This window comes from Rhizophagus irregularis, chromosome 19 (genome assembly GCF_026210795.1).
Source record: "Rhizophagus irregularis chromosome 19, complete sequence".
NCBI lineage: Eukaryota > Fungi > Glomeromycota > Glomeromycetes > Glomerales > Glomeraceae > Rhizophagus > Rhizophagus irregularis.
Window position 1 is genome coordinate 1,637,673 of NC_089447.1, and position 101,558 is coordinate 1,739,230.

At 29.8% G+C, this 101,558-nt stretch overlaps 25 protein-coding genes across 26 annotated transcripts; 13 read left to right on the forward strand and 12 right to left on the reverse strand.

Moving 5' to 3' along the window:
• Window positions 1-10,913: 10,913 nt before the first annotated feature.
• Window positions 10,914-11,219, forward strand: OCT59_010906 (uncharacterized protein; the record flags this gene model as incomplete). The annotated part of the gene is made up of 2 exons (XM_066136170.1): window positions 10,914-11,139; window positions 11,203-11,219. 2 exons carry the CDS (start codon window positions 10,914-10,916, stop codon window positions 11,217-11,219), a joined length of 243 nt encoding a protein of 80 aa, XP_066000824.1.
• Window positions 11,220-15,325: 4,106 nt separating this feature from the next.
• OCT59_010907 (uncharacterized protein) lies at window positions 15,326-16,712 on the forward strand (the record flags this gene model as incomplete). The annotated part of the gene is made up of 2 exons (XM_066136171.1): window positions 15,326-15,669; window positions 15,752-16,712. 2 exons carry the CDS (start codon window positions 15,326-15,328, stop codon window positions 16,710-16,712), a joined length of 1,305 nt encoding a protein of 434 aa, XP_066000825.1.
• Window positions 16,713-19,009: 2,297 nt separating this feature from the next.
• On the reverse strand, window positions 19,010-21,004 carry OCT59_010908 (uncharacterized protein; the record flags this gene model as incomplete). The annotated part of the gene is made up of 1 exon (XM_025321419.2): window positions 19,010-21,004. The coding sequence occupies one exon, from the start codon at window positions 21,002-21,004 to the stop codon at window positions 19,325-19,327; it is 1,680 nt and encodes a 559-aa protein (XP_025168923.1). The 3' UTR covers window positions 19,010-19,324.
• A 252-nt stretch (window positions 21,005-21,256) lies between these two features.
• Window positions 21,257-25,011, reverse strand: OCT59_010909 (uncharacterized protein). Its single transcript, XM_025321418.2, has 8 exons — window positions 24,950-25,011; window positions 24,807-24,861; window positions 24,045-24,678; window positions 23,801-23,944; window positions 22,608-23,720; window positions 22,375-22,519; window positions 21,981-22,294; window positions 21,257-21,901 (listed from the first exon to the last, which is right to left on the reverse strand). The coding sequence occupies exons 1-8, from the start codon at window positions 24,963-24,965 to the stop codon at window positions 21,653-21,655; spliced, it is 2,670 nt and encodes an 889-aa protein (XP_025168922.1). The 5' UTR covers window positions 24,966-25,011; the 3' UTR covers window positions 21,257-21,652.
• Window positions 25,012-26,354: 1,343 nt separating this feature from the next.
• OCT59_010910 (uncharacterized protein) lies at window positions 26,355-27,868 on the forward strand (the record flags this gene model as incomplete). The annotated part of the gene is made up of 7 exons (XM_066136173.1): window positions 26,355-26,439; window positions 26,504-26,599; window positions 26,676-26,773; window positions 26,850-26,916; window positions 26,991-27,247; window positions 27,340-27,724; window positions 27,813-27,868. The coding sequence occupies 7 exons, from the start codon at window positions 26,355-26,357 to the stop codon at window positions 27,866-27,868; spliced, it is 1,044 nt and encodes a 347-aa protein (XP_066000826.1).
• A 2,188-nt stretch (window positions 27,869-30,056) lies between these two features.
• OCT59_010911 (uncharacterized protein) lies at window positions 30,057-31,723 on the forward strand (the record flags this gene model as incomplete). The annotated part of the gene is made up of 3 exons (XM_066136174.1): window positions 30,057-30,132; window positions 30,292-30,436; window positions 30,529-31,723. 3 exons carry the CDS (start codon window positions 30,057-30,059, stop codon window positions 31,721-31,723), a joined length of 1,416 nt encoding a protein of 471 aa, XP_066000827.1.
• Window positions 31,724-32,763: 1,040 nt separating this feature from the next.
• OCT59_010912 (uncharacterized protein) lies at window positions 32,764-34,455 on the reverse strand. Its single transcript, XM_066136175.1, has 7 exons — window positions 34,293-34,455; window positions 34,162-34,202; window positions 33,965-34,095; window positions 33,796-33,862; window positions 33,424-33,715; window positions 32,933-33,313; window positions 32,764-32,862 (listed from the first exon to the last, which is right to left on the reverse strand). Exons 1-7 carry the CDS (start codon window positions 34,413-34,415, stop codon window positions 32,797-32,799), a joined length of 1,101 nt encoding a protein of 366 aa, XP_066000828.1. The 5' UTR covers window positions 34,416-34,455; the 3' UTR covers window positions 32,764-32,796.
• A 104-nt stretch (window positions 34,456-34,559) lies between these two features.
• On the forward strand, window positions 34,560-35,698 carry OCT59_010913 (60S ribosomal protein eL32). Its single transcript, XM_025311716.2, has 3 exons — window positions 34,560-34,651; window positions 34,903-34,997; window positions 35,078-35,698. Exons 2-3 carry the CDS (start codon window positions 34,908-34,910, stop codon window positions 35,387-35,389), a joined length of 402 nt encoding a protein of 133 aa, XP_025168918.1. The 5' UTR covers window positions 34,560-34,651; window positions 34,903-34,907; the 3' UTR covers window positions 35,390-35,698.
• OCT59_010914 (uncharacterized protein) lies at window positions 35,454-36,232 on the reverse strand. The gene is made up of 3 exons (XM_025321415.2): window positions 36,048-36,232; window positions 35,925-35,965; window positions 35,454-35,845 (listed from the first exon to the last, which is right to left on the reverse strand). The coding sequence occupies exons 1-3, from the start codon at window positions 36,136-36,138 to the stop codon at window positions 35,771-35,773; spliced, it is 207 nt and encodes a 68-aa protein (XP_025168917.1). The 5' UTR covers window positions 36,139-36,232; the 3' UTR covers window positions 35,454-35,770.
• Window positions 36,233-36,260: 28 nt separating this feature from the next.
• OCT59_010915 (uncharacterized protein) lies at window positions 36,261-38,405 on the reverse strand. Its single transcript, XM_066136176.1, has 5 exons — window positions 38,017-38,405; window positions 37,410-37,646; window positions 37,250-37,342; window positions 37,046-37,185; window positions 36,261-36,970 (listed from the first exon to the last, which is right to left on the reverse strand). Exons 2-5 carry the CDS (start codon window positions 37,557-37,559, stop codon window positions 36,805-36,807), a joined length of 549 nt encoding a protein of 182 aa, XP_066000829.1. The 5' UTR covers window positions 37,560-37,646; window positions 38,017-38,405; the 3' UTR covers window positions 36,261-36,804.
• Window positions 38,406-38,993: 588 nt separating this feature from the next.
• OCT59_010916 (uncharacterized protein) lies at window positions 38,994-40,365 on the forward strand. The gene is made up of 6 exons (XM_066136177.1): window positions 38,994-39,283; window positions 39,363-39,464; window positions 39,552-39,604; window positions 39,673-39,832; window positions 39,916-39,994; window positions 40,058-40,365. The coding sequence occupies exons 1-6, from the start codon at window positions 39,274-39,276 to the stop codon at window positions 40,314-40,316; spliced, it is 663 nt and encodes a 220-aa protein (XP_066000830.1). The 5' UTR covers window positions 38,994-39,273; the 3' UTR covers window positions 40,317-40,365.
• A 499-nt stretch (window positions 40,366-40,864) lies between these two features.
• On the forward strand, window positions 40,865-43,307 carry OCT59_010917. 2 transcript variants are annotated; one of them, XM_066136178.1, is made up of 7 exons: window positions 40,904-40,928; window positions 41,155-41,197; window positions 41,265-41,364; window positions 41,459-41,490; window positions 41,580-41,775; window positions 41,867-42,856; window positions 42,943-43,307. In XM_066136178.1, exons 3-7 carry the CDS (start codon window positions 41,269-41,271, stop codon window positions 43,006-43,008), a joined length of 1,380 nt encoding a protein of 459 aa, XP_066000831.1. In that variant the 5' UTR covers window positions 40,904-40,928; window positions 41,155-41,197; window positions 41,265-41,268; the 3' UTR covers window positions 43,009-43,307. The 2 variants fall into 2 exon arrangements, with proteins under 2 accessions (XP_025168914.1, XP_066000831.1); XM_025321412.2 differs by lacking the exon at window positions 41,155-41,197 and having other exon boundaries at window positions 40,865-40,928.
• Window positions 43,308-43,970: 663 nt separating this feature from the next.
• On the reverse strand, window positions 43,971-45,109 carry OCT59_010918 (uncharacterized protein). Its single transcript, XM_025321411.2, has 5 exons — window positions 44,935-45,109; window positions 44,699-44,863; window positions 44,541-44,630; window positions 44,343-44,451; window positions 43,971-44,262 (listed from the first exon to the last, which is right to left on the reverse strand). The coding sequence occupies exons 1-5, from the start codon at window positions 45,103-45,105 to the stop codon at window positions 44,084-44,086; spliced, it is 714 nt and encodes a 237-aa protein (XP_025168913.1). The 5' UTR covers window positions 45,106-45,109; the 3' UTR covers window positions 43,971-44,083.
• A 119-nt stretch (window positions 45,110-45,228) lies between these two features.
• On the forward strand, window positions 45,229-47,415 carry OCT59_010919 (uncharacterized protein). The gene is made up of 9 exons (XM_025321410.2): window positions 45,229-45,469; window positions 45,541-45,606; window positions 45,693-45,907; window positions 45,989-46,097; window positions 46,164-46,216; window positions 46,279-46,347; window positions 46,414-46,552; window positions 46,620-46,837; window positions 46,907-47,415. The coding sequence occupies exons 1-9, from the start codon at window positions 45,271-45,273 to the stop codon at window positions 47,333-47,335; spliced, it is 1,497 nt and encodes a 498-aa protein (XP_025168912.1). The 5' UTR covers window positions 45,229-45,270; the 3' UTR covers window positions 47,336-47,415.
• Window positions 47,416-47,467: 52 nt separating this feature from the next.
• Window positions 47,468-48,805, forward strand: OCT59_010920 (uncharacterized protein). Its single transcript, XM_066136180.1, has 5 exons — window positions 47,468-47,540; window positions 47,604-47,676; window positions 47,856-47,988; window positions 48,071-48,155; window positions 48,223-48,805. Exons 1-5 carry the CDS (start codon window positions 47,480-47,482, stop codon window positions 48,288-48,290), a joined length of 420 nt encoding a protein of 139 aa, XP_066000832.1. The 5' UTR covers window positions 47,468-47,479; the 3' UTR covers window positions 48,291-48,805.
• Window positions 48,806-49,240: 435 nt separating this feature from the next.
• Window positions 49,241-50,678, forward strand: OCT59_010921 (uncharacterized protein; the record flags this gene model as incomplete). The annotated part of the gene is made up of 5 exons (XM_025321408.2): window positions 49,241-49,741; window positions 49,810-49,870; window positions 49,947-50,090; window positions 50,164-50,235; window positions 50,315-50,678. The coding sequence occupies 5 exons, from the start codon at window positions 49,241-49,243 to the stop codon at window positions 50,344-50,346; spliced, it is 810 nt and encodes a 269-aa protein (XP_025168910.2). The 3' UTR covers window positions 50,347-50,678.
• A 3,917-nt stretch (window positions 50,679-54,595) lies between these two features.
• On the reverse strand, window positions 54,596-56,062 carry OCT59_010922 (uncharacterized protein; the record flags this gene model as incomplete). Its single annotated transcript, XM_025329458.2, has 4 exons — window positions 54,596-55,126; window positions 55,205-55,441; window positions 55,511-55,919; window positions 55,986-56,062. The coding sequence occupies 4 exons, from the start codon at window positions 56,060-56,062 to the stop codon at window positions 54,596-54,598; spliced, it is 1,254 nt and encodes a 417-aa protein (XP_025168909.2).
• A 1,986-nt stretch (window positions 56,063-58,048) lies between these two features.
• On the forward strand, window positions 58,049-59,949 carry OCT59_010923 (uncharacterized protein; the record flags this gene model as incomplete). The annotated part of the gene is made up of 7 exons (XM_066136181.1): window positions 58,049-58,064; window positions 58,284-58,406; window positions 58,479-58,673; window positions 58,749-58,783; window positions 58,991-59,128; window positions 59,238-59,597; window positions 59,692-59,949. 7 exons carry the CDS (start codon window positions 58,049-58,051, stop codon window positions 59,947-59,949), a joined length of 1,125 nt encoding a protein of 374 aa, XP_066000833.1.
• A 5,099-nt stretch (window positions 59,950-65,048) lies between these two features.
• Window positions 65,049-65,506, reverse strand: OCT59_010924 (uncharacterized protein; the record flags this gene model as incomplete). Its single annotated transcript, XM_066136182.1, has 2 exons — window positions 65,049-65,152; window positions 65,266-65,506. The coding sequence occupies 2 exons, from the start codon at window positions 65,504-65,506 to the stop codon at window positions 65,049-65,051; spliced, it is 345 nt and encodes a 114-aa protein (XP_066000834.1).
• A 163-nt stretch (window positions 65,507-65,669) lies between these two features.
• OCT59_010925 (uncharacterized protein) lies at window positions 65,670-65,953 on the reverse strand (the record flags this gene model as incomplete). Its single annotated transcript, XM_066136183.1, has 2 exons — window positions 65,670-65,843; window positions 65,924-65,953. The coding sequence occupies 2 exons, from the start codon at window positions 65,951-65,953 to the stop codon at window positions 65,670-65,672; spliced, it is 204 nt and encodes a 67-aa protein (XP_066000835.1).
• Window positions 65,954-70,472: 4,519 nt separating this feature from the next.
• OCT59_010926 (uncharacterized protein) lies at window positions 70,473-70,986 on the reverse strand (the record flags this gene model as incomplete). Its single annotated transcript, XM_066136185.1, has 2 exons — window positions 70,473-70,768; window positions 70,884-70,986. The coding sequence occupies 2 exons, from the start codon at window positions 70,984-70,986 to the stop codon at window positions 70,473-70,475; spliced, it is 399 nt and encodes a 132-aa protein (XP_066000836.1).
• A 1,080-nt stretch (window positions 70,987-72,066) lies between these two features.
• OCT59_010927 (uncharacterized protein) lies at window positions 72,067-72,723 on the reverse strand (the record flags this gene model as incomplete). The annotated part of the gene is made up of 1 exon (XM_066136186.1): window positions 72,067-72,723. One exon carries the CDS (start codon window positions 72,721-72,723, stop codon window positions 72,067-72,069), a length of 657 nt encoding a protein of 218 aa, XP_066000837.1.
• A 3,046-nt stretch (window positions 72,724-75,769) lies between these two features.
• On the forward strand, window positions 75,770-76,096 carry OCT59_010928 (uncharacterized protein; the record flags this gene model as incomplete). The annotated part of the gene is made up of 2 exons (XM_066136187.1): window positions 75,770-75,785; window positions 75,885-76,096. 2 exons carry the CDS (start codon window positions 75,770-75,772, stop codon window positions 76,094-76,096), a joined length of 228 nt encoding a protein of 75 aa, XP_066000838.1.
• Window positions 76,097-76,199: 103 nt separating this feature from the next.
• OCT59_010929 (uncharacterized protein) lies at window positions 76,200-76,974 on the forward strand (the record flags this gene model as incomplete). The annotated part of the gene is made up of 4 exons (XM_066136188.1): window positions 76,200-76,247; window positions 76,316-76,374; window positions 76,617-76,887; window positions 76,969-76,974. The coding sequence occupies 4 exons, from the start codon at window positions 76,200-76,202 to the stop codon at window positions 76,972-76,974; spliced, it is 384 nt and encodes a 127-aa protein (XP_066000839.1).
• Window positions 76,975-87,197: 10,223 nt separating this feature from the next.
• On the reverse strand, window positions 87,198-89,109 carry OCT59_010930 (uncharacterized protein; the record flags this gene model as incomplete). The annotated part of the gene is made up of 3 exons (XM_066136189.1): window positions 87,198-87,926; window positions 88,004-88,387; window positions 88,735-89,109. 3 exons carry the CDS (start codon window positions 89,107-89,109, stop codon window positions 87,198-87,200), a joined length of 1,488 nt encoding a protein of 495 aa, XP_066000840.1.
• Between the last annotated feature and the right edge of the window lie 12,449 nt (window positions 89,110-101,558).

Consider the following 101,558-nt stretch of genomic DNA (forward strand, 5'->3'; position numbering starts at 1 on the left):
GCATCTACTTTCAGGGATGGACTTTTGACAGGTAACATCAACCATCTAAGCACTTTCCATACCACCATTTTAGGTACTAAGTCTCACTCAAAGCGCCACTACAGCCCGCGATTACCTAGCACTGATAGTACAGTTGTTTTTACCCCAAGTGGTATACTTTGTAAGTACACTGGACAGAAAAGTAGCAGGCTTCGGTCAGGATCACCCCTTATGGCGGGTATTAACCACCAGGCATCACTAACCAAGATCCCAAGAAGTGTAATCGAACCCCATAACCATGCTACCTGTTCTGTCTGCAGAAACAGCGCTTGGATTTGATTGACAACAGAAGGTCGAAGGCTATCGTAAGAGCATTGCGCACCTCGAACTTTACCGTCAGGACGACCATCTAGCAAAAGTTACTGGACCCCAAGTGGTATCGTGGAGTGACCACCCAGACAGGAAGTCCCCACCAGGTATAGTAGTGACGCAAAGACAGGGACTGCACGCATACAATGGCCTCGTAGGGAACGTTAGAAGGGCCAATTGTGACCGCTTAGTTGAAATGTGCGGCCTACAACGTACGCAATTCAACCGTGATGCAGTCCAACTACACTAATCCCTGTACCTTCACGCTATTGGTTGTAGCGTCCGCAGTAAAATTCTTTTTATTTCCGTGGTTATGGGAATAGTTTTATCCTTTTCTTGTGCAAACAGTCTTATGACTTTATTTTTATTTATATTTTAACATCGAAAATTCAAACGAACAATATTACAAAAATAAGAAAATAAACTAATAAAAATAAAAAGAGTAGCTTCACGACTCATACAAGTAAAGAAATCTAAACTAAAATAAAATTAAAGCAAAGAAAAACTAGACTATTACAGAATCGCATACCCCAACTTTACCCGAAGTGCCAGTGTAAGTCAACTATCCAACATCCAAAAATCCAGTCCGTTACGTAAAGAAATCATAAGAGATTGAACTGTTAAGCGGCGCAGAAAATCCAAGTGCGAGATCCATGATCCACCCCGAATTATAGAAGAGGATATCCAAGAAATCCAGGAATCCTGAGAAACTGTCGCCAAAGAAGAGTTATTTGTATGTGAAGAAGAAACAATAGGAGAAGAATTTATAGATGAGCCACGTAATTTAGTTTTATCCTTTTCTGATCACTGGCTGATGAGTTATTCAACAAAATGTTAAACATCGGCATTATAATATTTTTTGATTTACGTTTACTGCGCCATTTAACATTTTGCTAGATTTCTCAGTACCTAGTAATTGTAAAAAGACGATTTATAAGGGTTGATCACCCTATCTCAGTGGTTAGTCACTGAGACCCTCATTAAGCCTCGAGTATGGTGAGGTCGCAGGTTCAATTCCACTGATCACTCGGAAATTAAACGAATTTTACTGCGGACGCTACAACCAATAGCGCAAGGACAGGATTAGCGTAGTGGACTGCATCAGGTGAATTAGGGCGCTGCACGGTTAGGCCGCACATTTCAACTAAGGTCATGGTGTCTTTCTAACGTTCCCTATGGAGGCTATTGGCATGTGCGCAGTCCTGTCCCTTGAGGTCACTACTATACCTCGAGGACTTCCCGTCCAGGTGGTCACTCCACGATACCACTTGGGGTCAGTAATGGCTAGTTGGTCGTCCTAGATGGTAAAGTTGAGGGTGCAATGTCTTAGTGGTAGTTAGACCTTCTGTTAGGTCTTAGGCCAATCAAGGTGTTCGTGCGCAGAACAGGTAGCATGGTTATGGGGTTCGGTCCCTACTCTTTGGGTGGCGATTGGTGATCCCCGCGGTGGTTGATACCCACCATAAGGGGTGATTCTGGACAGATGCCTGCTACTTCCTGTCTGAGTGGTCACTACAAAGTAGTGGTCCGATCCGTGGATGCATTATCCGGATATCTGTACGGATATCTGGATATCCGGATGGCAGTTTTATATGACAGATAAAAAATTGCGGATGTGCAGATATCTATAGATATCTGCAGATATCCGTAATCTGCATATGTCATGTGAAATAATATGCATAATCACCTATATATTGCATCATTTTTTTAAATAACCATAAAACACGTTACGCATTGTCTATTTATCTTTGCGCGACTGCGACTAGAAAAAAATGTCTAGTGATAGGTTTGAAGAAATTCCGCAAGCTTAAGACCTTGAAGTTGAAGAAGCTTCGAGATAAGCATGGATCAAAGAGCTTACCATTAAAATGGAAAAAACCAATTTCACATGTAATTGAGTTAGAATCGGATACTGATACAAGTGGCCGGCAGCAGATAGCTAAGAGTAGAAAGTATAATAAAAATAATAAAAACTCAGAAAAAATTGAGTTAAATAAAATAACCAACCAGCTAGTATTAATTCCAAATGCAAAACCATTAGGGCAAAGTTGGATATGGGGATATTTCGATCACCCTATGAAAAAAGTCTGTGTGATTTTTGTTGAAAAATCATTCAATTAAATTCACTACGATTTCTGTATATTTGACCATACAATAATTGTGCTAAAAATTGCAATAAATCACACAATTATTGCATGGTAATTCGTTCAATAACTATCCTATTTTTGACCTGAATTTATACAATTATTGTGTGATTTTTGAGCCAAATTTTAGGCCATATTTTAGGAATTATAGGTTAAATTTTACAGTAATAACAGGCAATTTATAAAGTGAAATTATGAATTTTTATTGACTTAAAATATAAAAAATTACACAATATTTCATAAATAAAATACTAAATTTGATATAATCATAAATATAAAAATTTGTAAGAAAATAAAATAAAATAAAGTATTTTGGTAACATCAAAGTAAATTAGTAGTATCAAAGAAGAAAGTAAATTATTAGTGTAAGTAAATTATTAGTATTAAATAAAAAAGTATGAAGTTAGTGAAGAAAGCAAATTAGTAGTGTTAAAAAGTAAATTATTAGTGTTAGTAATAAAAAAGTATGAAGTTGGTGAAGAAAGCAAATTAGTAGTGTTAAAAAGTAAATTATTAGTGTTAGTAATAAAAAAAAAAGTATGAAGTTAGTGAAGAAAGCAAGTTAGTAACATTAAAATGTAAAAAGTTAGGAAAATGAAAAGATAAAGAACACAAGTTTTTCTTACCTGATATTTTAAAAGAAAGTTGAAGAAAAGTTAAAAGGTTAAAAAAACATAAACAAAAACATTTCGCGTCGTCATATTTATTTTGACGATCAGATCACGTGATCAACATATATAATGATTTTTACCGCATAATTCTGGCCAAATTATAATTCCGGTCAGAACTAATTGTGTAACCTAATAAAAAGTTTTTGACTTTTTTTTAGTTACAAGATTATACAAAAATTTCACCAATAGGTCCAGAAGATGCCCGTTTATAAGCAAATATGCAGTTGAATTTTGTGTAACCTTACTGCATAAATCACTCTACTTAGGAAAATCCATTTGTAATGGTTAAAAGTGGTCTATTTGACCCTAAAAGTGGTCAAATGTAACCATACAGGTAAGATGGAAAGTAGTATAGTAGGATTACCCAAAAATTGCTTTCCGTATCCTAAATTTAAGTCTATTTTCAAGTTGTACAATAATCACAATTTTTATTGTACAAAAATTGAATGTTTTCTGTATCCTAAATTTAAGTTGTATAAAGATCACACAAAAATTGAACATTTTCTATATCCTAAATTTAAGTTGTACAAAAATTGCATACTTTTAATATGCTATGAAAAACTTCATAGCTATTTTTATCCAAAAATCTGCAATAATTGTACAATTTCCACACGGACTTGAACAAATATTGTACAAAAATTGGATGATTTTTTTTCATAGGGTCAGTATAAACCAGTTGGACAATACAAAAGAATAGTAAGGTGTTTAGCTCAAGTTTAACGAAAGAATGGTGCAAAACAATGTGGACATTTTATGGGTTCTGATAATTCCACTGGCAATTTTATTGCCCATCTTGCTACACATCGAATTACTGAAGAAAGTCATAAAAGAAAGATGAATGAGGTACAAAATAATGGTCAGTTATCACAACTTCGTATAGATGAAATAATACGGAATAATCCAGATATTAAAAATAACCGAGACCGAAAATTTGTTGGAATCTTGATTAAGGATAATCGACCAATTAGTATATGCAATGACGAAGGGTTTAGCGAGTTCATTCATGAATTTGACCCAAATTATCGATTTCCAAGTGATAAAACAATTCAACAATTACTTGCTGAAGCATATAATCAAATTAAAACTGTCTTAACTAAAATATTTAGCGAAAATGTTATTTTCTGCTCTATAACAACAGACCTATAGACAGCCCGAAGTTGACTTGGATACATTGGCGTTACATGCTCTTTTATCAATAATAATTTTGAGTTTTGTGAAGTGATCTTATCAATTCAATATGTGCCTTACCCTCATACCGGTGATAATATTTGTAATGTTTTACGTGATATTATCTCCAATTGGAATCTAACTGGCAAGGTACTTTCAATGACAACTGATAATGGATCAAATATGGTCTGCGCTGGGAAACTAATGGGTGAACTTACACGACTCCCATGTGCAGCTCACACCCTTCAACTAGTTGTGGGAAAAGGTTTACTCCTGCCGAAGTTTTAATTGCAAGGGCCAAAAGACTGATAAATTTTTTTACAACGCCCAAACAAACGGAAAAACTTCTAGAGATTCAAAAAAGCACCTATTGTTCCAATAATGAGGCGAGTAAATTGTTGAAATTTAATTTAGTATATCTATTTACACATATTTTTAATTACAACTGTAATAATTTCATCTTAATTTTCGTTAAATTTTATAAACTAAGTAATATTTATTTTTAATTTTTTAATTTATAATTTATATCCCATAGTTTAAAATTATTATAGAATACTTTGTAACTTAAATAATTTTTTCTAAAAAAGAAATTAAATTAAACAATTTTATTTAATAAAATTAATTGTATTGGCTAATTACACAATTTACTAATAAAACTTAATGCGATTCTATACTATTATAGAATTTGGATAAAAATTATGAGTACCTTCGAATTATTGCTGACGTGGAAACGTGTTGGAACTCCAGCTATCTTGCATGGAAACGCTTATTAAAAATTAAAGATCTTATTGATGTTTTGGCGTCTCACTTGATGATTGATCCTAATACGCGACGAGATGGAAAACGATTAAAAGATATAAATCTAACTGATGATGAATGGCAAGCAATGAATAAACTAGTAAATATCTTGGAGGATTTTGCTGGGGCAACTGAATATCTAGGTGGAAGCAATTATACAACAATTAGTCTAATGTATAGTCTTTTGGCAGTAATTAGTAATAAAATGATACCTGATGACTCTAATGTGGAAGTTATAGATCTAACTAGCCCGAATACTGCCTTTGATGATGATGTTGGTTATGAGGATGCCCCGGAGGATGAGATTACTCAGCAACCTAAACGCAGAAAAATTAACATTAATACTCCACAAAATTGTTTTGAACTCGAAAAACGTGTTAAAGCAGCATTATACCAATCTATTAATCATTATTGGGAAGTTCCACAAGAGCGAGGGAATGCTGGCTGCTTTGTTAGATCCACGATTCAAGGATTTAGAATTTGCCTCTGAAACATTGCGTCTTCAAACTCATGAACAATTAAAAGATGCCTATAAAAATATGAAAATCTTAACTAATGAAAGCCAGGGAGGCTGAATCGAGCCAACTTCGTCAAATTCATTGTTGGCAAGAATGTTTAAAAATAGTCACACTTACGTTGATGAAGTGACTAATTATTTGGCTCTGCCCAAGATTCATTCTTGATGATTGCCCTTTATTATGGTGGAAAACTAATAAAGCCCGGTTTCCAATATTATCAAAGTTAGCAAGAAAGTACTTGGCGATTCCTGCCACTTCTACTCCAAGTGAGAGACTTTTTAGCGAAGCTGGTAATGTTGTGACCATAAAAAGAACACAATTATTGCCAAATACATTGGAAAATTTGGTTTTTTGTAAAAAAAATTGCAAACTTAGTTGGGGGAGTTTTTCCATTAAGTAATACTTCAGAATAGTTAATAAATAATAATTAATATGTAATTAAAGTATAATATACAAAGCTATAAATAAATAAAGTGACATTAAAGAAATTTAAAGCAAGTAAATAAGATTTTTATTAAATTTGTTTGAAAAATTTTTTTTATTTATATTATCCGTTATCTGTTACAGATTTATCCAGATTTGTTCAATTTTTCACGGATAGTCATCCGTATCCGTAACATGACTCACGGATTAACTGTTTACGGATAAACAGATATCCGGATCAGACCACTACTACAAAGTATACCACTTGGGGTAAACAACTGTACTATCAGTTATACGCTAGGTATTCAGGCTGTAAGTGGCTTTGAATGAGACCTTGTACCTAAAATGGTGGTATGGAAGGGTACTAGATGGTTGATGTTACCTGTCGAAAGTCCTCTATGAAAGTAAGTACTCTCTAAAGGTCGTAAAATAAATTGAGTACCAGTATCATGCAATGGATTAAGGATGAGTAGGCGGCGTGTACCTAGCTTCAGATCAGCCTATAAAGGCCCGATGGGGGATGTCTTCTATAGTGGTGCTGTTACCTAAGGAATTAAGTACTCGGTATAATGGTTGCCCATTGAAGATGATAGGACACAGACCTAAGGTTGCTTGCTGAAACCTAGGGGTTTAGGCAAGATGGCGTTTCGCCGAAAAGCGAAATTCTGCCGAAACTATATTAAAGTTATATTAAAAAACTGGCGAAACTTTGGAGAAAGGCGAAACTGCCAAAACTTATTATAAATGCCGAAACTGCTGAAACTCTGGCAAAACTATAATAAATCTATAGTAAAATTTTGACAAAACTAATCGTAGGATTTTGAAGAGGTTTAGACAAGCAACCTTACACAGACCCGAAATTAGTCTCATAAGAGGCAATGGGTGGTCTGGCCGTAAACATAGCAAAGTAAAAAAATGATTTATAGCTCGTTAGAATCGCCTCATCGAGACGAATCGAATGGTAGTATGCTTATCTCTCTGTGATCAATATTGACAGAGTTATTACTTAAAAACCATTTAATATTTTTTAATTTCGGAAATTGATCTAGTGATTGGATTTCGATGTATCTTATACCATTAGATTCGTCTCATCAAAACGAATCGAATGGTAGTAAGATCGTCTTTCTAGGATCAATATTGGCAGAGTTATTACACAAAAACCATTAATATTTTTTTAATTTCGAAAATTAATCTAGTGATTGGATTTCGACGTATTTTATACCATTAGAACCGTCTCATCAAGACGAATCGAATGGCAGTAAGATCATCTCTCTACGATTAATATTGGCGAAGTTACGATACAATAAAGTTTTAAGTATAATTCGGCTAAAATTATGTTAATTTTTGGCCAGAATTATGATATACAAATATAAGAAATTTTTTATATAGTCACATCTCTTTATAATCACCAAATATGGACTGTCCCAAATGTGTGACTATAAAGAGAGTTGACTGTATATAGGATGTCAAGAAAATTCTTTCTGTTAATATTATATTCGGTGACTTATTTAAAGTTAATAATATTAGTGTATTTGGCCAGGTGTGCCATATTTTAGGCTATAAAATAAAAAAAAAACAAAATTATTTTTCTGCTAAAAAATGGATATGTAGATCCGTCATTAAAAAGAATTACCTTTCTCTGAGATTAAAATATTAAAATAATATTAAAGTTAATTATATTATAATAATAAAATAATAATAAAAACATTAAAAATTATTGTGATATTATTTTGAGTTATTTTTATAGATTTAAATACAATATAATTACAAAATAATAACAAAAATATAATAAAAATATTTTGATGTATTAAATGTATTTTTGTAGTATTTTAAAATTATTACAAAATAATTTCAAAAAATTGGCCATTTTTAGTAAAGTATTAGAATTAAATAAAAAAAATAATCTTTAAAGCTAATTACATTTTACAGTTACAAAAAGCTGGCCATTATAAACAAATCATTTAAAAAAATAAATTCTCAAAATAAATTAGCAGTAAAATGCTAAAACTTGTTATTTTTATTGTTAAATATATTAATATAAAAAAAAAAGAAAAAAAATTAAAAATTTATAGTACATATAATAAATTTATTTATCTTTCTAGTATTTTTTATGTTACTTTTTAATAATATAAAATAAACTTATAATAGGTAAAAGTCCTTATTTCAGACCTAAAAACTCAGTCTTAAGCATCGCTTGTTAATTCCTTAAATGAATCCCAGCCAATAAAAAGAATTTTACAATATATTACATGATAATAATGATGGTTATTTTAATTTTTATTGTATAAACTTATAATAAGTTTAGATAATGTGTTCGATTTTATTGATTTGGAAAGTGATAATATTTTGGATAATATATTATATACTTTATAAGGAAGTTCTTGAAAAATTTTGAATTATGTAAATTGCAAAAATCCAGCTTATTCAAAAGTACCTATATGCAAAAGGTGTAATTACATATTTTCTATTAAATCATGTAATATTATTATAGAATAGTATCTTTTAAATAAGCACAACATAATAATCCCAAAGGTCAAAAAGTAAACAACATTAAATGTCAAATATACAGATCCTTGGCTTGCAAAAGAAAATTGAAGCGAGACAAAGTAATTGTTATTTGGATTATTAATAACTAACAACTTTTTAGTGTTATGAAAAATGAAAAATTTATTGAAATGATGCATATTTTCGATTTTTATTATAAAATTCCTGATTGATATCAAATAAAAAAAATAATTATTGATGAATTAATTATTCAACATTATTCTAATATTGGCTATAATTTACAGCAAAGTTTTTTTTACTGCCAATATGTAGATATTAACTATAAGTAGTGAAATATACTTTAGCCTAACAATTCACTATATTAACCAAAATTGAGTTCTTCAGCATTTTTTACTTGATATTATTCCTTTTAAAGTTCATTATTCAGGAATCAATATAGTAGTAATAATCACTAATGTTCTTAATGAATTTAAGTTAGCAGATAAAGCATTAGTACTTACTACAGATAATGAATCTGCAATGTTAGTATATGAACATAAATTATTAGAAGAGTTTGAAAAAGAATTAAATAATCTTACCTTCAGCCATTATCATTGTTCAGTATATATACTTAGCCTTGCAGTTAAGTAAGGAATGGAAATAGTTGATCAAGAAATAGTAAAAGTGCAATAATTAATATCAAAAACTAAAAATTTGGTCTTATTATGTAATGAATTATATGATTTATATGTTATAAGAAACTTGAGTATCTTCAACTAGAAATAAATATAAAAATAAGGTGAAACTTCACCTAATATATGCTTTGTAAGTTATAGCGAATGAAAACAACATTAATAGTTAAATATGATAGTATACATAAATTAATGCCAGATGCTGAAGCATGGATGAAAATAAAGTAAAAGTAAAATAATATTTTTTTTTTTAATAAATAGTTTCTGTTTTTTGTTATTATTACTTACAAAATTAAATCCTTTTAATTATTAATCAAAGGAATCAGTGATCATTTTAGAACCTTTTGAAAGAGCAACAAAAACCTCTCAAGATCATTATACTCAATTATTGCTGATGTTCGATTTTACTTTAATGAAATTTGTAATTATCTAAAGTATTGTGTGGAAAGGAAGAATGAATTTGAACAATATATATATTAACTGCTTCAATAAATAAAAAACTTAAAGAATACTGGTTAATTATTAATAATACTATTACCATTTCATCAATATTATTAGACTTTCAAAATAAAATTTCTTTTTTTAAACTAGGTAAAATAACTGCTATTGTTACCTTACATAAACAATTTTTTTTCTATTTTTCTCAAAAGCTACAATCACAAGCTTTCCTTTCTTGTACATCATCATGAGAATATTTTTGTTAACTAAAAAAATATCATATAGGAATAACTGCTGAAACAATATTACCACCATCACTTAACTCTGATTTTGCTAAAATAGAAAGATATTTAGTTTTACCATGCCTTATGAAGATTATTGTATTTGTTCTTGATGAGCTGTATACAACAGGCAATAAAATTAATAACCAAACAGATAGTAATTTATATACTATTGCTTCATGTAAAAACTTTATTATATGTTATATTAAATTTATTAAGATGTATATTACGTCACGAAAAAAGAAATTTAATGAAGATGATTTAAAAATCTTTGAAGTATAATTATTTCTTTACATAATAATAGTATAATATTACATATAATTTTTTTACTAATTTGCTTTTATATAGCGTGAAATAATAGATTAGTCTAATGATTTTATAAATATATTTTGCGCAATTCTCTCCTAGTGAACTTCAGTTACCAAAGCTTCATATGTGAAGATATCATATCGGCTGATTGGAAAAATCAAGCCAATTAATATTTAAGCTCAGTTGATGGGTTCATTATATAACTGATGGGTTACTTATTGTCATTTAGCATATAAAATTATGGGAGGCTTTTCTGATCAGCCGATATGTTATACTATTCATACCATTCGGCAATATGGTGCATTAAATGGGCTGACAACTGAGACGTATGAAACGCTTCACAAAATTGGGTTAAAAATCCATATAGAATGTCTAATAAAAAAAATACACATAATCAAATGTTAAAGACAGTATGTTATAATGCAATTTTCAGCCAAATAAATGTAAAAGATTTTTTTAACAATTTAAATATATTATTAGATTTGACGACAAATAATTACAAATACCATTACGAAAAAAACTATAAGTTTAAAACTAAATTCTATGAAATCACTTCTTTGGGAATTGCCAATAAGTGAAATATATCTTTCTTCGAAAAGTTAAGCATAAAGAAAATATAAATGAATTGTGTATTGAAGGAATGGAACATTTAATTGCTTGTTTAGATATATACTTAAATGATATATCTAATGCATCGGCAAATGAAGAAATTTATTTAAAGATTTATGCTAACGAAACACTGTCAAATAGAGAAATCGTATATGCAACAAGTAAATTTCATGGTTATGCAAGATTTAGTGATATTGCAATTGCAATGGGTGATACAAATTATTTAACTGACGGTAGATTATGTTATGGCAAGGCAAGTATTTATATAATTTATTTTAATTAAAACTAAACACTATTTAATATTTTTATTTATTTTACAGGTATTAATGTTAATTGAAGTTTCGTTCCTTCCTAATCATTCTTATTTATCTCTTGTTTTAGTATATTGGTATGATTACTATTCTAAATGATATTCCATAATGTATAAATGTTCTCATATGAAATTTGTAAATCATTATAATTTAATATCATTTGAATCCATTGCAGGTTTAGTGCATATGGTAAAACGGTTTGATTTTAATAATGAATTTTTTGTAAATAAGTTTATTTTTTGAAAATATAATAGTAAATAGTAATATCCAATATAATATATAACATTTAATAATAAAGTAATCATAATATTAATGATATTAACAATAATATTCATATTAAATTAATTGAAAAAGTTTTTAAAAAAATCCTTAGAGTTTTTTATTTAAGGATTTTTAAAGAATCTGACAATTAATAGATTCCTAAAAGATCCTTAAAAATTAGCAAAGAATTTTTAGAATTCCATGAATTTGTGAATCTTTAGGGATTCTATAGAAAATTATGGAATCCTTGTGGATCCTATTCTGAAAAATATTACTGATGTGTGATGAAAATGTGAAAGTGCTTTTTTGGTAACAAGCCCATTCTACTGAATTTCTGGTACTCTTACTAATAGCAAAAAAAAATTATTTAGCAATACAATCCACAAATATAGCCTGTGAATAAGTATTTTCTATTGCAGGCAATATAATTACTAAAGTTTAAAATCATTTATATTCAGAGACTGCAAGAGCATCGTTATATATAAAAAGTTGGATTGAGAATAGTATTGGTGAACAAATTCAGTTAAAGTAATTTAAATATGTTTTATTTATTAAATACAGTATTTGTATAACATATTATTACCATTTTCAAAATTACTGACAAATTCTGATTTGTGAAGTTTGATATATGATTTTTCATATAATAAGAGTGAATCACATTTTTACGTGAATTTTTAATATTTTCATGTCAAATTTTTTTTGTGAATTATCAAATTCAAGATAAAATGTGTATCAACAGGACCCCGCTTACTTATAAGATAGGTCACCCCCAGGCCTAAGGTAAAAATCATATAAATTCTTTGCAGATCCTACTATAAAAGGAAATTTTATGTTACATTGTTATGATTTTTTTCTTTTTTAGCTAATTAACCAATAGAATTTAAAAAAAAAGTAAGGTAAAAACTATTAGTAAAGGGCCAATTTTTTACAGTGACCTTTATTATAAGTAAGCGGAATCCTGTATCAACACAAAATTTCAGCATATATTTAATATAAAAATTTTGGACTTTTACTATACAGATATTATTTATTATAGTTATTTATATATAAAAATATAGTGAATCACATTTCTGCATGAATTTTTAATATTTTTGTGTCAAATTTTTTTTGTGAATTATCAAATTCAAGTCAAAATGTGTATCAACGCAAAATTTCAGTATATATTTCTTATAAAAATTTTGGACTTTTATTATGCAGATATCATTTATTATAGTTAGTTTTATATAAAAATAAAGTGAATCACATTTCTGCATGAATTTTTAATATTTTTGTATCAAATTTTTTTTGTGAATCATCAAATTCAAGTCAAAATGTGTATCAACGCAAAATTTCAGTATATATTTCTTATAAAATTTTGGACTTTTATTATGCAGATATCATTTATTACAGTTATTTATATATAAAAATAAAGTGAATCACATTTCTACATCAATTTTTATATTAAAATTTTTTTGTGAATCACCAAATTCAAGATATTATATATATCAAGGCAAAATTTCAATATATATTTCATTTAAAATTTGGACTTTTTTATGTCACTATTTTTATATGTAAATAATTGCAAGAAATAATATTAATATAGTAAAAGTCCAAAATTTTTATATGAAATATATGCTGAAATTTTGCACTACTGATACTCATTTTGTTTCGAATTTAATGATTTACAAAAAAAATTTGACATGAAAATATTAAAAATTTATGTAGAAATATGATTCACTTTATTTTTATATATAAATGATTATAATAAATGATATCTGCATAATAAAAGTCCAAAATTTTTATAAGAAATATATACTAAAATTTTGCGTTGATACACATTTTGACTTGAATTTGATAATTCACAAAAAAAATTTGACACAAAAATATTAAAAATTCATGCAGAAATGTGATTCACTTTATTTTTAAATATAAATGATTATAATAAATGATATCTGCATAGTAAAAGTCCAAAATTTTTATATTAAATATATGCTGAAATTTTGCATTAATACATATTTTATCTTGAATTTGATAATTCACAAAAAAAAATTTGACATAAAAATATTAAAAATTCGTGTAAAAATGTGATTTACTTTTGTTATACGAAAAATCATATATTAAATCTTGCAAATCGGAATTTGTCAGTAATTTTGAAAATGGCAATAACATATGATTATCATTTATACAATAAACATTTAATATATTTTTTTGAAGTTTTTTTTTTATTTTTATGATAAGTTTTTATATTAATTTTAAAGAAAAAAATAAAAAAAAATAAATTTTGTTATTTTTTATTATAAAATTTGATAAATAATATACATTAAACTGGTTTAGGACTGAATCTTAGGATCAAGTCCAAAACTGGACTTGATCAGACACAAGTTCTGGATATATATGGACTTAGTTTGTAGGTTCATCAGATAGGATTTGCAAGTCTTAGGACTAAAACTAAACTAGAACTGATTTTACCAACTCTACTGGCATTTATATTATAATTTTAAACCTAAAAAAATACATAGAACTAATAGTAATTTTTTTTTAGTTACACCTTACCTCTATATATATAATTTGAAGTTCTACTTTTAGTATATCATAATAAAAAATATATTCAATTTTCTAATTCTTTAAATTTTATATATTTGGATATTATTCAGGTACTTTTACTTTTCAAGCATTAATCATTTTTTCTACAAATAATACTTAATAAATAACATTAAGTAATATAAAAAATACTTTTAATACTTTTAAAATATTGCTTCAAACCTTAACTTTAAAATAAATATAAATTTATTACACTAGAACTTGTAATTTATACTATAAATTTAATTTAAAGTTGGTACTTTCTTTTTGTAATTCACTGTATGTAAAATAATAGTAATAGAAATTGGATATATTTATTATATTAATTTTTGATTAATAAAATGTTTTTCTAATAAAATAATAATGTTATTATGTTTATAGTTTATAGTAGGTTATTTTGGTTTGCTTTTAATTACTTTTATTCTTAATTCTACTAGTAGTATAATATCTAATGTTTGATCGGACTGGCCTGGTGCTGGAAGTATCATTCATAGAATATTTGTGATTATTATGTAATCCGAATATATTCTAATAAAATGGTACGTGATTAGCAATTTAAAAAAAAAAAAAAAAAAATAATAAAATAATAATGTCGTCAGTATAAACTTTATTTATTATAGTATCAGCTTCTTGTGATATCGTTTAATTATATTATTTTACTAGTAAATTAAATTTTTAATATAATATTAAAATTTTAAAGATAATATATACCTTTATTTTAAAATGTTTTTCACAATTTATTTCACAATTTCTTTTAACTTTTATTTATATTACATATTAGAAAACAGTAGTCTTCAAAATTTAAAAACTTATTTTTAAATTTTAATTGGTCTCTTAAGATTAAATTATATATATATTCTGATAGAGTTAAGTATTCTATAACTTTATCAAAAATATGCTGCTTTTATATATTAATAAGTGTTTTTTAACTTAACACTATATTATTATTCTAATAAAACAGTCATTCAACAAGTGATAGGTAATAATAAAGTTATCTGTATAATTATATTACAAATAGCTGTTCTCTAACTCATTATAACCTATTATAAAACCTCTTTTCAAAGGTATTGGAATAAAAATATATTAAAGAGCCACCTGTATCACCTGTATTCAGTAACCTTCCCACAGCTAAGCTTCTGTTGTTATCTAATTACTAAATATGGTCCGGTGTGAAAAGATTTGTACCTCACCAAAAAAGGGATGGATTTACGCCAATAAAAATATCATACGACTTAAATAAGGTGGGCTGATATTCAAGAATTTGTTAGAACATATCCAAACACACATTCTCTCAAAAAATTTTTTCCATACCATGTATTCTCATTTCCTGAAACGAAATGGTGCACCATTAACAGATAACGAAAAATCAATGATAATTAACATTCACAACTATCTTTTGGGGGATAGCTCTACAAGTAATGATCATCATAAGCTAACATTACGCAAGCATATTGCTGAGATATTGGGTGTAGCTGAGGGTACAGTTGGAAGTGTGGTGTCGGACTGGTACAACCGCAGTGATGATACTTTTACACCACATAAAGTTCCTCTAAGACCTAAATTTCAACCCGATGAAAATGTTTCAGAACTTTTGCATACAAAAATTTTGGATGCCAACAAAAAGGCTGAGCAACTTTCCACAGTTATCCTACGACAGTATTTTCTAGAACAAGGATATAATTTTTCTAAATGGAAGCTTCTTCGAGTATTACATCGCTTGGGTTATTATTTTGGCCAGGGGAGAACGTAGAAACATTCTCCATGAGTCACCAAATAATGTTGCATACCGTTGCCGTTATCTTCGATTTCGTTTTGCTAATTTAAAAGGAAAAAATGATGTTCCACGTCGTCCAGAAGTCTTTCTTGATGAGTCTTACTGTCATTTACATCATACTTCACGCAATACATGGGTTCCCCATCAAGGTGTTGTTTTAGCACCTGGACATGGTCCATTAGTAGTAATTTTTGGAGCAATTATTGTATTCCGAAATGGATCTTCCAACAAACTACATGGCGAACTTGTTCCCAACTCTGTTCACATTTGGGACCCAACAATTAAACCTCCTGGAAACCGGGGACGAAAAAGAAATAATGCTGATGAATGGGATAACATTCCCGATGTTGTCAAAGATGCAAATATTATGCCAAATCAAGTAGATTATCATGGAAATTTTAATGCAGAAATTTTTGAAGACCTTTTTTCAACTCTTTGTAAAGCACTTTATGAAAAATATGGACCTGTAAATATTCATATGGATGGAGCAAGTTATCGTAAACGGCGGGTTGAAAATATTCCAACTTCAAATACAAAAAAGCAGGAAATAATTGATTGGCTAAATGCTCACAATATTGTTTTTTCTGATGAATTAAGAAGACCAGAACTTTTGGAGCTGGTTCAAATGAACAAAGAAAAGGTGACATTTGCTTGTGTTAAAATTGCAAAACAGTATGAACATGAAGTTTCATTTACCCCTCCATATCATTGTGAACTTCAGCCAATTGAAGGTATTTGGTCAGTTGTGAAGGGTGAAGTTGCACATTCAGGCCCACATCCAAACCTTTTATCTGTTCAAAATACACTTTTAAATGCTTTTAAAAAAAAAATTACATCACAGGTAATCATTGGGTTCTGGAGAAGAGCACTTAAAAATGCTAAGGAATACTTAGAATTTGATGATAACGCACGAATTAATGGATGAAGATTTTGACGAATATGATAATTCTGATGAAGATTGCGTTATTTAATCTAATATTCATATTTTGATTTTCCCAACATGTTATTGATATAATTAAATAAATAAAAAAAATTTACATAATAAAAAATTTTTTTTTCAGTCCTCTGTTTGAGGTACAAATCTTTTTGCACCGGACCATAACTGAAAATAACTGAAAATAACTGAAAATAACTTTATGTAACATAGCTAAAATAAATAGATAAAAATAAATAAAAAAATAAAAAATATAGTAAAAAAATATCCCTATATTACCATAAATTATCCTGTTACAATGCAACAGGTTACAGCAGCTAGTTAATTAATAATATTTTATTTTAGTTATTACTCAGAATATTTTTTTTTATTATTAGCTATTGATGTTTAATGAGCCAAATTTAAAGTTCAATGAAAGGGTGGAAATAAAAATTCAATTTTGATGATAAAGTCTTAAGTTCAAAACTTATTATAAAAACTCAGTTTCCGAATTCTACCTATTGGAACTTCACTGTAAAAAATCTGATCTGTGTTTTATCTTTCCATATTTTTTCTGTGAATGTATCATTTTAATGGAATTTATAGCCTTAAATCATAGAAATTTTCATCTTGTTAATACGAAAGATCGTTAGAAAGAGTTTTGTTATTTATTTTATGCAATTTATAATAACATTTGTAAATTTTATTAATTTAATATACAGTATAACCTGAGTTTAAAAAAACAAACCAGTTCCTTACTATATTTAGTTAACCATTTTTTTTTTAATTTTACTTAATTATTTTAATCTTACCTATTGTAAGAATTTAAATAAAAACCCTTAACGTTCCAGTTAACTTCGTTAAAATAAATAAATTTTTTAAAACTATTTTTTTCTTAAATAAAAGTATAAACAAATGTTGTTTTTTATTTATAATGAGTAAATTAAGTATAGAGAAATAACAGATTTTGGTTTATTATAAGTTAAAATAGTGATATATACACAATTGTATGAAAATAGTTCTTATTAAATTTTTAAACCAATTAAATTAACTAATATAAGTCCTATAAATTTTCTTTTTTTTTACATTTTTTTTTTGTTTACTTATTTTGTATCTAATTACAACTATTTTAATTTGCAGAAAAAGTATGGTAAGTTTGTTATTTTAAATTTTATAGCAAATATATTTTAACTATTATATAATTATATAAGATTCAATGCATAACAATCTATTTTATGATCTAAGATCAGTTAAATTTTTCAGAAATATAACTTTCAAATATTTCAAAAATACAGATAATTTGTCAGTTTATTTTGTGAACAGTAATCTTAATGTTAAAGATTATTGTGTGAATATTATAATTTTTTTATTTCTTATATTAACAATAAAATAATAGCATTTTATATATAAGAATTATCAAAATTATACACTCTATTTGGATGATATATTTAATAAAGATCTATTCAAACCAATTTATTTTGAAAATTCTGATATTTTTATTGTCAGTTTTGTCTATTTTACTTTACTCACAAGATTTCTGAAAACTGAAATGGAAGATATTAAAGTTGGAACAGATAATGTAGATAATATTATTTGTTTATCATTTTACAGTGTCAGCAATAGAATTGCAAAAGAATTATCATTAAAAGAGAAGGCAAATCATGAGAAAAAATTGAAAGAAAAGCTTTTTGATTGGTATAAATTAATTATTCATGAATATAATATGTAAATTTGTATTAAATTTACAGTATATTTTATTTTTCTAGCATTTTAATATCAGTTGGTATATTACTTGCTGATTACTAATTAAATAATTTTGTGTTCTATAATTAGATATTTCGCTTTATCTGTTATAACTAAAAAAAAATTTCTAAGAAATTTAATAAACTATCTATTATATAGACTATCATATACTTAATTAATTTTAAGCAATAATTTTTCTTAAATAATTATTTGCTTCAAAAATAAGTTTTTTTTAGATTTTTTTGAGGTAGGAATAAATAAATATATTATTTTAAGAGTTAAAATATATCAGATATGTAATTTCATGTGAAAAAAAAGCTGAAAATTAGTTATTTAGATAGTTTTTGTATAAAATACAAAAAATTGATTTTATATGAAAAAATAAAATTTATATTTCTAGCTGCAGATCATCTTTAATTTTTTTTATGATTATAGGACCTGTAAAATTAAATAGTTAACTGAACAATACATATATATATTAGTTGATTTTGACATGTAATTTATATTATTGCAAAAGAAAAAAAAAATAAAATTTCTTTATGTAATTTTATGTTAATTTAATGTATATAGTATAAAAAATATTTTTATTTGATAAAAAAGATAATTCGATAAAACAATAAATTTATAAAATATATAAAATATAAATAAAACTATAAATAATATAATGTTAAGTAATAAATAACAAAGTTATGTTTCTGACATGCAACATAAAATAAAATAATAGATATATATAAAAGCAACACCTTATATAAAGTCAAAATAAAAATATCTCAAAAATCTACTAAGAACATACGCAAATTTTCTATTTCACATAAATATATGTAAAATAGAAAAAAATTGTATATTTTTGGTATATTTTTGGGAGATTTTCTATTTTAACTTTATACAAGGTGAGTAGCAAATTTTGGTGAATTGCTTGCTTCATTTTTTTCACGTTTTTCTGATTCAGTTATATTACTTAAATCAGATTCTTCCAACTCTAAGGATGAGGAAATTGCTTCGGAATTAAAATTTTGTGCTGTTTGTTCTGTACTCATAAATTCTGATACCAATTTTTTAAATACAAGAAACGGAGTTGAGTTTAATATTGCGGAAGATAAAGAATCTTGCTGTTCCATATTCATTGCTAATTTTGATAATGATTCTTCGATTTCAGAAGTTGAAGAAGTTGTAAGTAAAGATGCTACGGAAGATGGAGAAAACTCTTCTTTATTTGTTGCATTTTTCATTATTTTAAGTGATAATTCTAATAATTCTTCATATTCAAAAGGTAAAGGAGTTATAGGTGAGGACATTTCAAAAGTTGGGTCTGTATTCATTGTTATTTCTTGTAATTTTTCTTCAAACTCGGAGGTTGCAGGTAAAAATGTTGGAGTTAGGAGAAACTGATCTGCGCTCGTTAAATCTGGTAATAATTCTTCAGATAACGAAGAAGATATTTCAAGAGTTGGAAAAAAGTTTTGCTCTGCATTTATTAACAATTCCGATAATCGCTCAAATTCTAAAGGTGAGGGAGTTGTAGGTGAAAATGCAGTAGGAGTTAGAAGAAGTTGTTCTGTATCAATTTTATCAATTTCCAACTCTGGGGATGATTGTTCGAATTCCAAAGATGAAGGAGTTGAAGGTAAAGTCTGATCTGCACTCATTGCCAAATCCGGAATTAATTCTTCGGATAAAGGAGAAGGTATTGCAAGAGTTGGAAAAAAGTGTTGCTCAGCATTAATTATTAATTCCGGTAATTGCTCAAATTCCGAAAATGAGGAGGGAGTTGCGGGTACAAAAGTTGCAGGCGAAGGAGTTGCAGGCGAAGATGCTGCGGGAGTTGGAGGGAGTTGTCCTGCATTAATTTCCAATTTTAGTTCAAATTCCATATTCGTAGGAGTTGTAGGTGAGGATGTTAAAGGAGTTGGAGGAAACCGGTCTTCAATTATTGTAAATTCAGATAATGATTCTTTATTCTGATGATTTCTTGCTCGTTCTTCCATAATTTTTTCTTTTTCATTCTTTCTTTGTGAGGATTTTACTTTCTTATTTTTGTACTTCATTTGCATATTTTTGATTCTTTCTTCCTTTCTTTGTATATTTATTGATGATTTCTTTAAAATTCTTGGTTTATATTTATAATTTTCACCATATTTTTTCTTATGTATCTCAGCAGCCTTTCTTGATAAAGCTTCAAATAATTCTATTGTTTCTTTTTCTTCTTTATTCCACATTTTTGAAATTTCTTTTGAAATTAATGCGGATTTCAATCCAACAAATTCCGAGTTCAAACTTTTATCTCTACGATAAAGAATCCACGCATTTTGACGACGTGGAATTTTTTTCATGCCATTTTTTTGATTTTTTTTTGCAAGTCGTGTGCTATTCGAATTATTTATAAGAATTTCAATACTCTGATTAAATTTATATTTTGAACCGTAAATAATATCATCATCGGTCTTGAAGTTTTCATCAAAACATATAGGTCTATTAGGGTCTGGTTCTAAGATGACACTGTTATTAGTAGAATTATAATTATAATTATTGGAATTATGTAAATCAAAAACGTGTATATACATCGAAGAAGAAAAAAAAGAGGAAAAAAAGTTTATTTTTGGAAAAGGAAGGATTTTTTTTTTTTTTCATAGAAAGTATTTTATTCCGGATGATTTTTTTTGTCTCTTATTTTGGTAATTTTTATTATGGAATGATCGACACGTGTAACGTTCACTAAAAGTACGCTTATCCTATTTAATGTTAGATAATCTTTTTCGAACTAACTTATTTCATAAAGAAATGGTTACTTTATTAAAGCCATGTTTATATTTATTAAAAGCCATGTTTATTAAAAAAAGAAAAAAAAAATGATTATCTACGATATGCAATATTCAAAAAAATAAAATCTGTTTTTATGTACAAAATATCTTATGATAACATACTGTATATGTGTGTATATATAGAGAGAGAAAAGTTATATATATGTAGAGTGAATAATGTATATATATATATATATATATAAGGAATTATCGTGAATATTTGACGTCTAAAATAAGTTCTAATGTTAACATTTACTCATAAATCAAAAGCAAATTAAAAAAAAAAAATTGTATAAATGTTTTATAATCTTTTGTATCCGTTATAATAAACTTGCAAGAAAAAATTACACGTGTAACAAAAATAAACATTATAATGAGCAAATGTTTTTAAGTTGATCCTTATATTGTTTTTTAATCCTCTCTCAACCAAGGATGATTCAAAACATCGTCTATGGTCGGACGTTTTTCTACATCACGATCAAGCATACGCTTAACTAGGTCAATCGATCCTTCTGATAATATATATGGGATTCTCAAATCTCTTGCAATTATCTCATCGATATTGTAGAAAGGATTTTCTTTGTAAATAAGGGTGTATAATAAAATTCCTAATGCCCAAATATCTTGAGGTGGACCTTCATACTTTTTACCCGTTAAGACCTAATAAATATTAATTAATTAATAAATAATAATATAATATTTCTTCGGAAATTATATTTCTACTATTATTATTACTAACCTCAGGTGCAGCGTAGTCTATAGTCCCACAGAAAGTATCAAATTTTCTATTATTTTTAATATATGCGCTAGATCCAAAATCAATTAATTGAACATTTCCATCTTCATCAAGTATCACGTTTTCATCTTTAATGTCACGGTGTACAATCTTATTATGATGCAAATGCTGAATTGCTCGTGCAACTTGACGAAAAATTGACTTGATTTCTGCTTCAGGCATGGTAGTATTCAATTCAATATAATCGAAAAGATCCATACCTCCACCATGCAATCCCATTTCAATGTAATAACAATCATCATCTTCAAAGTAATCAACTATATAATAATAAGAAATTAAGTTAATAGATAATTCAAATATTATAAATATTATCGAATATATTTCTATTAATGTTTACCCATTTGAACAATATTTGGATGTGGTATACGTCTTAAAGTGTGAAGAATGTGAATTTCTAATGGGATAGTACCGAGTGTCTTATCACGAGTCCAACAATCCATTAAAATTCTTGATTTGTCAACAAACTTAATTACAACCTTTTTCTATATAAAAAAGAAGAAAAACGTTTTAAATAATGGTACTTAATTATGATAACCGTACACATACATCAATAACATATTATAAAGGTACCTTTTCAGGATCATTTTTGTTATATGCTAAATTTACTTGACCATAAGCTCCTGAACCCATATTTTCCAAAATTACAAAATCATTAATAGTCTTCGCAAAAGTTAATGCTGAATATGACGAAGGGTCGAAAGATTCAGGTACAGGTAAAATTGAAGGTGGTGATGATATTCGTCTATTATCAGGAGATGGAGGTTTTCCACCGGCTGCAATAAATTTTGATCGAGTAAACTTTTCTTCTTCTTCTTCCTCATTTTTATCTTCTTGCTTAGATTGACCAAGAATTTCTTCTTGTCTCTCATAAATTGGAGTTATACCACCATAAGTATCAAATGATTGCTCTTTTCCGAAATTTACATTACGATCATAAGTAATCCATAATGCATGTAATGGTTCATCTGGGGATTCTACAACTCTCATTTGAATATCTACATCAAATTCTGTACCATCACGATGTACGGCAATTATACCGGAGGGACCTTGCCCTGATATACTAACATTTGAAAAATCTTTACTATGACCATGAGTGTAAATGAAAAGATTTGAAATGTATGCTGTAGCTCTACGGAAAGCATTTTCACTAATTACAATTCCTTCTACAAGAGCTCTTTCTGAAGCCAAATATTCAATAAGTTTAGGAAATTGTGGTAGAAGAGATTCGATATGACGCTTTCCTATCAATTCATGAGCACCAACACCAAATAAGTATTTAACAAATTCGGTATTACAAGATTGAATAATTCCGGTCTTGAATGTAGTTATAACACCAGCAATGGTAGGAATGGATATTATTTTTAATCGGTAATAGGTCTGATCGTCACGCGAATCTTCTTGAATCGTTTGTAAGGATATTTTACCAATTATTGGAAAATTACCACCATTCTTTGATTTACTACCATAAAATTTCGTTTTATCTATCTTGTCGATATCTAATTTTGATGATGAATTTGATTCAACTCTTTTATCAATTTCCATATCATCGTTTCCGTTGTCATTGTTAGATGTAGTTATTGTCTCGAGTGATGGAATTAGTACTGTAATACACATTCCAATAAGTTCTTCAGGTGAATAACCGTACAAAGCCTTAACATCTCCCGAAGCTTTTCTTATTATACCCTAATTATATTAAATAAAATTAATTAATATAATAAAATAATTCCAATTACAAATAGTAGTTATATAGTTAAACTAATTACCTTGTTATCAATTTCTGTGGTCATCATTGTTTCAGTGATCTCTTCGAAAATCCAGATAAAAATAGTATTTCCAAATTCATCCTTTTTAACTTTTAACCATAATGAAGCAGCTGATGTTTCTTCATTTTTTCTTTTTATTGGTATCTGAATAAATAATAAGATTGAATTAAAAAAAATAAATAAATAAATAAATAAATAAAAAGCATCAATAAATGAAATAAAATAATAAATTAAAATTACATACCACTTTACCACAAGCCAACACAACTTCACAATTATCTTCATCATTTTGAGGTCTAGAGGCAAGGATTTTTTCCTGTTTTTCACGAAAAGGACTGGCGACCAAATCCAACGCTTTAATACTAAATAATTCATCTTTCGGATATCCAAAAATCAAACAAGCAATATCATTTGCACATAAAATATTACTTTGATTATCGGTCGTAATGATTGCTTTGTTTTGAGGAGTGAATCTAGTAGGAGAGTGTAAACTTGTATTGTATAATGTTGTAATGTGGTCCAATGTTCGATGTTGACCTGATTCATTATCATCAGTTAATTCGGAAGGAAGTACAATATCAGTTGATTGAGAAGGAGAAGAATCAACTAATGAAAGTACAGCAGGTATTTTCCATCCTTTTATTTTATTTTTCATGAAATCGATAGATTTTCGAAGAATATTTTGTCTATTTTCATACATTGAACCTTTATTTGTAACGAAACTAAAACTGTGTAATGAATCCGTCGAAAATCGACGAAGATTGATATGTTGAATGGTCACATTTTGATCGTTTAAATTTGATCTGTCTTCTCGAATTCTTTGTAAACCATTTGGAATAATGCTTGTATCATTTTTTATTAGGTCTTGTTTTGTATCTCTATTTTGTAAAAAATGAATATTTCTATTAGAACATATTCAATAGATATTTTATAAATTGGTTTAAAAATACTCTAATCATATAAAAAATGGAAACAATATAATAATAAATAAGTTATTATTACTCACTGAGAATCGTCCATCTCATGAAAATGAAGGCGTTTTTCTGTTTGATAAGGTAACTCTATAGAAACAAAAATTTTTTGTTTAAAAGTATGTAAGGGTGAAAAGTCAAGATGAAATCATAACTTTTGAGATGGCGAGGGAACTACCTGTGATTTGAGTCATTTTTGAATTTAATGATAGTAGTTTTTTATTTGACTGAAATTTGAATAGATATTAAATTAATTGGACTTTGAAAAAAAAAAAAATTTATATATTTATATATATATAATATTAATCAAATTATGTAGATACTCTACAATTATAAATAATTTTTTTATAAATAATATATAATATAATAGAAAAACAATTTAGATGATGATAAAAAAAATCTATTTTTTTTGTTGGAAAAAAGAATATTTATATCTTAATATTGTTTATATAGGTTTATATAATAACAACGAGTTGAAAAAAAAAAAAAAAATCTTTTTTTTTACGGGACGCGCTATTATTGCCTAATATGGTAAACTTCCTAACAGCTGACCTATATTATTAAACATAATTGGTTTTTAGAATCCGCAACAAATAAATTGAACATCATGAGACTTTTAATAGACATTATGCTGCACTATGTGGACTTATAAATGCGAGGGTCAGGTCAGCATAAAATTTTCTAATCCAATACTTTGTTTCAGAATTTAGGTAAAAAAAAGTAAAAAAAGAAACTAAGATGAAACCTTACGATAATAACATAATAACACTTAATGTGTTAATGTGTTAAATGTGTGAATGTAATGTAGTAGTCACATGAACGTTTCAAAGAATTTAAAACTTGTTAGAATAAACATAAACAGGAAAATCAAAGTATACAACATAAGTTAGTAACATACGCAATAAATATTTATTGACATGTTTGTACGGGCAGTGTCAATGTTATTTTAGTTTAGTTTGATTTTATGTTTACTATGAATCATCAGGATCATGTGTTTGTCTGTCTATCTTTCAAAGTAACTTTCGTTTTTTAAAACAATGGGATTTAATAATGTATGAATTTTATAAATTTTGTCCATTCTATCCATTCTATTCATTTCATAATTTCATTCTCAACTAAATTAGTTCTCATTGTTTAATAGTAGTATCTAGGAATAGTATCTAATATTATCTATTCGAAAGTTATCGAAATTATCGAAAGCTAAATATAATTAATTTTTTTATCCAGTATATTCCGGTATATAACTAGAAAAGATAAACAAGGATCAGGAAATCAATTCCCGATTCTTTTCTTTTTTTTTTTGTATGGTGTGTATGGTGTCATTGCCAATTTTCTATCATCCCTTTATCCCTTTCCCTTAACCATATTAATTTTTCATTTTTATTTAGCACCCAGGTTTATCAGGGTCTCATATTTTTCAGTCACGTTAAAAAAATCATAATTTTCATGTGATATATCTTACTAGAAATTCTAGAAACTTCTTTAGCTTTCTTTCAGGTTATTTTTTAAAAATTATCACGAAAAGCTGATTGTTTTTAAATCTATATTCTTGAAGAACCTTTTTTTATAAAATTGTACAGATCATGGGTGAAGGAACATATTACGAAATTTTAGGCATTGAGGCTAATGCCACAGAAGACGACATTCGTAAGGCTTATAGAAAACAAGGTACGTTTATATGATTTATTAATCATATTTTATAAATTCGTTTAATTTCTCTAATTTTAAGTAGCTTTATTATGGCACCCTGATAAGAATGTTCAGAGAAAAGAAGAAGCAGAAGCAAAATTTAAACTGATCGCTGAAGCATATGAAGTGTTGAGTGATCGTACGTATTTTATTATTTTTACTATACTTAGTTTTATTTGTATCATTTTTTTTATTAATATTTATATAATCAATAGCTGAAAAAAAACAAGTTTACGATTTATATGGTGAAGAAGGGCTTAAAAATAATGGTTCTAGTCAAGATTATGATTTCAGACCAAATTTCGGTTTTCAGGTATGCATGTATTATATATTTATAAAATTTAATCAATTGTGATATTACTTTTTTATTAATATTATTTTTTTTTTAGTTTCATGATCCTAGAGAAATATTTAATAGTTTCTTTAATGGAAGAGATCCATTTGCTGAAATGTTTGGTATGTATTAAATTTTAATTTTAATTGAAATAATTTTTCCTTTTTATTTAAATTCCTCAACTATTTAATCAAAGGAAACCAATTCTTTGGTGGTGGTGGTGGTTTTGGACGCATGCCTGGTTTCGGTACAAGATCTCCATTTGATGATGATGATGGTTTTTTTTCCAGCCCATTTGGTAATTTTGGACCGTCAGGATCATCATATTCATTCTCGTCGTCGTCATCATCATCGTCGTCTGGAGGAGGTCAAGGTGGATTCGTGAGTCGTTCAATAAGTACAAAAATTATTAATGGTGTTGCAACAACAGTCACTAAAACAGTGGATGCACAGGTAAGCAGTAGCAATAGTAGCAATAGTAGCAATTCCTAGAAATTATTAAAAGTTTATTTTTATATCTAAATTATTTTATATTATTTTTATAGGGTAATGAAACAGTTATCACGGAAACTTCTGATGGAAAACGACAAACTCTTGTGAATAATCAACCACGAGAACAACAACGAGCAATTGATGATGGTCGAAGGACTACTAATATACCTATTCAAGATGTGAATTCATATTACGCACAACGTCAACAACCTCAATTTCAACAACCTCAATTTCAACAACCTCAACAATTTCAACAATTTCAACAATTTCAACAATATCAATATCCTCAGCATCCTCAACAATCTCAACAATATCAACAATATCAACAGCAACGATCAATGAATCAGCAACAATATCGGCAATCACCATTTCAGCAACCACCATTTCAGCAACCACCATTTCAGCAACAAGAATATCAAGATTCAACTCACCCAAAGGGTAGATATAATTATATTTTATTAAAAGAAAATAAATTTTTTTTTTTCGAAATTTTTTATACTAATTTACATTCTTTTTCACCAAAAAGAGGGAGATCATCATAAAAAACACGGTTTTTTTCCCTGGCCTCATCGAAAGCATTAGTTTCCCTTAATTTCAGAATATGACAAAGTTGCTTTTATTTTATTTTATTTTATTTTTTTTGCTTTTTGCGTGAGCTTTTAATTTTCAAAAAAACTATTACAGTTCTTTGTTATACAAAATATTAGGAAAAAAATTCATTATTTTTTTTTTTCTTTGTTTTTCTGTAAATCTGTAAATTGCAATCATATAGAAGCAAGTTTAACCATATAATCTTATAGGTGCTCTTGTTAATCAAAAAAATAATTATTTAATATTTTTTTCTTTTTTTTTTTACCCGCATTAGCACATAATGCAAGCCAATTCATGTGAAATAAAAACATTAAACATATCTAATTTATGACGCAGCAAATTAGTAAATTATTGGATTAAAATTTTTTCTATTTATACGTAAAAAAAAAATAAAAATGCAATGTACAAGTTAGTTATCACACCAATTTGATAAGCGGAAAGGAAATTGGAAGACAAAAAAAGAAAAAATTCTTTGTGTCAGTCCAACCAGCCTCATTTTACTATTAAAGTAAGATTTTATGTCGGTAAAATCCATTAATATTCTCATAAACGCCACATATTAATTTAGCTAAGCTAAGAAAATTAAAAATTCAAATCCTTTTAAAAAGCCGAGAATTTTTTTCTTTTTTTATCGACGAAGTGATGTAATAAAAGAAAAAAAGAACTACGATATTAAAAAAAGGATTTGTAATCTAATTATCATCATATTTATTTTTTATTTTTTTTATTTTTTTTAAAAAAAAAAAATAATTTTCGGAAATTCATATGTAGTAATTTCGGTAAATGAAATTCCGCATGATTTGAAATAATTTATAAATGGGTGTTCTGCTTATATACAGTACTTCTAATTAATCATTGATTTGTACTAAATAAGATGACACAACATCATTAGACTTTTCTATTTATAAACAGACCGTGCACTGTGAGGTTGATAAGATATTCTAAGTTAAATCATTGGATTGATCGAAAGATCGTAGAAAAATTGAGGCAAATTTTATTGTTTAATAAATTATTATAATTATATTATTATTATTTATACTATTTATATTATTTATACTAATTTATACATTATAATTTGATTCCGCGTGCAAATTTTCATTTTAAATTGTATAAAAAAGTATTTTAAAAAAGTTTTATTTATAGATATTAAATAAAAATCACATTGTCTAGATAGAACAAATCAAATTTAAACAATTATATTTTCATAAGCAAATCTGAGATTAAACAGTTGGTTAATCTTGGGAAATTTATTATTTTTATTATCAAATATGATTAACAAAGTGTTTAAGAATGAAAAAATTATATAAATGCCAACTTCCCCAAATTTTAGCAATTTATTCTTTTCTTGTCTCGCGACTGAAAGAATTTATTTACGATATTTGTAAAATTATCCGAAACGATTTCTACTTCACTAAAAAAAACTACCAAATTTTTTAAATTACGCTAAAATATAGAAAAACTTCTCTTTTTTTATGACTAAAATATTCAATTATAAGATATTCACGCAATTTTTTAACTTTTAAAAAATCTTTAAAATATTTACAAGCCAAAAAATTATATAAATTTTAAATTAAGAAAAAAAAATCATACTAAAAAGAAAAAAAAATCAAAAAAAAAACCAAAAAATAAATCTCTTTTCTCGTATTATTTTCTTCCTGGAGCAAAGTCTTGAAATTGAAAAATTTTCTTGACTTCTCTTAAGCTATTCACAGCGCTACTCTTTCCATCTACGGCAATATCCTACTACTTTTAAGGTTCATCAAAAAGGATATTTTAACCAAATATTTAGGTGAGTTAAAATAAATAATCTTTCTATTAGTTATATCATTACGGGCGCGCGCGTGCTTGCTTCCCTGTGCTTGACCGTAATACAAAATCCTACTTCCAGAATAACAAAAAACACACCTGTTTAAAGTACTCTTAAAACCCTTAATTGTTTCATATATTACTAAATAGTAAAAATGAAAAAAAAATTGATTGCATAAGATGAAATAAAAAAAAATAGATTTATATCATACTTACTTCATCTCCTTAAATTTTTTTTTTTTCCATTTTATCCCCTTATACTTATCCCGTCCATCTATATATGAATATATAATATTCACGACTCCTACTTGCTACAAAATTTTCTTTTCACTATGCTTCAACAATAAGGCCGTTGTAATTAATAATAGTAAATATGAGTCGATCAAAAACAATATCAACTGACCATAATAACTTAGGTTTACACTCTGGCGCTGCTGCAGGCAATCTCGGTAAGTTAAATATTCTACGTAATGTGAAAAAATATTTGGAAATTGAGCGTAAATTGAGCTTCCATTTATATAGTATTTTTGGAAAACGATAGATAAAATTGATCATATTGTGAATTTATACTTATTAATTTATGATTTTCTTCTTGTCATTTAATATAGGATTAGTTAAATTTGCACTAGATCATGGTCAACCTATCGATTCCGTATTAAATGGAGTCTTGCCAATCCATGTTGCGTGCATCAATGATCATGTATCTGTTGTACAGTATCTTATTGAACGAGGCGCAGACGTTAATGCTCCAAGGTAAGATTGATATTTTCTCATCATGTAATTAATTTCTTTATGTATTAATATAATATATTTATTAATTATATTATTTCTTGTTGATTATGCAGACTTTCACACAAATATAATGGTACAGAAAAAGGTAGATCAACGGATCAAACAGTAGGAACAACTGGATCAACCGCATTGCATTTTGCTGCCGCAAATGGATGTACTCAAACAGTTGAATTATTATTGAAAAATGGTGCAATTGTGGATGTAACCGATAAATATGGTTCATCTCCATTATCGGTAGCAATGGCAAAAAATCATGCTGATGTTGTTGAATTGTTGAAAACTTTTGGTGCTATACAAGCTGCTGAAAAACAAAAATTATTACAAGATGATTCAACACTCACAAAAATAACAACAAATAATTTGAAATCTTCAAAACGACCAAAAGAAAAACCTTCGAAAATTATTAAGTCGAAGAAGAAACCTGCTCTTATAACGACAAAATTCACACCAAGGACACGTCGCCCCAGTTTACCTGTTCAATTTGAAAAAAATGAATTAAATAACAATTCTATGGAAAATGTTTTATTAAAAAGACAACCTTCAAAGTCAATGGAATTACCTTCGCATTTGAAATCAAGAGAGGAAATTTTCAAGGATGATGAATTTATTAGCGACAACAATGAAACAATGACTATTGATTCATTAGATAAACCTTCTATAGATATATCTTACCATTCAATGGATGAATCTTCGCCCGATGTTAAAAAACTTAAATCGCCAACAAAGGAACTGTTTCGTAAGAGTTTAACTCTTACAAGACAGTTAACTTCTACATCCTTAACTTCTTTAGCATCATCAAATAAAAGTCGTTCGCCTGATCGACGATTTTCATTTTCTTCTTCGCCTGTTACTCCACAATCAAATCCGTCTGCTATTTCTCTTCTAATGACACCTCCAGATATACCCGGTTCGCCCTCAACTGCTTCTACAGCACCCACGGAATATGGAGGAGATCCTGATTATATTCCATTACCTCCCGTAATTGTAGAGAAAAAGAAGAGAAGATCAACAGATCCTTTACATGAATTAAAAGCGAAAAAATGGAATAATAATGAGACAAATGATGATGGTAAAATGTCACGTTCAATGTCTGAAGGTAGTGGAGTGAACTTTTTTTTCGCTTCACCCAACAAAAAGCAACAAATTTCTTCGGAAAATTATCGACCTGTGGAAAATCGTAGAAAATCCTCCTTTTCTATGAAAGGGTTCTTTGGAAAATTAACGGACTTGATTTTGGGAAAATCTTAGTCCAATTATATTCTACATATTCTGTAGAAAATAACGAACATTTTTCTTTTTATATATATATATATATATATTTTTACATAGATTTGTTTTATCACCTTTTATTGCATTTTTTTTCTTTTTTTTTTTGTGGATTATTTTTATCATTTGGACAATTTTTTTTTTTTTTGATTTCTAAAGAAAAGTTTTGTAAAGAAATTATTTGTCATATTGTTATTGGACTTATCAACAGCAACAACATTTCATGATTTTTATCCTTTGTAAATAGCCCTTTTTTCATTTTTCTGTACCATGTTTTTTCTTTTCATATATATCATTTTTTTTTATATATATTTCTTCTTTTTTTTTACTGTGTATTATTAACATAAAATTGTTCTTTTTTTATAACCTTTTCTTTTTTTTCCTTTTTAAATAAATAAACTTGTGTTTTTCTTTTCTTTTTTTTATCATTTCCAAAATCATTTTTTCTTTTGTAAAAATTATTTTTTTTTTTGTTATGAATTCCTTCTATAGTGAACAGTTCGGAATTTTAACTTGTACAATATATATTTCTTAGCAATTTTTTTTTTTTCAATTTATTGACTTTAGCAAAGGTCTTTTGATAAGAAAAGTTATAGATATCTTGAGATACTAGACTTATTTTTTCATTTGGTACATTGAATGTAGTAAAGGAAATGGGTTTTTATTTTATTTTACTTTTTACTTTTTTTTTTTTTCTTGTTCTTTTCCTTCACCTTTTGTCTTTGGTATATTTACGTCTTGAAAGATTTTTATTTGATTTGAATAAAAAGTGAAGAATTGTGTCTTTCAGAATAAAGAATTATTTTGCAAGTGAAAACAAAAATTTATTGAATCAAATCGTATGTTAAACTTTTATTTATTATATAAATTTTTTAATCAGAAAAATAAATAAATAAATAAATAAAATAAATAAATAAAATAAATAAATAATAAAAAAAAGTAAAAAAAAAGTAAACATATTAATTAAATAATAACTACAATTAAGAGAAAAAATAAATAAAATACGGGTTAAAGCAAAATTTAAATAATATAAAATTATAATTTATTTTATATAATTATAACATATTTTGTGCTTTGACCACATAATTCTCGTAGAGAATGTCCATAAAAGATGGGTCAGACTTTATATATATTAAAGTTAGTAAGTCGATTAGCTAGTAATAAGAAACTTCAATTTTATTGATGACGCACCTGAATTAATCGTAAGTATTGTTCTGTAAATTCTGATTTAGTCAATATTCTTTTATGGTTGATTCCTTCAAGAGCTGTGAGAGAAGAGATAGAAGCGTCCACCGCTTGTTTTCGTAACAACTGAGGATTTTCCATCCCAAATGAGGCATTTGAAGTTGTAATGTGTTCTTGAATAATTGAAGGTGTATTTATATTTCGACTTTGGAATAATTTGTTGTTAGGTCTAGTGTCATTGACGGATAATGACCTCTGTGGTGGTGTATGTGAGTTAAAAGGATAATTATTTGGAGAAGCAGTAGCTGTATTACTTGGACGAAGCATGTCTAAAAGCATCTTTCCATCTAAAAGGGTATGATTATTACTAGATGTAACGGGTGGATTCTATTATAATATAGGAAAAAAAATGGAAATTTTGTGATATCAGTTATTCATAAATCAATACTTTCAAAACTAATAACATTTTTTCAAAGGTTAAATTTAAGTATATTTACTACAGGAAGTGGATCAATACTAGATGCTTTTTGGAATAATTCTCCTAATATGTCTTTTTTCGGAGTTTCATATTGTAGAGTATCATGATAAGCAGGAGTTGAACTTCTACTGTTATTAGAAGTGGTAGGTTGGTTAATTTCTGCTTGTTGGAGAAGGTCCCCGATTTGAATTGGCCTTCCATAAAGACTCGAAGATGTTCCTTTGGATGAGGTCGGAGTGTTTGAGGAGTAGTAAGGTGGTTGTAAAGTTAATTGTGGTGGTGTAACAGCAGTTTTTGAAGATTCGCGACATCTAAATCCCAAATAAAAAATAAATAATAAGTTTTATATTTCTTTACGTAATCAAAAATAATAAATTAACAATTTACTTACTCCAACAAAGTTTTTCCTATTCGTTCCCGATCCTTTGTTTCAAATACCCAAATGCCATGGATATTATCTACTATCCAAAGCAATACTCAATTACCATAATCCGGCTACTATTTGTGGGTTCTTCACATAACAAAATATTGGCGAACTTCAAAAAAGTCATCAACGATACCATCGTCTGTAGTACGATATATAATATATTCGTCTTTGAATTCTAGCTCCATACCGTCTGTCAATGGTGCCATGAAGTTATCGATACCTAACCGATTCATCACTATAAATCCATACACAGGTTGTACACATCTATTTGAATAAAATAATTAATTTTTTTATATCAATAAAGGTAAAGAAACATAGTCAAAGACATACCTTTTGAACACGAACAATGTTCCCTCTACGCCCTTCTTTGTCTATGAAAACAAAAATACATTACCATAATTACTATGCTTCAAAATACTTCGACGCGCGTCTAATTCATAACGTGTAAAATTCAAGCATACCCAAGCACCTTGGTCAAATTTGTATACAACAACATAACTTGAACTATCAATTATTTCAACAATATTTTGGTCATGGCGACGCAAAACGTTCAAGTTGACAGCTTTCCTTGCAGTCGGATCCATAAAGTGATAAATAACCTTTAAGATGAAAACCAAAAGTTTCAAGTAATTTCATTTTCGAATTGTTTCGATGTTACAAAATTGGATTATCACATGATTAGTCTCACAAGCCACAAAAAAAAAATTTTTTCCACACAGGCCGGAATTATGATCAGATTTATTGACGTAAATCAAGTATAAAAATATTTCCTAATTTTTTTTTTGTTTCCTCCTCTTTGATTTTCCATCCGTTTTTCTAGGTGGGTTGTTTTACATTTTAAAGAATTAATATAATTAGTCACATGAAATTATTTTTTTTTTTTGGAAGTTTTTCATTTACTTCTGTTTAAGACAATAAATATAGAATTGAGAATTGTCAAATATTTGGTTAAAGTTTACTATTTCAATCTTATATAACTTCTGATTGATTGATTATTATTAAATCAATGAAAAAAAATTATGTAGAATAAAGTTTGAATATTTTAAAAATTTTTTTCTTTTCTCTTTATAGCAAAAATGGTTAATCCTGTTAAGAAAGTCAAGATTGTCAAGAAACGCATTAAGCCTTTTATTAGGCATCAATCAGATCGATACAAATCTGTAAAGGTAAATTTTATAAAAGATTGTTTTTAAAATTTATTAAAGAATCTTTATTCACGTTTTTTTTTTAATTATGATGAAAATAGGAAGCATGGAGAAAACCTAAGGGTATTGACAATCGAGTTCGACGTAGATTTAAAGGTCAATTTCTAATGCCAAAAATTGGCTATGGTTCAAACAAGAAAACTCGCCATTTAATGCCTAATGGATTTAAAAAATTTCTTGTATCTAATACTAGAGAATTAGAATTATTACTTATGCATAACAAAACATATGCTGCTGAAATTGCTCATAATGTTAGTTCAAGGAATAGAATTGCGATTATTGATAGGGCTCAGCAATTAAATATTAGAGTTACTAATGCTAAAGCTCGTGTTAGATCTCAGGAAGTTGATTAAAAATTATTACACGAGGAGATTAGTGGAATTTCTCTCTCAATATATATATATTTTTGATCTTTTTGATCTTTGACATTTCATTTTATTAACGTGCTTCTTTAAAATCTTCCTTCACCTGACTTTTTCATTGAATCTTGTATACCTTTTTTCAATCAATTGATCCGTGATAACAAAAAAATTTTTTATTAACAAGTTACAAAAAAAAATACTGCAAAGCATCGCTTTTTTATGATAAGAAAATCGGTAAATTGTAAAAATAATAATAATAAAAATGAGTGTAAATTTTATGCAACTTTCAAAAATTAAAAAATTTTTTTGAACTTTAGTTTCATGATTGTTTCTGCTAATTGTTTTCTATATATTACTATTATTGTTAACAAATCAATGATGAGCCTCAGAATGGTGCCCATTATGACCATTTTCATGACCATGATGTTCCCAAGGATGCCTTAAACCCTATATAGTTTTAAATGATTAATCATAGTTTCGTTCAACTTTCACGAGATATTAATGTTTTAATAAAATGTTCACAAACCAGAACTACGGGTAATTCTTTTTTACCACGATATAACATCCCTAAACAGCCCAAAGCAGAATATTTTATTTAAAATTATATATTTTAATCGAAAATCCTCAAGTCAAAAAAAGAATGCCTTACAGAATGCCATGCTACCGCCAAACAACTTGGATATAAATACATGTGCTCTTCCGGGCAGAGGAAAACCATGAGGACCTTTAGCACCTGCCATTATAATTTATTATAGTATTAAATGAATAACTAGTTTTGAATGCCGAGTTTGTTTTCAAATCTTTGAACTAGATTTGGATGTATCACAAAAGTTCAATTTGATACACGTGTCTAACCACTCTTATATTATATATAAAAAAATATTCCTTTATTAAATCACTACTATTTTTAGTAAAAAATAATAAATAAAAAAATAATATTAAAAATGCGATAATAACAGCAAAAATTTTACACGCGATTTTAGATATATCTTGTAATTCATTTTTTTTTTTTTTTTTTAACCATTATCAAAATGAACTACAAAACTAGGATAAAATATTCTTAATTCATAAGAACTTCTATAAAAATAACAAGGAATATAATAAAGAAATGAATGTAAAAGACTTTTATAGACAAGGGCGGTGGTATCAATAGATGAATTAGGTGATCGGGATAGGCAATAGAGGATATGTGATTGTAAGCAAAATGATGATAGAACACCACGAATTTTCTTCTTTCCCCGTCTAAATTTTTCCTTCCGACCGCCTTTCCGATCAGTATTAATATACTGGAATCTACTACTTATACAATTTTGTTTGGAACCCCAACCCGTTGTCAAATACAAAATACTAAAATCTTTAAAGAAAAAAGAAAAAAATTCAAATAATAATATGGAAGGATCATGGAGTCAACATATAACACATTTGGCAGACTTGGTTCTTCTTCTGTAATTTTCAATATACTTGAGTTGTCTGTTATTAATAGCACCTCTACGTCGTTGGCGAATAAATGCCACACTGTCGAGAGGGGACATACCAGACTCAATCAATGCAATCGCTACTAGTACAGGAGCACTAAGGGAAAAAAAGATCCAGTAGGGTTATAATGCTGTTTAACCATAAAAATTTGGAAATTTATACATTTCTTACCGTCCAAGTCCAGCTACACAATGGCAAGCGATTGCAGGCCTATCATCATCGTCATTGCAACAGAATCGAGTTTGAACAAGATCAAGCCATTCATTTACTATTTGGGATGGTGGAGCATCGCCATCACCAAACACCCAGTCCTAATAACGATTTAAATTAGTAAATCACTAATGTAAATAGGTAAATTTAATGAATTATATTTACATGAACTTTGATTCCACGAGCTAAAAGAGGATCGGTGTTATAAGTAGGATCGCAAACACGGACAACATCAGTTACGTTGTATCGTTCAAATTCCTAAAAAATGCTCAAGCATTAAGGGCAATGAAAATAAATTAATAATAACTATATTTTTCGTCTTTACCTGCATATACAAGCTTAGGTTATTGTTTGATGGAGCGTCTGCGATCAAGAAACGAAGATGATTGTACTCGATGAGTGTTGGAGGATTAATGGGTGACCGTTGTCCGGCTAAAATTGGGCCGGAACCTCGATTACTTCGCATTGCTGGCATGAGGCTGAAAATATTTCTTTTATTCTTTTGTAGTTTGGCTTTCTTTGAATGTTAAATCCGAAAATCGAGTGATATGTCTATGTAAATCTTGAATACGACCGAAGGTGATAAGTTGAATGAATCGTACTTCTTTTTCTCTGGATATAAGTAATCGTTCACATATTTCAATGAAGGATGGTAGATAAGCGAATGACTGTTTAACAATCTATTTATTACAAAATTAATAATTTAACAAAATTTGTTCTTCCTCGAATTCTCTGATTCATAGGAAATACCCAAAAGGAACCCTTATGCTTACTATGATTTTTTATATTATATATATTTATATATCGCTTGTCCAATTCGCCGTAGGCGACTTATAAAATGGGTAAAAACAAAAGCTTTGCACCGGCTTTGAAAATATAAAAAAGCTTGCAAGCAAAAAAAAAAATTTTTTTACTAGATGCAAATGACTCACCTCAAATAAAATAATAATATATTAACTCTATACAAGTTCAAGGGTAATTAAATAATCTACAGGTTAAAAAAGATGACAACCTAGGCGGGGAAGGAAAAAAACGCGACGACTAAGCAAGCGGCTGGCTCGAACGAAAAAGTTCTCAAAAGCTAGCCAGGGTCAAACATAGCAGTTGCAGAGGAAGCTGCGGGATTTCAACTTGGTGGCACAGATTGGGTAAAGACGAGAAGTTTGATCAGTATAGTTAAAAGGATAAAGAGTATCTATCCTAAATCTATGCTTGACAAATTCCCTAGTAGCTTTAGATTGAGAAGAAAAACTATTAACTAGATAAAAATTTTAGGGGAAATTCAGAAAAAAATCTGGTTTGTATTGAAGTAAAAAGAACCCACGGAAAAAAAAAATTTTTTTTTTTTGCATTAAAAATTTTTTTGTATTTACTTGTTTGCTCATTTTCATCACGGTCCATCATATTATATGATTGGTGGCGTTTGAGTAAAATCCGCATATGCTATTTTAAAAAGGAGTTGTTTAAAAATATTCTGATATCACACAACTGGCGTTCTTTACTGTGTTCTCAGCCCAGATTTCACTCATGTAACAACAAATGTTTCCTCAAATTACCAAAATTATCATTCATATCACAAAATGACTGGTTTAGATTTACAGTATCATTAACAATAGTCATAGTGACTACCAAAACAGCCCTATTATTGACCGTTTTATGCCGCTCGCTTTTTACATCAATATGAATATATATGATTGATAATCATAAAAAATACAATAGAATTGTGAAATACAATTATAAGATAAAAAAAATTCTTTTTGGAAAGATATTTAAAAATGATATCATAGATTTATAGATAAAGTTATAGAATAAAGAATAAAGAATATAAAAATATTTATACACTAGCCCATTTACCATTTCCTTTTGGGGTATTTTAAACGTGAACTAATAATTCTTAAAATGATGTGTCATTTTTTTTGTAGTGTTTGTTAAAAATTATATAAGAACGAGTCAATATTATCTAAATTACTCTTAATCAGGTCAGATGATTAAGTAATCCTTATATAGTAATGTATAATGGTCACACAAATTAAATTTTACGATTGGTCTTTATAAGTAAAAAATAATACTTTTCAGCAAAAAAAAAAAAAATGTCCAGACCGATTGACCTCGTCGTTGTGGGTCTTGGAAACCCAGAACCTGAATACGCTACAACACGTCATAATGGTTGTGTTTCAAGTATTCCTTGAATGTTTGCAAGTTAGTAATACTTATTTTTCAGTTAAGTCGACTAATTAATCGAATCTAACGTTTTTGGTCCACTTGCTTATTTCTTTAGCTGGATATATTTTTATTGACTATCTGGCAAATGCAATATCACTTGCTCAAGGACAAGCTGCTAGGGATCTTCCTAAATTTTATCGGCGATTAGATCTATCTGGTAAATTTTTTATTATACGCAGTTAATTTTGAATTTTCTATTTTAGGGAATTACTTAAAGATAATTAATATTCATTGATTGATATAGCTGATGTACGGGATACATTGTTTACCTCTACAAATGAAGACGGCTCCATCACAGTATGTGATTTGAAAAAAAAAAATAATGTAAAAAAAGTATCCTATTCTAATTGTTTTTTTATAAATAGAATTCGTTCAGAATTATTCTGATAAAACCATTGACGGCCATGAACGAGTCAGGCTATGCCGTGCAAAAAGTTTTACAACATTTTGGAGTTAATGACACTAAAAAACTTATAGTCGCGGCCGATGATTTAAATACTTTACCAGGAACATTAATGATTCAAAGTTTGTGATCTAAAATTTAATGTTATCGAATTGCTTATCGATCGTAATTCACAAAATTTACTTTATATCTTTAATATTAAAAGGTGGTGGTGATTTGTCAGCCATGAAAGGTCATAAGGGATTAGAAAACATTGTATCAGTAATTGGGACAGAATTTATTAGGTATAAATCAAAATTTGAAAGGATTTTAATATAATTAATAATATTAACATTTAAAAATTCTAGGTTTAGATTGGGTATTGGTCGGCCAATTTCAAAAACAACAGAAATATCACAATGGGTTTTAACCCCTTTTGAGAAAGGAAATCGTGAAATGGATCTCTTCGGTCATCTCCTTCATTTAACAACTCAAGCTTTATATGATTATAGTATTCATAAAGATTTGAAGAGAATTAAAAAGAAATTTGCCCATAATCAAAAGTTACCAAATAAATTAACAGAAATGAATAGTTTAGTGTTTCCTGTTGATACTCATGGATTTTAAATTCTTGTCGAATGATACTTGAATAAAGAGAAAAAATTTACTAATAGTATTTGTCAATGTGGAGATTATCAAATTGTTTATTATGACCATGGTAAACTTGTATTATTCGTTCTGCGCAAAAAGCTAAATTTTAAACGACCTTAACAGTTATATTTTAAAGTACTTCCTTTTTTAACAAATTAAGTAAACCAATTTTTTCTCCGGCCCAACTCCGATTTATCTTTTGGTGATCTTAATATGTATTTGGTTTGAATTTGTAATACAGAAGTATTTTTTTCTGCGCCTGACGTTGAACAATACTAGAAAAGAACCCTTTTTTCAAAATCATGACTAATATTTTGTCAATAGTTTTTACTTGTAACCGCAGTCTAATAATCCAATTGGATTTGTTGAACTCTATTAGAAAAAGTCCCTAATTGCGAAAAAAAAGGTCACAAAAAGGGTATTATTGATATTATAAGATCTCACTGATCCGACCAAAGATCTGAAATTTGGGGAGTTACTTAGGGTAGATATATATTAGGGTCGGCTTAGAATCTTTTATCTTCCTCCCCTCCCTACGACTCCTCACGAATTTTTTTTTTATTGATTTTATGCTTATACTTTTATAATGTAAGTAATAATTTTTGTTTCCATCCATATCTGAGAACAACCATCCGTTGAGTTGGTAACATTTTTATCACGAAAAATTTGAGAATGATTGATACAAAAAAAAAAAAATCTGGAAAAAAAAAATTTTTTTTTTATCTGGAAAAGTGATAGCTGCCGCAGTAAATAAATTTATAATTTATTAAGTTCATAGTTTTTTTTAAAAGAAGCTTTAACAACCTCTTAATAGTACTAACTACGAAATAGAACACTACGTTGCACTTACCGTAAAAGTAAATATTAATCTTTAGTTATTTGTTGTGCTCAACATTTTTTATACCTTCTGTTTTTCATCTCCAGTAAAATGGGTAAAGAAAAGACTCACGTTAACGTTGTCGTCATTGGTCACGTCGATTCTGGAAAGTCCACAACAACCGGACATCTTATCTACAAATGCGGGGTATGATTATTTGAACGTTTTTAAAATTTCCATTGATATTTAATTATTTGATCAAGAAATTTATCATATTCTACACGGTAAATTCTTATCGCAGGGTATTGATAAACGTACAATAGAGAAATTTGAGTAAGTATTTTTATTCAATCTTTTGGAATTTGTGACGAATCAATCCCTAAAAGAAAAAAATTTTTTTTTGTATGATTTACTTAATATAGAAAAGAAGCCGCAGAACTTGGAAAAGGTTCATTTAAATATGCTTGGGTTTTGGATAAACTAAAAGCCGAACGTGAACGTGGTATCACCATTGATATCGCTCTCTGGAAGTTCGAGACTCCAAAATATTATGTTACTGTCATTGATGCTCCAGGACATCGTGATTTTATCAAAAACATGATTACTGGTACCTCTCAGGTAAATGACATTTTTCATATCGATCACTAAGTTTTAAATTGTGTCCATTACATTAACATACATTACCTTTCCCAAACTATAATCAAATTAGGCTGATTGTGCTATTTTGATCATTGCCGCCGGTACTGGTGAATTTGAAGCTGGTATCTCCAAAGACGGTCAAACTCGTGAACATGCTCTTTTGGCATATACTCTTGGTGTAAAACAACTTATTGTCGCCGTAAACAAGATGGACACAACCAATTGGTCGGAAGAACGTTTTAATGAAATTGTCAAAGAAGTATCAGGCTTTATTAAACGTGTTGGATATAATCCAAAGACTGTTGCTTTCGTCCCAATATCCGGCTGGCACGGTGATAACATGTTGGAAGAATCTTCAAATATGACCTGGTTCAAAGGATGGGAAAAAGAAATTAAAGGTGGTGCCAAAGTTAAGGGCAAAACGCTTTTGGAAGCCATTGACTCAATTGAACCTCCATCTCGACCTACCGATAAACCCCTTCGTCTTCCACTTCAAGACGTCTACAAGATTGGCGGTATTGGTACCGTGCCAGTAGGTCGTGTTGAAACCGGTATTATTAAGGCCGGTATGGTTGTAACCTTCGCCCCTGTTGGTCTCACCACTGAAGTAAAATCAGTTGAAATGCACCACGAACAATTAGTTGAAGGTGTACCTGGGGACAATGTCGGTTTTAATGTCAAGAACGTATCAGTCAAAGAAATTCGTCGAGGTTACGTCTGCTCCGATTCCAAGAATGACCCAGCCAAGGAAGCTGCTTCCTTCCAAGCTCAAGTTATCGTTCTTAACCATCCTGGTCAAATCGGTGCTGGTTATGCCCCTGTATTGGATTGCCATACCGCTCATATTGCTTGTAAATTCGCTGAATTGCAAGAAAAAATTGATCGTCGTTCCGGCAAAAAACTTGAAGACAATCCCAAATTTGTTAAGTCTGGAGATGCCGCTATCGTTAAAATGATTCCATCCAAACCGATGTGTGTTGAGGCTTTCTCTGATTATCCTCCTTTAGGTCGTTTCGCTGTAAGAGATATGAGACAGACTGTCGCTGTTGGTGTTATCAAGGTTTGTATTAAAAAAAATTTAAGTTATGTTTGCAAAAACATTTCAAAACATTGTTAATCAAAATATTTCATTTTATTTATTAATAGTCCGTCGAGAAAGTTGATAAGTCAGGAAAGACTACTAAGGCAGCCATTAAAGCATCTAAGAAGTAAAATAAAAGATGAAAAAAAAATTCCCGCTTCATCTTTAATGACCATTATATGACTCTTATATTGTAAAAATTTCCCCAACCAAAAAATCGTAAGGAGTTGTTTTAAAACTAATAAAATGGGTTTTCATATTAATATAAATACAAAAAAAAAACCTAGTGTAATTATTGCTTATTGACTTGTAACAAACAAAATAAAAAAAAAGCAATAGAATAAAAGTAATTGTGTCAATTTATTATACTTTTTTCAATTGATATCTTTATAAATAAATAAAATATTGGTTATTTAAATTTTATTTGTATAATCTTGCTCAAGGTGCTCAAGGTTATGATTTTAAATAATTATCTTAGTAAGTTAGTATATTCGAAGAAATGAATTTAAAGTTTCTGAGCCGTTGATAGCATTTTCTTTAATCTCTTTATGCTCCTCCATCCTTGTTCACATACTGAAAACCAATGTATTCACTCCTTTCACTCCCATCGTATAAAAAAAAGCTCTGTCAAAAATCCTACTTATAAATTCTCTTACAGACAAAGTTGTTTCATTTTCTCCATAAAATTTGGTACCCCAATTTTCATTATTAAAAATTTGTGCCAATTTAAATGACGCGTCTGGTCCTCGAAATATACATTTGTAGGCTTGAGTTTTATTAGAGTAGTAATGAATGTGTCCATTAAAGGTGGAAAAAAATTGACTCTCAGTGCAGGCCAAACTTTTTCCATTTTATTCGCACATATATAGTATTCATAGGAAAAAATCTTGCGTCGAAGATTGCTAGAAACTTAAATAACGAGATATCAATCATATGAACTACGCGTTGATTAAATAAAAATATGATTACGCGTTTATTAAATTTTAATTCTCAATATATATATATTTCTCTATGCATCTCTGTTTATTCATTATTCCAAAAATTTATAATAAATAATAAATAATAACAACAAAAACATTTCCTTAAAGTATTAAAGTAGTAAAGTAGTAAAACATCGAAATTATGGAATTATATCTGTAGATCTACAATATAGTCCGTCGATCATCATGTGCTATTTTTAAATAATTTACGCGAATCGCATTATTTCTATTCACGTTTTTCTCGGTTTAATTCCCCTCTATTTATTTGTGCGACTTCTATTAATTTTTGCAAAGATGAATAAAACATTGGAACACATATAAAATAACCAATTCCTAAAATTAACGCCAACATTAGAATTAATTTGAACGCAACGCGCGGAACTCCATAAGTTAAAGTTTCCAGTACTGTAAAGAAGTATGAATTCAATATAAATTTTTATGTAATATTAAGATATAAAAAGCCCAAAAGTTAGACAATTAATTACCGATATTATATATTATTGGACGAAATTCTCTTCCTGGAATATTGGACACTCCTTCGTATTTAGCGCTCACGCGGAGCAATTTTTTTGTAGTAATAATTTGTTGAGAATTCTTACGAAGGACGAGTAAAGTAATTATTAATAATTTATATAAAAACTACTATAATTACTATAATAAATTAATTATATGATGTCACTTACCGACTGAGTAATTTCCAAATTTTGTCTCTTTTTAAAAATATTTAATGCTTCCTCGAAACCCATTATTTCCAACACGAACGTTGTTGGCGACTTTAATATTAATTATTTATCAATAAACTTTCGTTTACAATGCTTATCATGAATACAAATCGGCTTACCGTCGCTGCATAAGATACTCTTGTTTCATATGTATTTCCTTCTTCTAAACCATCAAGAATATACCATTTTTCTTTTTGTCCTGTCTTATTTTGGGTAATTTCGTCAGCATTAATGAAAGGTACTATTCGTTCATAACGTTGGATAGTATACGGAGGCGTTAGAGTCTTTAAAGTGAGAATTTAAAGATATTTTATTATTAATTCCTTACATTATTAAATTATATAAAAAGACCCACCACTAAACCTTCTTGTTCACTCCATTCTAAAATTTCTGCGTAAAAATTTTCAGAAATCTTTACAACGTTAGAAGTAAAAACTTCTTTTTCAATATTTGCTTTAGTTTGTTTAATAAGCCACAGATAAAATATAAAGAACGCGATAAACGTGTTTTTGAATAAAAATTTCATTTTCACGAAAAGTTAATACTCCTGTTGCTCCGCAGCGATGTTTAATTAACTTCAAATACCAGTTTTGGAACTTTGCATTATTTGTGGTGCATTAAATGTGACAGTGTCGTCCGCAGCAATGAAGATAATCACTTAGCTATCTTTTGATTCGAATTATCTATTTAAATGTCAAATTCGCCTCCACCACCGATATTTGATGATATAACTTCGACAATTGGTAACACACCAATAGTTCGAATAAACTCAATATCAATATTAGCTCCTTCGTTTGAATTATCAAACATTGAATTATTGGCTAAATTAGAATATTTAAACCCATTATCTGGAAGTATTAAAGATAGAGTTGCTAAAAGGATATTAGAAGGTATATTCATTTTTAATAATATTCAACATATTAGAATCTATCAAATAAATGATTTTTTTTTTCTTTGTAAGATGTCGAAAAGGAAAATAAAGTTAAAGCTGGTACAACTTTATTAATACCTACGAGCGGAAATTTGGGTATGTTAATTATATTGATAGCACTTGAGTTACTATTTACCTGATTGAGTTGATAAATATTTATGATTAAAATTAATTAAAAATAGGTGTTAGTATTGCAATGTTAGCTCATAAAAAGGGTTACAAAACGATAGTTCTTGTACCAGAACGTACAACAATAGATCGAATTCATGTTTTAAAAGCATTGGGTACCGAAATTATAAGAACACAAAGTGAAGTTCATCATGATGCTCCCGAAAGTAATTTTAGTTTAGCTAAAAAATTATCAGGTGAAATTACAAATTCAATTGTAGTTGACGAGGTAAATTATAACAAAATACCTTTTCTTTTCTTTCTTTTTTTTTGAAGAAAATTTTAACTTGATGGAGTAATTTTTTTTTAGTTAAATAGTCAAAGTAATTTTAATGTACATTTTGAAGAAACTGCCGAAGAAATTTATACTCAAGTTGAAGGAAAATTAGATGTGCTTGTAGTTGGTGTGGAATCAGGAGGTATATAAATGTTTAATTTATTTCCTGCATAAAAATTATATATTAAAGAAAAAAGGCTATTTTTAGCTACTATTACTGGGCTTGCGAAGAATCTTAAATCTCGCATATCTGGATTGAAGGTACATTTCATGAATATTAGGAAGCTATAGGAAATCTATTTATTTTATCATCACGCGAACAGGTAATTGCCGTCGAGCCTCAACATTCAAGAATACAAGATAATATACCTATTAATCCATCATCAATAAAGGTAATTATCAATTAAGAGTTCAACAAGATACAACTTTTTTTACAAATTATCTTGCGTTCTTATTAGGAACGGAAGGTTGAAGATATTGGAAACGATTTTACGCCACCTCTGCTGGATAAATCTTTGATTGACCATTGGATTAAAGTTAATGATCAAGAATCTTTTTCCATGTCAAGAAAATTAATTAAAAATGGATTATTAGCAGGTACATACAAAAGGAATTTTTTTTTAAAAACTTTTACAATGAGGCCGTATAAATTTCATTATGATAGGACCTTCTTCTGGAACTGTTGTGAGTGCTGCTTTATCATATGTAAAACATCGATCTACGGTACACGAGGATTCGACGCGGATTCTTTGCGTATTGAATGATACTGCGCGAAATTATGGTACTACTTTATTATCCGATGAATGGCTTTTAGAAAATGATTTGATGGACGGTGAGATGGTTAGGAAACTCAAGTATCAAAAAATCGAAAAATATAGAGCTGTATGTAAAAAAAATTTTGATATTTATTAGCTAAATTTTCAAAGTTAAATAATCTCCTTTTTTTTTAAGGCAAGTGTAGAAGATTTACAACTTCCAGCTGCAGTGACAATTTCACCAAATGCAACAATATCACAGGCAATTGAATTAATGTTAGATAGAGAATATTCACAATTACCGGTGATTGATTCTCATAAAAAATTAATTGGCTATGTTTCCTTAACATCATTACAAAGTCATTTGGAAGTAGGAGGAGCAACATTAAAAGAACCAATATCTAAATGGATGTTTTCATTCGGTGGAAATAAAAGTGGTAATTCTAAAAGAAAACGTTATCAGTTAATTACACCCGATACTCCTTTATCCGAATTAGCTAAATTTTTTGAAAAACATAGTTTTGCTGTTGTGACTGATTCTGAAAGAAAATGGTGTTTAGGTGTTGCTACAAAATATGACTTAATTAACTTCTTAAATCATAGAAATTCTAGTGCTTTCTCTTAATTGTCGTATCATATCCAAAGATATTTTTAAAATAAATACATTTTTATGTTAGTAACGTGACCGATTTTTTATTGGTCGATAAAAATGATCGTAAAAATTTATTTACGTACCTAATTTGAAATTTACAGTTCTGTGAATCTTAGTATGCTTTCACGACTTGTACGAGAGCATAATCAAAAGCAACAAGCCGTAAGGCGTAACAATGGTGCGTATTTGTAATATTACCACGCCATATTTATACGGAGTCTTACAGCGTATTTTAAATCAGAACAACTTAGGAAGGAAGCTGTACAGGCTGTTAGTGAGGTGACTGATTCTTTAGCTGATACTTTAAACGAAAGGTATGTGCGCACGCTGTTTGATAACGATCCCTTAAAAGTGTTAAACTGATGAATTTCTATAAAATGTATGCCACTATTCATACTTTATATTATTGTATTTGATCGAGAATAATAATGGATATTTTTAATATTTACATTTTTTTATTAAAAAATACGGTTATTTTTTAAAAAACTTAAAGAGTCTCGACTATACTCAAAACTCAGCGTGAAATCGAGTCCGAAGCCAGAAAGTTATCTTCTCAATCAGTTAAATACACGAAACAAACAAAACAATGGTTGAGCATGTTAGAAGGATTCAATTCAGCTTTAAAGGTTTATTTCTTTTTGTTTTTATATTTAAACTAAAATATGTATATTAAAGAATGTTATCATGATTTATCTTTTTTTTACAAAGGAATTAGGCGATGTTCAAAACTGGGCTGAAGTAATAGAGAAAGATATGAGAGAAATTGCAACAACTTTGGAATTTGTTCACAAAGGTTTACTGAAAAGTTATTTTATTTTAATCAGTCTAGAATTCGTAATAAAAAATTTCATTTCCTTTAGGAACGATAGAGGGCCAGACGATAACTGCGGAAATATCGACGGTATCGGGAGACAATAAGACTAATTGAGGAAATTTTTTTTTTTTGAACTGGATTAAATTTTAAACTTTTGATCTAGTCGCGAGTTAGATGAAAATTTGTCATTGCAGATGTAATATTAATTAATAGCCACCACGTTTGCAAAAAAAAAGATTTTTTATCGCGCCTGTCAATGATTATATGTATCGGTTATGTGCAAATTAAACAATAGGCGCGATATTAAAGATATCAATCAATTTAATCAAACTATATTTGGGATGTCTTCTTTGTCTTCCTCCCAAACTTAAATTTTTTTTTGAAAGGTATTAACCTGTTATGAACAAAGACTTGTATTACGTTACCTAACTGAAAAAACGTAACAACGTATCAGAGAATTTGATTATCTATTGTATCTTTTTTTTTCAATAAAAAAATTTTTTATCTACTTCCGATATTATCGTGTGAATTTTTTTATTCTGTGGGGTTATATTAATATATGGAAATGAGTTGCGATATTACGATAAATTGAATATGTGGGCATAATAAAAAAAAATTTCCTGAACTCTATAATTCATTTGATCATTTGTGAACCACCATTAAAAATAAATAAATCATTTCGTGAATATTTATGGTTAAATTCTCTCTTTTTTTCTCTCATTCCTCTGACTCTTTATATTGTTACCTGTGTCTTACATAAAAATAATTTATATTATTATTTGATTTTGATTTTGGTGTTGAAAATTAATGATGTTCTTCCAATAACGTAATCAGGATCTGAGATTTTCCGGAGCTGTGAGAAATATATAAATACGTTTTCACTTTTTTTTCACTTTTTTTTCTCTTTTTTTTTTTTTTTAAAAAAAAAAAAAAATACGCTACATGAGCCATAAATAGCGTTTAGTAGCGAAATTATTAATTATTGTAATAAAATAGGAAATAAGATACCTTTTTTTACAATCGTTTCGCTTATTAATAATTATTCGTATTGAATAATAACAAGGATGAATTTAAACCCAAGTTATTTGTTAGATACACTCTTCACTTTGTTCTTAAAAATAGTATTGGCAATATTATTAAAAATATTATACATCATCAAAGGAGAGGAGATCATAGTAACAAAAGTTGAAGTTACTATTAAGAAAGCAAATAAAGAGAAGCAATACACTCATATTTTAGACGCATCAAAAGATAGAGCAATTAAACCAAAGGACTTAATCAATGAACCCGATCTTAAAGGCACTCCATCCGATATTAATAAACAACAAATAGCTGAGGAAGAAATGAAAACAAATCTCATTACCGGTACTCCATCTGAATTGAAACCGGAAGAAATTAAGGATGAAATAATTAATGATAAGAACGATAAATCGGAAGAATATGGTATCGAATCCACACCTGAAATTCAAGAAAAGCGTGAAATTCCTCGACTTGAAACTGGTTGCCCATTTGAAATGAAAACGTCACATAATAATATTAGCGGATCGGGCACTATACCGTTTGAGGTAACTAAATTATATTAGCATACCAACTGGCATTTATGAATGAATGCTAATATATGGCTATAAAACAGTTTTACTGGAAGAATGGCGGACAGGAAGTTGTAATCACGGGCGATTTTGATGATTGGCAAGGTAATTATTAATCACGTGACGATTTATTGAAATAATTAATTTATCGTAATTTATATTTTTATTTATTTTATTTTAGGCACTCATAAAATGAAATTTAATCCGGCAACTAACGATTTTGTTGCTGTTGTTGATATTGATCCTAACAAACAAAATGAATTCAAGTTTATCGTTGATGGGAATTGGCAACCAAATTGGGATTTACCAACACGCACAGATGAACGTAAGTTTTATTTATTATAATCGTTTTATATATATATATAATGACTTATACTATAATAATCCATTATTTATAGATGGAAATGTTAACAATATAATCTATGCCTTCCCATCTGGCCCGTTGAGCCCCGAATATAAAGAATATGCTGGTGAATACTTTAAAAGAGACTTTATTTTGTATTAGCTTATTGAAGGAATATAACTAATTTTATTCCATTTTATTTGTAGCTCCATCTTTTCAACTCACTGCCGCTTATTAGTGTATCTTATATAAAGGTTTCCGTTTTTGAATCATATTTTAGCTCATATTGCAGGGCAAATTGTGTTTGCTATTAGTCTCTCATTTTTTTCTTTATGAAAAATATACCTACAGTTTTTTTAAGCAGTTTAATTTATTTATCCGACATGTTAATCCACATTTGTATAGTTGTAGTTGTATACCTTACTCCCAAATTTCATTAATATACTATGACAATCTAATAAAATATATTAATTTAAATCATTACCAAATATATTTTAAATACTTTTGTACAAAAAGATATTATTAAATTAAAAATAAAATTACTGTTGATTTGATTTACATGTGAAATGCATACAAATTGCGGGGTAAAGGATAATCAATTTTTTTCTCCTGAAAAAATAATAAATATTGTATTGTGTAAGTATTAAAATTTCCATGGAATTTACACATTTTTTAAATTATCATGGCCATTGCTAGTTCTTCATTATATTTTGAATTGATTTATTCCTTATGAAGGTATACCATCTAAAAATGCTAAAGGTAGTACGGAATTATGTATTTACTTTTTTATAAGGGCATTGCTAAATCTCACTGCACCAGCATTAACAAATATTAACGGGCAGAGTTTCATCAATTCTGCCCAAAATTCTACCCTAATTCTACTAGTAAGGTGACAATAACCTGCGCAATATTTTCATGATTTTATTTTGGAATACCAAATTCGTTAATTTTATATTAGCACAAAGATTCCCTTATATACAGTATAATAGTTCTGGAAAAAAAATGTAAAAATTTAAAATGAATTTTTTGCACTAAAAAATAATTGAATTTTCAAAATTTAGTGCAATAATTATTATTTTATAAAGGTTCATTTGTCATCCTTTTACTTAATAAAATGTAATATTTGAGTATTATAAATAATATTAATAATCATCCTATTTTAAACTAATCCTAAACTCTATTTAAATTTTTTAACAAGATTTTTAAATATAATACACTGTATATTTTATTTTATTTACTATATATTCTTGCATTATATTGTATTTCTTTACATTTACTACATACATAATATATATTCTTTTTATCAATATATATTTCCTTTATTCAAATATTGCCATTTTTTTTTTATCAGAGACTTTTACATTAAATTTTAATCTTTTATTACATTTTAATACCTTATTAATTTTTTAAAAATCAATGTATATATATTTATTTTAACAGATTAGTTAGGAAAGTGTCTCAAACTTCCATAATCGGCATATTGCATAACCATCATATAATCATTTGTTTGTTATACACTTTTTTATTAAAAATAATTTTACCATTAGGGCAGTGACAGATATTACCTAAATTAAAGGGCGATCAGAAAGAGAAGGACAGGTAACTACTTGTGAGAAAAGACTAGGGGCAGGGAATCCAGGTGAAGACCAGATATAATCCAATCATGAAGAACCATTAGCATAATAAAAGGTAGGATCAGGGCCAGTTAAAGCAGAAGAAGAGCTATGGTCACGGAAATACCTAGAGAAAAGTAAACATAAAAATCTAAAATGATTGCGTGAATAGTTAGAATGAGCGATTTCATCAATATTGAAATTACCAGAATAACTACATGATAATTATTGGAGCAAGCATGATCAAGCCAAGAAAGAAGTTTGGCAATAGGATCATTACATAAAGTTTTATGAATAAAACCAGAAGGAGGGTAATACAAAGAGATAATAGAAATTTTTGTTTGATAAAAAAAAAGATCTAATTTCAATAAACAACTATTCTAGGAATCGATAGTCTGTACATGTTTGTGTAAGAATAACGAAGTAAAAGGCTAACGCCATTATGAGGGCAGGATGAAGAAGAACAGACCCAATAGGACCAAAAATGATATTGATAATGTTCATTTTTAAAAATAAATTTCGCATTAGAAGAAGAAAGTTAGGTATCATTTAAAGATAAAACACCAAAGGAAAAGTAAAGGAAAAAATTTAATAAATGTTGTTGACACACAGGAGAAACTAAACCATTAACATTAATTTATCCAAAATTGATAAGAGGAGAGAAGTGAGAAGAAAAATTATGTTTGTTATTGTCCATCATTGTTGCACACTGATAAAAAATGATGAAGAAGGGAAAAGAAAGGGAATAAATTATTGATTAGCTCAGCCATTCTGGCAAGCTAATAAGATGAAATTGTTTTGTTTGATTCCTTTATTAATAGATCCAGTCAAAAAGGAAATGGTGCTAGCGAGAGAAGAAAGGTATTGTTTCATATCAATTGGGAAGGAAGGAATAACATTAGAAGGTGGGATAGGAGTCAATTGGGAAATTGGTATAAACCCACTTGTTGATTGCAAAGGAGGGAGAAATATCAAGGATATTACTATTGGGTTTAATTGTATCATCCCATTCTTTCATAGAGGCAGGAATGTAGAAAGAAGTTGATGCATTAAAGGGACCTGAAGGAGGAGTAGGAGTGGTAATAATAGACTCTAATTTGATGATACGACTGTTTATGATATGAATTCGGGTGGTAAAGAAGCACCTAACTCAGCAACTACTTTTTCTGTGCAACACCGATAGTTCTCCAATCTGTAAAAACGGCAGGATCAGATAGGTAAACAACGTCCATTCTATTAGCAAAGTGTTATAATTCATTAATATCAGAACATGATGATGTTGATTGTCGTTGAGATTGTCTCAGTTCCATGGTTAGCGACATTGGAAGTGGAAACAAGATTGCTATCTATTGTTAGGTTATGAATTTGAACGTTAATATGATGCATTTAGGTGCGATTAACCATTTTCAATATTATGAGGGTGAGCAAAGTGATTATAATGCTTAGCTGGATGAGAGGAAGTTTTATCCTTTTACTGTGCAAACAGTCTTATGACTTTATCTTTCATTAAAATTTTAACTTTGAAATATTACAAAATCGAACAATATTTTAAAATAAGAAAATAAACTAATAAAAAATAAAAAGAGTAGCTTCACGACTCATACAAGCAAAGAAATCTAAACTAAAATCAAATTATTAAAGAAAAGAAAAACTAAACTATTACAGAATTGCATAATCCAACTTTACCTGAAGGCCAGTATGAATCAACTATCTAACATCCAAAAATCCGATCCAATCCGTTACTAGAAAGAGATTCTAAGAGGTTGAACTATTAAGCAGCATAGAAAATCCAAGTGCAAAATCTAAGATCCATCTTGGATTATAGAAGAGGATATTCAAGAAATCCAGAAATTCTGAAGAACTATCACCAAAGAAGAGTTTTGATGATGAAAAAAGAGTTTAGTAGAGGAATTGGAAGAAGGGCTACGTTGTTTTAATGAAGCAGAAATTCCTTGAGATTCTTCTTAGACATGAAAAAGTACATTATGACAAAGCCAAATTTCACCATATAGTTCAACTTGAAAATCGTTAAGAAGAGGAGAAATATGTTTGTAAATGATAGAAACAGAAAAATATTTTTTAAGAAATGTCGTCAGGTAGGTAGGAAGCAATTCCCTAGTAAGCCATAAGCAAGATTGAGAAGGAGCATTATAGTTTCAACAATCCAGAATTGAAAATTCATTATGAAACGAGGCTGGTAAAGATGTTAAAGAGGAAAAGAAAGCAATACAAGCATTTTAAAATTTCAATATTTTATTGCGATAAGTTAAGCATGGGTTAAGATTAGAAAGAATATAAGGATAAGTCCAAAAAAGATTAATATCTTCAGGAGCAGAATTGCATTGTGGGCAAAATCAGTCTGAAGAATATAAGTAGGGTTTTCATTATTGCAAAGTAGTTAAAGTAGGCAATACATCAGTAAATTTTTTAGGACGTGGATCCCTAGGGATTTCTTAAATTGTTATAGAATCCTTAAGGATCCGGCAATTTATAGAATCCTTAAAAATCCTTAGACGAATTATAAAGATCCCTAAGGATTCTATAAATTGCCAGATCCTTAAAGATTCCTAAAAATAAAATCTTCAAGGAATCCCTAATTTTAAATTTTTAAGAATTTATTTATAATAATTAAACAACTGAAAAATAAATTTACAAATAAAGTTTTTATATTAATTAAAATAATTTTATTATTATTATTTATTAACAAATAACTACTAAAAAATAAATTTATTGACAAAAAATTCATTTTCAAAATCAAATCTCTTTACTACATATGCTAAACCTACAATAGAATTAAAAAAAATTACATCATATTTATTTACAAATTTCATATGAGGACATTCATACTTGATAGGATGCCGTTTGGAATAATAATCATACCAATGTACTAGTACGATAGGTAAGATAGGATGGTTCAGAAGAAATGAAATTTCTGCTAATATTAATACTTGCAATATAAATTATTTCATTAATTAATAATACAAAAAAATAAATAAAATAATATGTAAATTTATATAAATTTACTTTGCCATAACATATTCCATCATCAGTCAAGTAATCTGCATCTTCCATCGCAATTGCAACATCACTAAATCTTGCACGACCATGAAACTTGCTAGTTGCATATATAATTTCGTTATTTGATAAAATCCCAGTAGCATAGATTTTCAAATAAATATCTTCACTTTCAGATACATTAGATTTTTCGTCTAAATAATGGTCTAAGCAATTAATTAAATGATTCATTCCTTCAATGCACAAGTCATCTACAATCTTTTCATGTTCAAGTTTTATCTGAAGAGATTGTAATTCACTAATTGGCAATTCCCAAAGTAATGACTTCATAATTTCTAATTTTGATTTAAAGATTTTTTTTGGAATGGATATAATTGTTTGCCGGCGAATCTAAAGATTAAAAAATAAAATAATATTAGTATTTTAATTAATAAAATAAATTAAAATTATAAAATAAAGTAATTTTACCGTTTTAAACATTTGATCTAAAATATTTTTTTTATTTGTCATTCTATACGGGTTTTTTACCCAGTTTTTGTGTAATGTCTCGTAGGTTTCGGTAGTTAGCCCATTTATTGTACCATAACATTGAATAGTATGAATTGTGTGATATCTCCACATATGAAGTTTTGGTAATTGAAGGCTGCTAGAAGAAAATCGTTTAAATAATTTTACAAAAGCTCGTGTCCAGTCAATTATCTCATTCTTTAATAAAAATTTCATTGAATTAATTAAAATATAGAGTTTATATTATATGGTATAAATTGTAATTACCTCAAAAATTCTCAAATCATCTTCACTGAATTGTTTCTTTTTTGACGTTATATACATCTTAACAAATTTAATATAACAATCAATAAGCGTCATGTATGGAATAAAAGAAATTGAAGCTGCATTTTTATCATCAACTGTATAGAGTTCATCAATTACGAATATAATAATTTTCATTACATCTCGCATTTCAGCTCCTGTAAATTTTAATCTGCGCTGATATCCTTTTGATAATATTTTTAAACCATTAAACGGTGTGATATTAGCTAATCTATTATCCATTTTAGTGAGAATTTTATTGCCACATTGCTGCATAATCATATCTCTTGTAAAATTAAGCATATATGGAAATAGTCCAATTTCCTGAAGATGCATACGATCCATGGCTACTGCATCATAAATATTTGTCATTCTAGTATTAAATAAAATAAATGCTTAATTAAATAGTAATTACAATAAAATATGATTTACAATATACCTGAAATTCCAAAAAAAATTTTCGTGGTCATGAATGGAGTATTCTGCAGCATTGTGAGAAATTACAGCCTCACGCATATTTTCATGTGTTCGTAAAATTATTGAATTCTGTTCAATATGCATATTATTCAGTTAATCGCCAGGCGTAAGACATTTATAGCAAGGATATTTTGCACGATATGACTTGTAAGTACAACAAATATTTTGTGCTTCCAACATATCTGCAAGTATAGTAGACAAATAAGGAGTAAAATGTTCAACGGTTCCATTTATTGCTAAATAAATACTATCATTTTGAAGAAGTAGTTCCAATAAAATTTTTAAAGCACATTGTTCTAATTTCCGTTGCATTTGTCTAAATTCTTTCGATTCTCTTAATTTATTATTTCGAGTAGTTAAATGTTGAAGAAATCCAATTAAGACTTTAGCGTCAGGAAAATTTCGACGCCAGTTCGGAATATTGCCTAAAGTTAAAAAAATAGGATATTCCGATTGTTTTCCTAAAGAATCAAGTGTTGTCCCATCAGTATATATCATAACGGCCAGAATCTTGCTAAATGGATTTTGTCTTTCACGCCACCAGTTTGCAGTATTCTGTTCAGAATAAATACGCACTAAAGTTCCATTCTTAAATACAAATCAGTATTAGTCAATGGGAATAATGAAGAATCAGAGAATCAAAATGGTATACAACTTTACTTACTTTGTTAGGTTCCCATTGTTCATTATAATCAAAAAGAAAATCTTTACTTAAATCAGTATTTGATACAAGACTTTTGATTGCATCAAAAATTGGCCGATACTGAAATTTGTAGATTTTTCCTTCAAATTCACACAAATTTTTTGTTTTAATATTAAAATTTTTAATATCCATTTGATCTATATACATTCTACCTTTTCGTGTAGAACTAGGAAGAGTTTCAGTACAACTTTTTCGAATTATACGCAACATAGAGTCAGCAGCTGCATCCGAAAGATGGTATTGTGTTACAGCTGTCATGAATTCCCTATATGTTTCACTTGGCCATAAAGACTGTTTTGGTTCAGTTTTACTATTTAAGATCTCATATGCATTTGATAGTCCCACGCCATAAGAACCTTTATTAGATCCCGAAGAATTTTCAGAACAATTGCTTTTACTGTCTTTTAGCCAGATGAATTCATCGATCTCAACTTCATTATATTTCTCACCTCCATTATCATCAATATTGTCACCATTCTTAACTTCATTTTCATCATAATATTCATGTTCATCAGCAGCACCATCTTCATCTTCGTCAGCATCATAATATTCATATTCATCAGCAGCACCATCCTCATCTTCGTCAGCATTATCATCATCTTCATCAGCAGCACCATCTTCATCTTTGTCAGCATCATTATCATCTTCGTCTTCGCCAGCATCAACATCTTCATCTTCATTAGCATAATTATCATCCTTAGCATAATTACAATTATATTCATTAGTATTATTTTCACCGGTTATATAGTCATCTATTTCGTTATGTTCAAATACTTGTTTGATCTTGATTTATTTGAATAGATTTAAAGTTAGGAATTAGTCTAGTAAAAAATGACGAATAGATATACAAAGAATTACCTCATTAACCGTTCTATTGTTAATACTTGAATCTTGTGAAAAATTACCAAATCTTTCAATATCATTCCAGATATCATTATTAAGAACTGTTGGTAATGATATAGACGTAAAATCCAGTTGCCGTTAATCTTGAATCCAATTCAACGTGTACGAATGTTTGAAATATGGATGATTCTTATTATAGTGTTGTGCTATATCAGTTCTTCGTGAGAAATATCTTTTACAAAGGGTACAATTATACATTTTTAATTACAAAAAATGTAATCATAGAATGAAATTTTAATAAGCCACTTTGGATTATTAAATCATACATATTCTAATCTTACGTCATTTAATCAGTAAAATTATATAATTTCAAACATTATATCATTTAACTATTTTCTTTCCCACGACCTATTACTTGAACTATTATCAAAGTTTTCAAACGAATTCATTGTATCCAAGAATAATTACGGAATTTTATTATGGCCGAAGTAAAAGGTAAATAATAATATAAGCGAACTTTTTTAAAAAGTTGTTTTAATTTATTTTTTTAATACGTTTCTTTATAATTATTTAATGTTTCTTAATTTATTTTTTTAACGCGTTTCTTTATAATTATTTAGCATTTTTTAATTTATTTTTTTAACGCGTTTCTTTAAATTATTTAGCATTTTTTAATTTATTTTATTAATAACGCATTTCTTTATAATTATTTAGCGTCTAATCGAAGAGTTTTAAGAAGTAAAAACCTTCAAGAATCTTCTATTGCAATTGATTCTGAAGCAGTAGAAACTGTAGTAAGTGAAGCAGATAAAATTGCAGCAAGGTTAGCTGCTAGGGGTAAGTTGACTGAACTTTACATATCGATACTATTGTTAAATATAATTATATTAAAAAATTTTGATTATGTAGTTAAAACTACAAAAACTTCAAGACGACAGAAAAAAAATAAAAAGAAAAATCCTGTCCCAGAACAAGTTAATAATGAAAAAATCTCAGAAACACACGATAAACCAGATGATTCCAATGATATCACTGATGAAGCTGCACTTGCAACTCTTGGCAATACTTCTTCAAGTACAACTGTTTCACAATCAATAGATACCGGTATGGAAAATAAAATCTGTGTAGTTTATTATTATTTATTAATATTTTTTTCTTTTATAATATATTCATTTACAGTATTTAACCAACAGATTATTGGTGGTGTAAAACGGGTATTAGAGCAAAATAAGGAAATATATAAAGCAATTCATGAAAATAAAGCTGCGCAAAAATCATTCCGAAAAGAAATTCGTGAAAAAATAGGAGATCTTTCGTAAAAAATTGAGCAATTAATTACTCCTGATGATTCTTATTGGAAGGTAAATTCCAATATTATATTCATGTAAAAATCGTTATTACTACTAATTCACTGTCTTTAGAATTTGACATCAAGAATATGTAAAACACAACTTCCTCTTCTTGGCCTTTATCCTGATGAATTAGAATTCAAAAAATGTTTTGAAGTAATTCTTAAGCAAGAGAAACCGGGATATATTAAACAGTATGGATTTCAATGGGTCCATTTTTATACAGGACGTATTGATCCTTTGATAATTACTCCAATTATGTTTATTTGTTAATAATAATTTAATTATTATTAACATATTTATTTCAATATTTCAATAGTGCCGTGAAGTAATCAAAAGTCGCCGGTGTGACAAGGCAAAAGATGTCCAGGCTGCAATGTTTGATATATTTGGTGAACAGAATTTATCCCGTATCAATACTTCTGCAAAAGCCGATGATATTCAAGCATTTAAAAACTCCAATAAAACAAAAGAAGCATTCAAATGCTTATTTGAGATGGATGATGACAATATTCTTCCATATATTGAAGCGATCAAGAAAAAAGCATGGGGAAAAAAAAGTATTACCAAAAGAGATACGGCTTTTACTTTAGCTGTCTGTGAAATTATGTTAAATCTAAGACATCCAAAAATTTCTGTTGGTGATGATACTCTTCGCAACCGTTTTAATATGTATTGGGTTAGTATTTAATACGTCTTATTGTATATTATTTTTATTTATTTTTATTTATTTACAGTATAATTATTAATCATAGTATTTTAAATTTTTATAGGATTGTATTTGTAATTCGGCAGAAATAACTGCAGATACAACCAAACCAATTAGACAAGTAGAACTCAGTAAAGATTATGTTAGTTCTGAAGATTCGAATTCTCTCAGTGATTCTTTTGAAGAAGATTTAGATAATAGGTTAAAAGAACATCATAAGAGATATTACGAGAATGATAGTGATACTGAAAATCAAAGTCAGAAACATCAACAGATGGATAATGATGTTCCTTTTACTCTTTCTGTCAATCAAAAAGAATAATTTTAAATTACATTAGGGATTAATTTTTATTTTTTATATACTTTATTTTATTTAAATTAAATTGTTAAATATGCTATTTAAATGTTATAATTAATTAATAAATAATAAATAAAACGATTGATAAATATACTATATAGATATTACAATTATACAATTAATTGTTAAATTTGTAAATTCATAATAAATAATTAAAAAAATAATCCTTAAGGATTCCTTAATACTAAATTATGATCCTTAAGGATTCCATAGAAGTTTTTGAAATAAGGAATCCTCGCTGGTGGGGGAGGATCCCTAGGGATCCTTACTAATTATGAGATTTTTGGAATCCCTAGGGATCCGCATCCCAAAAAAATTACTGATGCTATATCTAATAGGAGCTTAATATAGAAGATCCAGAATTCAGGACGACCATTCTTGTGCGAAGTGAAGCCTTTTATTTGGAAAAAGCAAAGGTGTATACCAGCCCAGTCAAAAAGCCAAGCGCAGTGAAATGTGCCAATGAGCAGAAGGACAAGAGATTTTGAACTTCTCCTATATATAGTACTTATGAAATGACGAATATTCATATTAATAGGTAAAGAATTAAAGACCAATATACATGGAGCATGATGAAGTACCAATGGTGGAAAGGTGAGTTGAAGACTTGTATACACGGCTTTTGCCAGATTATCAGCTTGAATATTGAGTGCATAATCACTATGAGCAGGAACTTTGACCAATTCAACTTTTAAATTGAGATCCTTAAGAATATATCGAATAATCAGCCAGAAAAGATGGTTGTGTTGCCTTAACAAGTTTTATCTTTTTACTTTGCTAATGTTTATGGCCAAGCCTTCCTCTACCTCTTTTAAGGTATCCTTGGGCTAATATCCTATCATTCCCAAGGGGTGAACATTATACCAAATACTTACCGTATATCGTGAATCATAGTACCCCTCTATGCATAGTATCCCCTTGAAAAATTTCATAGAATTGTATAGTACCCGATATTTTACAATTATCTCGTGATCTAGTGATCAGATTTGAGCCATCTTTTTTTTGTTTAAAGGTAGAGTGTATCACGTGATACTTCATATAGATCGACTTGTCAAATTCCTTATTACATAGTAGCACTATTTTCTGTACAATATAAACTTTTGTAATACTTAACATAAATGGATAAAATTTATATCGTTAGAAAGCCACAATTTTGAACTTTTATTTTTTTAATTAAAAAAACTTCTTTTATAAAAAAAATCTTAAAAAACATCTAATGAAGTTGCGACTAGGCATATATGTTTTTGCGATTAGGCAATCTTGAATTTTATTGGTTGTTAGTATCAGTTATATATTTAAAATATAAACAAATGATCGGCAAACCTATAGTAAAATAATTTGCCACCCGCTACATATAAAAAATAATTGATATATACTCTACCCTTAATAGCTCTTATTGAGCTCTTCAAATAAAAAAAGATCGTTCAAATTGAACTGGTATATCATAAGATATTTGCAAAAAATGGAATTTTTAGGCATACATCTTGAGTACAGGATCAAACTCCGATTTTTGCAAGATACCTGGGATACTATGGCCTGCTATATATGGTAATTCCTCAAATAACAGCACTGTATATGAGAATATTTCCCATTAGACCACTTTTAAGGCTGATCTAAAGCTAGAAATACGCCGCCTACTCATCTTTAACCCATTGCATGATACTGGTACTCAATTTATTTTACAACCTTTAGAGAGCACCTACTTTCATGGAGGACTTTTAACAGGTAACATCAACTATTTAGTACCCTTCTATACCACCATTTTAGGTACGAAGTCTCACTCAAAGACTATTATAGCCTGTGATTACTCAGCACTAATAGTACAGTTATTTACCCTAAGTCAGTGTTATACATTTTTGATATCTAAAGCTTTTTTTGGTTGTTTCAGACATGTCCGCGCTCTGTCTGTACTCTTTTGTAACTTAAAAACTCTATAAAAATTATATATATTTATACATAATTGGATGCTAAACATTTTTGCTAAATATCAAACAAAGTTATCATAGAAAAATTTTGAGGGATTATCATTTCTTTTTTGTGTAACATATCCCAGACATTGTCCTGTGACAACACTACACCAAATGTATACTTTGTAGTAACCATTCAGACAGAAAGTAGCAGGCATCTGTTCAGGATCACCCCTTATGGTGGGTATTAACTACCAAAAATCACTAACCAGAACCCAAAAAGTGGGGAATCAAACCTCATAACCATGCTATCTGTTTTGTGTATGAATACTTTGGTTGGTCTAAGACCTAACAGAAGGTCAAATTACCACTAAGACATTGCATTTTCAGCTTTACCATCTAGAATGACTATCTAGCCATTACTGATCTTAAGCGGTATCGTGAAGTGACCATTTGGACAGAAAGTCTCCCAAAGTATAGTAGTAACCTCAAGAATAGGACTGCACACAATACACATGCTAATGGCTAAAGCACTAAATGATCCGAATTGGTCCAGGTTGGGGAGTAACCTAGGATTAAACCAAAAAATTAGTTTATTTTGGTCCGACCTGATTTATATTAAAAGGAGAATCCAGGATCAGACCAGATCAGACCAGTTATTTTGGTCCGATCCAGTCCTATAATAAAAAAATGTTGCGAAAATGTTTTTTTAATTATAATTACTTAGAAAAAACATTTCACAACGTTCTTTCGTTAAGTTAATTAAAAAAATATTGCAAAAACGTTTTTTTTAATTAAATATGCTAAAAAAAAATGTTTTGTAACATTTTTTCTTTAAATTAATTAAAAAAATATTGCGCAAACGTTTTTTTATAATAATATATTAAAAAAATGTTATGCAACATTTTTTCATTAAGTTAATTAGAAAAATGTTGCGAAAACGGTTTTTTAATTACAGTCAACTCCCTCTATAGTCACTCCCATTATAGTCACATCTACTATATAGTCACACCAGTTAAATGTTCAAAACACTTTATTATTAAAATCTATCCTATATAGTCACAATCTATCTATTAGAGTTCTGCAAAATCAAATCAAATCAAATATATGGTCAATTTGTATTTGATTTAATTTCTTGAATCAGATATTTAATTTTATTTGATTAGTTTAATTTAAATTTGAATTTGATCGAATTTGATACGTTTAAATTTGAATTTGATTTGATGTTGCGTAACTTTTTTAGTATATATCTGCGAATTTTGGAATCACGACATGATGATTTTAATATTATTTTACGATATATCGACATGTTTTTTACATTTTTTATTAGACATGATTTAGTAAAATTTATTAATCATTATATACAATCTTCATACACTAATAAAAGACAAGCTATATTATACTATAGGTATGAAAAATTTGTCAATAACTTTAAAATTATCTTGTAAAATATTTAAAATTTAATACACAGCTTTATAACAATATTATACACCTAAATATCTGACAAAAAGTATTAAACCATTATTTAGTAACTACTACTATATCTGCGAAATTGTCAGGTTACTCTAACTTCCAAGTTAGATGGGTTTTAAATATAGTCGATGGGGTTTCAAGTGGAGTTCGAGTCAAAATTTTTTTTGATCATCTGATCAATATTACATTGGATTATCATGTAGTACAGTTTTTGTGAAACTTAATTACGACAATCTAATTCCAAAAATCTGCGGATATACTTTCTTTTTTTAAAAATTAAAAAAGGTTTTCTTCTATATGACTATTAGCGTCAAATAAAATTCACTAAATTAATACCGATTTCTCGAATAAAGCAGTTGTTATTAAACATAATGGGAAATCTCTTGAATTTAATCAGATAAAGCTTCTTGCTAAATGAGCCTGAACAAATGGAAAGGTAATTCAATTCGTTCCTTTTTTTCATTTTTTTTTTACTTCAGGGAACATCATTAACGCTTCCTTTTTCTTTTACTTTAGCGAACCCAGATGAACAGACAAAGCTGAACAATTGGGATCTTGAACGAAATGTAGTGACTGGTAAGTCATTTCGTTTTTTTTCTTTTTAACTTATTTTTTTTTAAATTTCTTTTTTTCTTTTTTTCAGGAACAGAACTTAGGCGAACGGACGAAGCTGAACGAACTGGAATCTTGAATGAAATTCTGGTAAGTTATTTTGTTCTTTTTTCATTCATTTTTTTGATTTTTATACTTTCAGGGAACGTAATTAACGTTAAGGTTGCTTGTCTAAACCTCTTCAAAATCCTACGATTAGTTTCGTCAAAATTTTACTATAGATTTATTATAGTTTCGGCAGAGTTTCGGCAGTTTCGGCATTTATAATAAGTTTTGGCAGTTTCGCCTTTCTCCAAAGTTTCGCCAGTTTTTTAATATAACTTTAATATAGTTTCGGCAGAATTTCACTTTTTGGCGAAACGCCATCTTGCCTAAACCCCTAGGTTTTGGCAAGCAACCTTAATTAACGTTTCCTTCTCTTTTTAGCAACTCTGAACGAACAGACGAGTAGACGACTTGGATCTTAAACGAACGAACTGTGGTAGGTTATTTCGTTCTTTTTTTTTTATCTTTATCCTTTCTGGAAACGTCATTAACGTTTCCTCCTCTTTTTAGCAATCCTGGACGAATGGATGACCTGGATCTTGAAGGAAATATTGCATTTCGTTTATTTCTTAATTATGTTACTCTTTTTTATTGTATAATTTATTTTGATTTTTGTTTAAATTGATGTATTATGCCATGTATTACATTTTTGTTTTTAGTATAACCCAAAAAATTAAATTAAATAAAATTGTTAAACACGTTTTTAATATCGCAAAATGTGAATTTTTATTTATTTATGTAAAATACTTAGAATTACTTAGATTTTACTGATTTGTAATATTAGGAATAGTTAACCAACTTCTAAGACACATAATTGCGCGAATTATGTCACTTGCTAGTCTATTTCGTTCTGGAGTTATTAGATTACCACTTTCACTAAATAATCGTTCTACTGGCGCACTAGTTGCTGGTATAGACAGATAATTTCGTGCCATTTTCGCTAATGTAGGATAATTACTTTTATGACCTTTCCACCATTCTAGTACATTAATTGTTCCTGGTTCTGGAGTACTATTGAAGTAACTATTAAGCTCTATGCAGCTTATTATTACGAAACTGTTTAGGAACTGGAAATAAAGAATCTTCACTGTCCTCATCCTCATCCAAATTATTATTTAAAGTTCCTGAAACTGGATAATAAATGGAATGATATTCATCAAATTTACGTGTAAACCTGGATTTAAATAAAACAATAAATTAATTAAAAATTTTTCATGTAGTTTTTTTTGAAAATTTAACTTACATTTCTTTGGCATTTTTATAATACAAATTATCATCTCCATTTTCCCCATCTTCCCAGTCCTTAAAATATTTAATTTTCCAGCGAGGATCAAGGATTGTAGCAATATAATGTGTTTCTCAGATGCTTTATTGTAATACTCATAAAGTTTATTCCATGCTGCATTTGCTGCTAAAGCTATATTATTTGAAGTTTTGTTCTTATTCATTTTTTTTTCAGCATGACCCATAAGAAGATTATACATCGGATATACTGCACTAATTGTGGCCTTTTTTTTCTTTCTTCTCTATCTTAATATTCCTCTTTTTTTTTTTAAAAAAAAAAAGTGAAATATTGTTTGTTATATTTCTTTGAAGAGGATTAGAGTGGACTGCTTCTTTTATTATTACGTATAATTATAACAATTATTAAATGTCTTTGTAAACAGCAAAACGATATGTTAACGCACACATTTCAGTTGAAAGTTTAGCAAAATACCGTAAAAATGCTGCAATATTTTCCAGAGATGTCCAATCTGATTGACTTAATTTAATATTGTTTAAGTCTGAAAATTCATTAGCTAGTATAATTTTATCAAAAACCTAATTGTAAAAAAGGTGTTGTAAAATTTATATCTATTTTACTTTGTAATAAATTAAATATTATAATACCAGATACATACCACTTTTAAATCTAGAGCTCGCTTAACCATATCATATGTTGAATTTCAACGTGTTGGAACATCAAGAATAGGCAATAGATCATCAACTCCATTAAGTTTAGAAATTTCTGAAAACTTTTTGCGACGTTGTGATGATGAACGGGATTTGACAATAAGATTCCGAATTTTATCAATTTCTGGTTTTAGTTCCTTTAATGCAGCTTGAACTGCAAGATTTACAACATGCGAAAACATCGACATTGCTGATTATTTTCAGAAAAATCAATATCGTTATCTTTTGCCCATAATTCAAGATAGCTAAACATGGTATCATTATTTGAAGCATTATTAGTAGTAATGCTATTAATCTACAAAAAATTAATTATTTTAGTTACAATAAAATAGATAAGTAATTTAATAGTTATTAACTATACCTTTTTCGAAATACCATATAAATTTAATACTGTAATTAACTCTTCTGCAATATTTTTTCCAGTATGAGAACCTTCTAATTCAATAAAATCAAGAGTTATTTGTTGAAGTTTCCAAGAATTATCAATAAAATGTACAGTTATTCCCATATATGATTTGACAACAGTTGAAGTCCAAATATCTAATGATAATGATAATTTTCCCAAAGTTTCTTTTAAAATTTTTTGAATAGTTATTCGTATATCTATATGATATTGTATAATATCACATCTAATTGTATCTGCAGATACAAGATGAAATCCACCAGTAACTTTTTTAAGAATCCATTTAAGCCATCCTTCAACAATTGTAAATGGAAGATCTTCAAGAATAATCCAATTTGTTAACCATTTTCGTAGATTTTTTTCTGTACTAACCTATATTAAAAAAAAATTTATATTTTAATTATTTTTACCAAATATAATATATTATTAGTTATCCACTATATAATTAATTACCCCTGTAAAAATTTCACTATTATTATTTGCCGATAAACCATATTCTTTGCTGAAACTTGGAGTTTACAATCGATATTGATTAGATATCGCAATGATATCATTATGATATCATTACGATATTTTGATAAAAAATAGATTCGACGTCGTTAAGTTAGTCGTAACTGTATTTAATCGATATTGATTAGTTCGATATCTCTGCGATATCGCTGCGATCATTATGCGATGTAAATATTATCACGTAACCACATCGTAATGATGTCGTATTAACATTGAATTAATATTACAAAAATATTTGACATTTATTTGATATCGTAACCATGTCGTAGTGATATTGTATTAACATTGACAAAATATTTGACATTTTATTTGATATCGTAACCACATCGTAGTGATATCATATTAACATTGAATTAATATTGCAAAAATATTTGACATTTTATTTGATATCGTAACCACATCGTAGTGATGTCGTATTAACATTGAATTAATATTACAAAATATTTAACATTTTATTTGATATCGTAACCATATCGTAGTGATATCATATTAACATCGAATTAATATTGCAAAATATTTGACATTTTATTTGATATCGTAACCACATCGTAGCCATATCGTAGTGATATCATATTAACATCGAATTAATATTGCAAAAATATTAAAAATATTTTACATCTATTTGATATCGTAGCCACATCGTAGTGATGTCGTATTAACATTGAATTAATATTACAATTTTATTTGATATCGTAACTACATCATAATAATATCATATTAATATCAAATTAATATTACAAAAAATGTTTTACATTTATTTAATATCGTAACTACATCGTAATGATATTATATTAACACCGAATTAACATCACAAAAATATTTTTATTGTAATATATGTTTATTATTTATTATACATTAATAATAATAATTTTTTATTAGTGGATTATTATGGGTGAGTGGAGTACGTTTCTTTTCTTCCTTTTTTTTTATTCTTTTCTTCTCTTTTTCATTCTTTTCTTCTCTTTTTTATTCTTTTCTTCTCGTATGTGAGTAGATGGATACGTCATTTTCAATTTTAAAATATATATATATATATATAAAAAAATAAAAAAAACAATCATGATTAATAAAATGTACTCTTTGTAAAATATATTTAAAATTTAATACATAACCTTGGGATAATAGTTAGAGCAGGTAATTCCGGGATTTTGTAAAGAATAATAAAAATGATAATATTTTTAAGTTAGTTCTTTCTTTAAATTTTTTTGAAAGTGTTTTGTTTCTTAAAATCATAATATTGTAAAAAAATGCTGGTTGCTACGACTGACGGACAATGACAAATTGTCAGGCTACCCCCAGACAAAGTAATTGGAAGGCGGAAAATGCCATAAATATCCAGCCCTATTTTACAACATTTTCTTCCAGGCTAAAGCAAATATTACAAAAGAAATTGCAAATATATTTAACAAGCAATAGATACATGGCCGTTGAAAAATATATTCACACTTCATATTGTAATACCACAGTCTAACAAAGAAATTGCAAATATATTTAACAAGCAATAGATACATGGCCGTTGAAAAATATATTCACATTTATACCACAGTCTAACAAAAAAATACTCAAACCACAACATATTGTAAAAAAAATATGAAAAATACGCGTATATCCTATTTTCATACCTTGCTTAACAGATCCACTATTTATTTAAAAAACGGCTTTTTTCTCTTTTGTATGTGGGTAGGTGGGTACATTTTTCCTTTCTTTTATTCTTTTCTTTCGTATGTGAGTGGCGGGTACATTTTCTTTTCTTTATTCTTGCTTTTATTCTTGCTTTTCGTATGTGGGTGTCTTACTATGTTGAATATATAAACTAAAGTGTCCCAAAGTATTGTTAATATTGTAAAAAGATAATTAAAGTATACTTTAAAAAGAAAAAAGAAGAGACGAACTAAAATACCGTAAAGTATTAATATAAAAGATAAGAGAAAAGCGTATTTTTCAAAATAAACAAAAAAAATCTCATTAATAAACGCGAATTTTAGCTATTTTTAGATATCACATGCATGATATCACATGCATGTAATTAAAGTGATTTTAATTGGTTAATTTTAATTTATTATTACATCATGCATATGATTTTATTGGTTAAAATTTTATACGATACAAATTAAAATAATTATTTTATTATATTTATATAATTAATATAATTATATGGCTGTAAAATAAAAATTATTTTTTATCCAAATTCTATTTGCAGTATCATGATTTGGTAGTTGGCACCTTTCTGAATTACAATTATGAATAAAATGTACTTTTTGAACATTATCTATTACAGTAATTGGAAAAATACGTCTCCATTTATCTCCTGTTGCTTGGAGACGGTAAAGTGGACATTTTAATACCGAATGTTCAACCATAGTATCTTCAAACCAATCTACAACAATAAATGCATAATATTTGTTATTGTTACCCTTATGTTGAAAGATACCTTTGATTATTGCATAAGATTCTTCATGATCTTCTTCATAAATTGTGATAAAATAATCGAGATGTAGGTGAACTTTTGAAAGGATACCATTTTCTTCTTCAATCATATATGATGCAAATTTGTACCAACTAATTGAAGAGTTTATAAGTGCCGCCTCAAACTTCATATCCACATAAGATAAAAACAATTCAGTTTTAAAATTATGTAAAGTTAAAAGAAGTTTATCACGTTCCTGCTTTGGCATTCTTTTTTTTAATGAAATATTGGAAATAAAGTTTACTGGAGATATAACTAAATTAAAAGATTAGTAAATATAAATATCAAACATGTACTATTATATGCAATAAAATACTTACTTTTTGTATCATCATCATCATCTTGAACTTGTTCAGTTGCTTCAGTTGAATATTTATCTTCTGTAACATACCAATTTAAAAATAATTGTCCAAAATTTGAATTTGTAAATCCAGTACAAGATCTATTAAATCTTGGATCAATACCACCATCTGCTAAATGTCGAATTGCAAATAAAGTATTGTAACGCTTTAATAAATCTAAATCTATGTTTTTGCAATTAGTTTTTGGTACCATCCCCTTAAAAATACGATAGACCATTTCTTTTATACCAACTTGGGTATTAATAAGTGTTCCAAAGGTTTTAGCATGCATTAAAAGATGCATATTAACGTGTATGTTTGGTAAATTAACAAAATTTACAAAAACCTATAAAAAGTAAAATATTGTTAATTATTTGAAATTATTCCACATTTCAATATCAAATTTGTAACTATACCTTTGGAAGGATTGAAAACTCTTCTTCAAGATCATTGTTGCAATTCCTCATAGCTATCTCGATGTAAATTTCTTGTTAAAAACCGCTTTCATAGTTTTTGCAACATGTATCCAACAAGATATAATAATTTTTGGAACCTGAACTAACTTGAAATGCATCAATTCTTTGTTGAATCACGGATGTTTCATTACGTTTAATACTTGATTCTTTTAAAAACTGGTTTAACAAAAATGGCATAATCATAGCTAATCTAAGTAAATCCGACATCATAAAACTATTGTAGTGAGTAATCGGATTTGGTAAGCGAGACCATCTTTTTGGGATTTCAAAATTTTTCCAAATTTTGATAAAATTATCTTCTTATTCTCGTGAAAATAATTCACAAGTTAATTTTAGTAGCCGTCCAATCTTTCCTGCAGTTGCATGATAAACATTCTGCAGCGTCTGTAAATGTCTTTCCCTTTTTAATTTATCTAAAATACTAGGTAATGATCGTAAACCATATTCTGTACAAAGTTGATCTCTTCTTGACATTATAGTCTCATGAGAAATTTTTAAGATTTCTTCGTCTGTAATATGATGATAACGTAATGTTGTTACGATATCCTGATTGTGAGCACTCAATGATTCTTTAGTAGTTTTACAAGTACGACAACCTTTATTTGCATTATGTCTAAATTTATTTTTTAAAAAATTTTAATAGTTGTCATAAAATTATATTATTATATTATTAACTAAGTTGAAAAAATACCTTAAGTATTCCTGTCATACCGTTACCTTGAGGTAAATCTGCCGTAACAACGCCTAAACCAGCAATTATCCATGCATCTTGTCCTTGGACAGTCATCACCTTTCCTTTCTCTAATTCCTTCATTTCTGAAATGAATGGTATCATAAATTCGTCAAATTTTCCTCCAAATGGGATAAACCCAATAATAAAATGGTTCTTTATTAGCTTTCTTTGATGTGCTGGCATATTTCCAAACTGTACATAAACACCACCTAGAGAATGGTATACATTTCTAAATGTACCAAAATCATCATAATAAAGATCTAAAAACAGCTTATAGATTGGCATAGATGATGATGGTGGATTTCTAATAGAAATGTAATCGGATGGATGTAGGTATGAAAGCTTTACATTACGAACGTGCCAATGGTCATTACATTTATAAATTATTTCGCTAATCCATAATAAACCATCAGGAATATTTTGATGTTGAAAGCAAATCTGATATAGTTACTTTTTCTAAAATTTGAGAAGTCATTATAATTAAAAATCGTTCGTCTTGTAACTATACTTCGCAGGTAATAGAACGACGTTGTCTTAGTAACCCTTTTTAAAATTTCTGGGTAAATCGCTATATTCCAAAATTTTTTGAATTCGTAACTGATAATATCCATCATGATTTTTTAAAATTGATCTTAATCTTCCAAGTTTTTTTTGACCATTATCATCACGATAATAAACAAAATCACCAGATCGGTACAATACTATTTATTAAAAATAAATAACTTTAATAAATATTATCAATGATAATAAATTATAATTGTATCAAAGCGTATTAATTTATAACCTTCTGATATTAATATTTCGTGTTGTCCAAAAAGTGGGGATTCCCCCCATAAATTTCCATGCCAAAATTCTGATTTTTCTTCAGAATTAATGCCGGGTCCAAAATACATATACTTCATTAGCATCGGATTATTAAGAACACGCCATATAATTTCACTAATTGAGAGTTGATACGAAAGTTTTGATCCTCGTGAGGTTGATGGAGTTTTTTTTGTGAAATTTTAATAGACTTTGTTATTATTGGTAGGAGAGGAAGACGTTTTCCATTGATTGGAATCTTCAGATATTTTTTACCACGTGGGTAGGTTCAAATTGAGAATTGTGAATGATATCGACAAGATCTTTATATGCTTTCGTAGAAACATTATGTTTCTGAAGCTAGCAAAATAATGCCGTAGTTGTATAATTATCAAAGTACGGTGCAAATTGACCATTGCAGAACGGTATCTTGTCTTCATCTAACGCTTCAACGATTTGATGTATTTCTTCCTCTTCGTTATTACGTTCCTCTTCATCGTTATTACGTTCCTCTTCATCGTTATTACGTTTCTCTTCATCATTATTACGTTTCTCTTCATCGTAATTACGTTCCTCTTCATCGTTATTACGTTCCTCTTTCACTTGATTATTATTATCATCATTATTACCTTCATCCTCCTCATCTTCGTCATTGTTTTCATTATTATCTTCCTCCTCTTCCTCCTCTTCATAATTGTATTCGTTATCACTTTCTTCTTCCTCTTTAGTATCAGATGAATTGACATTATCTTGCGAAAATATCATCTCATCATTGTAGTCTTGAGGATTAATTGATCCATATGCATTATCGTCATCATTAATGTCTTGAAAACTTAAATCATCTTTATGATCATACTGAAAGTCCATGTCATCGTTATCATTATCAGGTGAACATACAGGCGAACGAATTGCCACTCTCTCGTCAGAATCTGTTGTCTCATTAGGTTTGCTGTAAGAAAACCGATTTCGAATTCGAATTGGCTCTATTGGCTTGTTGTGACTATATTGTCTTCTCATCTTTATAACAATTTAAAATAATTCAAATTTAATTAGAATTTTATAAATTCAATTAGAACTAAATTTATTAAATACTATTAGTGTGTCGGCAAAAAAAAAAAATGTAATTAAGTAATCAATTCGGTTAAATTACTGCCGATTTGGCTACACAAAATTTAGGGTCAATTATACCAGCTGTATATGGTTAATGACAATTGGTATGACAAATAATATTATTGAAAATAGTCATTTATTGAATGAAAATAAAATAAAATATATAATAATATAAAACATAATAATAAAATAAAATAAAACATATAATAATATAAACATAATAATAATTAAATAAAATAAAACATATAATAAAATAAAACATATAATAATAAAATAAAATAAAACATAATATTAAAATAAAGATAATTTCTTAATATACACTAGTGTATGAAACACGGATCACGTGACAATAATTTGTCACCCATGTCACACCCCTATAGTTTTCCATTTTTACTATTTATTCTAGGGACTTAGAATTTTTTCAGTAGGAAAAACCTTATTTGTCACATATTATATGTCACGTCTACTAATTTCAGCCAAATTTTATAATTCCAGCCAAAAATTACCATAATTTCCAATTTTGGATATTAGAGTAACGTTACACAACCCAAAAAAAGGCAATTTTGTTTCTCCGTAAAAAATGAAAATTCGTTACACAAATTTCCAAAATAGGAAATTTTTTATGCAGATCACCGAAAATGATAATAATCACGTGACCCGTGTTCACACACGTAGTGTACAAATAGAAATAGTCTAAAATAAAATAAAACATAATAATAAAATAAAATAAAATATATTAAAATAATAAAATAAAAAATAAAAAATCAATGACGTCGGTGAGAGCGCCTGCGCTCTCGGTGGTAGTAGGGGGATCGGGAGCGAGAGCTGCGCTCTATACTCGTATGTCCCTACGATCCATCCTATTTCTCCGGGCGGCTCAATTAATCGCTTAAAACAAAGCAAGTATTAATATAAATGCAATGAATTAATGAAAAAATCAGTTAAATAATAAATACTTACGTTCCACTCTCCAAAACTCGTCAGAGAGTTCCTGGTGGAATCTCTCGTCATGCAAAGTCGGGGTACGAGTGGGATATCCTTCAGGATTTCTGTTTATTAATCTCTCTAAATTCTTCGTACCCCCGACTTTAGCGCATTCCATTTCTCTCTACATTGTTTTCTAGTTGGCCTGAATATGTGGTTGTTTCATATATCACGAGCAATTCCACGCCATAATTGGTTTTGGTCATGTAACCTCGTTGTGGTGAATAAAGGCTGATAGGCCCGACGACGCTGAATTAAGGTCAAAGTAGCGTTATCGGGCCATTGAATGTATACTGGAAGATTTGCGTTTAAGTTTAATGCTGCCATTATTAAATAATATTAGTTTGATGGGGAAAATGTCAAGAAAAGGCTCTATATTTATAATAAAATTTATTATGATTTCTTTGAGTTTATTTTTACGATCTTGTCTAAATTTTTTAGTTCTAATGCAATCATCTTTAATTAATTTATTTAACATTGAATACACACATAATTTTTTTTTGATTTCTTTGAGTTTATTTTTACGATCTTGTCTAGTTCTAATGCAATCATCTTTAATTAATTTATTTAACATTGAATACACACATATTTTTTTTTTGATTTCTTTGAGTTTATTTTTACGATCTTGCCTAAATTTTTTAGTTCTAATGCAATCATCTTTAATTAATTTATTTAACATTGAATACACTCAATTTTTTGATTTATCAATTTATTTTAAAAATATAATTATAGTAATACTGCATTAATTAATATATATAAATAAAAATAAATAAACAAATTCTATTAATAAAAAATGAGTTAAAATGTTATCTTTATACTTTATAATTATAAAATATAATATTTTAAATCACGCATGTCCTTGATTATATTTCATATTACACTGCGATGATATATTACAATTATACTGAATTTTAAGCTAACCTTAATTTACACCGTAAGGAACTTAATTCGATCTTAATTTACTCTGTTTTAGGAATATTATCGAACAATTAAACAAATGATTAGTTGCACACGACTTGTATTATTTGAATAGTTGATACTTTATATACCGATATTTGATTACACCAATATGTATTAAAACTCTTTCCTATCAGTAATTTCACAATTTCAATCAATATATCGGTATTTTTCAAATATCATTGTAAGTCGACTACTGTAGATCCCATCTATTTTTTATGTAATCAATCCAGAAGCTTACACTAAATAGATATGGCTTAGTTAGATAGGATCATCACATGGTTCATTGGCTCAGTTATTTTTCTGTCAAGAGTATCAGGATCTTATAAATTTTTTTTCTTGCATGTCATTGTATCACACATAAAAATGGAAATTCAAAACGTAATATTCCATTAATTTCTTCTCACTCCTTTTCTTCTACCGATCATTTTTCTTCTCACTCCTTTTCTTCTACCAATCATTTTTCTTCTCACCTTTCCATTATTTTTCTTCTCATTCCACGTATAGCCTGAAAAATATAATAAATTTGAAACCGTAAAATCGATTTAAGGTAATCTTCCATGTAAAAAAAAAATTTCACTGAATGAAATTCGATATTGTAATAATTTATTTATATTAATTAAATTTAATTTTCGATCTTCTAGAAATCATAATTTTTAGTTTTCCCATCTCCCTGATATTTTTAACTGATCCTGCATTCTACACGATACACAATGATATTAAGATCATGTATATTTTCCAATTAAATACTACAATCATAATTACAATAGCTAAAATCTCAAAATTATATCATCGATAACCTCGCCCTTTTTTTGTTCATTCAATATTTATCATCTACTTTTTTGAGCAAGAAAGTTGCTCTACATTTTTTATTCATTCATATTTTCTCGATAAATATCACCTACTTTTAAACAAAAAGGTTGTTCCACTTTTTTTTTCGCTCATATTTTTTTTTTATATTATGACGACTAAACGTAAATTACCTAATAAATCGTCTGATGATAATTAAGAAATGGAAGTTGAAGAAGGTATGTAGATATAACTCTTTTGTAAATTTATAGTAAGTTTTGCTTATATAGTTATATGTAAGAAGAATAATTAATAAATACCAAAAATATGTATAATAGGATCGAAAAGAAAACAAATTACGAAAAAAAGAAGAGATATTGACATTGAGAAAGCCAATCAGTTGATGAAAAAAAGTAAAAATAGTAATAAAGAAGCTGCCGAATCTGCTGATAAAGAAGTTATAGTAGTAAATGAAAAAAGAAGTAATGATGATGATGATGATGATGATGATGATGATGATGATGATGATCATCATGATGATGATGAGTAAGACGGAAGATCATAAAAAACCCGAAGTATTTCAATCAAAGTCAAATTTAGAAATAGTTGCTTGGCTCGTCGACCATCCGGAAATTTTAAGATTGGCACTAGAAATGAACAATACAGATGTTGCTATCTCATCGTCCAGTAAAATTACAGACGTAAGTATTAAATTAACATGATTTTATTATGTCTAAATCTTTTAAATAATGTATTTTTAATATTTTAGGATAAAATTCGTCTATGGGACGAAAGTGTCAAGTGTCTTTTTTTACGTGCAAGAAGTCCGTGTGGTGAAGTTTTTGATGAGTTGATAACAAAAATTTTCAAAATAAAAATACATTCGAACGAAGCTAAAAGCTACCTCGAAAAAACCTGAAAATTTTTTATCGATTTCAGAAATAAGTTTAACCAAATTATTTTAACTTCTGTAGAAGAATTTAAAGAAATAAGAAAAAACAGGCATTTATTTAATTGTTTCGTAGCTAACCAAATAGTGCTGTTTGTATTAATTATTAATTTAATTATAGAGCATCTACTGGAAGTTTATCTCAAAAGGAACTTATAGATTACGTTGATGAAGAATTTGTCCAAAAGATTTTAAGCCGACAGCTTGTAGCTGTTAATATTTCAGAATTAACAAGAAATGGAGGATTCAATACCTTGGTTGATTTCGTAAGAGAAATCTTTAAGGTTTCGTGGAACAGAAAAAATTTGTCCGCCGTTAAAGAATTAGATAATATGACCAAAAAATTAACGATCCCTTCTAGGAGTGGAAATAAGATCGTTGATTCTTTATCGGTAAGTTATTTTATTTATACTGTACTGATACTTCATATCCTTTAATCATAGTTATTAATAATAATATTAAATTATACATAGTTATAAATCTTAGCAAACGCTCTAATTTTTTTATAAAATTATGCATTTTATAACGATATTACATTGAATAAATTTAGTAAATTTTACAAGCAAATGATAATATGAAACATCATTATTCTAAACATTATACCATAATGTCGAGTGATAATAATATAAAATAAAATGGATGTATAAAACTATAAAATGTTTGTCTAAGATATAACATTTTCAAGTTTAAAAAGTAATTGTTGTTTTGTTAAAAATGGAATGGTTATTATATGACGTTTCTTCTTTAGTATATACGGCCTAAATATCTCTATATATTTGACGTTCTTATACAGATCAAAAAGAATACATTTGCGTAACATTTGCGTAAAGTAAGAACTTTAAAGTTTAAGCCAATTCTAACTGGTAATTTACAAAATAACAAACACATTTCTTAAAAAAAATTCTGAATCAGAATACTTTTCCGGTTTCCATCTTCGATTCTGCAAAAAATTGAAAAGTTCAGGTGATAATTTAAGAAATATCCACCTATAAAGAGACTAAACAATTATCAGGTTGATCAAGTTCGTGTAATACCAAATTTAATAAATTGTCTGATTAAATGATCGCATATATTAAATGATCGCGTATATTATAAAGCTATAAGGCCTATTAATTCCTAAAAAGTCAATTTAACCACTATTTTATTTAACCGCTATTTATTTGTACGTTTTTTTTTTTTTGAAAAAAAAAAACTTTCTTTTCTGAAAGTAGAGTCTTCCTCCTATACCGTTTGCCGTCGTGCATAGTGTGTTATAGGAAAAGGCAGACTTGAATTATATAGGTGTAAGCTTATGTTATATAGGCGTAAAGCTTATATAATTAACGCAATAAAAATCCTTTAATCAAAGGTTAAAATAGGCATGATGGGATATTCTCATATATCATGAGCTCTGTCTGTTCGAAGTGTCGTTTTATATATAATTAAGTAGGCTTAAGTTGTAAGTAACTTTTTTATAACATTGATTATTGGAGAATTAAGTGGCAAAAATAATTTTTAGTTTGTAAGACTTTTAACTCCATACCAACTGAACTTGTGTGTGTTTGGCGTGTAATTAATTCCCTAACCCTTAGACCCATTCGTGGGTTAGGTAGGTTGCTTTGCACTTCTTGCAGCCTACCTTATAATGGGTTTTAGGTCCACGTTTGCCCATTTAAAATTTATTAAACAGGATGTCATTCGTCCAAACACATTGCAACGTTTGTTGATGAAGCTATAGTTGTCTAATAAAAGTTCGCTTTGCCAGGCAATTTATGGTGGATTCAATAGATTAAATTACAAACAACAATAATGCAGTCATATGAGAATTCCAGGCCAAAGAATAAGGGTGAATTGTCAAAGTTGAGAATATATTTGTATTTTTTTTTTAAAGCCGTCATTCTCATGAACTTTTTCATTGTATCCCTAAATTCAATGATTTTGGTAATGATGAAACTGCAGTTGTTTATAGGGGTTTCCCGCCAAACTTCTGAGGTGAATTTATGTCTGGTGTTTTCGAATATACTTATCCTTTTTGCAATAGAGTCATAGCGAGTCTTCTTAAAGCGTACCTGTGACACCCCATCCAACTTGGGCAGTGTCGCTGAATCTAAAGTAAGGTACCCGGTTAATCCTCAACTTTGGGTTGATGAGTTATGATTCTGGAGTATTAAGGCATAATGTTTTGACTTACATCACCAATTTAACTCATAATTCTAATTTATTGAATTAGTTTATTATAGATTTATTGATATTTTTTTTATCTGTTATATAATATTTAAACTAATGTATACTTTATCTGTAATTAAAATTGTTATTGTAATAAATAACTGGTAACTTAAATCTATTGAAATTAACTTTTAAATTAGATTACAAATTATTAAAATATTATAAAACGATATTTGATTGATTTGATATTTTTAAAGGTAAATTCAATATTTATAGATAATATCATTTTGATATTATTATTTTGATACTGAATTAATATTATATCGATATTGCATTTATTAAAAAAAAATCATTATTGTTATAACAATATCAAAATGATATCGTTTCGTTATTTGTCAATATCGATTAGATAATTATAAAGTGATATCTTTATGATATTATATTGACATTGACATAATATCAAAATGATATCGTATTAATATCGTATTTACTTTCTATTTTTCATTATTGTTATAACAATATCGAAATGATATCAATTTGATGTTTCGTCAATATCGTTATGATGTCGATTAGATAATTATAAAGTGATATCTTTATGATATCATATTGATATTGAATTAATGTTAGAACGATATCATATTAATATCGTATTTACTTTCTATTTTTCATTATTGTTATAACAATTAACAATATCGAAATGATATCAATTTGATGTTTCGTCAATATCGTTATGATGTCGATTAGATAATTATAAAGTGATATCTTTACGATATCATATTAATATTGAATTAATGTTAGAACGATATCATATTAATATTGTATTTACTTCCCATTTTTCAAAAAATTCATTGTTGTTATAACAATATTGAAATGATATCGATCTGATATTTTTTCAAACAAATATCTTTACGATATCATTTCGATATATTGAATTAATATTGAAATGATATCATTGCGATATCATAATGATATCATTTGCAAATCGATATCGCCACGATATTTATTTAACATCATTATTATATCAATTCGGTATTATTTAAAAATTCAAGGTTTCTGTAAAGTTGTTCTAATGTACGTTGAGTAGTTGATAAACCAAGAAGAGACACATGTATTTTTTTAATATGTGTCCAAAGATTTGTTATTGCACCTTTAACAACAACATATTTAGCATTACAATAATTGCATTTTGCAGTAATTTTATTATCTTGCCCTCTTTCTTTAGTGAAATATTTCCAAATATTAGATTTAGATTTATCAGAAGTTTCTGTATCTGTACGCTATAAATTATAATAAAAAAATTTATATTTTAATTTATATAGTTTACTTTAAAATAATATAAATATAAATTTAAAAAATTACCATTTCTAACGACATATTTAAAATTATAATGCAAGATGCTTTCACAAGTATATTTAAAGTATATAAAGTAAAAATCTTTTTTGATACAAATAATTAAAAAAATGATGATCTTTATTTATTTACATTTATTGATGATATGTCATGTGTAACTAAATTCAAATCAATCAAATCAAATCAAATATTTGAAATATTTGATAAGTCAAATCAAATCAAATAAACTCTTATTTGAATTTGATTAAATCAAATAAACATAAATTTGAATTTGAATTTGATTTGTCAAATTCAAATCAAATATCAAATATCAAATCAAATTGCGGATCCCTACTATCTATAGTCACTATCACACCTATCCTCAAAAATCTTATATTAAAAAGAACCATTTATAATCACAGTTATATAAAGAATATATTAAATAACTTGGCATCTAATAATCGTACAAAAATTTATCATAGCTTGTTAGAATCGTCTCACTGAGACGAATCGAATGGTGGTAGTTTTATCCTTTTCCTTTGCAAGTGTTTACGGCCAGACCACCCATTGCCTCTTATGAGACTAATCTCGGGTCTGTGTCCTATCATCTTCAATGAAGAACCTATTATACCGAGTACTTAATTCCTCAGGTAACAGCACCACTATAGAAGACATTCCCCATCGGGCCATTTTTAGGCCGATCTGAAGCTAGTACACGCCGCCTACTCATCCTATACCCATTGCATGATACTGATACTCAATTTATTTAACGACCTTTAGGAAGCATCTACTTTCATGGAGGACTTTTGACAGGTAACATCAACCATCTAGTACCCTTCCATACCACCATTTTAGGTACTAAGTGCTCACTCAAAGGCCACTACAGCCCGCGATTACCTAGCACTGATAGTACAGTTGTTTACCCCAAGTGGTATACTTTGTAGTGACCACTCGGACAGGAAGTAGCAGGCATCTGTCCAGGATCACCCCTTATGGTGGGTATCAACCACCAGGGATCACCAACCAGGACCCAAGGAGTAGGGAATCGAACCCCATAGCCATGCTACCTGTTCTGCATTGCACGAACGCGCTTGGTTAGTCCCCAAGCTGCTCAGAAGGTCTAACTACCACTAAGACATTGCACCCTCAGCTTTACCATCTAGGACGACCATCTAGCCATTACTGACCCCAAGCGGTATCGTAGAGTGACCACCCGGACAGGAAGTTCCCCCAAGGTATAGTAGTAACCTCAAGGACAGGACTGCGCACATGCTAATGGCCTCATAGGGAACGTTAGAAGGACACCATAACCCTTAGTTGAAATGTGCGGCCTAACCGTACACACTAATTCACCATGATGCAGTCCAACTACACTAATCCCTGTACTTTCACGCTATTGGTTGTAGCGTCCGCAGTAAAATTCTTTTTATTTCTGTGGTCATGGAAATCGAACCTGCGACCTCACCATACTCAGGCTTAATGAGGGTCTCAGTGACTAACCACCGAGATAGGGTGACCAACCCTAGTTTTATCCTTTTCCCCTGTGCAAACAGTCTTATGACTTTATCTTTTATTTATACTTTAGACTTCGAAAAGTAATCGAACAATATTACAAAAATAAGAAAATAAACTAATAAAAAATAAAAAGAGTAGCTTCACGACTCATACAAGTAAAGAAATCTAAACTAAAAAAATTTAAAGCAAAGAAAAACTGAACTATTACAGAATCGCATACCCTAACTTTACCCGAAGGCCAGTGTGAGTCAACTATCCAACATCCAAAAATCCAGTCCGTTACCAGAAAGAAATCCTAAGAGGTTGAACTGTTAAGCGGTGCAGAAAATCCAAGTGCGAGATCCAAGATCCACCCCAAATTATAGAAGAGGATATCCAAGAAATCCAGGAATCCTGAGAAACTGACGCCAAAGAAGAGTTGTGTTGTTGTGGAGAAGTAGTATTAGGGAAAGAATTAGTAGATGGGCCACGTAATTTGGAAGCAGCCGAGATACCCTGCGACTCCTCCCAAGCATGGAAAAGAACATTCCGACACAGCCAAATTTCACCATATAATTCGACTTGGAAGTCATTAAGAAGGGGAGAAATAATCTTGTATATAACAGAGAGAGGAAAGTGTTGATTCAAAAATGCCGTTAAATGCGCAGGCAACAATCCTCGAGTAAGCCAAAGACAGGATGAAGAAGGAGCTTCATAGTTCCAACAATCCAAAGCAAAGAATTCGGTATGAAAGGAAATATCCAAAGATTTCAAGGCTAGGAAAGAAGATAAACAAGAATCTCTAAATTTAATAACTTCAGACCGGTGTGTTAAACAGGGATTTAAATCCGGTAAAATATAAGGACAAGTCCAAAGATGATTCAAATCTTCAGGAGCAGAATTACACTGCGGACAGAGCCAGTCAGGAGAATATAAGTAAGGTTTACGTTGTTGAAGAGTAGTTAAGGTAGGCAACATATCCAAAAGAAGTTTAATACGGAAGATCCAAAATTCAGGACGACCATTCCTATGTGAAGCGAAACCTTTAATTTGTGAAAGGCAAAAATATATACCAGCCCAATCAAAAAGTGAAGGAGAACCAAGAGCAGTAAAACGCGCTAGTGAACAAAAAGATAAAAGAGCACGAGCATCTGCAATAGAGCGGAGAAAATGTTGAATATTCACGTCAATAGGCAAGGAGTTAAAAGTCAACAAGCATGGAGCATAACAAAATGTTGAAAGTAGAGTAGTGGGTTGTAAAGACGAATGAGCATCTTTTGCCAAAGAATCCGCTTGTATATTGTAGATATCATCGCCATGAGCAGGGACTTTAATCAATTCGACATTAAGATTACGATCCATGATAAGTTGTCGAATAGAAAGCCAAAGAAGATGATTAGGTTCTCGGAGCGAACTTCGGTGAAAGGAGCATCAACAAACCGTGTCCATAGTGAAATTAACTGACTACAATCAGTATGAATAGAGATTGACGAATCACGGAAAAGGGCGTTCAATCCTAATAGAACAGCAGAAATTTCGGAATGCAAAGCGGAAGGAAAGTAAGAAGGGAGATGTATGGAAGAAGATTCCAGAACAAGTCCAACATCATCAAGAGCAATCCAAGCAGAAGTCATGGAAGAAGGCGAAGAATCATTGGCAGGATGGAACGAACCATCTGTGTACAAAGATTGCACAGAAAGTGGTAAGATAGTGTCATCAATTCTATCGATTCTATCCTTAAAGAGAGGAGAAAGAGCGGGAGACGCGTTCGAAAAATGAACAAGAGCCAAGGAAGTCGCATAACTCCATGAAGTAGATAGAGTAATGGGAAGGTAAGCCGCGAAAACTTTGGCATTTCTGGTAAGATAGCCCACAGTATCCGATAGAGTTACATTAAAAAAGCATTTTTCGCTATTACAGCGTTGTCTGATGGCAGATTTCATGAATAAGGCGGGAATGTTAAGAGCACAACCGGGACAAGGGTCATAGGATCGTTCATCAGCCGAGGTAGATACAGGAAGCCAATGAGATATAATAGCCGAGTTTTGTTTCTTGTAAGTGATACACACATGACCAACAGATAAAGTTTGAGTAGCAGAGTCAAGATTAATAGCCCATTGAGGATAAAAAGAATAATCTTTAACAGTATGATCTAATAAACAAGGAGAAGCTAAAGTAAAAGAAGAGTTAATAAAATATGAAGATAAAAGTAAAGTAAGAAGAAGAAGAGAGAAAATTATTATTGATAAAAGTAAACCAATTAGGGATCCGTCCTTTACGACCAACGATGCCAAGATAACGAAGGTCAGGCCAATTCATAAGATAACGTCCACAAGGAAAAACCAACTGAGCAAGCACAAATATATTCAAGTTTTTCCAAAGTTTCCAACTCGATTGAAAAATGGAATGAGGTAGAATAGATCAGAGTGGCAGAGCAGGTTGTAGATCATGCCTCGGAGGCCGGAAGGAAAGAGACCACGTGATGTTCAAACGCGAAGAAAACAATAACGAATTAAACAAAGTGTGCGTTCGCAAAGAAATGATCTGTGACCATGGTTCTAAGTTAATAGTAGTCGGGCAACTTTCAGCATCCAGATATCCTTGAAGATAGGAGATAGCATAAAGGGCAAAATCTTTGAAATCAGGAGGAGTGAAAATTTTTTGCCAAGATGCAATATGGGAAGAAAGAAAGCGATAGAAAGCATTTTGAATCGAAAAGGGAAGTTTGAGAAATAACAGGGGCAACGGAGTAGTCGTAGCAAGACCAGCTTTTCTTCGAAGTACTGAAAACAGAGGCTTGACAATTGATTGAATAGTACTTTCAGAGAAAAGGGTAGTTTGAAGACGAAATTCCAATCGCGGAAGAAGGACAGCATTGTAGAGATAGGCCACATGTTGTGCTAATAATTTCTTCGGTCTCAGGAGAGCTGCCATATCTTTAACCATGGAGCGCGCTTGTTTGAGAACAAAATCAGAAGAGGCGGATAAAGAAAACCAAACGCCTAAAAAGCGAAAGGAAGCATGCAAAGATAAAGAGGAAAGGGAAAGAGACAAATAAGAGACTAAAAAAGAAGGTGTAAGATCAAAAATAATCTTTGAAGAAGGGGAAGAAGATGAAAGAAGAACATATTTAGCTGAATTAGCTTGAACATTATTTAAAGTATAAAATTCAGCAGTAATAGAAAGACGGTCTTCTATTCCAGATTTTGAAGAAGCAATAAGTGTAGAATCATCCATAAACGTTAAATGTGAAATTGGTAAAGAATGTTGTTCAAATTCAAGTGGAGAATAATTTAAAAGAGCTGAAGATTTTAAAATAAAAGGATCTCGTGCTTCTTGATTCAAAACAGTGAGTAAAGGATCCAAATAAATAACCCAAAAAAGAGGGAAAATGATTTCTCCTTGATCGATACCAACACGTACTCTATAAGCAGCTGTATCGCCATGACAAGTAATTATCTTATTATTTCATCGTGTAAAAAGATTTAAAATAAATCGCACTAAAAGTGCAGGGATATGTAACCTATCTAAAGCTAATTTAAGCATATTTAAATCCATAGAATCAAAAGCTTTAGAGATATCTTGAGAAACGATCCATAGTTCCTGATCATCAGTAGAGTCATGTTTATGTTGATGGATAATCGCATCAAGCATTTTGATAGGGACATCAGTAGAACCACCAGGTAAGCCAGCAAAATTACCACCTTGGAGAACTTTATTATCAGCAAGAATGTTGGAGAGACGATTCGTGACGACCTTAACTACACATTTTTGAACTGTTTCCAGAAGAGTAATAGGTCGAGTGTTCTTAAGTTGAGCATCAAATTCGTGAGGTTTAGGAATAGGATAAACCACAGCTTCACGCCAGTCAGCAGGAATATCACCGCGAGAAAGGCAGGTATTGGCCAATAAAAGAGAGAAATCCAAGGCTTCACCGGACAGATGTTTAATCATCTCATAAGAAATTTTTGAAGGGCCGGAAGCTTTGTTATTTGGCATGGAGGAAATCACAGTAGACCATTCTTGTAGCGAAATAGGCGCCAAAACAGGATCATATAGTGAAGCAGACACATTAGCAAGAGGAGTGTAAGCTTGTTGCCATCGGGCAGGAAATGAAATGATGGAAGAGTAACGGGTCGAACGGAGGAGAAACAATTGATTGAAAATGAGAAATAGCAGCTTGTTTAATATCCGAAGGATCCGTTAAAAGAGTAGGAGTAGAGTCCAAAACGACCAAAACACGGTCAAGAACAATTGAACATTTTTCTACTGATAAGGCAGAATCTATAAAGGTGCCGAGCGAGTTCAAAAAGTGTTCGTCACGTAGTGCAGTATAATATTCCACTGAGTCCGTAAGGTGTTGGGCGAATTTAGTAGATAAAAAGGCAGAAACTAAATTCTTCTGTGATCGTAAAAACGATTTAAATACAGATGCAGGGGTTGTAGAATAGGTAGGAACTGAGTAATCAGGGAGTAAGGATGCAAGATTTTCAAGATGGGAGGGCAAAGCGGCAGTCATTTGCGCAATCTGAGTAGGCCAATTAGAACGACGAGTAGTAAGGCGATATAAAAATCGATCTAAAAACTTGTTAATAGCAATAAGTTTAGTTAATTCAGGAGAGTACGAATGTCGGTGTGTATTGGAGACTTTTTGAAAGGGTAAAGTTTCAATTGCAGCACTAATTATGGCAGCTTTCAATGCATGCCACATACGATCAAGAGAAATAGAGGAGAAATCAAAATTAGGGTGATATTGTCTATCTAAATAAACTCCAAGAGAATCATCTACTTCAGTGGTAAAATTATTCCATTGTTCAACTGAAGTGGAAGCGTAAGAGAAAATAGTACGCAATTCTTTTTTTGTTTAAGACGAGATTTAGCCAAGATAGCCAGGCAAGAACTGAAGTCAAAAACAGTTGTAAGAACTTTGTGATCGGTAAAAGTGGACGATCAAGAAGACCCGGGCAAGTAACCACTTGTGAAAAAAGACCAGGAGCAGGGAAACCAGGTGAAGACCAGATATAATCCAGTCTCGAAGATCCATTATCATGAAAGAAGGTGGGATCAGGACCATTTGTAGAGGAGTGAGCTTGATGATCGGTAAAAACCTGAGAAGAAAGCAAGCGAAGAAGCTTAAAATGATTAGGTGAATAATTAGAATGAGCGATTACATCAGCATTGAAGTCGCCAAGAATAACTACAAAATAATTATTAGCTCGGGCATAATCGAGCCAAGAAGAAGTTTGGCAATAAGATCATTGCAAATAGATTGATGAACAGAACCAGAAGGGGGATAATATATAGAAATAATAGAAATTTTAGTTTGATGAAAGAACAAATCTAATTTAAGAAGTCGACCGTTCCAAGGATCAATTGTTTGAACATGTTTATGAAGGGGATTACGTAACAAAATACCAACACCATCATGAGGGCAAGAAGAAGAGGATGAACAAGCCCAATAGGACTTAAAGTGATGTTGGGAGTGTTCATTTTTAAAAATAAATTTAGCATTTGAAGGGGAAAGACGCGTATCATTAATAGATAAAGCACCAAAAGAGGAGTGAAGAAAAAAATTAAGCAAATGTTGTTGTCGAACTGGAGAACATAAACCATTAACATTTAATTGACCAAATTTGATAAGGGGAGAGGGGTGAAGGGAAAAATTATGTTTATTGTTGTCCAACATTATTACACACTGATAAATCGGTAATAAAGAAGGGGAAAAAGAGAACAATTATTGATTAGCTTGGCCTTGTTGCCGAGCTAAGATGAGGTTGTTTTGTTGGATTCCTTCTTTAATCGAGCCAGCCAAAGAGGCAACAGTATCGGAAAGAGAGGAGAGACGCTGTTCCATATCAATAGGGGAGGAAGGAGCGACGTTAAAAGGTGGAATGGGAGTAAAATGAGGAATCGGGGAAGAACCACTTGTTGATTGCAAAGGGGGAGAATTAACATCAACGAGGATATTATTATCAGTTCGATTCACTGTATCGTCCCATCCTTGCATAGAGGAAGGGATGTAGGAAGGAGGTTTAGTGATAAAGGGGCCAGGAATAGGAGTACGAGCAGCCATAGCAGATTCCAAATTAGTGATGCAGCTGTTCATAGAAGCAAATTGTGTGGTAAGAAGGGCTAATTCTTCAACTACTTTTTCAAGAGCAGCACCAATAGATTTCCAATCAGTAAGAACAGTAGGAGGAGCAGGATATACAACATCCATGCCATCAATATAGTAATCAAGTTCTTTTGCATCAGGAATACGACGACGTTGATTATTATTATTGTGATTAAGGTTGTCGCAATTCCATGGCCGATGTTGAGAGCGAGAACGAGATTGTTGTCGGTTATTAGGTCTGGATTTAGAACGATGGCGAGAAGCGTTGGTACGGCTTTGTCCATCATTATTGTTATCAGGGCGGGCAAAACGGTTATGTCGTTTAGCAGGATGAGAAGGAGGTAGATGCTTGTTATATAAAGCACGTAATTTATCATTAGATTGCCAAGGGCGAGAAGAGCGATTAGGTCTAGATGAAGAACCACATCGATCAGGTTACAATTAGGGCGACCACATCGATGACAAAGAGAAGTGACTTCATCCGGAGAATGCCAGGTAAGGCCAACTTTCTTAAGGGCACATGAAATAGATTTAGCATTTTCCATAGCAGTTTCAGAGGCAAAATGGCAATAGGCGTAGGGTTTGGGATTGTAAGAATTCATAGAGAAGGGAACATTGATAGATTTAGCGGAAATTTCATCGGCAATTTCAGCAAGATCGACCGATATAGTACCACGCGGAAGACCGGCAAGTAAAGCAACATAAGCGCGTCTTTCAGCGCGTTGGTCAGGAGAGAAAGTAGCGGGCAGATTCGCAAACAATGTCCTCCACAAAGGACGCCCCAGGTAGAGTCGAGGTTCTGTAAAGCACTAGTAGATTCAAACGTAATGTATGCAGTACGATAAAGTTTAGATAAATGGGTATGGCAACGAGTAATATTGCCGTAACGAGAAAAGGTACCACGCAAAAGAGCGTCAGTTAGAAAAAGGGGGATATCGGTAACCACTAGGGTACGCGCGTGTTCAGCAGCCTTAATAGCCTGGGGATCATATGCATGGAAATGCAAGCCAAACAAAGAATCCATAGGGGAGGCTGTGGCGTTGTCAAGATCTTCCTTTTTTCGGAAGTGGACGATGATCCTCTTCAAATCGTTGGATCCACTACACGTGGCACGACTACCATAAGAGGAGAACAAGGAAAGTTGTCAATCAACCACGTCGCATGCGTCGCGGTTCGAAGCGAAGTGATTCCAAAAGCCATCGACGTCATTAGAAGCGGCCGAGGCGTAGAAGAGTGTAGGTTGAGATTGTACTGCAGCTTGGGACGCGTCCGGAGAGGCAGCACGTTCAGGGAAAGAGACTGCGGGAGTAATTTCAGGGCTTTTGCCTTTATCGTTGTTGGTAGCAGGGGCGTGTTGCGAAGCATCGAGAGAGGAGGTATCGGGTTGAGAAGGTATCTCAGCGGAAGTTGTCTCAACAGGGCCAGGAGGCGCGAGAGGTTTATCAACATCCATGACAGAGTCTTCAGCACTGACTCTGGTACGTTTATTAGTAGAGGTGGTCGAAGGTGGAGTGTTCGAAGGGCCAGACATAGAGGAACCTTAACCAGAAACGTTGCCAGTTGGAGAGCTAGAGGCAGGACGTTTAGATGTAGTATCTTTGTTAGACTGGTTATTTTTCTTTTTGTTATCTTTACCCATTTGTAAAGTGTCGTAGTAGTTATCTAAAATAAAGAAATTATAAAGAAAAAGTAATAAAAAACTCTGAAAAAATTTTTTATTTTTTCGTAAATATTGTCAAGTGAGCAGAATGGGAGAGAGTTAGTTTTATCCTTTTCCGATCACTGGCTGACGAGTTATTCAACAAAATGTTAAACATCGGCATTATAATATTTCTTGATTTACGTTTACTGCGCCATTTAACATTTTGCTAGATTTCTCAGTACCTAGTGATTGTAAAAGGACAATTTATAGCTCGTTGGAATCGCCTCATTGAGACGAATCGAATGGTGGTAAGCTCAACTCTCTGTGATGTGATTAATATTGACGGAGTTATTATTTAAAAACCATTTAATATTTTTTAATTTCTGAAATTGATCTAGTGATTGGATTTCGATGTATCTTATACCATTAGATTCGTCTCATCAAGACGAATCGAATGGTAGTAAGATCGTCTTTCTAGGATCAATATTAGCAGAGTTATTACACAAAAACCATTAATATTTTTTTAATTTCGGAAATTAATCTAGTGATTGGATTTCGACATATTTTATACCATTAGAACCGTCTCATCAAGACGAATCGAATGGCGGTAAGATCATCTCTTTACGATTAATATTGGTGAAGTTACGATACAATAAAGTTTTAAGTATAATTCTGGCTAAAATTATGTTAAAATTTGGCCAGAATTATGATATACAAATATAAGAAATTTTTTATATACAGTAGTCACATCTCTTTATAATTACCAAATATGAGGATCATCGCAACTCTTTTCTGAATTTTTGAAAATACTAATAAAATTTATTTTTGAAATTTTCGTTCGAAAATTTCTAAGTGCTCGTACAAATACTAACAATTCCCCAGTTGCTTTCCTCTTTGCTGAGCTTTATACTATGACAACACCTCCAGCTCTTTCTGTTATTAACCCGGATATTCTACCATCACCGCGTCCTGACACTTCTGCTCCGTCTGGAGACTGACCTTTGTCTCCTACCAATACCGCTGGCGCACCTAACAAACGTTCGCGTATTGTATCTGATGACGCTATGAATGTTGATATAACTTCACCCTCTGCTCCTGCCTTCAGCCCCACTTCCACCGTTTCTTCTGCCCTTCCTATTAATAAAGTTCCAGTTATTACTCAACCTCCTCCTACTAATACGTCTTTAGATTCTTCTATACATGCCCACCCCCTTCCCGTTTCTACAAACCCTTCCCCTAATGACAAAGATAAATCTGTTGCCTTCGATATCCCTGAACGTCGGCCATCCCCCGATGGTAATGCTGCTGCTATCAAATCCGCACCATCTCGTTATCATGCTGCGGCCTATTTACGCGACGCGCTTGACGCGTTCAAAGTTAAATTCACCACCAATCGCTCCATGTGTGACGAAGTGGATTGTTCACTCTTCCAATATTCCTCCTATGGTGCCCGTGCACGCTGCGATGGATCAGGCGATAACAAAAAGATCCTTGTCTTCTTCAATGATCAGCAAGATTTTACCGATTGTATCAGCTTCCCACGTGCAGATCTTCTCAATTTAGTCTTCACTCACTATTCCCCTGCAGATGCCAAACTCAGTGACGAAGCGAAGTCTTTGTTTGTTACTGACATCCCACTTTTCCTAAATGAGACGCAAGTCCGCCAGGCATTTTCCCGATATGGCACTGTGATCAAGTGCATACTCACCCCTAAGAAACATTACTATAATGGTCATATCCAATTTTCCTCCGCAGATGCAATTACCCAATTTAACGATATCTGGGCAATTATTTGCCTAGGTAATTCTTTACGTGTCTGTCCGACATCTTTCTCGAAATCCCAACGCGATAGCCGAAGAGAGCATGTCGCCATTTTTGTTGGTATTCCAAAAAATATCAAAGAAGCTGACCTTTTAGAAATTGCTACTCAAGTCAACGCTAAAGCCCTTAACGTCCTCCTTTCTATTAATTCTTACAAGCCTAAACCTTATGTATATTTAAACTTCTCTTCGTTTGATACCCTTGAGGCAGCGAAAGAGTTATCCGTAGCTTTCCGCGGTAAAGGTTTAACATGGCACCCTCCTAATGAAGCTCACACTTTATGTCATGTTTGCGGACGTTCGGACTGCTCCCCTTCTGTATGTAACCTCGTCCCACACGCAAAGTAGATGATCGCCTTAACAAACTATATTCACGCTTTAATGCTGGCCCTCGACGTGGTCATCAAGATTCACGCCAATCACGTGATAAATCCACTTCCCACTCAAGATCGAGATCCACCTCTAGATCCCGTAATAATTCGTCCTCATCCAGATCCAACAACAATAATAATAATAATAATACTTCTCGTCCTAATGTTCTTAACCGTAACAATCAGTCCAGTACCAATTATACCAACTCTAGAAACAATGCAAATTCTTCTGGCTCTACTCAACCTTCACACACTTTTCACCCTAATAATACTACATCTACTTCCCCGAATAACAACCCTAACTGTACGCTTCCTCAACACATCATCGATGAGTTAAAGGCGCAGATTGAAAAGATTGCTCACACCCTCAATACTTTAGAGGAAACTGTCTCCTGGATGAATGATACTATCACGGCCCATGAGTATAGGTTATCTGAGCTTGAATCAATGATGAATTATGACAACCCTGATGACTCTGATTTGTATCCGCCTCATGATAATCATGAAAATCAAGATCGTTTTTATGATAATAGATGGGATGATGCCCCATCCCAAGACACGAATTCTGGATTCAATCCTCATCCCCATACTTCCCCTTCTATTATGGACACTTCTCCTGATGCCTCTTTCTTAGCTCTAGATCCTAACTCCATCTTATCACGCAGACATGTCCCATTACCTAACTCCCGCCCAAATATCATTACCCCGATGCTACTACTTCCCATCTGCAATTGGAAATTTCTAATGTCACTAATGTGCAAAAGAATCTTTCTACTCAACTTGGTTCGATTATGGAAAAATTGGACTCCTTCTCTCCCTCAAAACCCTCCCTTTCCAATGATTGAACACCAATCTATATCGGGTGTACCATAGGGATTTCACCCCCCTAATAGTGCGATATCAAATTTTAATAGTCCCAATAATCCTTTTTCTCCTTCTTCCCCTCTTATTAATTTTGGACAAATCAATGTTAATGGTTTGTGCTCCCCTGTTCGACAATTACATTTGTTAAATTATTTTCTTCATTCCTCTTTTGGCGTTTTATCTTTAAATGATATTCGTCTTACTTCTTCCAGTGCTAAATTTATTTATCAAAATGAACATTCCCAACATAATTTTAAGTCCTATTGGGCTCCTTCCCTTTCTAATTCGCGGCCACATGATGGTGTTGGTCTTTTACTCCGCCATCCTTTACATAAACATGTTCAGAAGATTGATCCTTGGAAAGGTCGTCTTTTAAAATTGGATCTTTTTTTCCATCAAACAAAAATTTCTATTATTTCTGTTTATATTCCTCCTTATCATTCTATTCATTACAAAGAACGTGATGCTATTTTTGCACAACTCAATTTATGGCTTGATAAAGCCCGTTCTAACAATTATCATGTAATCATCCTTGGTGATTTTAATGCAGATACAAATTCACATTCACATCATCTTCCTCAACATCATTTGAAAATTTTACGATCACTTTCTTCTCAATATTTTACAGATCATCAATCCCATATTTCCTCAATTTCAGGTCCTAGTTCTACTTTTTATCATCAAAATGGTTTTTCAAGACTTGATTATATTTGGTCATCCCCTGGATTTCCTGCTCCTGGCCTTTTCTCTCATGTTGAATCTTGTCCTAAGTTAAATGATAATCAATTTACTGATCACCGTGTTCTTTTTACGGCCTTTGACTTTAGCTCTTATTTCGCTATTTTAGCTAAAGCTAGATTAAAGCAGAAAAGTGAATAACGCACCATTTTTCTGTACAAGAATTTAACAGACGCTACTTGGGATACATTTTCCAATGAAGTAAACTCACGTCTTGAGTTGTATTTGACCACACACCATCCTTCCATATCTTCACTTTCGATTCTCTCATTAGACAAACTTTGGCACGCTCTTAAACGTTCTATTCTTGGAGGTGCCATAGATTCTTTACCATTTCAACATGTATCCAATACCCATCATCATAAATATTCTCCTGAGCTTACAATGCTTATTGCTATTAACAAATTCTTGGATAGATTATTGTTTAAATTGACCACATCTAGGACTAATCGTCCCGCTCAGATTTCACAAATGATTAATTCATTACCTACACAATTAATTCTTTTGAAATCCCTTTTAACAGATTATACTATACCTATTTATAGTACAACACCACTTCCTGCTTTTGTCAAATTTTTGCGTTCACAAAAAGCTTTGGTTTCTGCTTATCTTTCCACGCAATTTCATCAACATCGTGTAAATTCCATTGAATATTATACTGCTCTTAGAGACGAACATTTTTCTACGTCGCCAGGTTCTTTTATTTCTTCAGCCCTGTCAGTGGAACATCGCTCTATCATTCTTGATAGAGTTTTGGTCGTAATCAACTCCAAACCTGCTTTACTTACTGAACCTTCAGACATTAAACAAGCTGCTATCAAACACTTCCAATCGGTTGTTACTCCTCCATTGGTTCAACATTCTTCTATTAATGAATTTCCTCCACGCTGGCAAAAAGCATATACTCCTATTTCTGACATTGACTCGTCTTTATACACTTCGGTCATGTCTCCTATTCTGGAAGAAGAATGGAAGAACACTATCCAGTCTATGCCTAATAACAAAGCCTCTGGTCCTTCTAAGATCTCTTATGAGATGCTCAAACATTTAACTGGAGAAGCTTTCAATTTGTCCCTTGTTCTAGCTAATGCCTGCCTTACTCATGGTAATATCCCTGCTGATTGGCGTGAAGCGCTTGTTTATCCTATTCCGAAGCCTCATGAATTTGACGCCCAATTGAAGAATACACGACCTATCACTTTATTAGAAACTGTACGAAAATGTGTGGTTAAGGTCGTTACAATTCGACTTTCAAAAATCCTTGCTGATAACCAAGTGCTTCAAGGTGGTAATTTTGCTGGATTACCTGGAGGTTCTACTGACATCCCTATTAAGATGCTCAATGCTATTATTCATCAACAACGCTTTGATAAATCTGATGACCAAGAGTTATGGATTGTTTCTCAAGACATTTCTAAGGCCTTTGACTCGATTGATTTAAATATGCTTAAATTAGCTTTAGTCCATTTATATATACTGTCTTTATTGATTAAATTCATCATCAATTTTTTTACAAGACGTAACAACAAAATCATTACTCATTATGGTAATACTTCTGGATATAGAGTTAGAATTGGTATTGACCAGGATGAAATTATTTCTCCGTTATTATGGGTGATTTATTTGGATCCTTTACTTACAACACTTAATTGAAAAGCTTGTGATCCTTTTATCTTAAAATCCTCTGCATTATTGGATTATTCTCCGATTGAATATGAACAACATAACCTTCCTGTTTCACATATTACGTTTATGGATGATTCTACATTGATTGCTTCATCTAAACGAGGAATTGAAGATCGCCTTTCCATTACTGCTGAATTTTATACTTTAAATAATACTCAAGCTAATTCAGCAAAATATATCCTTCTTTCTTCTGAACAATTTTCTCAAACTATAGTGTTTGATCTTTTCCCATCTCCCTTAATCCCAATTTGTTCCCTTACTTTAAAGACGTTAGCCTTATTCAAGTCTTTCCGTTTTTTAGGTGTCTGGTTTTGCCTTTCAGCTTCCTCTCATTTTGTTCATGACCAATGTTCTTCTATGGTCAAAGATATGGCTGCTTTACTTAGTCCTAAAAAACTTTTGGCACAACATGTGGCTTACCTTTACAATGTTGTCTTACTCCTGAGATTAGAATTTCGCCTACAAACCACATTATTTGCTGAATTCACCATTAATCAGTTGGTTTCTCCAATGCTTTCTCTTATTAGACAGAAGGCTGGTTTCGCTTCAGTCACTCCTCTTCTTGCGCTTTTCACATTGTTGCCATTTTCAATTCAATAAGCATTTGGTCATTTTTTATCATCTCATGTGGCTTCATGGCAAAGAATTTTTTCTCACCCCTTGTACAAAACTTTCGCCAATTATATGATTACTTATCTTCAAGGCTTCCTAGATTGTGATGCCTGTCCTTCTACTATTGATTTAGAACTATGGTCTCATACCTTTTCTCTTCGCACACATTCCTTATTTAATTCTTTATTATTCTCTTCTCGATTGAAAATCACGTGGTCTTTATTGTTTCGATTTCTGAGAAAAGATCTACGTCTGGCGATTCCACTCCAGTCTATATTACCTAAAGAGTTATTTATTTCCATGAAAAATATTCGAAACAACTTTGGTACTCATTTTCTTGCCCAACTGGTTACTCTGTGTGGCTCCAGACTTCTTTCATGAAAAGATTTGCACTTTCTTAAACGAGTTTCGAACAAAGGATCTGTGCCTGCTTGGTTTACTTATTTATTTAATTTTGTTGTTGTTTCTAACTCTTCTTCCTTTTTTGTTTTACCGCAATTTAGAATACCTAATTCCCATACTGTAGCTTCTATTCTTTCTATAGATATTAGTCGAAATTATTTGTTTAATCCCCAATGGGCTATTTCTTTTAATCGTAATACTAATTCTTTTTTTGTTGGCCGTGTGATCATTACCTATCCTGCTCCACGCAATGAAGCTCTTATTTCACATTGGATTGCATCAACTGTCGATGACTTATTATCCGAATTCTCTGCATGTCAAGGTTGTGCCTCTGCTATTCCGCAATCCTCTACTTCCAAGACATTGCTTAAACGATGTCCCTCTGAAAAGTGCTTCTCTTATGTGCCTTTATCAAATCTTATCCGTTACCCTACGAAGCCTCGTACTTATATACATGCGGACACTCGTTCTGTCTCACTTTCCGCTTTGTTGGGCTATGCCAAATCTCTATTATTATTTCACCTTTTTGCTCCGGTTCGATCACCTCCTATAAATCATCAAGTGTCTAGGATCTCTGATATCCAACTTCCTTCCTCAGTGTCTATACTATATATCGATGGCTCTTTCCTTACTCTTTCAAGTCATTCGTTACCTTCGATGGCTTATGCATGGACTGCTATCGATTCTGATGGATTTATTTTTGAATCTCATTATAATACTATTTCTTCTCTTTTTCCTTCTGCATTGCGTTCTGAAATTTTTGCTTTATTACATGGATTGGACTCCCTCCCTCGAAATTCCAAGATTACTGTCGCTACTGACTGTGCTCAATTAATTTCCTTATGGTTTACGTATGTGGATGCTTCCTTCATTCCTAGAATGCTTAAAGAATCTAATCACCTTTTATGGTCTTTGGCACGAACTATTATTTCACAAAAGAATCTGAAAGTTACTTTAATCAAGGTTCCCGCTCACACTGACGATTCTTTGAATAATTACGTTGATGATTTAGCGAAAGCTGCTCATACGGACTCATGTCTTTTTTTTATGTCGCCTGTATTTTTGGCTCCTTGCATTTTACAATTTAATTCTTTACCTGTGGATATGAATATCCGGAAATTCATTGGAGAAATTTTTGACGCCAAGAATCTTTTGACTCTTGCTTTATTACCAAGATTCAATCTTAATTCCTCTATTTCAGATATTGATTGGGCTTGTACCAAACATTGTTTTAATAATAAACAATTACAATTTTCCCATCGAAATGGCCGCACTGAATTTTGTGCTTTCCGTATCAAGATTCTATTGGATATGCTTCCAACACTCACAACTCTTCAAAAACGAAAGCCTCATATTTATGATCCGAGTTGGCCCTGTCTTCAGTGCAACTCCTCTCCTGAGACTTTAGACCACTTATGGACTTGCCCTTATATTCTACCTGAATTTAGCCCTTTTAATACTTTAAAACACTCCTACTGGACCTTCGTACTATACTTCTCCGCTAATTAATTACGTCGTATTTCGGCGAACGGACCAATTCACTATTTATTATAAAATTACTATGAATTAATTACGTCTGTCAAAATACATTACGTCTGTCAAAATGAATTTAATTAGTATTTTGTCATTTTGACGAAAAGTATACTTCGTACTGTTTACCTTGATAAATTTCTTTTCGCGACTCCTTTGAAACCTTTGTCAGACTCTTTTGTTGCAGAATTTACGGCTATTGATTGTTGGGAATGTGACCCTCCTTCAAATTCCTGTCTGCGACTTGCACGTGGACTTATACCGATGTCTCTTACAAGTTTTCTTGGAACTTATTTTTCATCATCCAATATTTGGTCCATCCTTGATACACCTCTACACAACTTTCATTTTGACCTTTATGTTCAAATCTGGTTGTGCTGTTCCGTTTTCTTTCATCATTGGGAAGCAGCTCAAGGCATTACTAATAAAATGAAATCATCTGCTATTGGTTCTTCTCCTATTTCTTATTCTTCCTCTCATATTTCTCCTGATTTTTCGACACCTTCCCTGGTGACAGTTTCCTTAGATTCCTGGATTTCTTGGGTTTCCTCTTATGTAATCTGTGGGGGATCTTGGATTTCGCACTTGGATTTTTGGCGCCGCTTAACAGTTCAGCCTCTACTTAGGATTTCTTTTTGGTAACAGATTGGATCTTAGGACATGCTGGATAATTGACTCACACTGGCCTTCGGTAAAGTTGGGGTATGCGTTTCTGTAATAGTTTAGTTTTTCTTTACTTAATTTTATTTTGTTTAGATTTCTTTACTTGTATGAATCGTGAAGCTAGTTCTTTTTATTTTTTATGTTTATTTTCTATATTTGTTATTTGTAATATTGTTCGATTTGATTATTGTACTTTTCGTTTAAAAATTAAATAAAAAATAAGGTCAAAAGACTGTTTGCTCATAATTACCAAATATGGACTGTTCCAAATGTGTGACTATAAAGAGAGTTGACTGTAATTATACTTGGAAAAAATGTTTTGCAACGTTTTTTTTAAAATTAATTAAAAAAACATTGTGCAACCGTTTTTTTAATTAAATATGCTTAGAAAAAATATTTTGCAACATTTTTTCTTTAAATTAATTAAAAAAACATTGTTTTTAATTAAATATGCTTAGAAAAAATGTTTCACAATGTTTTTTCTTTAAATTAATTAAAAAATGTTGCGCAAACATTTTTTTTAATTAAATATGCTAAGAAAAAATGTTGTGCAAATGTTTTTTAATTAAATATGCTTAGAAAAAACGTTTTACAACGTTTTTTCTTTAAATTAATTAAAAAAATATTGCACAAATATTTTTTTATAATAATATGTTAAAAAAAATGTTACGCAACATTTTTTTTATTTAATAATTAAATAATCGCAACGGTTTTAATATAAACTATTGCAGAAATATTTATCAATCCAGTCTGATTCCAATCCATTTAATTCAGTCTGGGTTAGATTTATAATTCAAAACTGGACTGGAATCAACTGGTTGTTTTACAAGTTGTGGCTGAAACATTATATCCAGTTCAGAAATAGGTTGTACTGTTGAGATTTTTATATCAAAAGGTTGATCAACATGTAATTGTGATCCAGAGGCATTCACAATTGACTGATTTATAATTACATCTCGATCAACACCCAATTGATCATCATCATCATCAGTATTTCTCATTATTCCACTAGTACTTACATCTGTAAGCACATCAGAATCAAAATCATCAGATTGGTTTTTTTCTTCTTATTTTTTTAGCCTTCTTGTCCTTTTTAGACTTTTCCTCATGCTTTCTCACTAAACGTAACATTTGCTTTCTTTCTTCATTACGCTCTTTTATTTCAGAGTATACTGCGTTAAAACCCTGAAAAGCAGAGTACATAGTAATATGTAAAAAAAAGGAAAAACTTTGAGATATCATTTTATAGCGAGCGGCTCTATTTTTCCAACTGAGTATTTCTTCATTTGATAAACCAAAATTTGCTTTTAAAATATTATTTTAAACTTCTACTTGAGATCTAGAAAAAAATGAAGTAAAAAGACTTTCACAATATTGAAAATAATGTGTATATGTAAAATGTAAAAATCTATATTCTTTGCCAGTTCCATAAGAAAACTTATTTTCGGCTAGTTGTATATTTCTATTATCTTCTATATTAATAAAAACGAGAGTAAAAAAATTTTTTTTATTTTTTACTGCAGAATTATTATGTTTTTAAAAAATTGAAGAAGTTTTTTTTTATCAGGAACAATTTAATAATTAGCTTGGCCATTTTGGCAAGCTAAGATGAGATTATTTTGTTTAATTCTTTTTTCAATAGATCCAGCCAAAGTAGAAACAATATTAGCAAGAGAGGAGAGGCATTATTCCATATCAATTGAAGAGGTAAGAGCAACGTGAAAAGGTGGGATAGGGTAAATTGAGAGATTGGTGTATATCTACTTGTCGATTGTAAAGGAGAATAATTGATGTTGACAAGAATGTTGTTGTTTAGATTGACTGAATTATTCCATCCATATATAGAGGGAGATATATATATATATTTAGTCAAAAAACATTATTTCAGCTAAAATGGATACGTAGATTATTTCTATTTTAAATGATAGCATTTCACAAAAATCAATTTTGGTAAGAACAAATCTGAAATATCATGTAATATAAGTTTTATTTAAGGAAATTTAATAATTTCTGCTGGAATTAGATACATAATTTCAGCTGAAATTACAAATTTAATTTAGTTATTCTTTCTAATTATAGCATTACGATTTAATTATAGCATTACAACTTAGTAGAGATCCACAATTTGATTTGATATTTGATATTTGATTTGAATTTGACAAATCAAATTCAAATTCAAATTTATGTTTATTTGATTTAATCAAATTCAAATAAGAGGTTTATTTGATTTGATTTGACTTATCAAATATTTCAAATATTTGATTTGATTTGATTGATTTGAATTTAGTTACACATGACATATCATCAATAAATGTAAATAAATAAAGATCATCATTTTTTTTAATTATTTGTATCGAAAAAGATTTTTACTTTATATACTTTAAATATACTTGTGAAAGCATCTTGCATTATAATTTTAAATATGTCGTTAGAAATGGTAATTTTTTAAATTTATATTTATATTATTTTAAAGTAAACTATATAAATTAAAATATAAATTTTTTTATTATAATTTATAGCGTACAGATACAGAAACTTCTGATAAATCTAAATCTAATATTTGGAAATATTTCACTAAAGAAAGAGGGCAAGATAATAAAATTACTGCAAAATGCAATTATTGTAATGCTAAATATGTTGTTGTTAAAGGTGCAATAACAAATCTTTGGACACATATTAAAAAAATACATGTGTCTCTTTTTGGTTTATCAACTACTCAACGTACATTAGAACAATATGGTTTATCGGCAAATAATAATAGTGAAATTTTTACAGGGGTAATTAATTATATAGTGGATAACTGATAATATATTATATTTGGTAAAAATAATTAAAATATAAATTTTTTTTTAATATGGGTTAGTACAGAAGAAAATCTACGAAAATGGTTAACAAATTGGATTATTCTTGAAGATCTTCCATTTACAATTGTTGAAGGATGGCTTAAATGGATTCTTAAAAAAGTTACTGGTGGATTTCATCTTGTATCTGCAGATACAATTAGATGTGATATTATACAATATCATATAGATATACGAATAACTATTCAAAAAATTTTAAAAGAAACTTTGGGAAAATTATCATTATCATTAGATATTTGGACTTCAACTGTTGTCAAATCATATATGGGAATAACTGTACATTTTATTGATAATTCTTGGAAACTTCAACAAATAACTCTTGATTTTATTGAATTAGAAGGTTCTCATACTAGAAAAAATATTGCAGAAGAGTTAATTACAGTATTAAATTTATATGGTATTTCGAAAAAGGTATAGTTAATAACTATTAAATTACTTATCTATTTTATTGTAACTAAAATAATTAATTTTTTGTAGATTAATAGTATTACTACTAATAATGCTTCAAATAATGATACCATGTTTAGCTATCTTGAATTATGGGCAAAAGATAACGATATTGATTTTTCTGAAAATAATCAGCAATGTCGATGTTTTGCACATGTTGTAAATCTTGCAGTTCAAGCTGCATTAAAGGAACTAAAACCAGAAATTGATAAAATTCGGAATCTTATTGTCAAATCCCGTTCATCATCACAACGTCGCAAAAAGTTTTCAGAAATTTCTAAACTTAATGGAGTTGATGATCTATTGCCTATTCTTGATGTTCCAACACGTTGAAATTCAACATA

Excerpts from the sequence above, each read along its gene's own strand:
- OCT59_010916 (XM_066136177.1), top strand. Across the intron at positions 39,465-39,551 it reads TCGGCGATTAGATCTATCTG|CTGATGTACGGGATACATTG; the intron begins GTAAATTTTTTA and ends TGATTGATATAG. Across the intron at positions 39,995-40,057 it reads ATTGGGACAGAATTTATTAG|GTTTAGATTGGGTATTGGTC; the intron begins GTATAAATCAAA and ends TAAAAATTCTAG.
- OCT59_010913 (XM_025311716.2), top strand. The coding sequence starts at position 34,908 with ATGGTTAATCCTGTTAAGAAAGTCAAGATTGTCAAGAAACGCATTAAG. Across the intron at positions 34,998-35,077 it reads ATCGATACAAATCTGTAAAG|GAAGCATGGAGAAAACCTAA; the intron begins GTAAATTTTATA and ends TGATGAAAATAG.
- OCT59_010914 (XM_025321415.2), bottom strand. The coding sequence starts at position 36,138 with ATGGCAGGTGCTAAAGGTCCTCATGGTTTTCCTCTGCCCGGAAGAGCA. Across the intron at positions 35,966-36,047 it reads TGGCGGTAGCATGGCATTCT|GGATGTTATATCGTGGTAAA; the intron begins GTAAGGCATTCT and ends TGGGCTGTTTAG. Across the intron at positions 35,846-35,924 it reads AAGAATTACCCGTAGTTCTG|GGTTTAAGGCATCCTTGGGA; the intron begins GTTTGTGAACAT and ends AAAACTATATAG.
- OCT59_010919 (XM_025321410.2), top strand. The coding sequence starts at position 45,271 with ATGTCAAATTCGCCTCCACCACCGATATTTGATGATATAACTTCGACA. Across the intron at positions 45,607-45,692 it reads ACCTACGAGCGGAAATTTGG|GTGTTAGTATTGCAATGTTA; the intron begins GTATGTTAATTA and ends AATTAAAAATAG. Across the intron at positions 46,838-46,906 it reads AAATCGAAAAATATAGAGCT|GCAAGTGTAGAAGATTTACA; the intron begins GTATGTAAAAAA and ends TTTTTTTTTAAG.
- OCT59_010918 (XM_025321411.2), bottom strand. The coding sequence starts at position 45,105 with ATGAAATTTTTATTCAAAAACACGTTTATCGCGTTCTTTATATTTTAT. Across the intron at positions 44,631-44,698 it reads GAGTATCTTATGCAGCGACG|TCGCCAACAACGTTCGTGTT; the intron begins GTAAGCCGATTT and ends TTAATATTAAAG. Across the intron at positions 44,263-44,342 it reads TCCAATAATATATAATATCG|TACTGGAAACTTTAACTTAT; the intron begins GTAATTAATTGT and ends ACTTCTTTACAG.
- OCT59_010915 (XM_066136176.1), bottom strand. The coding sequence starts at position 37,559 with ATGCCAGCAATGCGAAGTAATCGAGGTTCCGGCCCAATTTTAGCCGGA. Across the intron at positions 37,186-37,249 it reads CTCGTGGAATCAAAGTTCAT|GACTGGGTGTTTGGTGATGG; the intron begins GTAAATATAATT and ends AATCGTTATTAG. Across the intron at positions 36,971-37,045 it reads TGTGTAGCTGGACTTGGACG|TGCTCCTGTACTAGTAGCGA; the intron begins GTAAGAAATGTA and ends TTTTTCCCTTAG.
- OCT59_010917 (XM_025321412.2), top strand. The coding sequence starts at position 41,269 with ATGGGTAAAGAAAAGACTCACGTTAACGTTGTCGTCATTGGTCACGTC. Across the intron at positions 41,365-41,458 it reads ATCTTATCTACAAATGCGGG|GGTATTGATAAACGTACAAT; the intron begins GTATGATTATTT and ends TTCTTATCGCAG. Across the intron at positions 41,776-41,866 it reads TGATTACTGGTACCTCTCAG|GCTGATTGTGCTATTTTGAT; the intron begins GTAAATGACATT and ends TAATCAAATTAG.
- OCT59_010920 (XM_066136180.1), top strand. The coding sequence starts at position 47,480 with ATGCTTTCACGACTTGTACGAGAGCATAATCAAAAGCAACAAGCCGTA. Across the intron at positions 47,989-48,070 it reads GATTCAATTCAGCTTTAAAG|GAATTAGGCGATGTTCAAAA; the intron begins GTTTATTTCTTT and ends TTTTTTACAAAG. Across the intron at positions 48,156-48,222 it reads TTTGGAATTTGTTCACAAAG|GAACGATAGAGGGCCAGACG; the intron begins GTTTACTGAAAA and ends CATTTCCTTTAG.
- OCT59_010912 (XM_066136175.1), bottom strand. The coding sequence starts at position 34,415 with ATGGATCCGACTGCAAGGAAAGCTGTCAACTTGAACGTTTTGCGTCGC. Across the intron at positions 34,203-34,292 it reads AATTTGACCAAGGTGCTTGG|ACAAAGAAGGGCGTAGAGGG; the intron begins GTATGCTTGAAT and ends TTGTTTTCATAG. Across the intron at positions 32,863-32,932 it reads AATACTTACGATTAATTCAG|TCTGACCCATCTTTTATGGA; the intron begins GTGCGTCATCAA and ends ATATATATAAAG.
- OCT59_010909 (XM_025321418.2), bottom strand. Across the intron at positions 23,945-24,044 it reads TGTTGGCTTGTGGTAAAGTG|ATACCAATAAAAAGAAAAAA; the intron begins GTATGTAATTTT and ends TTATTTATTCAG. Across the intron at positions 22,295-22,374 it reads TCCAAATATTGTTCAAATGG|TTGATTACTTTGAAGATGAT; the intron begins GTAAACATTAAT and ends ATTATTATATAG.